Genomic DNA, 101,585 nt, shown 5'->3' with positions numbered 1-101,585 from the left:
CATAAAATTATCCAGAAAAAGAGCTAGAGATTTGAGAGACAGAGAAAAAGAAAATTTAGAAATAAAGATAAATTAAATACAAGAAACAGCACTGAAATCCAAGTTATGGTGTTAATAATACACTTAAAATGTAAAGGTAATATTTAACGTTAAAGTAAAAAATAAGAATAAATCATATTTAAAATTAAAATGTCAATTAATTGCATCCAATAAAAAAGTTTGTTTACATAATGTGCGATTGTAGCTTTGTTTTTAGTTTTTTAATAATCACTTCTTGTGGTTTAAACTGCAAAAATATAACTTAATTATCATTATATTTCTGATATTATCTATCAAACTAATTTGATATCGTTCGCTTTTTAATATAAACTGCTAGCGTAGCACGTTATCCATTAGCTTGTAATTCCCGCCTGCTGTCTCTTTTCTTTCTCTCGCTCCACTTTTCAGTTCATAAGACACCTGTGGTAAGTGGGATTCATTCAACAATTGGTGAGTATTGGCTTCCTCTCCTGTTATTGTCACGTGCACTGCTTGCTACATGTTTGGTTTAGCTTTTTCCGTCATCGGTGAGGGATTCACATGTGATGAAAGCAGGGAAATAGTTAGTTAGGCTGACAGAAGATTTCAAATCTAGAGACAGGCATCCAAACTTTAATTGAGAATTTGAGGGCCTTAGATATACACACATATGTTTAACAGACAATTGGAGTTTTTGGGGTAGACCTGACCTGTTGAAAAGAGACAGTCTTCATCCTTCCTGTGGTGGTGCCGAACTTCTCTTTAGAAATATGGCACATTAGTCTAGAGTTAGTACTTGAAGCTAAACAATGCATTAGTGTGAGAAAAATAAAATTTTATAAAATTTAACTAATCTCCAGCTTTCATAGCTCAAGCAGGCATGTTCATGAAAAGACGTTCAAGCGTACAAAAGCACTTTTTGTAAATGATATCATCACAGATCATAACTTAGTTGTGCTGTTTGACAGAAACCTGGCTAAAATCAGATTATTACATTACTATAAATGAGTCTACCCCCCAAGATTACTATTATAAACATGAGCCGAGTCCAAAAGGGGGAGGTTTTGCTTCAATTTAAAGCAATATTTTAAGTATTTCTCAGAGCTCTGGTTTCAAGTGTAATTTGTTTGAAGTAATGGTGCTTTAGATAACATTATCCAGAGAAACAAGCATTACTGATAACGGAAACCATACAGACTTTATCAAAGAATTTGCTGATTTTCTTTCTTAGTGCTGGTTGCAGATAAAATCTTAATTGCTGGTGATTTTAATATCCATGTTGATAATGAAAAAGATGTATTGGAATCAGCATTTATAGACATTCTAAACTCCATTAGGGTTAGACAACACGTGTCAGGGCCTATAAATTGTAGTAATCATACTTTAGATTTAATACTATCACATGGAATTGATGTTGATGGCATTGAAATTCTACAGCAGAGCGATGATATCTCATATCTAGTCTTGTGAATACTCCATAGTTAAAGATGCAAATTCAACTCCTTGCTACAAATATTGTAGAATCATCACTCCTACAACAAAAATACTGCTTTGTAAATAATCTCCCTTACTCTTCTTGTTTGTATATATTAGTGCTACTGGATCTTGGTGCTGCGTTCAACACTATTGACCACAACATTCTTTTGAATAGACTAGAAAATTATCTTTGCATTAGTGGAATTGCATTGTCATGGTTTAAATCATACTTATCTGACCATCATCAATTTGTAGCAGTGAATGATAAAGTAATCATATCTATCACAAGAGCAGTATGGAGTACCACAAGGCTCAGTACTAGGACCGTTGCTTTTCACACTTGAATTGCTATTCTTGGGAGATATCATCAGGAAACAGCTTTCACTGTTATGCTTATGATACTCGGCTCATGTGACACTGAAGACTGGAGTAATGATGCTTTGGATCACAGGAATAAATTAGATTTGAATGTATATTAAAATGTACATTTTTTTATTTTACAATCATAATAATATTTCACAATATTACTTTACCCCTGTATTTTTTATCAAATAAATGCAGCCTTGATGAGCAGAAGAAACTTCTGTACAAAACATTACAAATCGTTCTGATTCCAAATTTTTCAATGGTAGTGTAATTAAGAAAAATTTACATGCATATGTTTATTCATATTCATGTATGATTTAAATATATATATAAATATATATTTTATACTTTTATTTTGGATGCAATTGATCCCGGTTAATCGATTTGACCCCCCTCCCCCTCCAAAAAACAAACAAACTTTGTTTGTGTGTATATTATGCATAATTTATATATATATATATATATATTCATTTTTCATCATTACAACAAATTAATCTTTAACTTAAGTAGCTTAACTCCATACAAAACGGGTCAAAAATTTATTGTATTTATTAAACAATTGAAACACAAATGAAACATGAATACATTGGGTAATGAAACAGGGTATAGCAAAAACAATAAATAGGCAAACACAGCCATTCCAAACAAAGGCTTTGGAATGCATATATGCTTTATGAATAAAATAAAACCAATATACGGTATAAAACTAGTGTTCTCAAACATTTTTGGTCCATGAAAGCAGTAGTTGTGAAACATTACACAGGAAATATGCTAATAATTGCATGCAGTCCAAAAGCCAGCAAGAGCTAATGCAGCACCAATACATTAATTTCCCATCTCCTTTTCTCATGTGGTTCGGAAAAAATATGCATGCCAAACGAATAGATAAATAAATCAAGGGCCCTTCAGGCTCAATCACACTAGAGGGCAGAGTAAAAAGGAAGTTGATATGTGTTCGAGGTGCGCACTTCTGCCCTTAGGCTGGTTTGGGGTTAGAGTATTAACAGTATGCTCGTAAATCCAGGACAGTGGGACTGTTTATCACAGTGAGCGTGTAGAGACAGTTTTCCCAGGCGTGTGCTTCCATGGTGACAGCGTGATGCATCACATGCTCTCAGGCGCGTGTGGAGCCAATTTGCAGCCACATAAGATATGCAGATGATTGCTGCACGAGACAGACAGGAATCTGCACGTCTTTAAACGTACCTTTAGTTACAGGCTATTCACCCTAAGGATGACCTTGAACTCCTTGTGGGATTCTGAGAAAACATCTTTACCGGCAGAAATCAAAATCCAGTTTCAACAGGTTGAGGGCGTATCCTGAGGGTAAGCCATAGTGGGATAGTTTACAAAAGGGATGGACAATTTTTGGACCAAAAAAGCTGGAAGTTCAAAGGTTGATGCCAAGGTGAATGTTCATAGTACTGTCAAATGGAAAACAAAAGAAAGTACATTGTCATTTTGTCTGAGGTGCACAACTCTATGGGTGATGTCATTCTTCCACTTAAGATGAAACCAATCAGATTCCACAACATTCTGGCTCATTAGAATAATAGATTCCCGCCTGAAATTATTTGGTTGTTTATCAATATATGATGATAACAAGAGCAAAAACGGGCATTGCAAGTAAACAATGGAATTCATTCATGAAACACAATCGAAATGAATCACTGGTAAATCTGTTCTCACATTCAATGTGATCCAGCAATTGAAATACAAACACCTGCAATTATTTAGTAGGCCTAATCATTTATCAATACACGATAAATGCTAATTAAAAAAGCATAAAGGGGCAGTGCAAGTAAACTCTGGGATTCATTCATGAAATGCAAGCAAAATGAATAACTGGTAAAACTGTACAGAAATAGTTATTACACATTCCATATGATGGAACAACTGAAGTAAGATTGCATGGAATTATTTGGTAATCATTTATCAATATTTGATTAATTAAAAGCATAAAAAGGGGGCATTGAAGTAAACACTGGGATTGATTCATGAAACACGATGAGAATGAATCGTTTGTGTAGAGTAAATGGTCATTTCACTTTAATTTGATTTAACCACTGATTAAAACGATTCTGATCTGGATTCATGAATGATGCCCATTAGGAATGACGAGTAAACAATCATTTGTCTAAACTTCAAAATATTAATGGATCATTTATATTATCCAATTTATGATGATATTACAAAGTATAAATGTGTGCATTCAAACTATGATTTTACTTCCACTTTATGTGCTGAATATTTTACAAATTTACATAGTTTTTTCTTTTTCTTTTAGATCTTTCACTAAAACACTTTTTCCCCCCTTGGGTCACCAAATCAAGCAGAACTCATTATTTTGATCACTTTTAGCTCAGCTCTGTTTAGTTGCATTTAGTAATTTACACAGGGCTGTCACTCAAAATTATGAAATTTTTATGCACGAGCCACCTTTAAATGAGTTTGCCATAACATAAAGGACATTCAAAGTGCCTCATCATCACAGGACCAGAGACGATGTTCCTGGTTGTCCATCACTGAAATGATCTGGAGTGCATCTAAAAAACTAGATCTACAAGTACACAAGCCATGACAAAAATAACAGACGTAACATTTAACAGACAGGACACGGCAAACAGACAATGAGAGAAGAATTTTGAACAAGAAATAACTACTATGATTACGAAACACATTTGTAGATCCTAATTATACTAACTGCAGAAGTTGTCAAAAAAAAAAAAAAAAAACAATCTGATTGACTTTGTCCTAATTAATCTTATATCTAATTGCAAACATGATTGCAGTTGCGGTGTGTCTCCAGCTCACAGTAATTCTGTTAATGTAAGCAATCTATCAGAGCCTCGGTCACTAATTTATGTTTTAGGATTGCTCTATAAAGGCATTCATTTTATTAGTGTTAAGTGTTAAACAATACAAGGCATTAATGGAAAGAAACTGATGGCGAAAGAGGCTTATGGTATTAAATTAGTTACGACTGATTATTTTTAAAGGTTTGAAATATGATGTAGCATTAGGAAGACAATTCAGCGTCACAACATATCAGGTCTCATTCATGAAGCACATGCAGAATTAAATTGTGTGCAAACCGTTCATGAAAACCATTAATTGTTGAATATAATTGCACTGGACAATTTATGCAAGAATGGTTTACAGACGTGAGTGGAAATATTAAATTAAATGCAAAAATTTATCTGAATGCATGACACAGAAATTAGCTCTGCTCATGTATTGCGGGCAAATTTGTTTGCTAGATTTGAAAGCAAGTCTGATTAATCCCTTTATATTTTTGCTAAATGAAAATGCAAGCACACAGAGTTGCCAAAAACTTCCAGGGACACCTAGATACACTGACAAAGACGGACAAAACCAATAAAGCTAAAATGACCTGCTCGTGGAACGGCAAAGTGAGTTTGTATCAGTTCATATCAGAATCTTTCTGAGAAAACGCATCTAAAAATTACAGGTCTGAAAATTCTGATATACTTTAGAAAGCGTCATGATGTGACAAATAGTGCCAACATACCAATTTATAAAGCTGCAATGCTGGAAGAACAAAAACGCTGTGAAAATCTGAAAGGTTAGGCACTGAAAAACAAGCGGAATGGACTGGAATATGAGCTGGCGATGTCAAACCCTGATTGGTTAGAGTTCTTCATAGTTTCCGCCCTCACTGTTTCCTGGTCCGTCTCCACCCGTCAGGAAGGCCTCAAGAGCGTCCACGGTTCCTGCTTTCTTGGTCCTTGATGATTTCTTCTTCTTCTTTTCTTTCTCATCTCCTGTTCCCACCTCATCTTTTTCCTTTTTCTTGTGTTTGTTTCGTTTCTTGCTGCTTTTCTCATCCTCCTAGAACAAACAATTTCATTACATGTAAAGACAGTTTGTGCACAAGCAACAAAATCTGATGGCATAAAAAAAAAAGGAAGAATATTACAACTCTGAAATTGTTTTCTTTTTCTGTTTATTATCTGTAAATTGATTTGAAACAAGTTGGATATAAGCACTACACAAGTAAACAAGATCCGACTAAATGTGCCACAAATATCAATAAACAAACTGGACACTATCAGATGACAAGCTTGCTGGTAGATTTTGGAAGTGACACACACTACTGATGCTGCAAACATTACAATATGTGCAGGTTTAATTGCCTTGGATGATATATCAGTCACAATCAATCACTAATATGGTTAGGTTTTGGGTAACCATATTTTAGGTTAGTTTTAATATGGTTAGGTTTTTTCTAGGGATGCACCGAAATGAAAATTCTTGGCCGAAACCGAAAACCGAAAAAGAGAAAACCAAGGCCGAAAACCGAAACCGAAACACCGAAAGAAATAATGCCAATTATTAGTACCATTGCATTTATTGCTATGACAGTGTACTAACTTTACTAAAATTAAGACATTGCAATTGCATAAATTAATATTAAAGTTTCAAAGATAATTACAATTACATAACTTATAAAAAAAAAAAAAACATAAAAATACATAATTACAAATGATGCAAATATTTATTAAGCACATTGCAACAATGCACAGTATAAAATAAAATTCAAACTAAAAATTTATCCCACTCATGTGTATATTTAATAATAATGTACAGGCCTACTGGCCTGCAGAAAGGTTTTAAAATGAACAGTTCTCTCATAAAAACAAATTGCATTTAGGTGAAGTGCATTTGAAATTTTTCTATGTAGGACTAGAAAGTGCATTACTTCTCCAGTTGGCAAGACTGTTATCACTTCTGGGGATGGGGACTTCAGACAGATAACCATCTAGCTGTTGAGCAGTTGAGCTTGTGATCTGCCTGTGATTTGAGAAATATTTGAGAGAGTGTATTTAAATAGGGCCAGGGCATAAATAAATTTTTTTATCAAATTAAGGCAGAAATCTAGCAGAAAATCTAGCATATATATGGCTACAATCTGATATTATGTATGTGTGTGTGTGTGTGTGTGTGTGTGTGTGTGTGTATATATATATATATATATATATATATATATATATATATATATATATATATATATATAGTAGCCTAAAGAACAAAATAGCCAACGTATTATTATTATTTGAGGCACTTTCTTGCAGAATTCCACTGAACATATCAGACAACGATGGTGCATGGCACTCATCTGTTGCAGAGACCAGTCTTTTCTGGGCTGTGATCTGTCTCCTGCTCTTGGCGCTTCTCCGTCTCCACGCGGGTTCTCCGCATCCAGCGTGGCCTGGATCATTTCTCGTGCGCGCTGCCTTATTTCCGCATCCAAGTAATGGTCTTTATAACGCGGATCAAGCACATTCGCGATGAAGTGCAGAGGATCCGAAAAGATCTCAGTGAGACGTGTGCTCACAGACTTTATAAGACTGTACTTTTCTTTGTTTTCACTTCGTGGTCCGTCTTAATCTCTTTGTTAGGAGACGCTTTAGTGCTGCGAATAAAGGAATACGAAGAGAGAGAATGTTCTCACTGGTGTTAAGTGAATGTCGCGGGGAGCTCGTGGTCTGTCTGCGCTATGCTGGTGCACGTGCAGGTCGCGGTTTCTGTTTGCGTCATCACAACATTTCGGCCGGGTTGTTTCGGTGATAAAAGTCTATCGGCCGAAAACCGAAAAGGCCATTTTCGGCCGAAAATTTTCGGTGGCCGAAATTTCGGTGCATCCCTAGTTTTTTCTGTATCTTACCTCTTTGCTTTTCTTTTTCTTCTTTTTCTTGTCCTTTGTGGAGTGTCTGCTTTCATTATCTGCAAGATAAAACACACATGGAAATGCGTCACATTCAGAAAGCAATGAAGTTGCAGTGCTCTGTCACAGCATAACCTGTGTTAATCTCACCCAGACCAAAATATGCACCAATGTTTTCAAAGATCCACTAAAAGTTAACTTTTTTTCATTTGAAGTGTTAATTAAATTGACACTTAAATTAACCATCAAAAAGTAGGACAGATTTAAATGACTGATTAAATAATGTAATCTTGACTTATCTTGTAATCATGTATGTATGTATGTATGTATATATATATATATATATATATATATATATATATATATATATATATATATATATATATATATATATATATATATATATCTCCATTCCCTTTTGGCTAAAGAAAGATAAGGGCGTGAATCCTCTTCAGTATTGTTTTGATCAGCAAGTCATTTACTGAATGTTACCTTCCTGGTCTTCACTGCTGTCTTTACTATTATGTGTCATCTCTTCAAATCCTAGGCCGAACAGGTCAATGTTGCTGTTGAGGGTCTTAAATGAGGGGGCAACAGGTTTGGGGGGCTCTGGGAGTCCAGCTAGCACAAACCCATCATCTGACCGGTCAGATAAGTCATCTCGTGCAGAAAAAGTGCCCTGCGGAAAACAGACAAAGCAGAAAAGAGGAGAGACTGAATGGCATTTATCTGGTGGCAAAGTAACCATTTAATATCTAGGCGCATTAGATGATTTTTATTTCTCTGAGAACAACATTTGTGATAGATTTAAGTGTATTTCAGTCAAGGATATTATCATTAAGTAAATTAAAAGCTAAAAACAAAAACAAATTTTTTTTATTTACACTAAAACTTTCACTAACATTAAAATGAAATCTAATTCGACATATTTTAAAAAATTAGCGTGGAATAGCATGCCATGGCTCGAGATTTCAGTCGCTGATTGGTTAAACTTAAGCAACTTATTATCAAAAGCCTAAAAACTGTTTTTCTACCTTCTTGATATTAGGTATGTCAAGCTCTTCGCTCTCAAATTCAGGGTCGTCCATGACAAGTGAAATGATCTGATGAGCAACTGGAGCCTCTTGGTCTGAATCTGAGTTGGCCTCGACGGCGCCTCCTGTCTTCAGGCCTTGTCGCTGCACTGCAGGTCCTGCGGGGGTCTTCAGGCTTTGGGGTCTCTCTGCTGGCTTTGGCTTGTTTTGCAGCTGTTTGACAGAGTTCACTGTAGATCTAGAGTTGAAAGTCAGATTCCACAGAAAATATTAGGTGCTTTCTAAGCAAATAACATCCTGACTCCAAATAATTATTCATCAGAGAGCTAGCCTTCTGTCCATCTATACATACATCTATCCATCTGTCTGTCTCTCCATCAGTCCTTCTATCCGTCCAGCCATGTATCCATCTATCAATCACTCTATCCATGATTTATCTGTCGATTTATCCAACTATCCATCCATCCATCCCTCCATGCATGTATCTATCCTGCAATCCATCTCTCCATTTGTCAGTCTATCCATCCATCCATTCATCCCTCCATCCATCCCTCCATCTATCCTTCAATCCGCCTCTCCATTTATCAGTCTATCCATCCATCCATCCCTCCATTCATCCCTCCATCCATATCTCCATTTGTCAGTCTATCCATCCATCCATCCCTCCGTCCATCCATCCATCCAACCATCTCTCCATTTGTAAGTCTATCCATCCATCCCTCCCTCCCTCCATCCATCCCCTCACTATCTATCTATCCTTCAATCCATCTCTCCATTTGTCAGTCTATCCATCCATCCCTCCCTCCATCCATCCCTCTATCTATCCTTCAATCCATCTCTCCATTTGTCAATCCATCCATCCATCCATCCATCCCTCTATCTATCCTTCAATCCATCTCTCCATTTGTCAATCCATCCATCCATCCATCCCTCCCTCTATCTATCCTTCAATCCATCTCTCCATTTGTCAGTCTATCCATCCATCCATCCATCCCTCTATCTATCCTTCAATCCATCTCTCCATTTGTCAATCCATCCATCCATCCATCCCTCTATCTATCCTTCAATCCATCTCTCCATTTGTCAGTCCATCCATTCATCCCTCTATCCCTCCATCCATGGAAATCACTTGTGCCAAGTAGCATTAATTGAAAACAATAATATCATTAAGAAATGAAAACAGGTTTTGCCTTCATTAAGAGTGATTTAATTAAAGTAAATCAGACAAGTCTCTCTGCTGATGGAATCATTTCTATTTCGAAAGCTCATCAACAGTGAGGGAAATTAATTAAAAACGCACAACAGATCTTCAGGAAGTTCTGGTCAGGTCTCAGCACGTCTGCATCTCACTGAAGTCTATCTGTGAAATGTATGACACATTTGACACATCTGCAGGCGGTTCTTACCCCTTTGAGTTTGACCCCGAGCCGATGCCTTTGTGCTGGGCAGCTGAGGGCAGAGATGAATCTTCCTCCTCATCATCACTCGTGAGTGTGACGCCTATGCTCGGCACCGCCGCTTTAACAGCAGGATGGGACGGCACTCTGTCATCCGGATCCAAATCATCCTGGAAGCCGGAGACCAGAGGATTTCCCCGTCCCTCTCCATCACTGAGGAAAACACAGGAGAGCTCTCAGGAGTTTAACGTGACCAAAATTAAACTCACTTTCTTAATAAATCCCCCTGCTCTTTTTGTGATCAATGCATCAGTCCTTATTTTAAATAAAGATGTTTGTTCACTACTTTCTTCATCTCTTATAAAACAACAGAACCATAATCAAACTCATTCCGAGACAGAAAAATCCTATTGATCTGAGCAAAAGAAAAAATCCTATTTGTAATCCTGTCCAGTATGTTTATGAGCTGCTGAGATGACTACAGTAATACTCTATGCTATGTTTTTTGCTTTTAGAAACAAACTATCCGTTATCACAGCTTACCTATCACTGTCCAGGATGGGAGCTGATGCTGGAGGTTTTTTCTTTGATTTAACGGCTGCTGTTCCACCATCTTCCAGAAAGGTCCGGTCCAGGCCCACCTCCGACACAAAGTCATCCACACACTGCACATTTCCAGAGGACTTTGGGTCTTCAGAACCTGCAGTTTCTAAAGAAGATAAAAGACCTTAAAGGTTTTAAAACTAATGCATGTAATAAGCTAAATGCTTTTCTAGCTACATGGCAACAGGTCAGGTGTGCATTTAACCAAACCACATAACCAAACGCAAGTTGAGTGAAATCCTATTAATGTATTGTGTAGTAATGGTAAGAGGCACAAATTTGTGCAAATATTTGACCATTATAGTATTTTCCTGTTATTATATTAAACTTTTATTATTAAAATATGGTTACTATATATATATATATATATATAAATATATATATATATATATATATATATATATATATATATATATATATATATATATATATATATATTAACATTCAGCAATACAACATTCAGAAGAAGTAATTTCAATAATACTACAAACTCAAAAGTTAAATATCCAGTATTTGTGCTAAAATTTCACCAAAACACATAAAATGCAGTATGGAAATTAATATATGAATATATCTATACTTCTCATGCTAAAATCCAAATAAAACGAAAAAGAAACTGATAAAACATACCATCTGTGATGCTGATTAAATGATTAATGGAAACTGGATCCAGCATTCCCCAGAACAAGGGAGCTTTTGTGAAACCACACAAAATTAAGCAAGCAAAATATATGCATATAATATATATATGTGTGTTGACAGGAAGTGCATTAGTGTCCTTCTGCTTGGCCCCATCCCCCAGGATCTGCAATGCAGCAGTAAATGCACTGGTGCAGAGCTGTGCATGTGTTAGCATGTGTCAGTCCACCGGTCTCTGTAATGACTGTGCAGTGGCAGCTCCAGTGTTGCCTGATAATGTCTCAGTGGTATTCAGTATATAAGGCAATGAATGTAGTCTCTGGAAGACAGCCCCTCTTTACTACAGTTCATATAGTCACATTAGCAAACCTACACACACGCACACACACACACACACACACACACGTCAGGTTAACTATCCCTGTTGGGACTCTCCACAGATGTAATGGCTCTTCTACTGTACAAACTGTATATCATATCCCCGTACACTAAACTAGAACTCACAGAAAACATTCAGCATTTTCACATTCTCAAAAAAAGCTTCCTTCTGTATGATTTAGGTCCCAAAGGGGACACGAGTCCCCATGAGTCAGTGTGTATTCAGATTTAAGTCCCCACTGGGATAGAAAAACATGAACACACACACACACACACACACACACACACACACACACACACACAGATCTAAAAACACACTAGAGCAAGTGTGTAAGTTAAATGTTTTATAGCATAATTTTTATTCAGCTAAAAAGCTCCAGAATTAAGCAAACTCTGACGTTGTATCGACTTCTGTTCCAGGGTTGTCATTGTTAATTAAAACTAAAACCATAAAGTATATTTATTTCTTGAAATAAAATGAATAAAAAACCTAAGCTTTTTTTTTTTTAATCAAGCATTATTTCTCATTTTCATGTACTAATTAAAAAGTAATAAAAACTTTTTATACCATAATAAAAAAAGCCCGACACAATTACTTATTACTTTAAAATTAAAATGAAAAAAAGAAAATATAAAAATAAAAACCTGTCAAAAAAAATTTATACGAATAAATTCTTAAATTTAAAAAAAAGTTTATGATTAAAACGAACAAATATCTGCCAGTGGATTCAGGAAAGAAAAAAAAAACACCTTAATTCAAAGTGAAAACAAGTTTTCATATTCCACTGGCTGATATTTGTTCTTGTTTAAAGCATAAACTAGAGTAAACTAGAAAACAAGACTACATATCTTCAATTTGCTTTTCAAGTAAATGCATCTTGATTTAAAGACCTGAATATGTGGAGGGAATATTGAATTAAGGCTTTTAAGATCTGCAGAAAACCTGTATATAAAAAAAGAAAAACTCCAATAATATATCAATGATCTCTATAATAACACCGTTCTATACTGACCAGGTTTGTCCGGTGATGGCTCTGCAGTGGATGATCCGAACAGGCGTGAGATGAAGCCTCGTTTCTGGGCAGGAGGAGGTGCGGGTTGGGCAGGTGTGGGCACCGGTGCTGTGGGCGAAGGCTCCAGGGTTTGTGATGGTGTCTGGGGTACATGGATGGCTGTGGTCTGGGCGGGAGGGTGTGGTATAGATGGAGGTGGTGGAGGGGCAGATTGGGTCTGGAGCGGGACAGGGACCTGTGGGGTACTGGGGCTGGAGTTACTGGGAGAGGCAGCACCGGGCAGCACCACAGGGGACTGGGAGCCCGAGGATGGGCTCTGGCCATTAGAGGGAGCCGGAGAGCCATAAGCTTTGCGTGACTCCATCATCTCAAGAAATCTGGAAAGACAGTCAACTTGTAAAATTCTGAAAATGATGGTCAGATGAAATTCCTGTTTAAGTGGGCAGCTCTTGGCCAGAGTAAAAAACGAAATATACTTGACTGTAATGTCAAAGTCCCAGTGGCAATATAGTGCAACTTAATCCTGAGCCTGTATGATGTTCTATAGCAAGGCTTAGCAAAACATTTTCAGCCATAACCCTTATATGTAAAACATTTACTTGAGGTACCCCCTTAATATTTCAATAATTTACCAACACATTAATATGAATCACTAGTATTATATATTAAATACACAATATTAAATATGTTTATTATATATATTAGGTTATATATTTGATTCGATTTTCATGCCAGATATCTCGATAACGATACAATACGATATGACTACGTGTTCTTTCTGAATCTAAAATAGTTTGGGAGTTTGGGAAACACTGCTTTACTGCATCTGAAATATATTGTGTGCATACTGGTATGTGTACATGAGGTTCACACTCACATGTCATAGTTCTGGTCCTCAGTCTCCTGCTGGACACTGAGCTCTTCTAACGTGGCATCGATGTCAAGCTGATTTGTCTCCAGTTGCCGTAACAGAGTCTCCCTCTGCACACACAAACACGCCACATCAAACACACGGTCAACTCAAGGGACATCAACACTGACCTCATTTTTACTCAAGTAAGTAGATACCTGCTTTATTATTTCTAAATTAGGAGGAGGACTAAAAACGAATGGGTAGAGAAATATGCAAAACTTCAAGCCTGCAGCTCAACTTTTTCTGAAATACACAGACTTACCAATAACCCGGTATGCACATAAGTGATGCGCATGTACGACCTAAATAAAAAAAATGCGCTGGGTAAATAAGTTCAGAACACTAATTTGTGCACGGACATGTTGCCAGCTGTTAATGCACAATCACTAATTACGATTAAAAATATCATGGTATTTGCAAATGTTATTTATTCCTATTATTATTTATTATTAGTAGTATTATTTTATAACGGGTTGAAGGTCCAAACTTCAGTTTCAGTGCAGCTTCAAAGGGCTCAACACGATCCATGCAGAGGAATAAGGATCTTATCTAGCAAAACCAATCTTTAATTAAAAAATTGTAAAACAACAAATCGCAGAAAGTTTTGAAGTTGGAGGAGAAAATTAGATGAGTACATAATGCGTGAATTTGCAGAAGAGCATCACAGAGCTAGTGCAAGACAAGCATTTGTGGTTAAAAAGTATTTAAATGTTTATTTATTTTTTTAGAAAATTAACGATTGGATTTGCAAGATAAGATCCTTCTTCCTCGGGTGGGATCAGGTCCTTTTGAAGCTGCACTGAAGCTGCAATTTGGACCTTCAACCCATTGAGCACCACTGAAGTCCATTATATGGAGAAAAATCCTGGATGTTTTCTCAAAAACCGTCATCTCTTTTGTGACTGAAGACAGAAAGACATGGACATCTTGGATGACATGGTGGGAGATTAAATGATCAGGACATTTTTATTCTGGGAGTGAACTAAACCTTTAACCAACAGAACTGATACTCGGGGTTAGAAGTTTGTTTAAAGTCATGCAAGTTAGAAGTGGCCTTTAAACTTTGACTGAAAAAGATAGCAAAGAGAGGAAAACAGATCTGGGCACAGCACTGAAATTTTCATGAGTTTGACATGCTGTGCTCGACGGACTGATTCTGAGCAGAGGGATTTGCGGGGTTGTTCTACTTACAACACTATTCAAAGATAATAAAGACTTGTTACTAACAGAAGATCTAAACAGTGTCCAACAGACAAAAGATTCATAAATGGACTTGTTAAATAACCCAAACAGAACCCCTTGCATAACATGCTGATATGGTATTGGATACTTTTAAGATCTATAGAGGTTGCATCTGTATTTATGATCTTGTGTGGGTGGTTAATTGAACTAGACTAGGTAAGTTAATTTCTCTAATAGGATCAATAAAATACATTAAACTGAAACCAGTCCTTTAACCTACTGACTGTGGAGTAACCTCAAGAAGAGCCTGAGACGCTGACACATAAGACTCAGCCGTCGCCATTGATGCCTAGGTTAATTTCAACCTACCTTATTAATGAATGCCATCCAGCCAGTCGCAAGAGACGCATGACGAGAATACATCTAAAGTAAAGACTTTAACTCTACTGCTAAAATAGGGGTGCTCAAATCTGCTCCACAGTTGCCAACTGAGTGCTCTCAAGAAGGTCTTACTGTAGGTTTCCCTCAACTTCTGACCCATTCATTTCCATTTTTCTAACATTTGTGATTAACATCAGTGTTGTTATTGGTAACAAAATCTAAATGTAATACTAAACATATTTAAATAATTTAAATATGATTAAAATATCAAATAATTAAAATAATTTTGAAATATTAGATGTAAAACTTAATATTATTTTTAAATTCTAATTTAAAAATAAAAACCAAATAGAAATATGCAAAAACCTAAAAAACAAATGACAAAATTACTAAAACATTACGTTAAAATTGTTAAATTAAAATGAAAACCGAGAATATGAATATAAAAGCTTATATAAAATATTAATAAATACTATAATAATATACAAACAATGCTAAAAAACACTTGTTTAATTTCCTTTAAATTAATAATCTCATTAATATCAATTACAAGCTACTGGAATATTTTAGAGCAATGCATATCTTAAAAAAAAAAAAAAAAAAATAGTATTTTTGATGGAGTTTTCCATGATAGACTTTAAAGATTTCATTAATTTCTGTGATTTTTCCAGGTCAGGAAAATCACAATTTGATCTGATTTGATCGTCTGGTATTTCTAGGTTTTCAATGACCGTGGGAACTACTGTGAGTTCAGAAATCCTAATTATGACATGTGAATTCAAGAGATTTTGCTCAGAATAAAAAATAAATAAAAATGCATGCATTAGGAAATTTCGTATTTCTCTCTTTTTTACTTCCTAACAAAGAGAGAAGCATTTCAGTACTAGTGCAAAAAAATTTAATAAATAAAGTGATAAAACAAATTACACACAATAAAAAAAATTCCGCTATTAGCCCCAAACCGTGCATGCATACAAATATATAAGTTTACAAAGGCAATCTTAAGAATACTTGGGTGACAATCGTACTATTCTTTCATAATGCTTTGAAAAAAAAAAAGTAAATTTCAATGCATTGTAAGTGACATGTGAAGTGACATTCAGCCAAGTATGATGACCCATACTCAGAATTTGTGCTCTGCATTTAACCCATCCGAAATGCACACACACAGAGCAGTGAACACACACACACACACACACTGTGAGCACACACCCGGAGCAGTGGGCAGCCATTTATGCTGCGGCGCCCGGGGAGCAGTTGGGGGTTCGATGCCTTGCTCAAGGGCACCTAAGTCGTGGTATTGAAGGTGGAGAGAGAACTGTACATGCACTCCCCCCACCCACAATTCCGTCCGGCCCGAGACTAGAACCCACAACACTTCGATTGGGAGTCCGACTCTCTAACCATTAGGCCACGACTTCCCCAACTACAGTAGATGTGTTACAGCAAGACGACGGATGAAAATCAAATCCCCATGTAAGATATGTGAAGATTCCACTTGAAATTATGATAACACTAGATAAACATCCATATCTGACTTTGAGAGTTTCCTCTGACCTGCAGCTGCAGGAACGGGATGTTGAAGAAGCGATGGAGGTATTTGAGACCAAAGCCGTTTTTCATGGAGGACTCAGCATAGTGGATGTAGGAGGAGCCTGGAGGTCTACAATAAAAAAGGATTATGGGATTAGGGAAAAGTTGACTGATAAATGACATATACACTTATTTTAATTATTATTTTTTTTTTTTTTGTGTAGGTAATTCATAAAAGACAGATCTTTCCAGTTTTTATTGAAAAGCTTGTTACTTCCGTTGCTTGACTCATTAGCATAAACTGCTGAATATTTTTCACATTGGCAAAAATAATTCATTTTTCAAGGTCAGATAATCTAGAAGTGTGCAATTTTAATTTGTTCAAATGCTTTCTCGTTTGTAGACTGGCTTACTGAACATTTTTAACACACACACAAAAAAACCTGATAAATTTTTAGCCATCTGACACAAAAACTACCTGTTTGAAACTCAAAGGTCTTCACAACTACTCATCAAAATAAGTTTAACTTGAAGAAACTGTGAGAGAAATATTGTTACCGTTTTATCCTTTATTTGATTACTGCTGCCTATGATAATTAAACAGCCAACATAGAATTATTGTAGAAATTGTAATAAATTAATACATTGTTATGGTTTTATGATTTCAATTTATTAGACAGGCTTTTTGATTTGTAAAATTTAATTAAACCAATAAAAGAGAAGAAAAAAAATTATAATGGAAAACATAGAATTTGGGGAAAATAAAATAAAACAAAATTTGGAGAGAGAGAATTTTTTTTATTCCTTATGTGTCTAAAAATTCATAAAAAATAAAATGCTATTAATTTGTGTGTATATATATATATATATATATATATATATATATATATATATATATAGGGAAAAAATCACGGAATTTGGGAAAAATATTACAAATATTTCACATGGCCCTACTACAAACATTGAGCTGGACTAAGAGGGGCCCGTAAGCCCCTGGTTTTGAGGGATAATCTTGAACTGTCCACCTGTTAAGACTGTTGATGAAGTCTCTGATGTCGTCGGGTAAAATGACCCGGTGCTCGCCCATGTCCCGCTGGTTACCCAGGACACACACTGGGATGTGTGTCGGCACTTTCGGCAACTCCCTAAGGATGTAGTTGAACGTCCTGCAGCAAAGACAGAGTCTGTGATTCATATGAAACCTACTTTGACATGATTGCCTTGTGTAATGCACAATGGCATACATTTTCTTTTACATATGATGATATGTTTAGATATTATAAACATATCTATATCTAAAAATATGAGTTTTAATATTTTGCGCAGTTTGGGTTTGGGTATTTTTGAACGATTTTATCGATAACATCTTATTTTCATTTTTGGCCAGCACTCCTAGACTTGTGTGACCATCCACATATACATTGGCAAGTCACACAGTAGAAATGCCAGTTTCATAAGAGCAAGCAGCATTAAAAAGCAAAGTCTTGTTTGGTCATCGATACTTTATCTCGTAAAAGATTTTGACCAGAAAAAAGAAGACTAGAGAGTAAGCCAAGATCACAGTGAGCTGAGCCCCATTTTTCATACATCTATCTTTGAGGTAGCTGAATTTCATAGACAAATTGATCCTATATTGTTCCATTCTTAATTCAGTTTCCACATATCTACGCTCAAATCTGCCCAGAAGCAGGTTAAATGTAACAAACAGAATTCAAATGTGGCTTTATAAGTGGAAATGCCCAATGTTCTTATGAGAGCAACTTTCAGCATTGGCCAACATTTTAATAAAAGACCAAGTTTGCCACTTTAGTCATGAGGCAATACCTCACCTCAAACCTACACTTTGATTTGAAAGAAAACAGCACATCCTTGTGGCACGGCTGACATACAAGAGCGTAAACTGCCTACGTTCAGCTCATATTCTGGCTCTACGGTGATGTGGAGATACAACAGAGGAGGCAAATTGTTGAATAAAATCATTATTTTTGTTTTATTCGCGTACAAACAGTATTCTCGTCGCTTCATAACATTACTATTGAACCACTGATGGCACATGGACTACTCTGACGATGTCTCTCATACTTTTCTGGGCTGCAGGTTTTGGTTTCATTACTTTCTTTGTTCCTCGACTCTACTGAGAAAGAGACGTTCAAAGACCTGCTGCAACCCAACGCCTATTTCTGGCACCTGATCCTGACCACTGATCAGAAAGAGCGATGATGGGGTGGAAATGGAGGGACAGAAGAGGGAGAATGAATGAGGGGTTTAAAGAGAGTGAATGTGGGGAAAAATGGAAGGCAGATTCCTTACCACTGTTTGGTGATGTCGAACATCATGATCACGCCGTTACAGTTCTTATAAACATCCAGGAACTCTGCGTCGAGAGCCACCTCGGCTTCAGACTGCTCAGACAGCAAAACAACGCCAAGATTGAAAAAATTATATCTGGTTTCCAGCTGAATATGCAACATTAAAGTCAGCTTGCAAGTAGTTGACAGATAACATAGTGAGACATCTGAAAATGCCAAATGATTTTAATTCAGCCAAAATAAAACTTTGAAGTATTAATTGCATGGTAACTGTCAAGTAGACTTACACTTCAGATCAAAAGTTTGTGGTTTGTAAGTTTTCCTTTTTCAAAGAACACTTTTATTCAGAAATAAAGAATTAAACTGATCAAAAGTTTTCAAATGAATGCTGTTCTTTTGAACTTTCTATTCATCAAAGACTGCAGATTTTTTTATTTTTTTTTTGCATGCTTTCAACAAAAATATGAAACTGTTTTCAACATTAATGATGTTTAAGCGGCAAATCAGCATATTTGAATGATTTCTATAGAATCATGTGACACTGAAGACTGGAGTAATGATTTTGCTGTGCATCACAGGAGTAAAAATCACATTTTAAAATACATATTTACATAAAAAACAGATACTTTAATTTGTAGCAACATTTCACAGTATTACTGTCTTTATTACATTTCTTGATGAAATAAATGTAGCCTTGGTGAGCAGAAGAGCCTTTCAAAAACACTTGGCAACCCCAAACTTTTCAACAGTAGTGTAACTACCTACAAATATTCCTTGTTTATCAAATACCTCCTGAGGTTCATTTTCCAATTTCAGATTCTCTCCGCGTCTTTTCCCTTTCCCTGCAGTAGTTGGAGAAACACGGATATTACAATTAGTGTGGCAGTACTTCAGTAACTGTGAGTCTGAGATACGAGTAGAGTAATATTCATAAACTTACCCATTCAGTACCCAAACTAATATTTCACTGTCATCATACATAAGCTGCACTGGATTTGTTTACACTTTAGCGAGACCAACTGGAACCCTGAGTATCTTAAACAACTAGTTCGTCAAAGCAATCCAAAAATAAAATAATAATCCTATTAGTACCATTACCATTATAAAAAATTGCATTTAAGGTACAGATTTTATCAGTTCACTACTGTTATGTCCTACTGGTTTGACACATAACTTAAACAGCACAAACATTATATTTTAAAGAAAAAAAATTAAGCTATACTGTACATAAACTTCAGGTCTGATGCACATGAATTCACATGGGATCATCATTTTTATTTTTTGATGATAATGGTGGAAAAAAAAAACTTTAATAATGCATGTCATAAAAAAATATGGCTACCATGGTACATTTTTGCCGGTAATAACTACTAATTCACAAAGAGTGTAAAAAGAAAACTGTTTAAGAGCAGTATTGTCATTCAAACAAGCTGAAAAATCAACAGAATTTCCAATTCATGCATCATTTATGAACTTTTAAAAGGGGGCTGTTTGAAATGTTTACATCGTAGAAGATCATTCTGACGACAATTTCAGAAGGGAATAAAAAATGCATTATAAATAAAACATATCACCCACCCCCTATTAAAATTAATGCACTGTGGGAAAGATGTTGCCATCAGATTCACACTAGGGTCTAATAATAGCACAGGCTACTGAATATAGATGTCTATTCTGAGCACGGTTTTATAGTAAAAGAAGAGAAGTGACACACACACACACACACACACACAGAGAGAGAGAGAGAGGCTGTTTAATGTTTTTTACTACTAGATTACTAGTTCTCACCTACACCTTCTGGAAGAGGAAGCTTTTGCCCTTTGAGTATATGCAGACCACAAAAAAGAAGTCAAATATGACATTGCACTGTTACCTTTAAACAAAGCTGAAAACAGACTTTCGGACAAAACATAATTCAGATCTTTCAACTGATTCTTTGCAAATACAAAATTTGTTTGGGATCACATATTGCATAGCTGCACTAACTATAGCACTAGTATGTGTTGTGTTAAGACTCACCTTTATCTACCACATCCCAGACTTCAACTTTCACTACATCGTCTGTTGCTGCGGTGCACAAATAAAAGCAAGAACAAAATACAGTTAGAAAAAGAGTCAACAGGTTTTGATACTTTACAAAAGATTACCTAGTTAGTACAGTATATTTCTCATTTCTGATAAGGTGGTCTATTTATATAATTGAATTTATGTTACCGGAAAGTTCTTTGAATATAAACCACTTCCCTTCATAAAAGACTACTTAACCAGTGAAGAAGCGAAAGTGAGTCGCAGGTCTGTTCTGAAAGGGTTGCAGACAGCAGAGTGATTTATTAGACAGAAATCTAATACCAAATTTGGCCCAGATGTGTTTGGCTGGTAAATCACATGTCAGGTATTATCTATGCTTTTACAAAATTATACATTTTCTAATTCTGACTTTAAATTCTGAGCCAAAACCGAAAGATTCAGGATGCACTTGGCAAAAAAAACTATAAAATAACCCTACTTTAAAATTGTGTGTATATATATAAACTGGTATACATATTATTGCATAATTTGTTTTCTTACTGATTTTTTTTTTCTTTCATTTAGATGACTGAATTAAAATATATATATTTTTTAATAATCAATTATATTTACTGAATGATCAACAAGTTGTACAAATATATATAAACTGCCATGAGTGCATTTTAAGTCAAAATTATTTTTGAATGTTAATGACAGATTTAGAAAAACATAATGACAACTGGTTAAGTAAAAATATAATGTGAAATAATGCATAAAATTAGCAAAATGCTTCTCTCTAGAGTTAAGTAGTACTACAGAGGAAAAGAGCAGTTAATATGCTGCTTGAACTGATGAGGATTCATCAATCTGTTGCATCAAATTAAAGAATGTCAAAACATTGCATTTCATGATAATTCAACGATTTTGATATCTGAGATTTTGTTGCATATTAAAAGTAACAAAGCAAAAAGTTGTGCTACAACGTTTAGTGAAGTTCATGCATCAAGAGAAAATAGAATTTACACTGACTAAAAGACTGATCTTGAGATTTAAGAACTCATTAGTATTGACAAAAATCAATATTGTTAATCAGCACTAGTTTCCACACAGCTGACATATTTACTTGTTGGAGTTTATCCAGGTAGTGAGCATGAAATAGCCACTGACAAAGTCCATACCTGAGTTACACATCACTGTTTTTCAGCCAATGATTTCGACCTCCAAAATATTTTGTGCCAAAACTGGAAACTGCCATTTCAACCGCTGAATTTTCAGTACATGACTAGCCTAAACCATGAAGGATGACGTTATATAGTGCACGAGGCACTCATTAGCTAAGTTTCCATCGTGCCGTTTTTAATCCCTTAATTCACAAAAAAGTTTTTATGCTTGCTTGAGGTGGTTTTAGACACATTTGCGAAGTAAATTTCTCCATGTGCATCAAAAAAGTAATTTGCTTTACGCTATAGGACGGCAAAACCTGATTTACCAGTGGACCCATGTTGTTGCACAGCATCTGAAATGTTACGGTCATTCTTAATTGCCTGAGTAATTTCTGGCATCAAAGTATTTCTACAGCAGTCATCCATCACTGAAAGTAATGACCACATTTATTTTGTTTCGTCTGTCGCAAGTAATTTATTATATTTGAAAATAATTATATTCAGTGGCTTCTGCTTCTGATATTTAGCACCAGTTTATCAGGAAGTGATGATTTTGTCCTCTTCGACTCGTTGGATGGAATCGGTGCTTATTTGCATGTCTTCTGCGATATTCCAAAATTATTCCAAAGTTAAATTTGCAACTCACTTTTGTAGTTCCAGTGAATGCTGGTGACCTGGATCTCCTGTGTGGGGATGTACTCTTCCAGAAACTTCTTCCCTTGAAGTCGGTGCCAAAGTGCACTTTTACCCGTGTTTCTGTCCCCACGGATGACTATTTTCACTGAGAGAATCAAGCAGACACAAGAACATTAATATGACCAAAGCAACACATAATTAAACAATCTCAAGTTTCAAAGCATAAACAAAGCACACTGATTGGAAATGGAAAGATCTAAACCAAGACAAAAAGTTTCAACCAAGTTTGTATTTATAAAGTTGCACTGATACAGCACAGTGTATACCACAATGCACTTTTCACGGTTGAAATGCTTGGCATCTTGGGATATCTGCATGTCAAAAAAAAGACACCTCTACCAAGGAGAAGCAACTGGAAAAATAGGCCAATAGGTGGGTGATCATGTATCATTCATGCATTTTTTAACAACACAGTGCCACAAAAACAGTAAGTATTCAAAGCCAGGTCCATGAAGAAACACCGAGTGGCTCACTGCTGCAGCGTTGCATGTCAAACACAACTTCTACACAACTCCATCACACCAGTGACAGGCAAAGAAAGAAGGATTCAGTTACTGTACAGTTATATGTTTAAGACACAGAGTGAGATCTTGGTCTTATGACACGCGTTATGATGTCTCACATTTCCAAGGGACAAATCTTTAACTTTGTGTTTCCTAACAGTTTTATAAGGAAAAAATAAAGAGAAGTTTTTGCATTAAGAAAATAAATCTAATAAAGTTAACAAAGACAATATTTGTTTCAAATACACATTACTGTAATGCAAAATAGGCTAAAATGCATTGCATGACATTTGAACTTTTTTTTATTTTTTAAAGGTGATTCTCACTGCATTTTCACATTTTGTAATGCTTTTTTTAAAATCAGCATTAATTGCAAGCAGTAAAAAAAAAAAAAATACTAATCTACGACTATTTTTACAAGTTCTTTTTAAATGGTGTACTTTATTTATATATAGTATAATGCATTAGATGTTAACGAGTTTTTAACATTGTGTTTCATTATGTGGGTAAATAAACAGAAAATAACATTATTGTTGTTGTTTTTTGCGTTGACATTATTTTCATGACATTTAATTTTGCATTTTCAAATCAAATTCACATTACTCTAACGTAAAAAAAAAGTAAAAACATAAATCCAATTACTAAAATGCACAGAATGAGATTTGACCTTTGATTCTCAACAGTTATTGTCATTTGGATTTGCACTTTTATTTATTTATTTAAGTCAGCATAAATTGAAACACACACACAAACTAGTCTACAACTAGTATACATAGTTTTTAAATTATATATATTTTATTATATTTAATTGTGCATTATATGCATTATACTTTTTGGCATGCATTAGATGTTTCACTATGAAAATATCAACAATTAAAAATAATAATCCCTGAAAAATCCCTTTATATATATATATATATATATATATATATATATATATATATATATATATATATATATATATATATATATATATATATATATATATATATGCACTTTTTTATATTAAATATTTTTGAAATTTATTGAATTTTTTTTTTTTTATGATTTGTGGAAGAAACATGACCAAGACAAGTTCTTAACAGAGTTCAGGAGGAGTATTGTTTCTAACACAAGCGGAATCAATGAAACAAAGCGTTTCACAAATTTGATTTTGATTTTAAATAGTCAACACAGTTTAACGTTGCAAAACAAGTACAGCCGAGTTCTATTCAACACAGTATAATACAGCAAACAAACCACAAAGAAAAACTCACTCGGCAAGCCCAACAGAAAACAATGGACGTCTTCAACACAATCGAAAACTATTTGTGAGAGGCTCTACTCAAAGAAAATCAGATTAAGCACAGAGCTCTTACTGTTATATTGTACGCCCTTGGCGAAACGCCTCTGTAGACTCTGGTTCATGGACTGCAGGCCTGCTGGGATATTTCTATCCCTGAGCTGCCCTGCTTCAGAGCCCACCAGCTTCTTCAGAGCGGTGAACATCTCGATGAAAGCCTCTTCAGCAGTCCAACAACACTAAAACCTGGTCTTCCAGAGAAACTCTCAAAGATTGAAGACTTCTGAGATTATTAACCCAACATATTGCTGACAGGTGTGATGTGGTCTGAAGGTCAGGAGTGGAGTCCGTCTTCAATATATATTGATGCAGATAACAGATGTTTACTTTCTAGTTCAACAGATTACAATCCTAAAATGTGCCATTTTAGCTACTGTAACCGTTGCGATGATATCTGTCCATCTACTGGCATCACCTGTGAGGAAAAACAACATGGGCACACAGAAACAGCCATCAGTTTCACAAAAATAAGATCAATTCAGTCTTCATTTACTCCCTCTCGTGTCATTTCCAGTTTCTTTCTTTCATGGAGCACAAGTTAGTTCACACTGTCCTTTTCCACATAAAACACCATAAAAGTGTCCGGATTCATATTCGCCAAGTTTTCCAAAGCAATACAAGAAGTCCGTGTGAGAAATGGACTGAAATTGACATATGAAAAGTTACTTGCATGGAAAAGAGCATCATGAACATTTAAAATATCAATTTTTTAGTTCCAAGATAGAAAGATTGTGAAATTTTAAAGTAAATTAATTTTCATATTTGAAAACTACTTCGAACCTAATTAACCGACTTTCTGAATTAGAGACAGCATTCGTCAGAAGACACTACACTATATAATACTATTTTAGGTGTCTGATAATGGATGACATTTCATTTTGGTTTAATTTGTTACTTTTTAAAGGGTTTTTAGTAACTTTATGACCATGTAAACCTTCTACAAATACAAATTCCCTCATTAATAACTCTCTCTCATGTCGTTCCAAATCCATAAGACCTTCGTTCATCTTCCGAACACAAATTATGATATTTTCGATTGAAATCCGAGAGCTTTCTGACCCTCCATAGACAGCAACACAACTACCACGTTCAAGGCGATTTTGTTTTTTATTTTGCACGAAAAGTATTTTTGTAGCTTCATAAAATTACAGTTGAACCACTAAAGTCACACGGACTATTTTAAAGAAGTCTTTACTACCTTTCTGCACTTTGAATGTATCTGTTGTGTTGCTGCCTATGGAGTGTCAGAAAGCTCACGGATTTCATAAAAAATATCGTAATTTGTGTTACGAAGAAGAGCAAAGGGATTTTGTACAGCATGAGGGTAAATAAATGATGACAGAATTACATTTTTTGGCTTTATTATCAATTAAAGGTTTACATGTATGCATTTATATGACAATTTAGTTATTAAAAACACTGTAAAAGGTAAAATTAAACCATAAATAAATTTTTATCAGTTATCAGAAACCTAAAATATTATAATATACTGTATTTTTTTCTGGTGAATGCTGTTTTTAAGTCAGTTAGTCAGGTTTCGGGTTTGTTCTCTCAAATATAAAAAAAATAATTTACATTCTTTCAATCTCCGTACTAAAAAAGATATATTTTAAATGTTTAATTTTTGGCTGAACTACACCTTTAATAAGTATAAAACACATTAATGTTTTATTATGGTTACCATATTTATTCTAACATTACAATAATTTCCAAAATAATAATGATTGTTATTTATGTTTATTAAGATGGTCTGTTATTACTGGTCTAAATCTCCTTCGCAAATTTGGCAGCAGAACTAACTCTGAATTGTGTGTTTTTTTTTTTAAAGTGTCATATTTTAATCTTGCGTTAAGGTTAATTTTAAAATTAACCCAAGCAAAGTACTACAAGTAAAAATAGATTTAAAATGCAGAAACAATGTAGTATGGCATCACATTTGACAATTACATCATATAACCTCGAAAACATCATCACAACCTCAGATCAAGACCGATATAGCAGCAGACTCGTAGATTTGATTAGTTAACGTTACTTAAACATCATAAAAACATTAAATCGCAGTGTATTCTAACCTTAATCACAAGACGAACCAGCTGTTAAATGTTGTTTAGCAGCTCCAGATACATTCACTGAGACATTACACCTAAAAGCTGCTGAACCTCTGACGGGGAAGTGTGAAAACTGTCCCAGAGAAGGCGCTCATTGATAGCCGTGTTTATTTTAGTGAGGTGAATTATTTGCGCTCGTCTGTTTGAGGGCCATCAGCTGCGCGGCTAAAGCGACGTGTCAATTAACGGTAACCAAAACATCGACGTTTCATTGAAACTCAGCTCTGTTTTATTCTAGCTACCGCATTACCTGGTTGACAGTCTTCGCCCGCGATATTTCAGTCGCATTCTGCTGACTGCTGAGTTTCACTGTATCCCGTTTTCCGCGCTGAAGGGAAACATTTCCTTAGCATCCCTCTCTCGTCTCATCCCTCGGAGTCCGTCAGCTGTGGAATGCCGTGAGGAGCACTGTGAGGTGGGCGAGCGTCGCTTGTGCTGCAGCGCCTCTAGCGGTAGGATGATGAATAGCGGCGCTGTTGCGCTCAACGCCTTTTGGCGGTGTTATGATGAAACAGCAGGCCTTTAATGCCTTTAGTGGTAGAATGGGATCCACAATCTAAATAGACAAACGGGAAAGTACTGTATACTGCTATTTACACCTCTCAGAAAAGGTATAATCAGATATAATAATTGCTTTTAATAGTGTTCATCGTCTGTTTGATTACGTCTTTAATTGATTTTTCTGTACATTTATGTCATGTGCACATACAAAAACACTACTACTTAATATTTAAGATTTTAGTTGCTTTGCAATGATGTGTATCGTAAGAAGCGCAATACAAATAAACTTGAATTTACTGTAATATAATATAAAATCAATCATATCATATAATAACATAATATAATAAAATGTAATATAATTATATATACAGTAATAATAAAATATATATGTATATATTTAAACAAAATAATTGAAAACATGCTTTTGCATATGCATATAAGAATATAATAATATTCTATGATATATTATACAGTAATATGTGTGTGTGTCACACACACATCCATCCATACATACAGTATATAGCACATATAGCACTGTTTGGTTATTTATATATATCTTACAATATTATTCTATAACATTTAGAAAATATTGTATTATTATTCTAAATTCCTCGCTATTATTGAGATTAGTACACTACAATAGATCTGTATAATAACAGACAATATGTATATTATACATTTGTATGAATATTATGTACTATATTTACAATATGCACTAAACTAACTAACAATAATAAAAATATATATATATATATATATATATATATATATATATATATATATTAATAGTTTATATTTAAATGAATATTATGACATTATGCACCAAATAATCATTCATCCTGCATTTTAAGAGGTTATCATGAATACAACCTCAGAGATCCCAAACCCCAGTGCACGCTCACATTATGACGTAATCCCGTGAAAGAGCACGCGCTCTTCTCAACAATGTCGACCACCAAAACAGAGCAGACGCTCCGCGCGCCTCCGTCCATCAGAGCTCGAGCGGAACCGAGCAAATGAAAGCGAAATCTCATCGCGGTGCGGTAAGTCTGACGCGCACATTAGTGCGTCTGTCTCATAATGCACTCTTTGATTCTTATTTTATTGCACGTATGTTTATTGTCAGGCTCACCATATGCCTTTAATGCATGTAAAAGAGGCGTGGCGGTACAGAAAGGACGCAACAACCATCTGACAGATGTTGTATTTGCTTAGCAACAGAGGAAAAGATAAGATGTGCAATTGTCAGCTGATTGCATTATGTATATCGACGGCTTCATGGTCGATATCTGACAAAAGTGCTTTGAGATACGCATGAAAGGTTCTAGTGTGTGTGTTTCATGTGAATGTTTACACCGCTGTACACTAGACTATTATACATCATTTGTGTGGATGTCTGTATGCAAACACGCACATACAAGCAAAACTGAAACAGAAACAAAGAGATGAGGTTTCGTATTATGTGGCCTGCTGTTTAGGAGTCTGTCAATCATTAAAGCTTTAAAATGTTTGTCTAATTACTTTGGAGCCTTTTTATTTCACCCTGTCAGAGCATAACAATCTTATCAAATGCAATAAATGCTATTAATGTACAAATAATAATGCTATTTATTGTTAATAATGTGCTTACAAACAGCAAGACAGCTCTAAATATGTTTCTAAAATCATAACAGACATATGTGTTAGGTGTAATGATACATTTCGCATTTCAGTGCTTATTTAAATAGTTAGGTAAATGATTATGTTCAACATTGAACAAAATAAATAAAATAATCAGATCATCAGGACCCTTACGTGAAACTGAGGGGTTTGCATCACCCTGAAAGGGTGTATTTCATGATAATGTAATTGCAATTTTAAAAAAAATTCACAATTCTGAGTTTATATCTCGCAAAAAATAAAATAAAATAAATAAATAAATAATTAAAAATATCTACAAATGTAAAAAAAAGAAGAAATATAAACCCAGAATAAACCCCGCAATTTTGAGAAAAAATAAAATCAGAATTTTGAAATATGAATTCGCAATTTTGTGAAAAAATCTAACATTTTAATCTTGTGGGATATAAACTAAGAATTACGAGAAACAAACTTGTAATTCTAAGAAAAAGTCAGAACTATAAGAGTAAACTCTGATAAAGTTAGAATTTTGAGCTATAAAAACTCTGAATTTAGAGTTATAAACTCGTTACTGAAAAATAAATTTAGATAAAAAGTAGAATTTTTTATTTTTATTTTTTTTATTTTTTAATATATATATATATATATATATATATATATATATATATATATATATATATATATATATATATATATATATATATATATATATATATATATATATATTCCATAGCTGAAATAGAAAAAAAGCTGAGATGTAAACTCACAAATGTGAGGGAAAAGTCAGATCATGAGATAAAATGTCACAATTGCTTTTTTTGTTATATAAAAAAAAAAGAAATGAGGAAAAAAAGATTAGAATTTATATCACACAATTTTTATTTTATATTTGATTGCAAGAAACATTGTAACATTGTAAGATAAAAAGTTACAATTACCTTTATTATAATTATGGCAGAAACAGGCTTCCATAGCAGTTTAGCATGATTATAGAAATACGTTTGCCCAGAGAATACCTTGATTGATCAATCATATTAAAGAATTCCAGAGAGCTGTGTAACAATCTTTATTTTTAATGGAAAGTCCCTGTTGTTGTCTATATTTAATAATAGTCTTCTCCCACTGTGGTTTCTCTTCTGTTTAGATCAGGAAAGTTTAGAGGAGGACATGGCTGCTCAAGAACCCTCCCCCCCGTCCTCCATAGAGAACAACAAGCCCGGGTTCCCAAAGAAGATTCTGGCCATCAAACTTGAAGACAAACATTTATGCAACTGCTGTCAGAACATTTTGAGGAGACCGTTCCAAGCGCAGTGCGGCCATCGCTTTTGTTCTTACTGCTTCAACCGGACTGTTGGGTAACTCAGTCTGATGATCGCAAACAGATGCAGTTATTTGGCCGCTAAAATTCAGTTCTGATGCAGTGACTTAAAAACATTTACTGGGACGATGGACACATATGGCAATAGCAGAATGATGACAATTTTATTGTTCAAATGTTTTCCTGTTCTTTTATTCGTATATTCACTAAGGCTGCATTTATTTGATCAGAAATACAGTAAAAACTTTGATACTGTGAAATATTATTTCAATTCAAAATAACTTTTTTATTTGGATTAGTGCTGTCAAACGATTAATCATGATAAATGGCATCCAAAATAAATGTTTTTGTTTGCATAATACATGTGTGTTTTCTGTGAATGTTTATTATGTATAAATACACACACATGAGGTATATATTACGGTGAAAATATTTGTCTATGTCTATATTTATATTCATATTATTTATATGATAAATAAATATATTTAATATAAACAAGATATTTTTCTGAAATAAATACATGCATGTGAGTATATTTAAATATACATAATAAATATACACAGACACACACACACACACACACACATATATTGTGCAAACAAAAACTTTATTTACGATTAATCATTTGACTGCCACTTTTGATCAATTTAATCCATCATTTCTGAAAATGATCCATCATTTTTTATTTATTTTGTATTCAATGTTTTTTCTTTAGTTTTACTTTGGAATTATAAGTGATTATGCATTTAAAAAAATACAGTTCCACATCACAACAGATATTTAAGCATTGATTAGCTTGTATTGATGCCAAAAATGCTGATGTCAAAATAGCACATGTGTGTTTCATTGCCATTTTAGATCAGGACCACAGAAATGTAATGCCTGTATCAAGGAGGACATCTTCGAAGAGCCCACGTCCATCCTCAAACCAGGCTGCGTACGTGCAAATGCTTTGCTAGATGTCAATCCAGATTTGTGAGCATTTTTAAAATGATTTAAAGCCAAACTTTTATCGCAGAGCATGCACATTCTCTGTGTTTTCTTGCAGGCGTTTCCCGACAATGCTGCCAGAAGAGAAGTTGAAAATCTTCCAGCTGTTTGCTTTAACGAAGGCTGCTCCTGGAAAGGCAGTATTAAAGATTATGAGGTTGTGTTCATTAACATTAGCTTTATTGATATACAGGAGCAGATGTATTTAGACACTACATATGCAATAACATCCAGTATAAATGGACAGTTTCTCATTTGGTAACTTGTGTCACATCTCTGTTTTTCTAGTTGAGCCATGAAGGGAAGTGTGAGTTCATGATTCTGCCGTGTCCCTTGTGCAAAGAGCTCATTAGACTGAACGAACAGGAGCGTCATAATGAACGCGAGTGTCCTGAGAGAACGCTCAACTGCAAGTACTGTAAAGAACCATTTCATTTCAAAAACATCAAGGTAAGCGAGTGGTCTGACAAAAGATGCATTCATTTGAAGGAGGAAAAAGGCAATTCATGTTACAAAATAATGTTTTCACAGGCCCATGATGAGATCTGTCCCAAATATCCTATGATTTGTGAAGGATGTGCGAAGAAGAAAATCCCCAGGGAAAAGGTGTGGTAATCAAAAACATGTCACACCCAGTATGAAAATGACTGTGTTATTCAGTAACACTCAGTTAAAGAAAACAGAACAAGTGATATACTGTATGTATGGATGGTAGATAGTTATATATTATTATATTAGTTATTTCTTTGCTCTCCTCTTTTTAGTATGTTGACCACATCAAGTTCTGCAGCAAGTTCAGGACTCCATGCAGATATCATGTGGTTGGCTGCGACATTTCAGTAAGTTTTCATTTCTAGAATCCTATTATTTAACAAATTGTTGTACACAAAAAAATAAATAAATAAATAAAAAAAAGTTTACAAATAATCAGTTGGAGTAAAAAAAAAAAATAGTCATAAACTACCCTTTTCTATGGAATGATATTCCGGACAGTATTGTAAAAATGCAAAGAGTATTTGCAGTTGGGTTTTCAATTTGTGGACACATGCATTGTGACATAATCCAAACGCAAATGCAAATCATACATTTGCGTTTTCTTTTTTTTTATGTATGTAACATTAATTTATAATGGAAACACAAAGTCCATTTGCAAGTTATGATTCTGTCTTTTTTGAACAGCAATAGAAAATCAACCGCTTTCTCCATGTCCTACTCCAACCCGCACAAAATTTAAATTGAATCACAATCCCTTTGCACTTGGTTTTTCAATATTGTCTGGAATATCGTTTTATACTTTTCTTTTTTTCTATCCCAAACAGCATAATGAACATACAACACCAGGTTATTATTATTAAAACAAAATGTTATTATTGGTCTTAAAGCTAAAACCAACATCATGAAAATCATTGGTTACTTGAAATAAATTAAATGTTAACTGAAAAAAACAAAACAAAACATATATATATATATATATATATATATATATATATATATATATATATATATATATATATATATATATATGGACGGATAAAAAAAAAAAAAACTAATAAAAAACAACAACAAAATTACTGAAATTTTAACTATAAAATGTTCAGAAAACAGACTAGTATTTCTTAAAAGAAATAAAACTATTAAGATGTTTAATTGAAAAAAAAGTAAAAACATTATCCAACAAATTAAACTTTAAAAAAATTACTTAAATGACAACAAACTGAAATAAAATTGTTGAAGTACTTGTTCAGTTAAAACTGAATTAAATCGAATTTAAAGCTTACTAGAAATGTTTAAAAATATTAATACAATATTATAGAAATGACAAAAGCACATCACAAAATTACAAAAAAGTAAAAATATTTTTTATTTAATCCAAATTTATAAAATATCACTTTCATACAGATACAAATGTTTGAAAAGTTGAAACAAAATCAATTAAAAATAAATCGAAATATATATATAAAAAAAATGACAAGCACAATTATCAAAAATTAAACTACAATTAAATCGAAAACTTTAAAACTTAGTTAATTTAAAATATTAATAATTGTAACACTAAAGGAGATCTCAAATGTATCAAATATCACTATTAGAAAAAAAAAAACAAAGTGAACTGATTTCCTAACTCATAATGCAGTGTCATGATGCAAACCACATGACTGACGAATCATTCACGTTGAAGTTTAATCGAATTGTTTTCCCTTTGAGGTGGAGAAGGAGAAGATCCACGATCACGAGCGTGTCTGTGCTCACGAACATCTCAACCTGCTGTTGCACTACATCATGGGCATGAAGGTCTGTCTGGAGGGTCTGCAGCCCCAAAGCCTGGAGCTGGCCGGTCACAAAGCACAAGAGCTTCACCAGGCGCTCCGAGACCTAGAGACCAGAGTCAGTCAGCTGAACGGACCGCCCGTGCAGGGGGTCCCCTCCTCTTCATCCTCATCCTCGTCCTCCTCTGCGCCTCCGACCACGCTGCCCACCTCCTTCACCCCTCTGCCCAGCTCGGTGGGCGCAGCGCTGGAGCTCCAGCTGCACAGCGAGAAGACCAAGGTGGCAGATCTGGGCCGTCGCTGCCAGGAGCTGGAGGTGAAGGCGGGGACGTTTGAAGACGTGGTCTGCGTGCTAAACCGAGAAGTGGAGCGCTTCGCAACCACCATGGAGGCCAGCAACCGCCAACACAGACTCGATCAGGACAAAATCGAGGCTCTTAGTAACAAGGTGTGCTGTCTGTTTTAACCCTGTTAAGCCTGACGTATAAAATAACAGTCAGAAATGGAACAGTTAATTATAGATTTAGGTTGCATATGTGATTTTTGTTGAGACAATAGGCTTTTATGGCTCTTATAGTATGATATAGTGAGAATATGGAGGAATAAACACCTTAGTTTTATTCCAATGCAATTTGGTGCAGATACTGATATTTAAATGGCCAAAAAGAATCATTTAATTCTGATAGCTTGTAACATAAATAATTGAGATCTATAGCAGATACTTACAAAAAATAAGTGTAAATATCAGTTGTGCCCATGTAACTTCCACAATTTGTCTTAGATGATATTTAAATGCTTAGTTTTATGATTAAAGCTCTATAGTTTCAAAACATATAATGCAATATATATATATATATATATATATATATATATAAATAAATAAATATATATACTGTATATATAGTTTTATTACTGTGAATAAATTAGGACTGAATATATTAATATATGTATATATTGAATATATAGCCTACATATATATAATAATAATAATAATAAATTACATAGAAGCCTTTTTAAATCATATTTCAAATAGAAATGTATTTTTAAATAAATTAGGATTTAAATATATCCCAACATTATTTTTCTTTTTGCAGCATATATAAAAATATAATGTATGTATGCAGTATTACAAGTTAAGGGTGTGTGCTAACGTAAGGATAAAGAGCTTGAGGAGGATGGTGATCAAAATAAGGAGTTTACTGGAATAACGAAGGAGATTACAGACAAAATACTATCTTACATTAACTTCACAATAACAGCATTAACATAGATAATCACGGATGAGGAGGAACTGAACAGACCGGGTATTTAAACACGCAGGAGGTAAATAGGGAACTGGAGACAGGTGGGGAATAATCAATTAACCAAAACAAGAAAAGGAAGGTGACAAAATAAGGGAACAGAAATCCATGAACATAACATGCACATTATATAAATGAAACTAGGATAATGCATAATAATAATAATAATAATAATAATAATAATAATCATAAAATAGAAGCTTTTAAAATTTTAAGTGAATATATATATTTTTGTGTTTAATATGACTTATTAAGGTGAGGCACAGGGGTGGATGTTTGTACAATTAAACCAAAAACTTGCTAAAAAATACAAACTATCAGTGAGACGACAGAATAGATTTTGTACAAGTATTTCAGAAAAGTCATGATGCAGATAATTTAGAGGCCTTAGAAATGTATGTATTGAATATGACACAGTAAGCTTTACAGGGTTAATATCGTCAGTATAAATCTTTAGTTATGTGATTGTATCATATTTTTTTTGCCATGTGAGAATGATTTATGCTCCATATCGAATATTTCTCCATCATGTCTCCTGTAGGTGCGTCAGCTGGAGCGGCAGGTGGGTGTTAAAGACCTGACTGTGGCTGAAATGGAGGGCAGATTGCGGGAGATGTCTGCCACCACGTTTGACGGCGTCTTCATCTGGCGGATAGCAGATTTCACTAAAAAGAGACAAGATGCCATTGCTGGACGGGCGCCTGCCATGTTTTCACCCGGTAAAAAACCCACATTAGTCAGAATAGACACAATGATCATTGTGTTGATTTGTAAATTATACGTTTTGACTAACACGCTCCTCATTTTGTTCAGCATTTTACACAAGCAAGTACGGCTACAGGATGTGCCTGCGGATTTACCTGAACGGCGACGGGACGGGACGGGGAACGCATCTCTCGCTGTTTTTTGTGGTCATGAGAGGGTTGAGTGATGCGCTGCTCAAATGGCCCTTCAACCAGAAGGTGCATCACCATTTTTAATGTTTGTTTTCATGTGTTAAAGCAGCAGTGAGGAGTCTTGATGTTTTAAATGAACACATTACACTATTACACTACTCCTGATACAAAATAAATGATATTGTTACTTTTCATCAAAGGTCATTTAAATTCAAATAGGGCAACTTTAAGTGATAATTTATAATTGTGAATAAATTATGATTGAATATTTTAATGTTGCATAATTTTTTTATATTTCTTAAAGGATGCATATAATAATGATAATAATAATAATAATAATAATAATAATAATAATAATAATAATAATAATAATAATAATAATACATAACTTAGAAACCTGATTTTTTTTAAATGTAGGATTTATAATATGTTAATAATGCATTTTTTATTTTAGTTATAACACACACACAAAGTTTCTATATAAATATATCTAAATAAATAAATAAATGTGTCTGTGTGTGTGTGTGTATATATATATATATATATATATATATATATATATATATATATATATATATATATATATATATATATATATATATATATATATATTATGGATTAAAAAAAATAAAAAATATTTAGACGTATAAAAAATTTTCTTTAAAAATTACAAAATGTAAATAAATTTCTTTTGGGATATATATATATATATATATATATATATATATATATATATATATATATATATATATATATATATACACACATTCTTTTTTTTATAAAAATAAAAAAATAATTTATAACAATACAGTTAATAATTTATAACAATACAGTTATAATAAAATAACTGTAGTGTATGTATGTATATATGCAAATAGATAAAACAGACACTTCTAAAATTACAAATAGGGAAATTGTAAGTTTTTAAGTGAATATAGAATTAATTGAATATAGAAATTTATTTTTGTGAACAGAATAAAAATAATAAAATGAATACAATGAATATAATTAAATGTATTATATTTATAAATATTATATATTAATATATTTATTCCAGGCAGTAAGTTTCAATTATAATAAATTATAAATAAACTAATCAATTTCATGTATTAAAATGATCTATTTGATATCTATTTTAATGTTAAGAATAGTATTAATGTTCTGTGGTGTAACCAAGGCCATGCAGGTGGGGAAACGAAATGAACCAGCCTAACCTAGGCCATCCCAAAATGCATGGATTGTTATGTGTTTGTGAGCTGAAGTTAGTTACCTTCTTCCAGGTCACACTGATGCTGCTGGACCAGAGTAACAGAGAGCACATCATCGATGCTTTCCGTCCCGATGTCACTTCCTCCTCGTTCCAGAGGCCTGTAAGTGAGATGAACATCGCCAGCGGCTGCCCGCTCTTCTGTCCACTGTCCAAGCTGGAGGGCAAGAACTCATACATACGTGACGACACCATCTTCATCAAAGTCATCGTGGACCTCACTGGCCTTTAAAGTTTTCTACTTTCTTATACGCTGCCTCTGATGGAGAATCTTCTTCACCACAGCAGGAGATTTATTCCATGACGTCTGTTTTGACACGTTTCCCTGCATGTGTTCAGCCGTCACAAAAGCTGCACTGATGCACAGTTCCCGAAAGGCTCAGTAGAGCTCTAAAATAGGAAAAAGAGTCGTGAAACACTGGGATTGAACGTGAAGTCCGGTCCAGTTGCATAGTGTAGATCATAATGCAAAATAGATCATACAAAAATTAGATGTTTTTTTTTTATTTGACTCGCTCTCAGAACATGATAGATCAAAGATTTGGAGAAATCTAGCATTGCATCACTTGCTAACCAGAGGATGCTCTGCAGTGAATGGGTGCCGTCAGAATGAGAGTCAAACAGCTGATGAAAACATCACAGTAATCCACACCAATCCAGTCCATCAGTTAATGCTAGTAAAGTAAAAAGCTTGACATTTGTTGAAAAAAAACCTATTAAGGTGTTTTTAATTTCAAAGAAGTCCTCTATCCATAATAATGTGGTCTGGTCTGAATCAGGAGAGAAATATGCACAGATCAAGCAGCCAAAACTGTTTTATACAAAAATATGTGGGTGGATTTTGATGTGAGAGGACAACAGGAGATGGACTTTTCCACTAATGGAAGCATGATTATGGATTATGGACTATTTGTATTATCTTTTTCAAAGTCGGAAGCAACAGTTAAAAGTTAAAAATGTCTTAATGATGGATTTGTTTCTTACAAACACACAGCTTTTGGCTTCTCAAGACATTAACTCATGGACTGGAGTGGTTTGGATTATTGTGATGTTTTTATCAGATGTTTGGTCTCTCATTCTGACGGCACCCATTCACTGCAGAGCATCCACTGGTGAGCAAGTGATGCAATGCTACATTTCTCCAAACTTGATCGAATTAATAAATAAACTCATTTACATCTTGGATGGTCTGACAGGGAGAAAATTTTCAACAATTGTATTTTTTTTTTTTAACTATTCCTTTTAGCGCTTCAGCACAACATAGACTTTTTTGCGTTTACCGTACTAATTACTTATTGATTTAATCACAGTCAAATGCATTAATATTATCGCTAGCAGAATGCATCCTCTAATTATACAATTTGTTTAATAAACAAACACGCTGATTAGCATTTTTATAAATTGTAATTTGCATGTCGATTACCACGAAATGTGGCCAGCACACTTTATTTAGGAAGCATCCATGCTAAGACGATAACTTGTGCTCCTGTAGTGCTAAACTGTTTTTTTAAGGGGTCAAGGGGGTTTTAATTGTCATACAGTAAGTATAGTGAGGGTCAAGATCGTGGATTTCCTTTATTCGGTGTTTGGATACATCTGTGGAAGATAGTTTGAAGTTTAAAGGTAAAAATCGTATAAATCTTACCGTAGGTGTCTGTGAAATAAACGGTCCCGTGCACATGAATATTCAAGTTATTACGTTGCATTTTGTACATTTATAAGAAACAATGACTAGTCTTTTGTAAATAGGAATATTTCTACAGTTTACATGGTATATCGGAGCTTGAGTTTGTAGTGCTTGCTTGATTTTATTTCTTTTCGATTCTTCTCACTGCCAAACGAGGCAGTTTGTGTGTTTTCTAGGCTAAACTGAGATGTTTACACAGGACCAAGCATTTGAAAACTTTTGATATACAATTGTCTTTTATATTTGGCATTGGGGGTGTCACTAATAACCCGAATCCACTGATTTTAAACCAGTTATGACAACTATTGAAACTTCTCTGTGCATGGGGAGCCTCAATCTGCAAATGCACATGATATTTATTATCACACACAGTTTACTCATCCAGTGAGTGACGACACCACTGCTGACATACTTTAGAGACAAATAAAATAAATATTAAACACAATGACTATTATTTTATATGATACACTGCTTTTATTCTTAAAAAATAAAAGCAGATATTGATATTCTCGTACTCTATATATGCAATGTATCTTTATATATAACCATAAACTCTCAAAGCGAGGGATCTTTATACAGTAAATGTATATACAGTTTACATCTATTTTATTATATTTAATGCATATTATATAGCTGTACATGTGCAGTCATGGTGGTTTAAAACTAGTTTTCACTTCTTCTTAGTAAATTGTCAGAAATACTGATTAATTTGTACATGCGATGCCTTGCGATAAACTAAACCTGATCGCTTGATTTGAGAAATAGTTCATCACAAAGATGAGGATCTATAAACTGCAATACTAATGAAGCTCAATTTTAGGGCATTTCTTAAAAGGGATGAAATAGATGATGCCATACATTGAAAAGATATGCTATACTGTGTTTCTGTGACATTATTCGTGCCAAATATGCATAGTGAAGTGTTGTTAGAGTTATTAGATCATGATCTGTCCTTTAATGAAAACAGATTGAATGTATGTCAAACTCAAAAATGTGCATTTTTTATTTTTTTTTAACTGAGATTTGTTCCAGGTGAAATTTCCAGCTAAATTTGTCAAGTAATATCACACTGCAAATGATATACCCGCAGATTTGTAAAATCTATAACAATGGGCTGCTGATTTAAAATATTTTATTACTTTTAATAAACAATTTAATTTACTGAATTATTATTCTGACTAACAGAATTTATTAAATGTACCGTATGTACAAAAACAAAGCTACTATAATTAATGCTACACTTTCATTTAAAGTTGATTTTGACAGCTCACAATTTTTTTTTATTATTCAGAAGATGTTTTTCCTGTACCTCTATCTTTTATAAGTTTATCCAGGTATGTTTCTATGTAAGATGCAAAAATTGTCATAAAACATTACATTTCACAAACCTTGATCATGGCTACTGTTTATATTTTACAGTCTCAAACTTCATGGTCTTCTTAGTCTGCTTTTTAGTCCTTTAGTCAATATCCTCATTGACAACTTAGTTTTAGCAATTATTTTCTTTCTTTCTGAAATGTATTTGCATTATGTTGTGTATATATATATATATATATATATATATATATATATATATATATATATATATATATATATATATATATATATATATATATATATATATATATATATGTTTTAACCATTAATACTATTATTCTATTATTTTATATTATTATTTATGATTAAAAGTGTTGTCTGTAAAATATATATATTTGTTATTTTATAAATGTTAAAAAACTAATTTCTCTGTGATAATTATATATACATATATTTTTTTTCTGGATAGGTAAAGAGAACTTGAAAACACATTAAAAACTCCCATATTACATTTTACATTTTTATTTCCTGTTTTTTTTTTTTTTTTTTTTTGAAGATACATTTTAGACACATTCCAGGTGAAGAGATAAAGTTAAATCAACACTTTTTTCTAGGGATTACAGATGCTGAGGACTCTATGGGGGAAAAGAAAACATTATAAAAATAAATAATTATAAAACAATAATTAATAACACATCAATAAGAAAACTGGCTTGACATACAAACTCTTTAGGAAATAAGCAAACTGACAAAATTTACACACTTATCTGCACCTTTCTGTTTACTGCATGTCAGACCTGAGAGTGGTAATGATTCAGTTGAGGAAATGACATCACTGGTCCCGAAGACACTTCCTTTTCCGAAAAAAACTGTACAAGATCATTGAATATTTCCTGAAAAAGTTGGTTTGTTGTAGGATGGTCTTGAACCTTGACTGGTGTCACATTCAAATATCACATTTCACATGCATGTTTTTACCAAGTGTCAGTAAAACCCTCCACCAATCACGACTGTTTCTAGCAGATCAAAGGTCTACAGAAACAGTATTCACTGGCGATCACTGGTCTGATAAAGTTGATATGAAAGGCAGAGTTCGAATGGTGAGAAATGTTCCACTCAGGAGTTTTAATCGTGTCTGTCTGCGACGAGAGATGGGCTGTTGATGAGAGATGTGTGGGACTTTGGAGAAAATAGAAAGAGGGACATTTAAAGTCTATGTTCTTGTCCGTCTGCCTTCCAAGTTTCTGAAATTGACTGGCCGGATCTTCATCTCCGCGAATGGAATCGAATGCTCATGGCCTTTCCAGTGGAACCAGTTGATCCCCTGTGAATTAAATTTGTCTAATTTAATTTCAATATCTTACAAAACATTTCAGTGTTGTATATCAAAGGGTATAAAGTACTTAATTATTGTAGTTGAATATTATTTTGGGAAATTTGTACTTTTATCTACTCAAGCATTATTGAACCTGAGGACTTTTTTTTTTGTTTTTTTATTATTACACTTTCATTTAGACCGCTGGTTATAATGATGCAAAATCTATCCTCTTAATATTATGCTATGCTGGTAACACTTTACAATAAGGTTTCATTTTTTAACTTTTATTAACTACATTATTTAACATGAATTATCCAGTGTTAATTTAGTATAAAGTATAAACTGTATTTTTCGGAATAAAAGTCGCACCTGAGTATAAGTCGCATCAGTCCAAAAATACGTCATGATGAGGAAAAAAACATATATATGTCGCACTGGACTATAAGTCACATTTATTTAGAACCAAGAACCAAGAGAAAACATTACCGTCTGCAGCCGCCAGAGGGCGCTCTATGCTGCTCAGTGGTAGACTACAGGAGAACTGAGCAGCATAGAGCGCCCTCTGGCGGCTGCAGACGGTAATGTTTTCTCTTGGTTCATGTCAAATTAATTTTGATAAATAGGTCGCACCTGACTAGCCAAACTATGAAGAAAAGTGTGACTTATAGTCCGGAAAATACGGTATTATTATAATAGTTTTTAGAAATATTTTGAATTAGATTTTATTTTTATTTTTGATTTTATTTATTTTATAAAATATAAATTTTTATACTTTTAATTTCAATTTAGTTAAAATTCGTAATTTTTTTACGTGATTTTTCGGTTTCATTTATTTTTATTTCAGTTTTAGTTCAATTCGATTTTTATTTTACTAAATTCAATTAAACAAAAATTAGAAACTGAAACAAGTTAAGTCATTCATCTAATGTTTATTTGATATTATTTCAGCTTTATTTCAATAAAAAATGATACGTTTTAGTTTTAGATAGTTTTAGATTGTTCTAAACTAACAATTGAAAAAAAAAATCCTTTCAAAGCATTGATCAATCTTAGTTAATGTTTATTTACATTTTTCTAATACATTATTCAAATCAAAAGTTGTATCTGTTCGTATCATTTAATGGTGCCAACATGAACTAACAATAAAATTTTATGCTTAATTAAAAAATAATAAATTGTATGCTTATAAAAAAAATAAAAAATAAAATAAACCAGGTCAAATGTGCTGCGCATTGTTAGTTAATGCATTAACTGACATGAACTAATGGGTCCTTATTGTTAAGTATGTATATTTTTGTCAATTTTACTGATAAAAGTCAGGTCAGTTTTTATGTAAACAAAACAAAACAGCCAGTAAAAATAATTTTGATTTAACATTGAATTTGCCAAAATATTGGAGAATGGCTTACTTTGCTGTGACTGCTGTCTCCATATTTCCCCATCAGGTTCACTCGGTGGCAGTTTTTATACCAGAACGCTCCCTTGTAGGACAGGGCACAGTTGGTGACCGCAATGTCATTGTCATTGTCATAGGTGGAGAAGGGTCTGTTCTGGTGATATGACAATGAATCACCTAAAGAGAGACAGAATATTACAAAACCTTTGCCATCATTGGGCATGAGATATATGAACAAAGTTTAAAACGATGCATTGTTTGCATGTATTCTAAGGGTGAAATGATCTTATGATCATCATATTTGCATGAGATACTGTCTTTATTGGCATTAATTGTTCTATGAAGACATGTACAAAAGGTTTTTATAGTGAAAAAACAATCTTAAGATTGTTAAAGTGTTCTTCACACTAAGAAAAATGCTTCTTTTTAGAACCGTTGACTGAAAAGTTCTTTTTGGAACCAAAACCAAAAATTCTTCTATGACATCACCTCTTTTTTGGAACCTTTATTTAAGTGTAATATTGGATAACGGTGGATACCGAATGCATAATGTATATGTAGTTCACCTGCGGTGCCACTGTATGCACCAATCAGGATCTTGTAGCGGGAACGAGGATCTGCGATGTAAAATGTATCGTAGACTGCAAACACACTCTCCTGTCCGTCACGCAGGTCCACGCGCAGCTCGTACTGACCTGCTGAGGTGATTCTGTGAAGATTTGAAAGTCCTGAAAGACAAAGACGCACCGTCTGTGTCAGTAAAGCCAGACTGAGTAGATTTGAGTGCTGGAATGGCCTGTTGAAATCGAGTCGCACCGAGCCAGAACTCATCGCTCGTGTCACCGAATCCTGCAGAGTAGTTCCTCCAGTTCCTGTAGAAATCCAGCTTTCCGCTCTGACGCCGAACGAACACCTGTGGAGACAAACACATTTGTTTACGGGGGAAATGAGTCCATGCAATCTCTGAAAACTCAACCTATGACCTTGGCTTTTTTTCTTTTCTTATAGAACTCTGCAATAAAAATCCCAGTTACCTTTTTAACTGTATTTTTTTATTTGTGGCAAAGCCAAGCTTCCAAACTTGCTACAAATGTTTCCATTGAAATACGATACAACTTAATCATGGAAAGCAGCTATTCTTATATTTAAATAAAATTCAGAAACACTTTTAAAACTATATTACTGCTCAAAGTTAGAGTTAGAGAGTCAACACTATTCCATTCAGTTTATACAATCTATTTTCTAACATTCAGTCAGACATAGAAGTTAGTCTCAACTGAGATTAATGTTGCAATGCAAACATGTTTAGTAGTGTGTGAGCGTCACCATCCAGCCACCGCCGTCGGTGCTCATGTCACAGTAAACTCGGACGGGCTGCTTCTCGTCTCCGCTGATGTAAATGGTGTACGGACCGGAGGAAGTCTCTCCGTTCAGCAGAGCTTCTGAGCAGTCCTTGGTGTTCCTGAAGCGCATGCCAGCTGCACACAATATGAGGAACAAAACAAGGTCTGATTCAACAATCAGACAGTGAATAACACACACAGATCACACAAGCAGGGAGTGCATTCTCCCTCACAGCCAAAAAGTGGATCTGTTTTTAAAGACCTTCATGCATAAATCAAATAAAAATAATCAAACAAATTAATCTGACTGCACAATAAAACGCAGGGTTATTATTGCTAGATAAAACCATATTTTCTTTCATTATTTGAAATAAAGTAAAGAGTAACTTAACAAAAAAGAAAACTTGTTATATTTTAACTAATTGTCAAGATAACTTTTATTGGTTTTATTTAGTTTAAGAACTAAAAATCAAAACTACATAAATGAAAGTTAAAATATATATTATGTAGATAAATAAAGAAATAAAATGATATATATATATGTATATGTATGTGCTATTGTCTTGATTTAGATTTTATTGTTATATTTTAGGTTTTAATTTAAATTTTTTAAGGTTTTATAATTTTGTGAGGTTTTTAATACATTTTTATCAGTTTTTATTTTTAAATATGTACAAATAGTTTTTGTTTACTTTTAGTTTTTATAAATTTTAAATACATTTTTATCTTTTTCTTTTTTTAAATATGTATAAATAATTCTTATTTACTCCTAATTTTTATTTTTAGTTTATTTCGTTTTAGTTATTTTAATAATTCAGCTTAAACTGAGCAAAAATTAGAAACGCTTCCTTGGAAACTTTTTTATTTTGATTTTGATTTTGATTTTTTTTTATGGAATTGTCAGTTTTGATTTCATGGTGACTTTAAGCGTGATTGGAAGCCGTGTTACTTTTAAAGTTACTTTTAAAAGTAATGCATTACAATATTGCGTTACTTCCTAAAAAGTAACTAATCATGTTAATTACTTTTTTATTGAAAGTAATGCATTAGGTAACATTTGCCTTACTTTTCAAATGTGAGCTGGGTTTGCTTGTTTGCTTTTAATATAAAAAGTGATATTTTTGGCAAATGTACAACCCCTTCACATCAAAAGCCTCAGGCTGAAGGAAATGTAAATCCATGTCTGTCAAGTAGAACACAGAAGAAGAAAGTTCAACGCTCTTCAGAATTGAAAAAGTAATGTGTTACTAGTTACTTGAAAAACAACTTGCATTACTTGTAATGTGTTACCCCCCAACACCGATTGGAAGTTTGATGAAGAGTAATATAGCTGTAGTTGTGTTAGTGAACAGACTGACCTGTGCTGAAGACGGAGCTGGTCTGTGTGCTCCTCTTGTCCTCAGAGACGGCCTGCAGTCGAACTGTGTGTTCAGTGCTGCTCCTCAGATCAGACAGAGCGTGTGAGGTCACAGACAGATCCAGATTCAGCTCCTGTGTGAACATACAGTGCGTTAATTCTGATCTCAACATCAGAAAAAAAAAAAAAAAAATCTCAATAATTAAATAATTTTTGTTATGCATCATATATTATTATCTATAAACAAAGTGAAGTGAAACCATATTATTATTATGATTATTATTACTTTTTGTTTATTACTACTGTTTTTTTAATATTACTGTTGTTGTGGTCTAATCATATCCAAAAATCATAATTCTAGAATTTGCAAAATTAACAAAACTCTTTAGATGTTCAAATTGTGTCTACAATTAATTACTTCAATAAAATACAACATTTTTTTTTTGTTATGGTGTTAATTTTTTACATGAATAAATTAATAAATAAATACATTTTGTTATAGTATTTTTATGCATGAAATAATATGAATTATAAACTTTATTATGATATAATATATTTATACAATATTATCCAAATGCTCAAACTGCCTTGAGCCATATAAATCACTAATGCATATAGGTTATATTAGATATATATGATGACTAATACGATTTAAATCTGCATTAATTGTATACAGTATAGTTTTTAAATAGATATTTCAACCTCAAAAACATCTTTTGTGTTCCACAGAAGAACGAAAGTTTGTAAACAACACAAGGTGATTTTTTGTTGAACGATCCCTTTTCTATGGCCTATATAATTACACTAAAAGCTTACAATTCTTAAAATGAAATAAAAAAATGAGTATGTGAGAGATGTCTGACCCTGACATCCCCGTCAGATGGTTCAAAGGTCAGGATGTATGCGGTGATGGCGGCCCGCGGCGGCGTCCAGCTGAGAACGGCGCTGTCTGTCTGAATATTACTGGCAACCAGATCACGCGGAGCGTCCACATCTACATTACACCAGACAGACCACATTACACTCACATTGATTCAGACAACCAGATTAAAAAATGCATTCATTGTTTAGAATTGATCGTTGAAGTTTTATAAATTCAGCATTAGTTGTGTTAATGACAGTCCATTATTTTAAGAATCAGGAGAAGAAACTTAAAAAGAATCCTAAACTCAGGTTCTCTCACTGATGCATTATGGGAGAATATATTTTTAATTATTATTATTTATTTTTTAACAGCAGTTTATTATTATTATGCAGGTAGTTACATTTGGAAAAATATTTTTTTCCCCTTTTTATTTTTTAAATTTTTTTAATTGATTATCAGATGCAGGGGATACAATATTTGAAATACTTTTGAAATTGTAGTAATTTTTGGAACATTAAATGTTTCTTTATCAACCAGGACACATGAGAAACTAACAGTATTTAGCTTTAATAAAATATAAAAATGTAAAGCTGTGTAAATGCTGATTTTAATATTGCACATTTGTTGTTGTTGTTGTTGTTATTATTATGATTACTATTGATACATTCATTTTTTTTCAGTTAGGGCACATGATAGAATAATAGGACATTTAACACCGCTTTTAATGTTTTGTTTTATTTAAGAATGAAATGCTTTTTTTATTTCTAATACTTCTTCTAATTATTTTTATTTTGAAAATATTATTTTTTGTGATAAATTAAATGGTTTTAATTGTCAATAAGGACATATGAAATAATAGGACAAAATAATAATTAATTATAAAAATAAATATAATGAATATAATATAATGAGTGTAATGAAATAGAAAATTATTTAATAATAATATAATTAAAATGAAGTGAACGTAAAACAATAAACAAATTAAATATATTTCTATTAATGTTAATACATTTAAATAATAAATCATATTAAAAAAATTACAGAATTTCACAATAATTTTAAATCAAATTCCTCCGTTTCCCACATGAACTGCTCAATGGAGAAGTGCTGCTGTATTGGAGCCGGTCTACAGGGGGCGCCAGAGCACTAGTCATGCTGGAGCTCACACACCTGTGCTGAAGTCTGTGGTCGCTGGAGCACTTTTCTCCCTGTTTCTGATGGCATACACATTAACAGTGTAATGAGTTGCTGGAGCCAGTGAACTCATCTCAAACTCAACCGTGTTCCCAGAAACCTGCTCTGATATCTGTGGCACTGTGCAGAAAACACATGAAACAGAAATTATTCTATAAAACCGAAAAAAAAAAAATGAAGAGAAATGAAAATACAATAACTTTAAGAACAGATATGGGTTAATTTCGGTGTCCTGCAGTGAGACACGTGATATTCAAAATCTCAAATGATTTTTGTTCTACTGGAGCAGGGCGTGCAGCAGCAGAGACGATGCAGACAAGTCAAGCATGAATAAAGAAACCCAAAACGGAGCACAACAGAGAGTTCAGGAGTTTCCTCACCAGTGTCTGCGCTGTATGTGATCACATATCCATCCACGGTCGCCACGGCAGGTTGCCACAGCAACAGTGCCTTTGTGTCGGTGACATTGACAGCAATCAGGCCACGTGCTGCATCCAGGGCTGGAGGTCAATAAATCAATACATTAAATAATAAAAACATTATTTTGGTATTGTGTTATCTGAATATATATATATATATATATATATATATATATATATATATATATATATATATATATATATATATATATATATATATATATATATATATATATATATATATGATTTGTTATTTTATACATTTTTTATATGTAAAACAAAAAAACTAAACAAAATAAATATTACATATGAAAAAACTATTAATTTACATCATCAAATGTTACATTATTACATTATTAAACTTAAACTTGTATAAATGTGTTTTATATATTTATATAGTGTAAAATAACAGTTTTTATTTTATTTCATATGTAATATGTATTTTTGTTTGTTTGTTTAAATTTATACAATAATATAACATTTATATAATTTATATTACTACATTTGAGATATTTTCATGTCTTTACATTTGAATGTACATAATTACTGATCTTTTAAAGTAAACAATATTATATTACGTTATTTGTTAAAATACAGACTTATACAAAATAAAATAGAAAAAATATTTTATTGTATTAATTTGTTATATACAAAATAAACCAACAACATTTCACATAAAATTTAAACTTAATCAATTACTTTATTTTGTAATACTATATATAAATATGAATATAAATTATTCGATAATATATTTATATCAATTTTCACGTCTTTACATTTTAATATACATGAATTACTGATATTACATAATATAAAAAATTAAATTAAATTAAATTAAATATATTACATTATATTATGGTTGAATTTATTTATTTATTTTTTTAGATCATGTACACATAGTTTGAGCAAAAATCTTCAAAAACACCACTAATCAGTGAAGTGACTTAACCGACCTGTAGTGAAAGTGTTGGACACTGGTTCGCTCTCCTCCAGACCTTTCACTGCAACAACTGACACCTGATACGTCTCTCCAGGAATCAGATTCATCAGGGAAACCTGAGACTGTGACCCGTCCGCCGTCAACATCACAGGAGCACCTGATAAAACCCAGAGGGGAAGCCAGACTAGATGCATGAACTTCATCAGAGTGTCTCAAAAGTTGCTCAATGCCGTGTAATCAACTGAGTTTTTATAGTCTTCATCTTCAACTGTGTGGTTTGCATATATCTAATACATGTTTTCAATCATTTTCAGCTCCGGCACTCGCCTCCTTGGATGGAGATGTAAGTGATTCTGTGGGAGTCTGGTTGGGATCGAGGTCGAGTCCAGGAAACTACAGCCGTTGTGTCCGTGATGTCGGAGAAACCAAGGTCCCGTAGAGCTCCAAGGCCTGCCAGACAGCAATGCACATACACATTTAGCAATAGCAAGAGAAAATGTTGAAGAGATTGGGAAAATGATCCACCCAGTGTCCTTATGTCCATTAATTCAAACAGCCACTGGAAAATGGACAAAGAGAAGGCCACTGAACTGCAGGAGAAACAGGTCTTTCCCTGGTGCAATGAAAAAAGTCCTAAAAGATAGATTCATTAGTTATAATAGTGCAAGAAACCATTTTTAACATAATCAGTTATGCCAAAATCATTGCAATTGCATTCCATAAATTTAACCTGGAGCGAAACGATGACAAAAAGAAGGCATGTTATTTTGATCATGAACAGACATTAGTTCTTAGTGCATGCAGACAAATTAACATCACGTTTCCCAACAACGATGAGACGTGATGGTTTAGTAGAGAAATGAACATCGGGAGACTTTCCTCTGGATGCATGTACACACATTATGTTCCTTCATAAGAGCATGCAAGGTTAAAGTCAACGTCAACTGAAAACCAACCGTCCGTTTTGTCAAAACTTCTGATTAGTGTCTTTTCACCCAATAGATAAAGTCAAGCAGCAAGCAGTCTTGTTCTTGTTGATATCCAGTTTAAATGCATTGCATGCAAACAGTATTTGCTGCAGACTTTAACCTCGGATTGAAATATATCATGACAGATACATTTCAAATCACAATGCATCAAGATCAGTGCCTGTTTAGGATGAAGAGTGTTATTCAGATCCTCCTTCCATCACATTGCAGCCAAGAAAGCCCCTTGAATCCAGGAATGAACATGTTTGACAAATACAGTACCTGTTCTGGCAACAGCAGTAATGGGTTGGGAGCGATGTTCCAGCCTGACACCGTAAAGCTCAATTTCATACTCAGTTCCAGAAATGTGGCTTTTTCTTGTTTTAACAAGTCTGAGGCAACTACCTCCCGGTTTCCACCCATTCGACATGCATCAAATATATCTTCCTGTCACAATTCAAATATGGCATCAAACATGTGTATGCACATATTTTTTTAAGGAAATGGGACCAGTGGAGCACGAACAAGCAGCACTAGAAACAAAATGCTTTATTGACGGAGGAGACCTGGCAAATAAAGAAAGGACAGTGAGGAGGAGGTAGTCGAGTTGTGTAGAAGTTTCCCAAAGCTTATATCAAACAGCAGCTCATCATCTAGAATTTGGACTGTAACATCTCAAAGAACGTGTAAACACACATGTTCTTGCGTTGCATCTGCACAATTATTATTATTTTTCATGTCATGGCTACTATTTTATTTTGTGACTTTTAGATCAGTCTAAACTAGTTGCAGTCACTATTTTGGGAAAATCACACATTACATATTTAAAAATAATTTAATAATAAAAAATAAAATATTTTATATATATATATATATATATATATATATATATATATATATATATATATATATATATATATATATATATGTGTGTGTGTGTGTGTGTGTGTGTGTGTGTGTGTGTGTGTAGGTTGAGCAGCAATACTGCATAATGTATTAATTCTTCAGATTATTTTGCCATACTCTACAGGGAGATTTTTTTTTTTATTATTGTTTTTTCATTATGTGCACCTACAATATATCAACATATCAGAGAGAAACTACACTCTTGAGCATACAATCCCTAAAAAAAATTGCCATTCATTTATTAGATATGAAAAACATTTTACTACTCAACATAGTTTAAACTACCAAGCTTGGGCAGTGAAACTTTGATTTGATGGAGTGACGTGCAGTTGAAAAGCAGAGAGCTGTACCTGTAACAGCCACTGTGGTGACTGGACGAGACTGTAACCCATCCCCTGACACCCCGGTCACACTGACCTCATAGCCAATGCCAGTGATCAGGCCCAAAACATCCAGTACGGTCTGGTTCCCCAGCACTATGAACTCTTGTGGCTCCAGCAGCTGACCAGAGTCCAACACCTTTACCTGAAAATGGCTGAAGCCCTCAGAGGAATCTGCCACCCAGGACACCCGAAATCCGTACGGGGTATATCCGAAACCGTGAGGTTTTCCACTTTAGGTAATGATGCTAGGTCACATGGTACAGCATTCATTTGGGTCCCGTGAGTTGAAGTGTTATAGGAGGGGACAATACAGGGTGAGGATGTATAACTGATTCTGCAGTGATTGCAAGGTCAAAATAGCTTGTTATCTGTCAAAGGATGCTTATCAATTTGTATTGTATGAGCTTTCTATTCTTGGCTTCCCCATGCAAAATAATAGAGTATTCAATGGGTGCAATAGAACTGCATGCATACGCAATAGTAAAAAACTGAAATCATTAGTCTGTGTTAATGTCATTAGACAACATGAGTTCAGGCTGATGCAAAAATGAGTTTCCAACCTCAAATACCACTTTGTTTTTCTTAAGCAAGCCAAGTTGCAAACTGAAACTGCTCCTGAACACAAGCTATTTGTATCTGAAAATAAAAAAAAAATTCAGATAATTGAATATAACGCAAAACTGCAAGAAAGAAAAAAGTGCTTTACACCAAGACCAACATGAGAAATTGTCACAAACCATTAAGAAAGAAAAATACATATAAATATTTTCATATCAGTATTTAATGTGACAAATTGTAAAAATAATCTACAAAAAAAGTATAATTTTATGTATACTGTATGCATGTGTGTGATATATATATATATATATATATATATATATATATATATATATATATATATATATATATATATATAAAACTGATGTTTTACTTGGTGTAAAATGGCCTTCAGAGTCATTTAATTAAGAGTCTTGTAAATTATTACATGCATGCAAGGGTGCAAAATAATTAAATAAACAAATACACAATAGAAAGCCACAGGCAGTTTCAGTAATTTGGTTGCAACATCTTCCACCTGGATGCAAAATTGTTAGTTCTGTCAAAGTTCTGATTTGTTGTGACAGAGGCATGAAAAGCTTGCACAGTACCTGTTCTGGTATTGAAGGAAACTGCTGGAGTTTGACGGCCACGAGACAGACCATAAAACACTGTGTCATAGACCGCAGAGTCAATAAGACCTGTGACGGTAACGTTCCTCTCTGCACCTGACAGCCTGAGCTCAACAACATCATACAGCTGCTCACGGTCAGTGACACCAGCAGCAAAGCCATCGAAGTGGCCTGACAGTGTGCTCCAGGACAGCGTCAAGCCATCCGGCCATGTTTCAGACACCACAATGGGGCCAAGTTTAGGCTTAGGCTCTGGATGAATGAAAGAAAGTACTAGGTTTTGTTACATAATTTAATGCCAGCTGAAACAAATGAACACTGGAGGTTTAATACCTCTGGGTTAATTGCTTTAAAGTCTAGGAAAGCATCTGTGGTTTGCAGTAGGTTGCATCAGAAAACAATTTCAAATCAGGACTCAGGTTTGTAAAGAAAAAAAAAAAAAAAAAAAAAGAAATAAAATGAGGAATTAACATAATACTTTAAAATAAAATAAATTATACATTTAATTATATAATAAGATGTTTAATTCTAATAATACACATCTCAGAAATATATTTGTGTGTGTATTTTATATATATATATATATATATATATATATATATATATATATATATATATATATATATATATATATATATATAAAGGCCATATTGGAGTAATAATTAGAAAACGTTTTTTTCTTATTAGTTTATATTTATAAATGTGGAGTATGGACTTAAACTAACTATTAAAAATATATTTTTATTTGCATTAGCTGAAAGAAAAGAAAATATAAATATTAGATGAAAAAGAAAGTACTAAAGTACTAAAATAAACTAAAAAAGAAAGAAAAATAAGTTATAATATTAAGCTTTTAATTATTAAGCTTTTTAATTATTAATTTTAAATACATCTGTATGTACACATATATATTAAACAAGTAAAAATGATAAAAAGCATTAAAAGAAAATGAAAACAATCTGAAATTAAAACGAAAACTGAAAATATAGGCTACAAATAAAATCTAATACCATCCAAGAGACTAACAGATAGCAAGTTAATTTTGTGCAAACACATGGTAAGGAAGCAAATCTGAGCAGTTGTGTTTCCAGTAGTCAAAAGCATGCGCTGCTGTTCCTGTGGTTACTACAGTGGTCAGAGCAGCTGTGTTTGAGCCACCGATGGAGGCGTACAGCTTGATCTGATATTGTGTGTCTCCTCTGAGGCCGGTCAGCACCGTGGAGTGAACACCAGAGGGCAAGGTGCGCCCCGTCGCCTGCGTGGGCAAAGCAGACTCTCTCACCTCGACTATAAAATGATCAAACGCCTTCTCTCCTGTCCGCCAGGAGAGCGACACTGTGTCTGAGCTAATGTTTGAAACAACTAGCCCAGACAAGTCAGGCTCGGCCACTACAGGGGGGAAAAAGTCAACCATGACAATTCATTTAGTGTCTCTTTCTCTTTTGTTTAGAGATCTGTCCATGCTTACTTGATGCCTAACTGACAAAACAGCCTTGGTTAAAGGAATAGCTCACCCAAAAATAATTTACTCACCGAACCCAGCTAACAGGGAACATTCTCAGAGAACATTCTCTAACTTAAGCTAATGTTCTGGTAAGGTTCACTCAAAGTTATGAACAAAAGCTCTTTCAGTAATATAAATAAAACGTATGTTCAACGTTACCTGGTGAAACTTTGCTTGCTGAAACTGGAAAAAAAAAAATTCTGTGCACTATATGTCCCCACCTAACAAAAATACGTTGTAAGGACGTTTTGCTAACATTCCAATTAAGTTTTGAAAATGTTATTTCGGAAGGTTCTCTGAACATTCAAAACGTTCCGTCTTTTAAAGTTTTAAAAATGTTTCTTGCATGCGAACGTTCCATTTTCTAATTTTGCCTTATGGGAACGTTACTTTTGAATGTTCTCAGAAAAAAGTAACATTTAAAAATGTTAGACAAACATCCAACTACAACATTTGTAAAAAATAAATGTAAAATGTTTGTGCTAACATTTTAAAAACAGTATTAAACATTGAATGGCCATTCTATTAACACTATTTCTGAATGTTATCTGACATTTTTTTATGTTTTAAAAATGTTTTTCTTGGAATTGGAAACATCAACGAAAAATTCCATTTGATCATTTTTCAAACATAATGGGAGCATTTCTGTAGAATGTTCTCTGAAAGTTTAAAAAACGTTAGATGAATATTCAACTAATATATATATATATATATATATATATATATATATATATATATAAAGATTTATAAATAATGTTTTAATGCTAACATTTTGAGAACATTACTGAAGACTAGACACTTTCAGTGAATGTTCTATTAACATTACTGACAAAAGAGTACAACATACTTCATATATTCCATGTCCCTTGCTAACAAAAAGTAAACATAGGGAAATGTTCCCATTGAGTTATGAAAATGTTATTTCAGAATGTTCTCTAAATGTTCAAAATGTCCCTTTTAATAATGTTTTAAAAACATTTTTCTTGGTAATGCAAATGTTAAGGGAACATTCTTTTTTTTTTTTTATAATTTTGTGAAGATTATGGGAACGTCTGTATGTTTCTGCAAAAAGTTCGGAAACAAGAAGTGGCATTAAAAAAACTGGTTAGATAATTGTTCGACTTAAATACAAAAAAAAAGTTAATGATTTACAATTAATGCTTTTGTGATAAGATTTTGAAAGTTGCTTTAGTTCTCAGAATGATCGCTGTTAGCTGGGTCTTTCTTTGAGTAATAGGCTTAATTTAGCCTCTCAGGTGCTTGCAAACAGTTTTAAATTTAGGTCTGATGCAACTCATCTTGAGGCACCAGATTTCAATATGCATAGCAGAGGGTTTTCAGTGATTTAATTCTTTTTTTTTCTTTTTACTTCTACAATTTTGCATGTTCCTCACAAAAAGCTACAATATGACTTCAGAAGACATATATTGCTTGAGTTACATGGACCCATTTTAGAGAGTATAACTTTTAACATATAAAGAAGAAGAAGAAAAACAACATTTAAGCTTGGCATGACATGAGTAAATGTGATCTTTTTAGTTGAACTACTCCTTTAAGGCCTGATTTATGATTTCAAGTTTAAACAAACGGGGGAAAGAAGCAAGGAAACGAGAGAATTGCAGTTACCTGTGGAGGCGACAGCACTGACGGAGTCTGTTCTCCTTCCCTTCACGACTCCAGTGAGGTAAGCTATATAGTCAGTAGTCGGCCGTAGCCCAGTGATTTCATATGATTGTGTGCTTTCTGACAGATTATATTCAACTGGCTCCCGCCGCCAGCTAGAGTCTATAATCTCCAGAATAAACCTCTCAATATCTCCTCTCGTGCCATTCCATGAAATGGAGAAGCTCTCTGATGTAATATTAGAAACATACACATTGCCAACCACTGGAGCGCTATCTAAAGGGAGAAACGATTATTGGAATAGCGCAGTTGCACTGTACAATATGCATAATTTGTTTAACTGAGATACGTCTGACAGATTAATTCTAGGAAATATTTGCTTTTCTTTTGTAAGAATTGCTATGAATACTGAGGAGTATTATGGTTTAAGTATTAAAAAGTACCTCAAGTGTGTGTGCTGGATTTGGCCTGTTTTCCACAGCCCACAGCTGGAGCATGCACAATGCATGTTTATTTTAGCAGGCATGCATGCATAATGTTCTAGGTTTCATGATTATAATGTTTGTAATAAATATAATAAAAAATAAATAAGGCAATTAATTATAATTACTTTAATATTAAAGAAATAATCAGTATAGTAACACAGAAATCATTGAATTTTCTATATATAGAGAATTGGCTGCAAACAGACCTCCCTATGAAAACAAAAAAAGCAGAACAAATTTTTAAAAAGGCTATTTTGTTGTTTTTGTTCATGTCAAAACAGGTTGACAAGAATATTGTGTTAGTGCATAAGAAGCAATCCACACAAAAGATGCATCAAGGTGCATAGTTTTTATTATTGCCATTCAAACAATACCATACAGTTATGCTCTTTGCTCAGTGCAGTATGATGCTTGGTGATGCCCAGACAGCAGTGTCTGAATATTTAAGTACATTTTAAAATAATTATTAAATTTAATTATTATAACTAATTGTAAGTTATTATTTGATCTATTATTTAAAATATTTTTTGTAAATATTATTTTTATATTATTTTTTTATAATATTTAATTTAATTATTAATTTAATTATTATTATATTATATTATATTATATATATTTTTATTTTTATTTTAATATCGTTCGCTAAATGATATTGTTACATTACATCAAAACATTGATAATTAAAACTTTTTTTTTTATATTTATAATGTTCTAATATAAAATATGGCTATCAACAGAGAATTAAAAGCCAATAAATATTTTTACATTTTCTAAGTTCTTCTACTTTTAATAAAAAACAGCTAATAGTAGCTGAATATTTTTAAATAAGTTTTTTACATTAAAACAATCTTCTTTTAAATTTTGTTTTCTTAAAAAAATTTTTTGTTTTTGACTGAATTAAATGAAATTATTTAAAAAACATTATGATTAACCAGCATCAGAGAACCGAGAACAAGCAAATGTTAGGCCAAATTGTTGAAATGTGAACATTTTATAAAATATATTTAGTAAAAGGTTTGAATGACAAAACATATTTTGGAACCGCTGACATAGAAAGTCCTCAAAAAAATTTATAAAATAAAAATAGTATATATTGACAAATATTGACCTTACTTATCAGTGCACATTGCTTCTATATCAATTCAAAAAGTGTGTGAAATTATGCAAGTAGGGTATGAGATAAAGTGAATGAAATTAAGAGGATGAAATATGTTGCAATCACTGCAGCTCATCAAAACTCACCACAATGCGGTAAATGTGTGAAATGGGTACTAGTGGCATGCATGTGGGCAGATGGATAAAACGGATGATAGTGTAATGGACGACACTGTTGAACACAAAGCTTTGATTTAAGTGGAAGGATTTGAATGGCAACACAGAATTTTCTGTGCCCCAGCGCAATCAATTGTGAGGCAAGACCGACACAGTGGCTGGAACAGTAGAGGTGACAATCAGTTAGCTTAAAAGAAGTAATTTAACAATCAACTAATTATAATGGACAGCATTAAGTGTTTGCTCATCATTCTCAATGGCCCCATGCAACAAAGACGTTTAGGTTTCACGAAAAAATAAAATTAAATGTTAAAGCAGAAACACCCGCTTGACCCGCTTTCATCCAACTGCCCTAGTAAACCCTAGAGATGGCCGTGTGTGAAAATCCCAGTAGATCAGCAGTTTTTGAAAGACCAGCCCATCTGGCAGCAACAACCATTCCACTTATTCAGTCACTCTTCATCCTTTCTTCCCCATTGCCCACTCAGTTTGAACTACAGAAATTTGTCTTCTCCACGTCTAAATGCCTAAATGCAATGAGTTGCTGTCATGTGATTGGCTGATTAGCAATTTGTATTACCAAACAATTAAACAGGTGTAACTAATAAACTGGCCGGTGAGTGCATATATTCATATAAATTTGAACTGTAGTGTGTAAACTAAATACTCAACATGCACAAAATTATGCTTACATGCAACAGCTGACAAGCTAGACTTAACAAAAGCGTTTTAATTACACTGGACTGCTTTCATTATAGTCATGGAAGTCTACATAAACCAAAGCCCACAGCCATTGTTCAAGCAAACTAGGTGTGGTTTCTTGGTGTTGACCCAAAAATCTTTTAAACTAACCAAATAAACCAAACTTTGATGTCAAAAGGTCTTGGGTTTGCATTAAACACTGTAGTGTAAAAACACAATTTTCCCACAAACCGTATTGCACCTGCAGAATTGATCTCAAGATGATGGGCTAACTTTTACATTTTAAGAATTACTTTAAATGAATGAACAAATGAATGATATTTTGTAGTAATATGAATGTTGTAGTTATGGTGGATGACAGGTGACTGAGGTTTCTGAATCTCATGTCCATGTACCTGTCTTGATGTGAACATTGACTGGTTTGGATTTCTCGCCCTCCTTCATCCCAAATAAAGTAATCTCATAAAGCGTTTCAGGGTTCAGTCCATCTACATGGACCTGCCTGGCTTCTCCAGACATTTCAATGACATTGTCTTTGGACTTATTTGATGTTGAGTTCAACTCAACGATGAAGCTATCGAAGGCTCTTTTTAGGAGCCGTCCAAGACAGCATCAAACTATTCCTGCTCACATCAGTGACATTTAGGTCACCCAGGGACCCTTGATTTGGGCCCTCGAATTCATACCCTGAGGCTTCAGTTTTAAAATCCTCTGTTAAAAGAGTGGAGGTAGAGACTGATGGCTGAACCTCCTTAGGCTTGGTAGCGTTGTTGAAACACTTCTGAAGGTCATTGCAACAACATCAGGAGAGGTAGACTTTGGTGCTATAGAGGAAAGAACATTCAGTCGGTTTAAAGTCACAGATTAAAGACAAGACAGAATTTGAGATGCTTTACCTGTAAAAACAAGAAGTAAAAAAATGCACAATTAGAATACGAATATATACATTTTAATCTACTATTAATCTCCTGCTTTGCACAGTAAATACCTGCAAATTAATTTCTATTAAAATCATTTAAATTAAGTGCATTTTATAATTCTGTCTAAATGTTATGATGGTTAATATTATTTTGACTTCAGTACCTCTAGGGCCTAATTGACTATACATCAACTGCAGGATTGTATTTCATCATGTCTGTCAGGATTATTACTAAAACTATATACAGTATATATAAATATATATATATATATATATATATATATATATATATATATATATATATATATATATATATATATATAATAGGTAAAAATTGATAGCCTGAATGCACTGTAAGTCGTGCATAAATAAATTTAATTTAATTTTATATATATATTATTTCTTCCTATTATATTACTAAAAAAAATGACAAACCCATTCAACAGAATTTCGAACTTGAACAAAAATGGAAAATTCAACAGTAAAAACTAACTCGAAATATAAAATAAAACCCAGGTTTATAGTCTTTAACTGATATTAAAATAACACTGGCATATGTCATATTGCCCGTCAAACCCCCCCCCCCCCCCAAAAAAAAAAAAAAAAAACTAAGCCAATTTCAGGACCACAAATATTTTATGCATTGTGCATATTTTATGATTTTAAGGCATATACAAAATGCATAGAAATAGCACTGTGACGTAAGTATTTACAGAAACAATGCTACAGATAATTTCTTAGTAAATTCACCCCTCAGTTTCTCTGTGTAAACTGGGGTTTGAGTTACAATGCATGCAATAAAAGTCAATTCACATGCATATTCTTCTTGAATCATTTCAGTCTACATGCATGTATCTGAAAACATCTGACATTAATGACCATGAGCCATTAATTGCTGAAGTTTCCAAGTAGTCCACTAGAGTGGAAGTACAATGGACGCTTCAGGCTGATGGATAATCCACGCAGACCTCAAGATGTTCTGAGGAAAGGACATGCATGAAGACGATTCCCAGAGATTTAACAAACCACAAACAGTATTCTGTTCTGATCGGCCTTGAAGGCATTTTCACCACACAGTTTAGTTTGTTATGAGGTTAATAATTTCCACTGCAAAAACCTTTGTGGATTTCCTTGTCTGAGCCAATGAGCAGCCATATGCACAGTAGGGCTGGGTGATATACTGAATTATCACAACATTTGCAATAATAATAAAAAAAAAGTAAAATAATAAATATTATAAAATCAAGCAAAATAAAAAATGTATCCTGTAAAAATATTGTGGATCTTCTTTTCTGAGCCAATAAGTAGCCATATACAGAAAAGGGATGGATGAATACTGAATATTCACAATATATTTTTCATGATTCTTCAGGTGAATTGAACAAAAACGTACAGTATATTATAAAAATTAAATAAAAACCATAAAATATCTCAGTAGCAAAAACAGCAATAGAGTCGAATTCATGGAAGTTGCTGCATTAAATGTATTTATGTCATTTTTATGTGTTAATGTATTTGTTTAAATATACATACACACATATATATATAAATTTCTTGAAATATTTTGACTTGCATATCTTGCATTAAATGACCGCTAAAAAAGATTACTTGAAAAATGATTGTTAAAACGACGGTTCCTCTAACTGAAAAAATCCAGATAAATACTGAATAGCGTAAAGAAGTCAGATATATCTATACTTATAATCACCCAGCCCAAATACACATCCATACACTTATGTGATATCATGCATGTTTGTGCTCTACCATATGACATATGGGAGCAGTTGCACATCTCATGTCATGCAAAATGTGTGTCATTTCTTACTTTAACCTATGAAATAAAAATGTTTTAAAAAAATGTAAGTTGCAATGGCATTAAATCAAACAGATGATTTGAAACCCAAAAACAATTTGTACCTGTAACTGCAACTGCTTCAAGTACTGAAGATCTTTGGTTATTGGATATTCCATAAAGCCTTACTTGGTACTCTGTGGAAGCCTTTAGGCCACGGATTCTAGTGTCATTCACCTGCCCGTGGAGATGAACCTCCTCCTTCCACTTCCCTGAGGAATCTTTAAGTTCTACAGTGTAACCATCATAGCCACTGTGTTTATGTGACTCGCATGCAAGATCAAATCCTTCGGATGTGGCATTAGACACGGTCAAGGTGCCAGTGGGATCCTCGTATCCGCTCCCAGAGAACGCGATCTCTGGGTTTTCGAGAGACACAAAGCTAATGACATTGTCGTCAGTAACTTTGGCTGAACTGAGCTCAGGAAATGTGTTCGCTAGATAAAAGGTGAAAGATGCTACAAGAAAAAGACAAAAACACAGGACACTTGGGAACAACAGATGACACGGCATGATGTCCCTTGCTTGGCTTATCAGCAAAATTCCTCACAGTGTTCCTTTACCAGGTGCAACAAAATACGTTTCCTAAAAGTGTAAATCCACACCATTAATTGGAACATATCTGATTTTTAATATGCAATTTTGTCAAATTTGACCAATGAGATTGCATTGTGGGCGAGGCTTTCCAGAAACTCTTTTTTTTGTTGGTTTTATGGTGTTGCAGCTGGTTTGGACACAGTGTCATAAATTAAGACCAGAAACATACTTTACTGAAGTACACAAAGGCAGACGTAAATACTTGGCCAATGCACTACAAGTACTGTATCCAATCTGCAGAATCTAATAATAGTCCACTCAAAAGATGTAGATGAGTTTATTTGTTCATCAGCAGAGATTTGGAGAAATGTAGCATTGCATCACTTGCTCACCAATGGATCCTCTGCAGTGAATGGGTGCCGTCAGAATGAGAGTCCAAACAGCTGATAAAAACATCATAATAATCCGCAAGTAACCCAAACCATTTGGGATAAATCAATGCTAGAGGACTCTTTTTTTTTGTTTTTTGTTAGAAACAATGGTTTGAAGTTATAAATGTCTTAACGATGCATCTGTTTATTATAAACATGTTGCTTACGTGTCACAATACATGATGGACTGGACTGGTGTGGATTGGGATGTTTTTATCAGCTGTTTGGACTCTCATTCTGACGGCACCCATTCACTGCTGCGGATCCATTAGTGAGCAAGAGATGTAATGCTTAGGCTCATCTACGTTTGGGATAGGATGGGAGTACATTTTCATTTAACATGCACTGTTGCATTGTACTGGCAAAGATAATAAAGTTTCCTTGTGTTTTAAAATGTTATGATATCCACCTTATTTTTCAATGCTATAAGCATTTGTCCAGTGAATGGACTGTTTTCTGCACAGCTAAAGTAACTGGAAGTAGCTGAAGCCCTGAAAGCCTTGCACTCTTACATTAAAAATAAGATGGATAAACATGCCGACTTAAGACAATTTGCTCACCAGTTCTAGAAAACTGACAAATTATTATTATTATTTTTTTTTTTGCAATGTGCAATTCATTCATGCATTACAGTGCAATATGAACTGCATTCTGACACATTTACGAATATAACGCCATACAAATCAAACGCAGCTAGAAGGGTTTGTATTCACGTTCTTGCATAGAGTATGTTACAGATCCAAAACTGATTATTTTCAATAAATATTTGGGAAAAATGCATATAAAAGTTAGTCATGATCATTTTCACGACACAGTCTTTGTTGTTCACACCTGAAAACAGAACAATGACATTATCATGTAAGACTCCAGCAAACAAAATCCACTGTTTCAATAGGAATCGCTCACCTGTGGATGCGGTGACGGTGACAGGAGCACTTCTCCTCCGTCCGCGTTCTGCCACGAGGGTGATGGTGTAGTGCACGCCAGGGCTCAAGCTGCTCAGGGTGTAGCCGGTTGTGCTAGCAGGCAGCTCGACTTCTTCCCGTCGGCCGTCGGCAGAGACAAACGCTAGCTTGTAGATGGAGATCTTGGCCCTGGGCCTCTTCCAGACCAGTTCCAGGGTGGTTTCGGTGGAGTCTCGCACTTCCAAGTCTCGTGGACGATCCAGATCTGTGTGGGTGGAGGTTAGAAATGACAGAACTAAGGACACATTCATGCCAGGAAAAAGACTGAAGAGATACAGACTAATCTGTTATCATCTATTCACTTTCATGTTGTTTTAGGAGGATTTAGGATCGTTTTTGTGGTGCTTCATATAATGAATGTGAGTCAGAAAACACCATAAAAGAAGTTAGCCTGGATGATGTTTTCATGGTACTTTTGGTCACTGTGTTCACTTCAAAAAAGAGCAGCATGAACATGAGAAATTGAAGAAAGTCTCAGTGGTTTAGAAAGACAAGAATGTGGATAAATGAGGACAGAATTCAAATATCTGGGTAATTTCTCTTTAAAATCTCTTTAAATGGTTTAAAATAGTTATGTTCATGTTAACGTCTTAATCGCTTCTTCTGATACCTGTTGCATGATTACGTGAATATTTCTGAGTTGCAGAAACGATAGATGTGTAATGCAATATATAGTGAGAGGGCCGTGTGTAACCGTATCCCATACAACTCAAAATAATAAACCACAAAGTCGACAAAACAATGCACTTCACTGTGCTGAGCAAGCGCTTCTCTGCTGTCTTCATGTGCTATCGGAAACTTCCTATTTCCCATTTATGATGTCGTGATTATGAGCTCGTTGCATTCTTTACTGTTAAAAATAACAGTGGACAGTGGTTTGTGAATGCTGATGCTTAGCCTAAATAATTTGATCGAGAGTATCCCCTCCTGTGACCCATGATTTGTCTGTATTTGTATTCAGAGCCAGTGAGCAACAGACTTTCATAATAAAAAAAAAAACTGCGTTAATGTGCAATAATAATTATCAGCATTAATCAATGAATGCGTTAACGAGTTAATAACGCGCTAACTTGCCCAGCCCTCATATATATATGGGGGCTGGGCAAGTTAGAGAGAGAGAGCAGTGTCTTCACCAAGAATGGATTTACTGATCAAAAATATAGTCAATAATTGTGAAATGTTATTATTATTTTAATATACTGTAAAATATAAATTATTCTTTTGATGTGCAGCTTTTCAGCATCATTCCTCCAGTCTTCAGTGTCACATGATCTTCAGAAATCATTCTAATATACTGATTTGCTGCTCAAGAATCATTTCTGATATTATGATGAAAAAAGTTGTATTTATAGAAAATTCAAAAGAACAACATTTCTTTGAAATCTTTTGTAATATTATAAATACATTTCCTGTCATCTTTAATCAATTTAATGCATCCTTGCTAAATAAAATTATTAATTTATTCAAAACAAACAAAACAAAAGAAAGACCATAGTAATCCCAAGCTTTTGCGTGGTGATGTCTGTAGCTGATATAAAGCGAGCTGGTCTCACCGGTCAGTGTGTTTGTGGTCGCTGGCTCACTCTCTCTTTCGTTCTGAATGGCTGTGACTCCAATACCGTACTCCGTTCCAGGCTTCAGGCCTACGGCACACCAAATCCATTAATCCAGCAGATGAAACACTAAACTGATGCATTTTCAAGCAGAGAATGAGGGGAACATTTCTGTATTATGACATCTCTACGTGAATACATTTACTCCTTTATCATGTTTACACTAATGGACCTATAATGCATATCTACATGGATTTCTGACGACAACAGAAATGTGCAATTATCCTTTTATTGGGACATACTACAGTAGTCTGATGTTAACATATTGTCTTGTGGTGATACTTTCATATAATGCATTTTCAGTCTAAATTAAATCACAACCATCACAGTGCTAAAAATAATTTTCTTATTTAGTATTTGTGTCTTGTTTTCCATTACATATATCGGAAAAGTATTAAGATTCATTTATTTGAAAAAGAAAATTAGTTAAGATATTTAAGTCTGAAAATATTGATCACAATTTGATTGATTGATCGCAAAAGTGCTTAAAACAAGATAAACAATATATATATATATATATATATATATATATATACAATGTGAATATATTTTTAAAAAGCAAATATATTTTGCCCTCCATATATCAGTCCAAGAATCACATTTGAAAAAGAACTTGTTTACATAAAATACATGTGAACATGAAAATAAATACATATTAAATACCAAATCAGAAAGGATCATACTGTACAATACTATGTATGTACATACTATGTTGAAAAATATAGTATTACAATATAATATAAAAAATGTATATTATTTTTGATGTATTAAATATAAAACTAAATTAAGATCGTTATATTTCTTGCCCCTGAAAAACATTTCGAAATATATTTTTGTGTATAAAGGTTGAAACCTAAATATGTTTTCAATTGCAAAAATATTTTTGTCCAGTAAAAAATTCTGTATTTGATGAAGCGATGTGACCCCCCCCCCCCTTTTGAATTAAGAATATTTTTTTTGTCAAGCATAAAGTCACATAATTGTATTTATTAGAAAAAAATACTTGATGTCTCAAGTCATTTAGCTTCAAGTAAATGTACCTTAATTTAAGAATGTTTAGGTATTTGTACTGGAAAACAAAACAAAAATACTGAGGAAGAAATAATTTTTTGCAGTGCAACTAGCAAATAACGTGCAATTCTTAAAAAATGTCTCATTACAGGAGCATCACTTTACCTGTAATTGTAGCCCATGTTGTGTCTCCTGCTCTTTTAGGGAACATGTCTTCACCATGAACACCTCCTTTGATCGGACTGTACTTGATACGGTATCCGTCGATGGATGAACGGCTGTTTTTCCATTCCAGTGTGATGCTGTTGTCAGTCTGGTTAACAGCTCTGAGGTCAGTGGGGGCATCCAGACCTGGGACACACAGAAAACCATCACACCTCATTAAAACACTGCTTTGAGTTCATCTTTGTGAGAAGCCTGTAGAGCGTTCGTACCCGTGATGAAGCTCTCAAAGATGGGCTCGCTGCTCACGTCTCCCCTCTTTGAACTGAGAGACACTCTGTATTCAGTGTCTGGTTCCAGGTCTTCCAGGCTGTACTGTGTGTCTGTGGCCAGGAGGTCGACATCTCGATGGACTAATGGGTCAGTGCTCGGCCCGTACGACACCCTGAACCCGTCCACCTGAGCCACAGGCCTGGACCAGGAGACCACTGCAGACCGGTCTGTCACATCGCCAACATCAATCTGCCCCGGAGAATCGATTCCTGCATCAAGAGGACAGATACATGATTATACTTGTGATCACAGTCAGCTCAAATAATGTCCCGTTTCATTTGGGTCCCGTAGTTGCAGTGTTATGGGGTGAGGTCCAAGGTAAAATAGCTTGTTATTTGTCAAATGATGCTTTTCAATTTGTCAGTATTAAGCTATGATTGTATGAGCTTTCTATTCTTGGTTTCTCCATGTAAAATAATAGAGCACTTGCAATACGAGTGCATGCATAAGCAATGACAAAAACCTGCAAGGAATCAATATCATCCATCTGTGTTGATGCAGTGGCTGATGCAAAAATGAGTTACTGCTTTCTTTTCCTTAAGCAAGCCAAGTTAAGTTGCAAACTGAAACTCAACCTGAGCACAAGCCTAATCTCTTGCATGTGAAAGTGTCTGAAACTAAAATCTGATCATTGAAAATAATGTAAAAACCCACAAGAGAAAAAGAGCTTTTAAAGGACAAACTCTCATGAACTGATAAGACGATATAAATATATATATCACAAATAAATCAGTTTAAACATCTGGAATATATGCTTGAGTGTGTGTGTATATATATATATATATAAATATAAAATATATATATAAAATATAAATATATGTATATACACACACGCACACACACACACACACACACACACACACACACACACATCATTCTAAAGCCCTATTCGGATGGTAATTGTTTCTCAGGGGGACGTAAGTGATTTTCACCATTTACAGGGAGTAGTCGGTGATTTAATTGCTTTCCGAATCCAGGATGTCAGTGTTTTTCTCTCACCACCCCCGTAAAAATCCCTGGCCAAATTACCAACTGTTTTTTGACAAACACCGAGGTCGTGTTGTAATTTAATTGCCGCCCGAATCCACATCTATGAGTTTACAAGAAGTCCATTCAAAATTCAACTCCTTTTAGAGCTTAAGTAAGGTAACTTAACACCCTAAGGTAATGTTACGTGACTTTGTACTTCAGTGTAATTTGCATACATATTTATTTCTGAAATGCTGGAAAGTATTTAAAAGAACAAGACTTCATGACTGTTCACAGCGACTGGGAGCAGAAAGAGAAGAAAAGCACTTAAACATTAGAAATAGGGTCTTTATTATGGCAGCAGCAGGTATGCAATACAGTTTTTAAAAAGTGTTTTATAAATGATATACAAGCTACATAACTATATTTGGTATAATTATAACTATGCATCTTTTTAAACAGGAGATTTAAATAATCAAATAATAAATAGGATTATATTTTATAAAATGTGTTTGGAATAATAAGAATACATTTTACATTATAGGTATTTTTAAATGCAGTTTACACAATAAGAATACATTTTGTAAATATAATTAATTTTATGTACACCAGACAATTATGTGAGTAATCCATGAGTTTAATCACTGAGGTGATATGTAAATTAATTTTTACAGACGTCCACATGAGAAACAATTACCATCCGAATCGGGATTAATATTGAGATTTGCATGCTCTTCAAGACAAATTTCTTATTATCAATGATGTAAATGTTTCTTGCTGCTTAATATTTTTGTGGAAACTGTGATACACTATCATTCAAAATTTTAGGTAATACTTTTATTCAGCAAGGATGCATTAAACTGATCAAAAGTGAGACTAAAGATTTCTGTTTCAAATAAATGCTGCTCTTTTGAACTTTTTTATTCACCAGAGAACCCTGAACAACACATGCATCATGGTTTCTACATAAATATGAAGCAGCACAGTTTTCAACACTGAAAATAATACAAACCATTATTAATAATTAAGCACCTATAATAATCCTTAAAAAGCCCTGATATTACGATTGTTTGGGTGTTTTATGCAGATGACTAACTTTAGGCATATAGTCGTTCATTTAGAAAACTCCTACGTACACTAGAACGACAGAAAGAAGAAAGCCATGTGTTGTGAATGTGCAAATGATGGAGTTTGATATTTAGTGTCAAGGGTTTATTTAAATTAATAACTCTCAGTCTGAGCAAAAATCCCAGCGATGCTTGACTTGGCAAACACCACTTCTGAACTTGATTAGGTCTTTTAAAGTCAGTCAATGTCTACAAAATTCTTTCATGCAGTAAATAAGATTTAATGCACCAGGAAGCACACACTTGTGAGGGAGGTTTCCAAATCTAGAAATCTGAGCACATTTACAGGCAGTAAAATAGGGAAAAACACTCACTACGGTCAGAAATCAAGGGCCTTTTGAAACTAAAAATGCCTTATTGGTTGTTATCATGGATGTCATTGGTGCAAAGGCTATAAATGTCAAGCCAGACACAGGGATCGTCTAAATTTCTCACGGTTAAGCACTGAATTGGGATGTTAAAGCACTGTTGGCCAGCCCACGGTGGATACTGTATTTCATAAGGTTAATGATGGCCCCTATTCTTCTTTACTGCTGAGCTGGTTTCACCGTCAACCTCCAACACTTTAGAGCCGTTTAGCAGATGTAGATTAATCCATCAACATTTACAGAGACATTTAAATGATCTCATGACACAGACAATTATCAAGAGGGAAGGTTTACTTTAGAGAAGGTGCATTACTTGTTACTACAGTGGAGCTGGTTTCGGGTCCTCTGGTGTTGTTCTTAATGACGGACAAAGTGACTTCATATTCCTGGCCGGGGACGAGTCCCGGCTGCTCAAAGTTGGTTTGGGAAGGTGTCAGATTGTTCACAATCTTCCCGTTTTCTTCTTTCTGTTATTAGGGAGACAGGAAAAGACATGCATTTAACTGGATTTAGCGTTGGTGATTTTTGTTAAACCTGAAATATATTTAGGAGAATATTCTGTATAGATCAGTGGTTTGCAACCTGAGGTCCTCGGAAACTTAAGATGATTTAAAATAAGACAAAACAACTATAAATCTAGATATTTCTTGTTTTAATTCAAATATAGATATAAGAGGTAGTCTAATTTTAAAAACATGATTTTTAGAGATTAAAAGGCATACAAACTGATAAAAATGTATAACTCCATGGGCATTTTAAAAATGAGTATACATTTTTGTAATTATGCCAAGTTTTAAAATATTCATATATCAATATATCTCAAATATTATCAAACTGTTATTTTCAAAAAAGTTGAGAACCACTGAGATGACCTCAAAGCTAACTAATAGACACTTTATAAGTTAATTAAACTGACCTAAAGGAATCATCATAAACAAATAAATAAATAAACTTGACTGAAATAAAAATAAGTAAAAATAAATCAATAATAATGTTTATGAAATATTGTAAAATTTGGTAAAAATAAATAAATAAATCCCATGGCCACACTTATAATGATTTTTTTTTTAAATGCCAAGTTATGAAATCTTTCACTGAGAAGAAATTGCGAGTTAAAAAAAAAAAAAAATAATAATAATTATATATATATATATATATATATATATATATATATATATATATATATATATATATATATATATATATATAATTTTAAAAATCCTTGGAGTCAAATAGGTTGGAAACCATTGATCTAGATGAACTCAAAGCTAATATTCATGTACTAAAAGTCCCAGTAACAGTTTCTCAGTGTCTATATTTATAACCCCTTTTTAAGAGTCATGATATGACAGGGAAAACGTGTCATGCATTTAAATGTTATTCGTTTCCTAAATGCTGGTGGCATGAAACAACAGCAGCACTAATAGTGAGCAATAAGTTAAAACGTGGGATTTCTGGAGGACCATTAAAATGAGTCTTAATGGAGACTTTATGGTTCAAGGATGGTTCTTTTTTTAATGGCTCCTTAAATGAGTGTATGAGCTCGTGGCCGCCTGCAGCTCTGACTCAAATGGAGAAAATGCCCCCTCATATCATTATGAACAGTGATGAAATTATCCATTGCTCTGTTTTAAATATGAGAGAGAAACTATGAAATAAAAGCATTTTCTGAGATACTGAATTTGGGATTTTCCTTAGTTGTCAGTTATAAACATCAAAATGAAAAGAAAGAAAAATTTGAAATATATCAGTCTGTGTGTAATGAATGAATATAATATACAAGTTTCACTTTTTGAATGGAATTAGTGAAATAAATCAACTTTTTGATGATATTCTAATTATATAACCATCACCTGTATAGTACATTATGTATATAATATAGTGTATTTTCTCACCCAATTTCTTTGGTTTGATGCAACCTGAGGGCTAAATGAATGATTTAAAATCTTATTTTTGGAAGATTTAAAGATCTTTAAGTTAGATTTGCATTCTAAAAAATTAACAAAATAGTATTTTGTGGCTTTTAGTGATGTGCAACAGTATCTACAGATACATCTGGATTCTCTAATTTCTTGCCTAGATTACTGCCTTCAACATCGTCTCCCATGAAACTAACCTTGTTACGAAAGATGAGCTCCCAGGCGTCAAATGGAAAGTCCAGCTGGTCCCACAAAACCTCCACAGACGTATCACTGATGGATTTAAACTTCAGGCCCTCGGGCTGCGGTAGATCTGAAGGAAAAGAGCACTGGTTTCTTAGTAGTATATCATGATATTCATTCAAGTTTATTAGCACTATTCAGTAGCTGAATATTCAAACTCTACTTGAGCAAATGTGTAGTGGCTCGGTGGATTAGTTCTAATGCTGTTTGGACAGTTTTGCATATGGAAGTAGCTCATGCAAGATTGTTCTAAAATTATCCTATAATATGCAAACTTTAAATAAAAGAAAAAGCTAAATTACAGATGAGAGCAAGGTGTGTTTAGGAAACCTGTTTGGTGTGTTAATGGTACAGAAAATACAAACTACAATCAATACTATCATGATGTGTAATGTATGATCTAAAAATGTATAATTACATAGTAATAACAATATAAGAATGAGACTATTTTGATATTATATGGGAACTGGTTGGGAAATGTCATTATATATATATATATATATATATATATATATATATATAAATATATATATACATATATATATATATAAAATTACAAAATTAATACAAAATTATGAATTTAGTAAAAAATAAAAATGGCTAATTTCCTCAATTTACATTTTTTTTTTCTCTTTTAATTTTAGAGTGAATTATGACTGGACCATTTTCTTATCATGATTCATAAGAGTTTCCCTTAAATACATGAGAAACATGAAAGATCTAACAAAAACAAAATATGAGATACATTTTTTTTTATGCAATTTCGCCTCTCAGGTGAATTTATTTTGTTTTAGGGATTTAGTTTTGTTTTGTTTTTTATTGAAAAAACACATTAAGAATTCGATTTTTGTAATGCAAATAACAGTATTATTGGCTAGAGAACGGCACAACTGCAAAAGACCACATCTCCCGTGTTAGACAAAAAAATAAGTTCCACATATGTATATAAATATACGCTTCACAGTTTTTTATAGTGGTTGCATTTGTGTAATGTTTATCAGGGCATGTGAACATACATGTGGACACTCTGGTGCTGACAGGAATGCTCTTCTTGTTGTTGAGGATGGCATAAACGCTGATGAAATACTCGATTCCCGGCTCCAGCTCAGAGACGGTAGCAGACGTACGATCTCCAGGCACATGGAAGTCCAACTGCCGGCCGCCTGGTGACGTTGGGACGTGTGTAACCAAATACTCCGTCACCAGCATCTCGTTCTTCCAGGAGAGGTTCACCTTCTCTGTGGTCACATCTGTAATGGTCAGGTCCTCCGGTGGTGAGACTGGGAAAAATATTAAGGGTCATTTACATCTCAGATGTTGAGAGAGTGAATGATATTTTGTGCCGAATAGTAGGAAAATCATTCCTCCAGTCTTCAGTGTCACATGATATTCAGAAATCATTCTAATATACTGATTTGCTGCTCAAGAAACATGTATTATTATCAGTGTTGAAAACAGTTGTGCTGCTTCATGTTTTTGTGAAAACCATGAGAAATTGTTTTTGTTTTTTAGGATACTTTGATGAATAGAAAGTTCAAAAGAACACTATTTGTTTGAAATATAAATCTTTTGTGACATCACTGTCACTTTTGCTGAATAAAAGTATTAATTTCATTACATTTCAAGCTTTTTGAGTGGTAGTGTATGTCATCAGTAAGTTATTTTTGAGTCTTACATATGTCCTGCATTTATGGTGCTTATCTGTCTCTTTTGATGTTCAACAACACTGAGTTGTAAAGAAAAGTATGCAAACATTCTGCATAACAGATTTGCAGTTAACTTATTGTTAACTAAATCAATAAAAATAATGTTACCTGAAATAAAATAAATAATAACAGAAAATCCAAAACAAAAAAAAACTTTATTTCAATCAACATCTATTTTACTTCACAACAAGTTAAAAAAAGCACTTTAAAAACTGAGAAAATAACAACTATTACTTAAAAAATAATAAAAATGATAAAGTCATGCCAGAATTAAAAAACAAAAAACAAACAAACAAACAAACAAAAAAAAAACAATACAATTACTTAAACTTTAACTAAAATGAAAGAAGATCGGAAGGATACAAAAGAGGAGCGACGGCAGTGAAGGACGAGAGAGGACCAGGTCTGGGTTTTATTTTGTGTTTGGTTTTTGTTTGTGCGCGGCAGTCGCCTGTGAGGGGCTGTCGTGCTGTTTTGTGTTTATTTTATCATTAAAGTTTTGATTAAAATGTCCGCCGGTTCCCTCCTCCTTCTTCCCGTGATTATGAAGTTTGTATATTGTTACAAGTATATAAATGATAGTTTATATAGTTTTGTATATAAAATCTAATTGACTCTGCTTTTGACACTTACCTTCTGAGCAATCCTTTCCAATGTAGCCTTCATCGCATACACAGCGGCCGTCCAAACATTGCCCCGCACCATTGCAATCATTCGGACAGCTTCGTTCTCCACAGACATCACCAGCGAATCCCTCATCACACACACATTTCCCATTGAAACAGCGCCCATGATTATTGCAGTTTCCAGGACAGGTGGGAACGGAGCAATCCAGGCCCTCAAAACCCTCCTGGCAAATGCACTGTCCCTCCATGCATCGTCCACGGCTGAGGCAGTCGTTTGGACACTTCCTCTGACCGCAGTCCTCTCCAGTGAAGCCTTCGTCGCAAACGCATTGCCCTGTGACGCAACGTCCACGGTTCAGGCAGTTGCTCGGGCAGCTCAATTCACTGCAGTCTTCGCCGGCAAAGTTTGCAAAGCAAATGCATTTCCCATCCACACACTGGCCTTGGCCATAGCAGTCTGACTTGCAAGTTTTGACGCTGCAGTCCTCGCCACCAAATCCCTCTTCACAAACACACTGGCCGTTAACGCAGCGCCCTCGTTTGTTACAATCATTGGGGCAGCTAAACTCTGAACAATCATGACCTTTAAATCCGACGTCACATTCGCAACGACCATCAATGCAGCGCCCTCTACCATTGCAGCTATCCGGGCAGGAGAGCTTCCCGCAGTCCTCTCCGAAATAACCTGTTTCACAAATGCACATGCCGTTGAAACATCGCCCTCTTTGGTTGCAGTCATTTGGACAGGTCAACCTTGAACAATCCTCACCGGAGTAGCCGGCGTCGCACACACAGCGGCCGTCAATACAAAAACCTCGTCCCGAGCAGTCGTTTGAACAAGCGAGTGCCCCGCAGTCCTCTCCGGTGTAGCCTTTATCACAATAACAAGTCCCGTTGTCACATCGTCCACGGTCGTAGCAGTCATGCGGACAGATTAGCTCAGAGCAATCGAATCCAGTCCAGTGCTCGTCGCAAACACACTCACTTTCAACGCAGCGGCCGTGTCCCAAACAGTTGTTGAGACAATCCGTCTCCGTGCAATCATCCCCAGAGAATTCTTCATTGCAAACACATGCTCCATTGATGCAACGTCCGTTCTCACCGCAGTCAACCAGACAGGTCTCCTCGCTACAGTCCGCACCCGTGAAGCCAGCGAAACACTCACACTTTCCGTTAATGCAGCGGCCCTGGTCATTGCAATCTCTGGGACAGTCGGGAATGGTGCAGTTGGGGCCCTTCCATCCGGGCTCACATATACAGCCGCAGGCCTCCGTGCTGTAGTTTCCACGGCCGCTGCAGAAAGGCTTCGTTCCTACATCACCTACAGAATCAGGACATGTAAGAAGTTTAACATGCTCTTTCCTGAAAAGGTGCAATTTAAAATAATTGAAAAGTCACAGTTACAAAGCTAGATTAATTGCATTTGCCAATGAAGAGGGATGAAAACATTATTAGACTTTAAAAGGGTCATGACCTCCCAGCTGTACAAGGTGTTACACGATTACATAATGTAAAGTCACATTAATATTAGACATACAGTTAACGAGTTTATACACTTCTTATTTTTATTCATCGTTTAAATGAATTATATTTCAGATTTTTTTAAAATAAATCAAATAAAACACGTTTATTTATGATTTATTAATTATGTCTCTAAATTTGAATGAATGAATAAGTGAATAAATAACACACAATAAATAACTATGTTTCTCTAAGGATGGAAGGACGAAAAATTCAATACATAAATATCTTTATGGTTTAAAGTAATTCTGTCTTTGAGGTTAAACAAATAATAATAATAAATAAAAAACATTATCTTTATGATTTTAATTCTGTCTCTGATGTTACACAAACAAAAAATAATTTGGTTTATGATTTGAATTAATTATGACTCTGAGGATAAACAGTTTTTTTATGATTTAAATTCTGTTATTTAGGTTAAATAAAACAAACAAATAAATAAGCGTGACCAGTATTATGTCAATAGTAGGCCTACTGAAGGCTCATGAGCTGCAATCATTTTATTTTGAGCAAGTCATTTGCCCAAAAAGAGGGTGGGGAATCAAAAGGTTAATGATTGAAGAGTGTAATTTCTTCTCCATTACTATTACCAAACTATATTAAATATATTCCCATCTTTTACACTGGTCAGCCCGTCCTTAAACTTACACCATTGGTTGGGCTATATTGTAATCACAATGCTCAAAAAGAACAGCGTTTGCACTTTGTGAAGGAATCAACATATGAATATCTTGTATATATATATCTTTGTTTATGCATATTAAACCTGAATAGGAGAAAGTATTTGATGATTATCCGTAATACCGTGAACTTCACCCCTCAATAATATAATCTCAGAGTGTCTGGAAATGCGTCTGAACGTGTACCTGTGGCCTGAATGCTGCAGCAGGTGGTTTCTTTGGCGCAGTGCTCTCTGAGTGTCAACATCTCGCCCTCCAACATCTCCAGCCGATTCAGGAGCTCCTTCAGGTGCGGCAGTCCCTCCGTACAGCCACACGCCTGCTTGGGGACGTTGATGCGATGGGTAAAGACGATCTGATTACCACCATCTAACGTGTGATCTGTTTCTTCTGAGCCAGATGGAGCATCCTTCTGCTCAAGATCCGAACCGAGAGAAGAGTCCAGATCCACTGAGCACAGAGAGCTACCGGGAACTTTGATGTTGTAGACATGGTTAAAAACGACCGGTTGAGAAGAGCTTGGAAGGGTTACGTTGTGTATGCCGGGAATCGTCAGAGCTTCCCGCCGGTGTCTGATCATCTTCTTTACCAGGCCGGCATGATTTAAAGTCATCAGGGTTGCCAAAACCAAACAGCTGAATGTCAGGCCTCCTGAACCCATGTTTCTGCACTAATGGATGCTTGTCTTGACAAGAAGGCCTGCCTGGTATGTCTGGAAAAAGTGCTGTCGTCTCTGAAAAAGCAAACACAAACTTGAATATAATATACATATATAAGGGAAACCCTTTCAAAGCACCATAATTTCAGAAACAATTTTGTTTATTATAAATATTCTGGATTCATTTAACTTTTGATGTATATATGATCATGACATCCATGGATGGATTTTCATCAGTTTTTTTAACAAACTGATTATGCATTATGCAAGGGGTAAAGTGATCTATCCATCAAAAATATTGATATTCAATGCATGCACTGAACATAAACCAGATTAAAGTCTGCACCAGTTATTGAACTAAATTTATTACCACTATATCTCATAGGACTATGAGGACCATCGCAAATATCTATCATTATCTGTATTGTTCAATCATAAAGTTATTCAATTCTTTACAAGACTCTCTGCCAGATTCCTAAAAATATAGCCCGTTTTTGTCTTTGAGCATATATTAATAAAATCTGCCTTTCCCATCTGCACACTTGAGCTGGGATGTCTTCATCTCTGGACATGGAGCTGTGTAATTTGTGGATGGTGGATGGTGGCCAGAGTCTCTGTCTCCTCCACAGCGTGGGAACGCTCATCTGAAGCTCGTTCTGGATGTCCGTGCAGCCTCCACATGTCTCAGATGTCTGAGCGTGTGCGATGCTGAAGAGGAAAACTCGACCGCGATTCAAAAGAGATTTCACCACCTACTCGACCACGGCCACAAGGACTTCCTGTCTCTGCTGTGTGCGTGAGCGGCACTTCCAAACACCGGAGGAAACTGATTGCAAAAGCCATTTATTTTCACCCAGCCGTCAATTATAAGCTTTATGCCACATATTGGGGCTTGAAAAACATGAACTGCATTGTGCAGAATTAGTGACAGTCACAGGTTGTCTTTGTGACAAGCTTATAAATGACCTTCCCAGGTTTTTTTTTATGTGCATAATTTGAGCAGCCTATAATGAGATGCTTTGAGTTAAGGGACTGTAATTATGTTAATAAGAGTAACCAGACAAGACCTGCTCATTTCAATGATGGATACACTTTCCTGTTGCTAAAATATTGAATATTCACAAGAATAGAATAGAATAGAATAGAATAGAATAGAATAGAATAGAAATGTGGTGTAAGTGACATGTTTTGGAATAGCACACATACCACCTGTCAGATATCAGTAAAATACTGCAGGTGTTTGACTGGAGTTAATAAGTTTGATTCATTTCTGAGAATCAGATCAAATAGTCTGTTTCAAAGAATTTAAAACACTGATTTGTTTGTGCCATCTCTCAAAACTGTTAAAGTATCTTTAATAGATATCAAAATAATTAAATGAATTAATAATAAATATTATTATTTATACACACTACCATTTTTTTAATTTATTTTTTTGGGTAACACTCAAAGCCCTTGTGTACATAATGCATTACAAAAATTTTAATGCATTAATAATGCCTTGTAATGCACTTTACAATGGATTTAAAATACATCTGCAATAAAATACACAACAACAAACTTTCAAACATAAAACATTTTAACTTTGGGTAAAAATATTTATGAAAACATACAATGCATTGCAACCTATATCCCTAATACCTTTATAAAGCATTACACATAAGCAGGGCTGGACTGGGACAAAAAATCAGCCCTGGACTTCATCCAGACCGGCCCACTATTCACGTAAACATGTGCGCGCGCGCACACACACACACACACACACACACACACACACACACTACATGTCTATACATACATTAATCTGCATGTAAAATTACTGATTAGAATGTATTACTATCAAAACCAAGAAAAAAATATTAAAATAATAAACAAAGAAAGTGCAAATGATTTTATCAGGCTTTATTTTTAAATATCTAAAGGTCTTAATTGATGTGCTTCTTATTAATCTAATAGTGCAGCAACATAACACTTTTTTTTTTATTATTAATTATATTACACATATTACCTCTGACCTGTTGTCTGCTTATAGTAGGCTAGTATTAAGACCACTGATCTACACTAAATGTTTTATAAAGACCACTGATCTACAATAAAATAAAAGAGTAATTAAGACAAAGAACGTTGTCTAGTGATTTATTTATAAAATCTTCTTAACATGATCAAAGGCCTTTAAAAATTCTTGAAGTAGACTGGCTGATATGTTCAAATGCAGAGCTCGATGCAAGGGTTCAAAACTGTACTTGCCCTGCTAAAAATAAAAACATACAAAAATTGCTATTGTTTTCTTTGTAAATAAGCTGCAATCTCATTTCACAATTCCAATTTTAATACCACAATAAACACTAACTATTAAGTTCAAACATTAATGAAGACAAGTGAACAGTCAGTAATAAAATAAGAAAAAAATATAATAAATAGCACCGTTTTCAGGTACAGATATTGCACATCCAAATATAAAATACTTCACTTAACACACACACATATATCCTTGTTAAAGCTGTTATTCAAGAGCAGTGAGTTATTTCTCTTTGTCTTTTGTTCACATTAATAACATAGACCAACAGCAGGTATAAGGCTTCTGCCTGGCACTTTAAGAGATTTTTTTCTCAATTAATTACAAATTGAAAAAATATATCTCCCATAAATGCTGTAAATATACAGAGACATAGAGCATCAGCTTGTATTATTAAATGTTAAAAATAATTAAATGTAATGCATTTAATTAATGACAGGTAAAAAAATATATAATAAATATGTACTATAGTGCACATATTTAGCAAAATACTCCTTTCTTATGGCTATTTTTCTCAACTAACCTGCTATGGTCTTTAAATGGCTTTCTTGAGGTAAATGTAACGTTCTGTGACATAATTGTTCTCCTGCTGTTTTGGCTGATGACTGATTGATCGATATTATTTATGAGGCATATATACATTTCTGTAAGTTGTACTGTCTCTTTAAACAGAAAGTAACAGATGATCGGTTTACTAGAACTGAGGCGCTAAAGCGATCTGTCACGTCACATTTTTTTTTTACGCCAAAACGGTATTGTCTGAATTTTGTAATAAAATGGACAGAACCTGAGCGCTGAGAATTTTAAAAGTAATTTATATAGATCACTGAGTCTATAGTTCTTTGCCTTCCAGCAAATAATTTATTTATCTTGACACATTTGGCATCTGCCTCAAGTGCTTGTCGTTTTCTCTCTCTCAACGTTCGGCCCCTCCTTTACGCTTAGATATTTTATTATTTAAAGTATTTAATTTCGTTGCAGTTGTAATGGGCCGCTTTTCAAGGCTAGAACTTCATTCTGATTGGCCAATGAGCAGTGAACACGTCACGCCTCGCAGCTCGCATCAGCATCATGCGCACGCGTCGTTTTATCTGTTCTTTATACTGCTTTTCAGGCACGTGCACAGGTAGGGCTCAACCTGTGCAGAACACATGCCCTTTTTGCCCTTACACTCCGAAGTGCCCTTTTTAAGCTGTCAGTAAGCTGATAACTCCGCCCCCTCTATTGAATCAACTGAAGTTCCACAGCAGCCGCACAGTAGACAACAGCTGAGCTGAACAAAGTTTTGCGAAGGGTAAATAAATATCTTGTTGTTTGCGTAAGTACTACTAAACACTGTCTATAAAGGCTCATATTTTATTTATTTGATGTCTGACTGACTCACTGACTGAGACATGTGGGACGTCGCCTGAGAGAGAGAGGGCTAGCATTTGCCATCTAGTCATAGCCAATACATAGCCAACACTTAAATAGCCCGTGCATACAGTAGCATTTCATCTTTTATAAAATGCGATTTTACCACAAAAACGATATATTGATAAGTAATACAACAACATATAATGTTTTTACCATCGGAAAATCATAACAGGTGCGCCCCCCGGTGTTTCGTACTGGAACTTACACAAAGCGACGAGAGATCCTCGTCACCTAGATAACATATTTTTCTAAGAAATTTCTGTTTTGATTTATGATTGCTGATACACTTAATTTATTAACATTGAGGCTAATCATGTTATGGTATACTCTCCGCTCTTCCTGACATGTATAAAAACCATGTTTTACTACAGTAATGTAGTAGTAACTAAATTTTGTTTTTACAGATCACTGTGAAATCTTTATATTTTATCATGCAGAATGTAATTAATGATTCATTCCAAGGCTTCATTTATTTGATCCAAAATACAGCAAAAACAGTAATATAGTGTAATATTTTTACAATTTTAAATAACTGTTTTCTATTTGAATATATTTTAAAATGTAATTTATTTTTGTGATCACAGCTGAATTTTCAGCATCATTTACTCCAGTTCAGTACTCAGGTTCAGTGTCAGGTGATCCTTCAGAAATGCTTTTCACTACAACTGTACTTTTCACACTGTTTTTATTTATTTTTTCATTACTGGCTTATTTTAGGGAAAGTGTAGTGGATAAGAGACCTCAGGAGACCAACATCCCTGGTCCACCACAGTATCAAATATTTGCCAGTTAGGCGGATACATATTGGATATGTTATAGTAACGGTATGGCTATAGTTTCTTATAATCTGGAATTGAGTTGGACATAATTACTTAAATTATATTTCAAAAAAGTTTGTCAAAAATACTTGACTCATTGCTCACCTTCCCCTCTTCTCAATGTCATTCATAATCATGTTAACCAAATAATACAAATTAGCTCATAAAACCAAACAGAATAGCTAAAAATGAGAATATATATAATTTTTTTTCTTTGCAAAGTTCATAAAAAAGTGCAAAAAGTTCAATAAAAAAAGATTTTGGTTTCTGTTTGGTTTTATAAGCTAATTATTTGGTTAACATGTTTATGTATGATTCAAGTATTTTTTTTTCTCTATAAATGCAATTTAAAAAAAGAGGGAGTATACAAGAGCTGTTGTAATTAGGTTTAAAGAAGCCCTTAAAACCCTGTTTATTTATATTATCTAATTATCTAATATTATTATTATGGTTGTTATTAATCATGAATAAATCTAAAGCTTTTGAGACTATTATTTTGTGTTAATTGAATTTGTCATGAAGATGTGACCATGTCTTCCTTTTATGCAGGCTTATTAAATAATCTTGATATAAAAAAGGGAGGGGGGTGCCCTTTTTCAGTTTCAGCACATGCCCCTCAAAAGGTCTGTGCACGGCCCTGCTGCTTTTTGTAATGTTTTAAATCAATTATTGTTACTAACCTTAAAAAAAAAAATCATACTGCTTCACGAGAGAGACACATAAGGCCGGAATTGTACCATACAACAATATAATAACGAACATATTTGCGATTATTAATGATTTAAAAACAAAATACATAAGGCACCGGCCCAACCAGACCGCGGCCCACCGGGAATCTCCCGGTAGTCCCGATGGCCAGTACATGCCTGCACATAAGGGATTACAGTGTTACCAATTCTTTTTTTTTTTTACCAGTGTTTTTGAAAGAAATCAGAGTAATCTTCAGTAATATTTTGAAATATTACTACAATTTAAAATAAGTGTATTCTATTTGATTATATTGCAAAGTGCAATTTATTAATGTGTTGCAAAGCTGAATTTTCAGTCTTCGGTGTCACATGATCTTTCAGAGATTATTTTAATAGGCTGATTTACTTCTCAAGAAACATTGATTATTATTATCATTGTCGAAAACTTTTGTGCTGCTTGATATGTTTGTGGAAATCGTGATACATTTTCTTTTCAGGATTCTTTGATGAACAGAAAGTTCAAAAGAACAGTATTGATTTGAACTGGAAAACTTTGTAACATAATTTAAGTCTTTACTGAATGAACTTGCTGACGAATAAATTGCCTACTAAATAAAATATTATAATCTATTCATTTCTTTAAAAATAAACAAATAAAAAGCTTACTGACAGCAAACTTCTGAATGAAAGATACTAAAAAGACTTCTTAGAGATATAGAATACCCCATTATCCAATAATTTATTACGATATTAATTAGCTATATCACCCTGTAATGGCCAAAGGTTTATATTAAAGGACAAATCCCTATTTTATACGTAAATGCTTCTTGTAAAAGACATATGATTTAAAAACTGCTGGTTGGATGGTTTATTAAAACCCTGTAATGATTACGTCTAATCGTTAAGTGAGTCAGACTAGGAATTCAGCCCAATGGTCTATTTTTTCACTTTTATTCCTCGAAATACATTGCACATTGCACTGCACTCCCAGGTTTTTTTCCATTCCTTCAAACCCTAACAAGGGTCGACCCTGTCACCCTAAAAGCCCTTAAACGTCAGTTTAAAATGACGCCTGAGACTAAGGCAAAGCATCTACACCTCAACAGATAAGTTCATGTGATCGTATTCTCAGCATGTACACAATAGTTTAAATACAGGCCGGCAGGTTCAGGAACACTCTTAAAAATAAAGGTGCTTCACGATGCCATAGAAGAACCTTTTTCTGTCTAAATAGTTCCATAAAGAACCTTTAACATCTGAAGAACCTTTCTGTTCCACAAAAGGTGCGAGACGTTAATTTAAATTGTATTCATTTACAATTCAGGTATATTATGTAACACTTATCCGTGTGTGAAGACATTGCATAGCATAAAACATGTTCCGAAGTGAGGTAAACATCAACTGATTTCCCTTGCTCAGGGAGTAGGGAGCAATGAACACTGTGTAGGGATCGTGTCAATGGGAACACAGTTCATGCACGGAGGTCCCTTCTAACAAGCTGGCTATCTGAATCAGTTGTGTTAACAAAGAGGGGTGTGCTAAAAATGCATATCTGGGGGACTCGAGGATTGCAGTTGAGAACCTCTGTTCTATGGCATCTCTGTGGATAACCTTTTAAGCACCTTTCTTTTTAAGAGTAAAAGGTATGAATTCAGTGCAGATCTATTACAGTTCCTCCCATGTTCTTTTAAATCACCAGGATGTGAACATATAAACCTGAGATCGAACTTCACAGGCTTCCCTCCTACATCTGGAGAAAGTTTCTGGAGAATACCTTCTGTGGCTAATGCTAATCTGCCTTGTTATTTGTGAACACCGCAAAACGACAAGCTGTCGATGATCTGCAATACCATGAATGAAGTCAAATTCAGTGTCATAATTTTGAGATAATATATCATAATTATTACTATCTCAATGTTGACTTAGATCATTATGACTTTTATCTCATAATTTATTCATAATCATATTTAGACTTTTCAATTATGAGTTTCTATCACATTATTTAGACGTGTCATTATTTAGACTTTTATCTCATAATATGTCTCATAATAATTGACTGTCACAATTTTTAGACTTTTGAACTTATAATTATGACTTATCTGAAAATAGCGATTTTATATAGATATTGTGGTTATATCACGTCACATCAAAATACATGTTATTCTCCTGATTTGAAAAAAGATTTTGATTAGTTTTCCCTGTACTGGCAACAGAAAGGAATCTTTCCCACCTGGAAGCAGGAACTAGGAATGTTGGCCTCTGTTTTGGACCATCTGTTTTGCTCGGTCCACAGCAAAGACTCTGTGCATGTGTGTGTCATACACGTTCAGACTAGAAGAGCTCTAGCCATCAAATGTTTAACGTTCAGCAGATTCCACTGCTTCTAACAAATGTCAAATTAAATGGCATACAAAATCTATACCTTAAAGATAAACTATCCACTGCAGGCCAATGGCAGGAAGTATCAATCTACACTTCAGATGAAGTATAGAGCAGACGGTATGCTGTATATGTGAACACTAACATGTTTAGTCCACTGCCAGTGGGCGATTACAATACTTTGACTGATGTCTACAACGAAAAATAGATTTTGTATTTTTCTGGGTAATAAAAACTTTCTCTAGAAAAGGGATCATGGTTTTATTATAGCTGCAATAAAAACATCTTAACATCCTAATAAATGTATTTAAATCATTAGAGTAGAGAATTGTGCAACCAGATCCATCTGGTAGCTTCTGAATATTCATGAGATAATATCAGTTTCCGAATAGTGCATTAGAATGACATCCTATTTCTTAATATATTTATTTATATCTGACCTTCTTTAGTTCCATAAGCAGAATTCAGTAACGACTTCGTGGATGGATGGATGATTCTAAGCCATAAACAACAACCAAAATTAATAATTACTTGTAGTCACTAATTAAATGTACAGGCAAAATATTAAAGTTTATACATATATAACTATATACGTTGTATATATAATAGTGAATTTGCATTGATCCATGGGAGTGAGAGGTTAGAGCTGTTCTGTATGGGCCACCAAGTGTAACCAATTTCATGAACTGAATGAATTATGTGAAATGAAATGCATGACAAAATACAGTTACACTTTATTGCATTTTGCACACAGAAAAGCTGTTTGAAGCCATAACCCCAAAGGGCAAACGCATTTCATCAATGAAAAAGCACTTCATTCTAAACCAATAATTTAAAACCAATAATACTAATAATTATATAGCTTGATAGAGAACTGAAACTGTGATATTGTTGCAAGTAATATCTGTAATATCTGAATAATTCTGGATGGAAAGATACTTTATTGTCCTGTGAATCGATGCTTTCCTCATTCAGGCAACCTCCAGACATCTCCGGTTTCACTGACATGCTGAATACTTCCAGAGTGTTTTCAGTGATGAGGATACCATCAGAAAACAGCCCTTATGTCACATTTGACAGTGAAACGGACACACCAGACATGGATTCTCACATCTTCAGTGGCTGCTTACCAAAGTGAAAGAGTGATTCTCATAATAATAATAAAATTTAAAAAAAGAGCCTGGAAGTGATCCATCAGCAGAAGGCCATCTCCACTACTGGTTCATATGCAACCCAGACCTGTATGTCTAGACTCGCTGAGATTTATGGGAAGTAGGCGCTTATATCAAAGCTTACTCATGGGAACACAGACTCTAGGACACGGCGTATAACTGGTTTGCAGTGCAGCTGTTCTGTCCGCATCTCTGTTGACATCCATTTCATTCAGCACCTGAACACCTGAATGTACAGTACTTGACTTGACTAGAATGAAAAGCTGCACATGAACATGCTTTAGATTTCGTTAGTTTTCATGCTAGCATCAAACAGAGAGACTTGACGACATCTTAAATGTTCAGAACAGTTTGCTTCTCACATTGTTTGAGCAGTGTGCAGCACATGTACTGTGGAAAGTGTCCAACATTTCTGCATGTATGACAGGGTTATTCAAATCTTGACCTGGAGGGCCAGAGCACTGCAGAGTTTAGCTCCAACCCTGATCAAACACACCTGAGTCCTTAATCAATGTCTTTGGGATCATTAGAAAAACAGGTAGGTGGGTTTGATCATGGCAAGATTCGAATAACCCTAATGTATCATATAGTGTAAAATGTGCAATATATGCCCAGAGCACACTGTGCAGAATACTTTATGGCTAAATGCAATGGTTAACTGATGTTTTTCTTGACTCAATACTTGATCAAACTGTTAACACATTCAGTATGAATTCTGAACATCCTGTAGTATTGATCTTTAAGATTCAGTTTTCTTACAGAATGTCAATTTTCTGCCATGAACCAGTGTTATTTTAGCATCACTGAAATATTGTTTTATTCATATTTCGAATTATTTGTATTTTTATATTTTCCATTTTCATTTTAAAGTTCATTTTAGTTTTGTTAATTTCAGTTTTAGTTTGTTATTTTAGTACATCAAGTTAAACTAAATGAAAAAGAGAAATGTTGCCTTGACAACTAGTGATAAAAAAATCCAGTTAACATTTTAAGCAAGAAAATCTATGTATATTTTATGTTTTCATTTTTTTTTAATTAATTATAAAAACACTGCCATGAGCATATCACAGTTTTGTTATTGTTACCTAAAACTATTAAAAAACATTTTCAGTAATTGAAATAAAATATAAACAATAGATGAAAAATGTATGCAATTTTATATTATTTATTTGAAATAATTAAAAGAGCAGTTTCATGTCTATCCTTGTACTGTTCAACTTGTCGAGGTTTATATGAGATTTAAAAAGTACTAATGATAAATGCAATACTTTTTAAAACAAGTAATTAGTGCCGTAATATAATTACACTGTGGAAAATTAGTATGTGTATGTAATTAGTAGCTAATAATTAATTTAATTTTTTAAAGTAACTTACCCAGCACTGTATATAGTTCTATAAATTATAAATGTAAATTAAAGTATTAGTTAAATGCTATAAAATGTAACACTGCATGACACATTCATTCTCATTTTTATAAAACTTTTTTTTTTTCACACTCTGACAGTCTATTCATAAGCAACCTGGAATAAATGTATTGTCCGCTATCACATCAATGGCAGATTGGTCAACAAAAAACAAAAAAAAAAACTTCACACTCATACAATGTTCTTTTTCTCGTTTTTAAGTGAAGCCCTGAGGCCAGTCTCACTCCAGCTGTCCTGACAGACCCAAACACCTTCCACTTTCTCTTTCTCTCCATTCCCATAATTCCTTCCACATCATCACAGGAGGAACCACACATACTGTAGCAGAGGCATCATAAACCCCTGTTTGCCGCTGACCTCTGACAATGTATGCCCTTTCATTTCAGCTGGATGGAGAAGGGGGCTTGACTCTTTCTTCAGGTCTTAAACCTCAAACGTCCCACTGTGCTCACCTGATGCACTTCCATAAAGCTGCAGATAAAACTGTCAGGGTGAAAAAAGACCATCTGGTTTTTAGCACGAGATTTAGGACATCCAGATGAATTACAATAATTCATACGTAATAGATTCTGCATTGTCATGATTTCTAAACCACAAAAAGGCCACACTTGCTTTTAATAGTGCAGCAGAAGTCAAAACACCATGTGCTGCCATTTTATGTGTCATCAACAAATTCTGTACTTTCCACTTGCCAAAAATACTGCACATCTTCCTCATATAAAAGCATGTTTTATTAATAAGAAAGGCTTCTTTCCAAAATCAGGCAACTACTTTTTAAAACCCTATGATTAACTTATTCAAAACGCTGTAAAAATCATTAATGCAAACCAAAGTAAGAGTCTTTGGTCTATAATATTGATTTCTCCAGTGAATAAGTCATCCCGGCTGAATCAGGAGAGAAATATGCACAGATCAAGCATCGTTTAGAAGCCAAAACAGTTGGTGAATTTAATTGTGATGGACAACAGAGGATGGATTTTTTTTAATTTGTTTATTATTTTATTTTTAGCATTATTATGGTTTATTGACTCATATTTTAGCTAGAAGTGTAGTTTAAATCCTAAAATGTCTCAATGTTGGATTTGTTTCTCACAAGCATGCAGATTTTGGCTTTGCAAGACGTTAACTGATGGACTGGAGAGGTGTGGATTATTTGTGGATTACAGTTTTGGGATGTTTTTATCAGCTGTTTGGACACTGTTCGGCGGCACCCATTCACTGCAGAGGATCAATTGCTAAATAAAGGGATGGAATGCTAAACTTCTCCAAGCTTCTTTAAAATTGTAATAATGATTTGCTAAGGCAAGAGCCACACAGCATTAAATAGCAATGGTCTGTTTATGCACCTGAAGCTCAGAAACCACAATGCCTGGAGTTTTTCCTTTAATACAAACACAAACACAGCAGCTGCTTTCCACATCTCATGCTCTTCTTTCCACAGGACGATGTCATTTTCAGGATGTTCACTCATGTCAAATAGACATGCACAGACTGACAGATGGATACGTGCCTTTTGCCAGGTGATATAAGTAAGACATGCCCACTTGCTTCAGCCTTTCACCAGTCTGTCAGAGTACCTCACGTGAACATATTTGTATGACAATGCCTTGATTATCTCATATATAACATGAAACAATGTCCACAACCTATTCAATCGCTGTACATGCACAATACACATATACAACACATATTCATTGGTGTAATATTCTAAACAGGACCAGCAATGTATATTCAGATCTTAATATGAACTCAGAAAACTCTCATTACATTTCCCAACCAAGAATCCAGCTTAAGCATGCTTTCTACAGTCGTCTCATTTAAATTTCTTCAAAGAAATTTTAAGAGAAACATTGGAGACGATAAAGTTGATACCTAAAATAACTGAGAACCTCTAAGAAACTGAATTGTTCTCTTTAATATCTCAATTGTTTCTCCATGACAGCAATGAGATTGCATAGAGAGTAAAATGAGTCTCCAGAGTAAAATAACCCATTAATCTTTAGTATTAAAAGACAATTGGCATGAAATCAAAGTCTGCAATAAAACGTACCTATAGTATGTTTAACTCAGTATGAACTCTCTATGATAACAGACTCTTTAGCATCTATTTTAAAAGGATTTTTAGGAGAAACATCTGAGACCAAGTCGGAATAACAAACAATATTACAAACATTTCAAATGAACCTCTCAGAAATTCAGTGTTGCTTTGGGTTCCACCACATATTATAAGAACATAATGCTTACATATCTTTAATGTCTAAACTGATTCTTATGAGAGCAATTTGTGAATCAAGAACCCATTCATCTCACATCCATCTCCTACAGTTTCAGAAGAGATCTTAATGTCTCAAACAGTGCTCAGACTCACCAAGAAATGAAAAGACTGCATCTGAATATGCACTTCATGAAAATAGTGACATTTTTAGGAGACAAAGTTGATATCAAAACAAAGCAGCTCAACCTCCTGAGCTATAAAAGAGAAACATCTGAGCAATATTCTTTCTTCTATGGGTTACCAGCGAATGCAAAGTCTCCCCAAAAAGCACTGCATCCATATGAAGAAGAAACAAGTGAAAGTAAAAGTGGATAAAGATACCTGTAGTGATGAATGGAGCTTCCAGCACAACCCTGCAGCCGAGCAAATCAAACGACAGCGACGAGGTGAGGATGTCCAGCGTTTCAGCCCTCCAGCTTTCGTCTGTCTCCGTCTCTCCACGTGCTGGAAGATCTGAGAGCGTCTGTGATCTTTTCCACACGCACGTCTGCCAAAGTGTGTGAGAAGGAGAGAGAGGATGAAAGCACTACATCTCTTTAATATGAGAGACTTCAGTCAGAGCGCTGTGAATTACAAGGACTGCTCTTAAATAGCCTTTCCATGAACTCATACACGTTCTCTCTCTCTCTCTCTCTCTCTCTCTTCTCCTGTTCATCCCTCCTACTGCTTTGAGGTGTTGAGATGCCTACACATTCAGCATATATTACCCATACTCTCTTCTCCCTGGAGTGAGAACAAGAGTTCAAGAGAGTTCCTTCAGAGACATCAAAGCAAATAGAATATTTAATAATCCTACAATTTTAATCCAAGTGTGCTATGAAGATATGCACAGAAATATAAAGAGGTTTTAAGAAAAAAATGTAAAAAATTAAATAAGAACTTAGTTCTTTTTTTTTCTTTTTTTACATAAAATGATATTTTTATTCTTTATGGATGGAGTACATTGATCAATAGTGGCAGTAAAGGCATCTATAATGTCACTGAAGGTTTTTATTTTTCAAATTAATTCTGTTCTTTTGAACTTCCTATTCATTCCTCATAGAAAAGGTCAAAAACATTTCCACAAAAACATGAAGCAGCACAACTGTTTTCAACAATGATAACAAGAAGAAATTTAGAGAAGAAAGAAATAAGAAATAAAATTTTTAAAGCAACAAATCAGCATATTAGAACGATTTCTGAAGGATCATGTGACACTGAAGACTGGAATAATGATAATGAAAATTCAGCATTGCACCACAGGAATAAATTCTATTTGAAAATATATTGAAATAGAAAAATGTATTTTAAATGGAAAAAAATATTTCATAATATTACAGGGTTTTTTGTTTGTTTGTTTTTGTTTTTTTGTCAAATAAATGCAGCCTAGGTGTATTTTTCAACATTTCTTTCTCATTGAACATTTTGTTCACTCAGAAATATACCTTGCAGAAATAAAATTGTTTGCAAATAAAAATATGAAAATCTCTTTTAAAATTTAATATTTTATTCAGTATTGATGCTATAAATTGTTCAAAAGTGACAGTAAAAACATGAATAATATCACAAAAGATTTATATTTAAAATAAATGCTGTTCTTTTGAACTTTATTCATCAAAGAATCCTGAAAAATAAAAAAAAATATCACAGTTTCCACAAGAGATATGCAGCAGTACTTTTTTTTTTCAACATAATGTTAAGAAATATTTCTTGAACAGCAAATTAGGATATTATTATGATTTCTGAAAAATCATGTGACACTGAAGACTGGAGTAATGATGCTGAAAATTCAGCTTTTACCAATGAAGTAGTTCTCTCTTTTTTGGGGGCAGGTCCCAAATCCTGCTGAAAAATGAAATCAGCATCTGTCTTTAGAATCATTTATACTATCATTAAAATGAGCCGAGAAACTTTTTTTTCTGCTGATAAAGGGGTTAATACAAGCTTTCTTCACATTACAAATGGTTGGTAAAAGCAAAAATGCTTCAAAATGCATCAGATTTTGTGACATTCAAGCAACACTGTATTATATATGTCATCTGCATCCCAAAATGAGTAAGAAACAAGTTTTGGATTTCATTAAGCAAATATGATGCAGGCTGGTGCATTTTATCAATGCATGTTTCTGGTTTTACTTACATTAATGACTTTTCAAACTTTGGTACCATAAACTGATGAATGTCAAATTACATGATCGCCTTTTTGGGCTGTAGCTGTCAAGTTGTTTAAACTAACTACATTTCATGCAACATAAATTGCTTTAAATAAAAGTACTAATGGGATATTTGTGGAAAATGGCAAATATTTGTGGGACTGATGGTCAGCGTGAGTCAATGAAATGTTTTCTTCCATGATACTGGCCTTTGTTGCATACATTTAAGTCAGGAAGACCTGTATGTGCACAGGGTGAGTGGGATTGGTTCAGCTTGTTATCATTGTTTGACAATTATGTCATTGTCTCACCAAATAAAACCAAAATCACCCACAACTGCCACGTATTAATATTATTAATTCATATTAATATCAGAATTAAGATTTCTCTCACATTAACATCTCATACATTTTTAGTCAATCCATGAACACCAACAATTTCCTAACCTTTCATAGCTGGAGCTCTTGAACATCTGGAAGTGACGTCATTGTTTCTAAATTGTTTGCAATGCGACCATCACGGGAAACCCAATCCATTGTGCTATGTCAACAAAATGTGTCTTAATAAAGCACATTTCAGTGCATGCTATTCTAAAATGTTTCAACAAACGTAATAACATGCTCCTGTTTCATTAGGAAAATACATCACGTATCACAAAAACTTTGCCAGGAGATATGCCTTGTTAGGAGCAGTCTAAATATTTATCAGAGTGAGAACAGCACAGCAATGTGTGTTCAGTAAGCACCTGTTGAGCCCATGTGGACACAAATGCACACGGTTTCTATTAATCGAGCTCCGGATGAATGCAGCGGGTCATTGATGGGTTAGATGCGAGATTGGAAATTAAGCGCAATGGAATGTTCTTCACTTATGTAGCCTGTAACCTTACGGCAGAAAGCAGCATGGTCAGATCATATCACAAAACACATGTGGCACGCAAGGAGAAGCGTTTTTAATGTAACTGTAACAGGAGAATATGAAACAAGTTTCTTCTGCTCACCAAGGCTGTATTTCCAGCATCATTCCTCCAGTCTTCAGTATCACATGATTCTTCAAAAATCATTCTCATATGCTGATTTGCTGCTCAAGAAACATTTCTGATTATAATCAGCGTTGTGGAAACCTTGATGCTAATTTCTTTTTAGGATTCTTTGATGAATAGACAGCATTTATTTGAAATGAAAATATTTTGGAACATTATAAGTCACTTTTGATCAATTTAATGCATTTTTTCAGGGATTCTGTAGGTCTTCATTTACCATTCAACAATTAACGGCCTTTAAAAGCTATTAAATCAAAGAAACTGTGGGAAATATTTAATTTTGAATTAATTAATTAATTATATTATATTTATCTATTTTTACAATTTAATTGTCTTAACTGTCACTTTTTTATATTAATTTAATATGTCCTTGCTAAAAAAAAAAATTATATATAAATAAAATAAATAAATAATACAAATCTTATCGGCCGCAAACTTATCTATCCATCCTTTGTTTAAAAGGCACTAAAACTATTGGCAAGATTTTAAAAAGACATTACATTACCCACAACAACAGCCTAAAATGAAAACTAAACATCTATTCAGCTGTTTGCTAAAAGTCATTTTCCAAGGAAACTTCAGCCGAAAAGGAAAGGTTGAGTAAATAATCACATTTGGATGAAAAAAAGGTAATGCATTGAAAGCACTGATGCATGATTCATTTACAATAACACATGAAATATGTATATATATAAAAGACATTTAAAATGTGACCTGTCCAGTTTTTATTTTTTTTATTTTTTATTTTTACTTGTCCATCAAATGACAGTTTTATGAGTAATTCACTTGGGAGGTTAAATAAATTATACTACATTGATTAAAAACATTTAATATTTTCCAAAAATGTTATCTCCAAGAAAAGGCTTTAGGCTTACTGTCAATGTTAATTTTATGCAGACCTGTACAGTATATAACCAAACGTATATGAAACAGAAACACACTTGATATATAAATACTAAAGACATGTAGAAACAGTAGAAGTGAAACTCCATTTAATCTCTATCCATTTGATTATCAGATCAGTGAACTCTGAAGCTTTACGTTCCTGTTTGATTCATCTCCCTGTATGACAGACAGCTCTGAAAAAAAGCAACACATTTGTCTGGACCTGTGCTGTTTATCAGACAAAACACATCGGTTTATATTTAGATTAGACTGTCATTTGCATACCTCTCCGCTGAGGAAAGTCTTGACAGAAAACAGTGCAACGATGTCAGCATAAATATTTATGAAAACAGAAAACATGCAAAGATATGAAACCCTCCTGCCTTGTTCCAAGAATTCTGTGTTTGATTGTTTTTATGCTTAGTTAATAGGTAAACAGTCACAGTTACTTATATAGTAGACATGAAATCAAAATTCACCCCATTTTCCTCATCTAATTTTGAACAAATCAATGGCTTTTAGTGCATTGCAACGCATTTCCTAAGTGTTTACTGACAAAAATCCACCGTGAAGTCTCGGTCATAATTTGTTCTCAAGTCCCTCATTTAATGATTATTTATTTAGATAAACAGCACACTCTCCTCAATAAGACGAGCGATTAGAGGAATCATTCATGTCTGGAGCACAAACAGTGTAGGAGAGTTAAACAAAGTTTAATACTTAGTGTGAGTGATTTAAACAACCCCCTAACCAAGTATAAGCAATAGTAATCGTGATTCGAACCAGCGCTTTTCTTTGGAAGATCACTGAAGGCCTTTATTAACAAAAGAGATTTAAGGTGATTGTAAAACTAAAAGCCTGTTAACACCCACTGTCTACAGCTGCTTCACAATCTGAACAACATCTGAGTCACTTCTGTTCTGCTATCATAAGTCAGTATATTCACTTTCTACTGATGCATTTGTGCATTTACATTTGCAGGATTTCTATTATTAAACCGAAAAAAAAAATATATATATATATATATATATATATATATATATATATATATATATATATATATATATATATATATATATATATATATATATATATATATATATTCTTGCAAAAAAAAAAAGAAAAAAAAAAAAAGTTTTGTTTAATTAGTCCATAGCTGAAATAAATATTACCCTGGCAAAGATCCTTTAGTAAATATGCCTCATTAGCTTTCTAAATGAGACAGAATTAAAACCTTCAGGCAGGATGTTAAACTGCCCAAATAAAATACATTTTATTATCATATTCAGCATTAAACTGAATATGAATATGAAACCTGCAGCTCAATTTAAGCAGCCAAATGAATCAAATTAACAGCTCAGTTTTGTAGCACAAAATACTTGCTTAACCCGCCATTACATTTTACATCAACACAATAATGTAATTTGCCATTTGCAATTTGTATGTTTGAGCTACAGGAATGCCTTTCAATAAAAAAAATAAAAAAAATAAAAAAAATAAAAATAAAAATAAAAAAGAAACCACATCCAAGGGACCACAGCAGTGACCAATGACCTTCACTTTTAAACTGAGCTAAAGAGTTACACTGATGGGGTCATGACTTTAGGTTCATTTAACAAACAAACAAAAAAATCTAGAAATTTGTGCATCAAATTTAATACAGTCACTGTTCGTAAAACTGTCACCTCAGGTCATGTCAAGTCATGTCACCTTTATATATATATAGCACTGTATAAACTGAGTGCTTTACACTGTCAAACAGGAAAATAGTTAGTCAATAATGCAAGATGATGATCATCTCTTAAATAGCTATTTTTAACATGAACATTGCATTTATGAACACAGAGGCATTACAATGACTGTATTTGGCTAACTAGTGCCAATAAGTTTGGTGTGGAACGTCTCTAAAGCGCTACACCAAAACACGACTATATCACCGGTTGCATCATCACTTTCTAATGCACAAGTCTGTGGTGTATGGTACAGAATCAAATATGTTAATCATCAGTCATTTTTCTTTGCATGTGAGCAGACTATTCCAACTGTTAGATGAATTGCATCTCTATGGCACATTATGTCTGTGATGGAAGTGAAAGACATCAGCATCCTGTTAGTAGCAAAACACGCCCACTCAAATAAAGCTAAGAGTTTGAGAAAATGATGAAAGGAACATGACACAGACTCTCTCAAACTCGTCCATGACCATAATACAGTAGTTTAAAGGGTGGACATTATATTACTGACTCTTCTTCAGCAACACTGATAGATATTTAATCTCAGATTGCATATTTAAAGCATCTGTTAAATGCAGGCGGGTTACAGAAAACATGTTAGAAACATCAGAAAGACCATGAGGAAGCTATCACAAGATACTGGTCTCACTCCATTTCCATCAACACAAGTGGACATAAATGATCCCAAACAGAAACAACAACAGATTAACAGGAAGACCGAAGCCATTTGGACGACCAGATGGAACACAAGAACCAGCTGGTGTCTCCTACTCCTACCAAACCAGACTCAAATGCATGATATCCTCTAAAAAATGCTTGCAAACTGTAAGTTTTAAGGTTTGTTGTTGCTATAAATTCCACCTCTAAGTGTGTGCCATATCTAGAGAGCAGAATATCAGAGACTTGAAGGTGTAGGATTCTAGGAATCCACCCACAACAACCTACAATCATGTCAGGCACCATGCATATTTTCTTATGAAAATTTAAGCAAGCATCTCATATTTCATACTTTTGCAAGTACTATCAAAAGTAAAATCAAGTACATAAAACAAAGCGTTAATTTCTATAATCACTATAACCTTGAAATATAAAATCTAAATAATACAATTGAACTATGTTACATAAATGTACAACATGTCCCAATTTCAGAGTAAACATCTAAATCTCTTGCCTTGATCTGGATCAATAATCTGTCTGCAGATCACGTTCAGAAAGGCTACTGTGAGATTTCTGCTGTAATGAAAGATAGCGCCTAAACAGATGTTTAATGTGAATTCCTAAAGCGTTACGTGATGATATATATCTGCATGCTCTGCATCACTGTTGTCATGCAAGTTACTTCACATTTGTATATATACACAGCTAGAGCATGGTAATGGAAAAGTTTACAAACAGCACTTACTGATTTGTGTGTCCGGGTGTTCAGCTAACAAACAGATGCAAAGGATATCAGCCATCCATTCTTCAAGTGACTGAAGCCTGAGTTTAACATGCACTTGTCCTCAATGTGAATGGTTCAATGCAGCCTGATATTGCACAAGCCTGCAGTCAATATTAATACAGAGTAATCAGCCAATCGAAAGAGGTCAGAGAGATGAATGAAAAGTTATAATTATTACAGTTACATTAAGCACTACACAATACACTAATGACATCCCTCTACATCTTCACAGTATGTATTGTCACATGGAATACAGAAAAGAGTAAGAAAGAATAGAATTAGTTGTTCTGTTAAAACAGACATCTCTGATATTCTGCTCTCTAATTATGGCTTGGGTCTAATATAAGTCTATGGGGATTTTCAATTTTATTGTCTGCCAGGTGAAACTTGTAAATATCCATTAAATCTTCAGTTTTAACAAGACATAATTTGAGTTACAATTCATATTCATAACACAAACAATTTCTATAAAAATCTAAGCACTTAGGGTTCTGTTCGAATCCAGTTCACTAGCAAAAGAGATGCACTGCTTTAACAAACACCACTAATTATAATCAGTTTAGACTGAATTTAACAGCAGCGTAATATCAGGGATTAGTCAAGCACTTTTCCAGCACTTTCAAGCAATGCCAGTCAGTGTAAAAAATATTTTTATTAATGCATTTGATGCATAATTAACAATCAGAATGAAAGAAAACAGACAGTTTTTCTGAAGTCTTACTGTCAAAAGTTATTGCACAAACATTAGCGTTCGTGTCGACCTGTTAATTTTTTGTAGATGTTAACAATCTGAATAAGACACTTTTCTGTCTTGAATGCACTTTAAAAAGCCTGTTTGAACACAACGATTCATGGACTGAACATCATACATTGTGGAAGAGAAGAGTCTCAAGGAAACGAATAATTAACTTGCTGATTCACAGCCAGACCAAGTCAGACAACTTAAACTGAAGCATGGCTCTGGATGAAAGACGTCTGCCACACCGTGGTGGAAATCTGTGCTGAGTCACGAGCTATTTGTGGTGTGGCCAACGGTCTTATGGGCAATGCTGTGACTTGGTTTGCACATGTTTAAAACGGCCCCTGAGTCTCGTTTGTCTATACTTATTTCCTTAGCTCAGGGACTTACAGTAAAGATGACATAAAGATCCAAGATTTGAGAAATTCAAAAGCTGAATGATCTAATCCACGGTGTATTCTGCCACTTGTGCTGGACGGCTGGCAATAGAGTGAGCGAGTCACAATGATTTACACAGATAAGCAACTCTAAACAGATGTTTGACTTTGTCCATCCAAAGCTGCTGATGAATTGTCACCGTGACAAATAAAAACAAATTTTTTTTTCTTATGAAGGAACTTATTTAAATATTTGGTTGTCATAGTAACCTCTCCAGCATGAGGAGGTTGGAATCAGGTGCAAGACATGTGAAAGGAACCTTAATGATGGGCTTTGTTTGGATGATAAGACTATGCTGTTGCATTCAGAATAATTCACAAGTGGCTTTAAATAAATAAAAAAAAAGGCTGTCAAAAAGCTCACATATCATTCAGAAATCAGAAATGTAATAACATCAATTTTTATGCACCATGTCCTGTGATACTTTGAAAGCCAGTGCCATTGTGTGCTAGAATAAATCCAGTTTAAATCACAGATTCAGGGCATGGCCATAGCTCATATTTATGTCCATATATTTATATACTCACCTTTTCATTTCCATTATTCTATGCATTTCCTTCAACATTAACAATGCACAAGAAATAACACCCCATCTTCAATTCTGAATTAAATGAAAAAAAGATGCATGCAGCAAAATAACACGACTAAAACACACCTTTCCATTGAATTATTATTGTGGACCATGCAAAAACAAACACAAACAGAAAAGCCAGACTAGTGTTGTCCAGTTCAGGAATACATGACTCTTAAGCCAGATGTTTTTAGTGAATCATAAACAGCGTGTAAACAGTGCAGTGTATTCTGATTCATGAGCAAATTACTCTTATGATCCAATTCTTTTTAGCAAGTCAAAATTTATAGCACAAACACCAACAAATGACTCTTATGGACCGTAAAGATATGGGCAACCAGAAGTGGTCTGATTCATGTCCAAATGACTCTTATGAGTTTATTGACTCATTAAAAAAGACTCACTACCGGATCCACTGAAGTGTTGTTTCATTTAGTACTAGACAAATATGAAAATATTATGTACTTAATCCAAGAGTAAACATTTATTGTATATACACACACCATATAAACGTATATATAAAACACACCACATTATATATCATATATACACACACTCATTTGATCCAATATAAGCATATACTGTATGCTTTCCTACACCATCCTCTACTATAAAAAGCAATCATATGTTGCTGAAGTGAAGAAAATATTAAAATATATACTACATTTGCATTTGAGATTTACACAAGCTGAGGAAATGCCTTCTTGTTTCAGATAAGCAAACACTGTTGATTGTCAATAACTAATACATCAACTATTTCAAAACATGGATATAATTCATTGTTACACTTACAAGTGGATGGCTATTGAGTCCAGAGCTCCACATCTTCTGTGATGGTTTACATTCATGCATATCACTGTAGAGTGTCAAGTGAAGCTCATGATTTTTCCAATTTTAATGAAGATGGTTCTGTTGCAGGACAAATGAAAGCAGGCTTTAACTCTTATCACATAGTGTGACATCATAATGTGAATCATAATCCTTGTGCAAACTATGGACATTGGCGTACATATCCATGCATTCTTGTGCAACTCAACTTGTTCAAGTAAGCCTTGGAAGTTTGAGGCCTGGAAGCAGACATCTTTTTTTGTTTTTGAACCAGTCACCTGATCTGTAAACACCTATTGGCTCCTTTTTTGTCAGTATATAGATCCTACTGACAAACTCATGCATGCTGCACAAAGAATTATGGGAAATGGAGTTTTGTTGGTCATTAATCTCATTTTTTTTTTTTTGCAAGCTTTCATCACTGTTCTTGTCAAAAGCGCACACAATGCAAATTCAAAAGAGTAATTCTTGATGACCAATATCAGTTAGCTTTCACAAGTCTTTAGTTTAATTTGCAGCTACATTTGAATGGATGGCAATGGAGAAACAAACAGTGTTACCAACATCCTAGTGTAGATTTCCCATGGGACATTTAGCTGGATTATGTTAATTAATTCATTAATTCATTCATTTTGATCATAAAACAGTAATATTATGGGAAATTATTACAATTATTACACCTGTTTTCTATTGTAATATATTGTAAAAATGTTATTTTTGACACACAACTATATTTTCAGCATCATTATTCCAGTCTTCAGTGTCACATGAAGACTGGAATAAAATTTCTTATTATTATCTGCAAAGAAATCAGTTGTGATATTCACATTTTTGTGCAAACCATGATACATTTTATTCATTATGTATTGATGAATTATTTGCATTGATTTAAAATAGTAATCTTTTGTTCATTTCAAAAGTCTTTACTGTCTATTTTGATCAATGCAATGCATGTATGCTAAAAAAGTATTAATTTATGAAAAAAATTTTTTTTTTAAAATAATAATAATAATAATCATACTGACCCCAAACGTTTGTCCAGAAGTGTATTAATATAAAAATGCACATATAAATATGAATATGAAAATATAAATGTTCACGATTTATAACAACTTGTTGCTTTCGTATTTTACCATGGTAAACTGAGGCATTAGCAAAAAAGCGGTATCTGCATTTATTAGCTGAAGACAAGAAAGTTTTGCTGTTCCTGCCAAGTGGTTTAACGGCCTTTTTTTCTGTGTGGTTAGCGAAAGCTGTTTTTGTACATTCAGCTGAGGTTTTCAAACAGATCTCTTCCACCTCATCATCTGGCGTGCTGTTGTTGTTTCAGTTGCTGTTATTAAATCCACTGCTGGGACACACTGCGGTTTTACCGTAATGCTCTGTCCCTTTGGAAAGACTTCCTTTGCCTGGATAAATTCCCTGTCTGTCAAGTTCTTTTCACGTTTTTTTCCCTGATTATCCAGGATTCCCTTCCATCTCCACCGTGGAAGTTTCGCTTCAGTTGACACTGACATAATAATTGTTAATCCCAACAACATGGAAGCATTTCCTGAGCATTCAGCTTTTGGCTGATACTGTAACTGCACCATTAAAAAGGAAAAATATTAGATTTTTGACAACCATGCAAAATGATTTATTTATTTATTGTCAACCAATCATCTTTTCAATGGATATCCAGTGTGTGCATATATATATATATATATATATATATATATATATATATATATATATATATATACTGTACACACACATAACAACTGTTTTCATTGCTGATGAAATTTTTCTTGAGCAGCAAATCAGCATATTAGAATGATTTTTGAATATATATTTGTGTGTTTGTTTGTTCTTTAAGTTTGCAATTTCTTTGTTGCTGGAAATAAATAAATAGATAAATCAATAAATGGCAGATCTCTCCAGATACAGTATAATAATAATTAATAATAATAATTACAGACTTCCAAGGCAATTCCTTATTTAAAGGAATACTTCAGCCATAAATGAAAAAATCTGTCATAATAATACTTCAAGAGTTTGGGGTGGGTAACATATATGTCTTATGCTAACAACAAACAAACAAAGAACAAACAAACAAACAAAAAAAAACAAACAGCCAATTGTGAAATATTATTACAACTTAAAATAACCTTTTAAATGGAACATTTTGAGCATCATTCCTCCAGTCTTCAGTGTCACATGATCATTCTAGAAATCTAGAAATCATTCTAATATGCTGATTTGCTGCACAATGAAGATTTCAATGTTGAAAACAGTTTTGCTGCCTATAATCTTAAATACATTTAAATAAAAATGTATATCTAGTTTCTAAATATAGATAAATAAATTAAATCTTACTGACCAGAAATTGTACTGCACGAGATGACTAGTTAATTAAAAACAGGTTTGGAAATCTCCATTTAGATCTTGACTCATATTTCCTGTCTCCTCATGTTCATTATCATTGTGAGTTTCCTCCCTGGCATCTTAATTGGTTAATGAGTGATGTCAGACTTTCCTTCTTTAGTTTAGTTTACTTTTTTTTTTTTTTTTACTTTCCATCCTTCAACTATATATTTCTTTAGATTAACATAAATGTCCTACTAATTCACCTTAGACTTAAATGTGTCAACTAGCTCAGCATTTGCTAACATATGGAGGCCACAAGAGTGCCTGAGGCTTTCATTAAAAGGCTTTTTCCGATTAAGGTTCAAAGACGAACATGATTTCAACAGTTCAATGTATTTTCTCAGTAAACATTTAAAGTGTGACAGAGTTGCAGTTTAAATGGATGCACATAAATATAACAGGTTTACATTGCTATGAGAGAAAATGTAGAAAAATCCTGACCAAAAATTGGTCCTGAAAAATGCCGGCAGACGTTGTTTTGACTTTTCTTTTCAGTTATGATTTTGTTTTTGATTTTTGATTTTGATCTTGCTCTCCAGGTTTCAGACTCTCACTTTGGACCATCACTGTTCTCTTCTTCCTGCTTTCTTGGACTGATCATTGTTATTGATCCTCGCCTGTCCTGACTATGATGTGCTTCAGCTGCAGCCGCTCGCCTGGTTTTTCATCTTCGCTCGTCAGACCTCTGTACGTGTTATAACTTTCCTGCACTTCATTTGCTGATCGAACTGTCTTGGGATCCTCTCCAATGTCTTCTGAACCAAAGTGTGGCAGATCGTCACCAGTTTACCTTTTTGTAATACGTTTTTATTGGAGCAACTAACTGCATTTGGGTCCCTCATCACAGAGAATCCTGACACTTACAAAAGATTTCCATTTGAAATAAACACTGTTCCGCTCTGCGGCCACAAATGTGGGTCAAGAAGCAATCGTGAATAAGTGGCTATTTAGTATTGTTAGGTTGTATATGCTCAGGGCTCTTGAAAGATAAATGGAGGCTATTACTACTTCTTTAAACATCCCAGCATGGAGCTGGTAAGGGTTCAGATGTGTAAAGTACCTCAGGGAAAGGGATGACTGCTTCTTCTCAAAGTCTTCCATATGGAGTCTTCTGGTAATAACACGCTTGATATAAGCAAGCTTCCTAGCTATTATAGTTCTGCCCCAAAATGTCTAGAAATGGTATTTACTGAGGCTGTCTCCTCATACTGACTCATGTGTTGTTCATGGGAATACAGTACACAGTACAAACTGAACATTGTGTGCTTGTCGCTGGTACATATTTACCACTTTAAATCTATATGTTAATTTATGAATTTATGTTGCATTCGCTCATGTGATGGCACAGCAGCCCAATGCACCGCGGCACCCAGGAGGCAAAGGCTTTTATCTTCCATGACAAATGCCTGGTCTGCACACGGGTTCACAAAGACCTGACGTCTTTCCGAGCGCTGCAACATCCCTCACACTTCTCCCAGCTGAAATCATTATTGCCAGGTGTCTC

General features: G+C 34.0%; 3 protein-coding genes and 1 pseudogene across 4 annotated transcripts; 1 reads left to right on the top strand and 3 right to left on the bottom strand.

Moving 5' to 3' along the window:
- Window positions 1-2,391: 2,391 nt before the first annotated feature.
- On the bottom strand, window positions 2,392-27,168 carry LOC128014860 (rab-like protein 6). Of its 2 annotated transcripts, XM_052598545.1 has the most exons (17): window positions 27,001-27,168; window positions 24,659-25,057; window positions 22,748-22,882; window positions 20,952-20,998; window positions 19,721-19,777; window positions 18,933-19,024; window positions 17,648-17,788; window positions 16,647-16,752; window positions 13,491-13,594; window positions 12,614-12,990; window positions 10,524-10,689; window positions 9,990-10,193; window positions 8,584-8,821; window positions 8,042-8,228; window positions 7,550-7,608; window positions 5,503-5,712; window positions 2,392-3,284 (listed from the first exon to the last, which is right to left on the bottom strand). In XM_052598545.1, the coding sequence occupies exons 2-16, from the start codon at window positions 24,786-24,788 to the stop codon at window positions 5,512-5,514; spliced, it is 2,244 nt and encodes a 747-aa protein (XP_052454505.1). In that variant the 5' UTR covers window positions 24,789-25,057; window positions 27,001-27,168; the 3' UTR covers window positions 2,392-3,284; window positions 5,503-5,511. The 2 variants fall into 2 exon arrangements, with proteins under 2 accessions (XP_052454505.1, XP_052454506.1); XM_052598546.1 differs by having other exon boundaries at window positions 2,392-5,712; window positions 19,721-19,773; window positions 20,951-20,998.
- Window positions 27,169-28,177: 1,009 nt separating this feature from the next.
- LOC128014856 (TNF receptor-associated factor 2) lies at window positions 28,178-37,479 on the top strand. The gene is made up of 11 exons (XM_052598539.1): window positions 28,178-28,294; window positions 30,016-30,226; window positions 31,048-31,126; window positions 31,238-31,336; window positions 31,468-31,629; window positions 31,711-31,785; window positions 31,944-32,018; window positions 33,385-33,894; window positions 35,289-35,466; window positions 35,561-35,709; window positions 36,924-37,479. Exons 2-11 carry the CDS (start codon window positions 30,039-30,041, stop codon window positions 37,140-37,142), a joined length of 1,734 nt encoding a protein of 577 aa, XP_052454499.1. The 5' UTR covers window positions 28,178-28,294; window positions 30,016-30,038; the 3' UTR covers window positions 37,143-37,479.
- A 2,941-nt stretch (window positions 37,480-40,420) lies between these two features.
- On the bottom strand, window positions 40,421-97,750 carry LOC128014854 (tenascin). The gene is made up of 22 exons (XM_052598538.1): window positions 97,640-97,750; window positions 88,189-88,354; window positions 74,927-75,473; window positions 72,547-73,860; window positions 71,224-71,487; window positions 70,162-70,277; window positions 68,359-68,512; window positions 65,521-65,790; window positions 65,252-65,437; window positions 64,016-64,105; window positions 62,404-62,667; window positions 49,074-49,196; window positions 48,760-48,903; window positions 47,768-47,887; window positions 47,364-47,507; window positions 46,192-46,322; window positions 45,330-45,462; window positions 43,955-44,106; window positions 43,445-43,541; window positions 43,195-43,356; window positions 42,642-42,805; window positions 40,421-41,238 (listed from the first exon to the last, which is right to left on the bottom strand). Exons 3-22 carry the CDS (start codon window positions 75,399-75,401, stop codon window positions 41,128-41,130), a joined length of 4,614 nt encoding a protein of 1,537 aa, XP_052454498.1. The 5' UTR covers window positions 75,402-75,473; window positions 88,189-88,354; window positions 97,640-97,750; the 3' UTR covers window positions 40,421-41,127.
- On the bottom strand, window positions 50,129-51,644 carry LOC128014855 (tenascin-like; annotated as a pseudogene).
- Window positions 97,751-101,585: the final 3,835 nt, after the last annotated feature.

This window comes from Carassius gibelio, chromosome A5 (assembly GCF_023724105.1).
Source record: "Carassius gibelio isolate Cgi1373 ecotype wild population from Czech Republic chromosome A5, carGib1.2-hapl.c, whole genome shotgun sequence".
NCBI lineage: Eukaryota > Metazoa > Chordata > Actinopteri > Cypriniformes > Cyprinidae > Carassius > Carassius gibelio.
This window is presented reverse-complemented; position numbering and strand designations above follow the sequence as displayed.

What these genes read in the sequence shown, in the direction of transcription:
- LOC128014860 (XM_052598545.1), bottom strand. Translation starts at nt 24,788, where the DNA reads ATGTTCACCGCTCTGAAGAAGCTGGTGGGCTCTGAAGCAGGGCAGCTC. An exon ending in TCTGGGATGTGGTAGATAAA is followed by an intron (nt 19,778 to 20,951) that starts GGTGAGTCTTAA and finishes TCTCCAACTACT; the next exon opens with GCAGGGAAAGGGAAAAGACG. An exon ending in CAGCAGTGAAGACCAGGAAG is followed by an intron (nt 7,609 to 8,041) that starts GTAACATTCAGT and finishes TTTATCTTGCAG; the next exon opens with ATAATGAAAGCAGACACTCC.
- LOC128014856 (XM_052598539.1), top strand. Translation starts at nt 30,039, where the DNA reads ATGGCTGCTCAAGAACCCTCCCCCCCGTCCTCCATAGAGAACAACAAG. An exon ending in CCATCCTCAAACCAGGCTGC is followed by an intron (nt 31,127 to 31,237) that starts GTACGTGCAAAT and finishes GTTTTCTTGCAG; the next exon opens with GCGTTTCCCGACAATGCTGC. An exon ending in AGAAAATCCCCAGGGAAAAG is followed by an intron (nt 31,786 to 31,943) that starts GTGTGGTAATCA and finishes TCCTCTTTTTAG; the next exon opens with TATGTTGACCACATCAAGTT.
- LOC128014854 (XM_052598538.1), bottom strand. Translation starts at nt 75,401, where the DNA reads ATGGGTTCAGGAGGCCTGACATTCAGCTGTTTGGTTTTGGCAACCCTG. An exon ending in TTACATCTCCATCCAAGGAG is followed by an intron (nt 48,904 to 49,073) that starts GCGAGTGCCGGA and finishes GGGTTTTATCAG; the next exon opens with GTGCTCCTGTGATGTTGACG. An exon ending in CAGCTCCGTCTTCAGCACAG is followed by an intron (nt 44,107 to 45,329) that starts GTCAGTCTGTTC and finishes TATTGTGTGCAG; the next exon opens with CTGGCATGCGCTTCAGGAAC.